The 139,103-nt window shown below is 38.8% G+C and overlaps 3 long non-coding RNA genes across 4 annotated transcripts; 2 read left to right on the top strand and 1 right to left on the bottom strand.

Moving 5' to 3' along the window:
- Window positions 1-20,157: 20,157 nt before the first annotated feature.
- LOC114133831 (uncharacterized) lies at window positions 20,158-73,674 on the bottom strand. 2 transcript variants are annotated; one of them, XR_003593287.1, is made up of 4 exons: window positions 73,331-73,674; window positions 70,519-70,650; window positions 42,418-42,643; window positions 20,158-20,363 (listed from the first exon to the last, which is right to left on the bottom strand). It is a non-coding gene; the product is annotated as an uncharacterized LOC114133831 (long non-coding RNA). The 2 variants fall into 2 exon arrangements; XR_003593286.1 differs by lacking the exon at window positions 20,158-20,363 and adding an exon at window positions 30,666-30,988.
- LOC114133833 (uncharacterized) lies at window positions 58,121-60,031 on the top strand. The gene is made up of 2 exons (XR_003593289.1): window positions 58,121-58,319; window positions 59,058-60,031. It is a non-coding gene; the product is annotated as an uncharacterized LOC114133833 (long non-coding RNA).
- LOC114133832 (uncharacterized) lies at window positions 73,231-101,235 on the top strand. Its single transcript, XR_003593288.1, has 3 exons — window positions 73,231-73,371; window positions 83,144-83,283; window positions 100,361-101,235. It is a non-coding gene; the product is annotated as an uncharacterized LOC114133832 (long non-coding RNA).
- The last annotated feature ends 37,868 nt before the right edge of the window (window positions 101,236-139,103 follow it).

Raw genomic sequence — 139,103 nt, 5'->3', positions numbered from 1 at the left:
CCAGAAGGCTGCTGCTGGAGTTCTGACAAAAACCAGGCAGATAGAGCGTTACCCAGTTCTACATCGCCCAGTTCTACATCGTCCAGTTCTACATCGCCCAGTTCTACATTGTCCAGTTCTACATCACCCAGTTCTACATCACCCAGTTCTACATCACCCAGTTCTACTCTGAGAGAAGAGACTTTAAACTGCTGCTGCTGTTTGATCATAAATCCTCAACATTGATGAAAACAAGTTCTAGTTTCATTTTCAGATTATTTAACTTAAAACTTGACACTTTTCCCATGTTATAAGTTAAATAATCTGCCTGTGAAGCTTGTATGTTTCCATCAATATTAAGGATTTTTTTTTTAACTTAATGCTGAAAAGTTACTTCTAAGTTAGTTTTGTCTTATTTCTCTTGTACTAAGATATTTGCACTAGAAATTAGACCAAAATTACTTCATTCAGTGAGAATCCAGAAATTTTACTCAAGTAAAAATAGCAGTCCTTCATAATAAAACTACTTAAGTGGCGTAGTAAAAATACTCCTAACAGTGCATTTTAAAAAATATTTTACTGAAGTAAAATGTACTAATGATGACCAAACTCTGCCTGATGCTGATAAAAGCAGCGTTTTAGCGCTTAGCACAGAGCCAGGTGATGATGTGTCTGGCTGGAGGGGGAGCAGTTATCCATCTGAGGCGGCGCTGCCAGCTGTCGGAGCGCCGCTGCAGCTCGCCGCTGGTGGCGGCTGTAATCAATATGGAGTTCACAGAGAGCTGCACTACCAGAGACCAGCCTCCGCTCTCCAGCCCGTCTCCGTCTCTCCAGGGGGAAACAGTAGGCAGGCGGGCGCGGAGAGCACGTCTGATGTCTCCTCCGGGTCCAGATGGAGCGGCTCACTGCAGATCCAACATGGAGATGATTAATCCTGCTGACTGGAAGCAAGTTAGGAACTGGTTTATCTGGGAAGAGCTGGGTAGTAACTAGTAGTGTGGTGCGTCTGTAGTAACACACCAAAACCAACATGGCTGCCCATTAACAAGGAGGGAGGCGGATTGTGTGAACTTTAACCTGAGGAAGGAAACGAGTTAAACCTCCTGGAGGGCGCAGAAATAAGCCCCGCCTATTTTTAAATCAGCACTCCCACACCTGCAGCTGATTGGTAGAGAGAAAACAGGAAGGAATATTTTAAATCAATATTAAGGAAATATTTACTTAGAACAAGAGTTTATATGCTGCTGAAGAGTTACTTGTATCAGATAAATGTCCCAATACATAGAGGAATTTGTATTTGGAGATAGGCACCAGCAACCCTCCCGACCCCATTAGGGACAAAGGGGGAACAGAAAATGGATGGATGGATAAAGAGTTGAACATTTTTCTCTTCAGCAGGAAGTTTGAGTGTTTTTGTTTAGATTTCCCTGAGCTGAATACATCTGGTGTCATCCTAGAAGCAACAGTCGGATCCTCTTTAAACACTTTGGGTTGAGAATTTCACGTATTTGTTGAAAAACGTGTCAGATTCAGACTCTGCGTCTCCATCACTTTTACTCCTGTCAATCGTCTCTCTCTCTCCCTGACCTCAATTTTCTGCCCCCTTCTAAGCGCCTGATCTTCTCTTTCCTCCGACCTCAAGCGCGTCAGGCTGCTCTCAGAGTGATGGATCGGTGAAACACGATGGCCCATTTAAAGTTAACTCCTCCACTTTACGCCGCGCCTGATGCAATGAAATGCTACGCCTTGATGTTAGCAGCCACAGGGTGCAGAGAGGAGTCGGTTTATTCAGAGCAACGTGTTGCTGCAGCCTGTAGCTGAATTTTAAGCTTATTGTCTGTTTTGTTGTTGAAACGCAGAATGGCAGTGGTCGCACCTGTTGTCACGGTAACTGGAGGGTTTGTTCTGGTTCCAGTGTTTATACCAGTCCACCTTTAAAGCCAGACCATAAAGGTGATGTTTCACAGGGCTGTACAGAGGTGGCAGGCTACAGTTTCACTGCCACTTTACGGTTTAAAGCTGTCAAAGTTTTTTTACATCTGAAAAAATCCAGAAAATGCGAGAGGATGGCTCCTAATCTTACAGAAAGCTGTGGTTTTCTGTTACAAACCGACAGAAAGTTATGGTTTCTAATGTTTTCAGGAGGAAAATGTGAAAAGTTTTACTATTATCCTCTGAATAAATCAGAATCCAACTAGTAATAGTCCCATTATTAGTATTCAGACTCCACCGGGAAAACTTCAGAGGTTTCTTTGAGAACATTAGAAAATATCTAGAATCAAGAAAATAAAGGAACGCTGCAATGTTGGGCACCGCTAACTAAAACGTTAGCTACACCAACATGATATTTAGCCTAAGCTAATGCTAAAGCATTACGCCAACATGATAGTTAGTCAAAGCTAATGCTAAAGCGCTACACCAACATGATATTTAGCCAAAGCTAATGCTAAAGCGCTACACCAACATGATATTTAGTGGACACTGATGCTAAAGTGCTATACAAACATTGTATTTAGCACAAGTTAAAAGCTAAACCGCTAAAGTCACCCACATTTGATTAGCCTCATAATTTGTTTCTTTTATACTTTATTTTGTACCATTTATTACATAAATAAAGAGCAAATGAAACCCAGCTGCTGCATAAACAGTCTTGACCCAAAGTCAAACTCTTAAAAATGATAAACCTTTTCCAAATCAGTCATGAGACAATTTATGTTGGTTTATCCATTAAAACCTTTATAGAATATATTTGAAGAATATAGTTTTAATGTGACACAATGCGAAGATTTTCAATGCGAGACTTTGTGTACAAAGATCTACTAAATATTTCAGGTTAAGCAGCAAGACAACCTTTGGTTTGCACACAGATTATCTGGAAATTGCTTTGGTTCTTGGTGTAATTGCAGAGATTTGCTGCAGCATTGATATGCTGCTCTTCTGCTTTGGTTCGTAACGATGAGAGCCAGGCAGACAGCTCTGACGCTTCGGGCGCTGCCAGATCTCATGTAGCAACCACAAGTCATACACAGGCATGTTATATTACACTGCAGTCTCCAGCATGTCTGTGCATCTGGGCCGAGAGAGTAATCAGATAAGATAATGTAGTCAGCAGAGAAAGAGGCAGTGAGACAGAAAGAAGGAGCAATAACTACAACGCCGAGCCTTCCAGGGAGGATCCATCACTCCGAGCCTCGCCTCATCACACGCTCACTCCCACACGCTGAAAACACAAAGCCGTCGCAGGCAGGGAGGATGTTCACCGAGCGTTCAGGTCGCATCACGGCTGCTCCTAACTGGGGGAGGAGGATGAGGAGGCGGGACTTGGTGGAGGTTCAACCTGAGGATGGGAGTCTCTCTGCGTCCCAGCTGCTCGTGTTTCACTGCATTCAGCATGATGAACAGGCCACACACACACAAGACACACAAATACATTCATAATCAATCATTCATTTATAACACCTACCCCGAAAACTAGGATGAGACATCAGGGTTATTGCAGAAAAGAAGGAGTAAATTTCCACCAAAAATTCTGAGATTAAATTCAAGAAAACAAGGAAATTCTGTGAGTTGCTTAAGTTGTAAATTTGCATTAAAAAACTGCAAAATTGTTTGGATCTACTGATCCTGATGAGGCTCAGATCAGCAGAGCTGTTTAAAGTGTTACAGCCATTGTAGATAGACAAAAATAGACCATTTGAGAGAAAAAATGAACATTTTCTGAGCTCGGAAAGTCGACAAAATGTAGAAAAAAATAACATTTTGAGATTAACTTCACATGTTTTAAAGAAAAAAGGTGGAAATCTTTTGAGCTTGAAAGGATGGAAATTTTTGACTTTCAGAAATTTTCTGAAAAATTTCAACTCAGAAAATTTTCAAGTTCTTTCTGGAAAATAATGAGTGAAATTAGTCTCAAATTAATCAAAACATTTATTTTTCACAAATTCACAACTTTTCAAGCTCAGAAAATTTCCAAATATTTGAAACTTATTTTGGGGCAATTTCACGACTTTGTGCTCAGAGAATTACTTTATTTTTTCTTGAAAATGTTTAAAATGAACCCTCCAATTTTTCAGATTTTTTTCTTCCTTGCAATTTCCCAACTTTCTGAGCTCAGAAATCTCAAGATTTCTGAATTTTCTTCTCGCAGATGGACTCCTTTTTCGCTACATACAATGGCCCTAATGCGCCACTTCTTCTATTTGGGTCCCATACGGAGCAGTCGGTCCTCACAATGTAATATTTGTTGGAAAAATATATGTGGCTGGAGTTGGTAGGTAACGGCACTGTGCCCATGGAATGTGACTCAACACTCTGGAGGTTTTTCTAGCGACTCGTTTTCCAGACACCAAAAAACATGAACTGATTGGGCTAGGTTTTTTTAAGAGCTTGGGCTTCTTCTAGAAGCAGCAGAGACCCAAATGGAAGTATAAAAACGTCCAGAAAGTCACATTTGTGTAATATCTGCCATTAAATGTCCAGTTATAGATTTTATTTTTATGTGATTTTATGGAAAAAACTAAGGTGCCATATTTGTTTACAGTCCAAAGCAACATTTTGAGGTTTTCAAATAATCAAACTCTTCAAACATGCATTTTAGGAACTATTTTCAAAGCCAGATAAAAAGTAAAAAGCATTATAAAGAGACAAATGAGATAAAATGTGTTTGAAAGTGAAGCCTGGCAGCAACATTAACTGGGATCCTGAATTTTGAACCTCATTTACAGTAAGTTCTCCTCGATACGGGAAAGTTTCCATCTCCTCTGAGCTCTTTCTAGCAGCTAGTACTTTGGTTCAGTGCAAAGTGGCGAGCCCTGTCTGATCATTGGACTGAGCAGATCCCACTGTGAGGGAGATGGGGGCTCGACTGTGTGATTAAGCAAGCCTGGGTTCCACCAGAGGGCCACCGGAGCAGATGTTCTCATTAAAAATGCAGGCTCTGTGAGCGAAGGAGATTGCCTTGTTCCAAGAAAAACCTGGCCGGAGGTTTAAAGCTCTCATTCCTCTCACTTGTTAGGCCAGCCAAGTTTTCAGTGCCTGTACACCCTTTAAGCAATGTGGCAAACACAAAAAGATGAATTATTCCAACATCATCCTGCAATGCCCTTAATTCACAGCTAAAAGGAAAACGGATCGGCTCAGTTCTGCACTAAAAAAATAATTTGAACTGTGAGCTTGTGGTTTTACAGAATCTCTGGTTTCCTCAGTGGCTGCTGAACATTTCAGCTGCAACGATTAATCAAAAAAATTATGATTAATCAAATTAATCGTGATAAATCGATTATTAAGGTAATAGTCAACCAATTTGGTAAATGATTAATCCTTAACTGGAGTACACAAACTCTATCAACAGATTAATAGGTATTAGGTATTTGTTTAGCTGCAGATGCAACCTTTGCTCCAAATGATCCAAGGTTCATTAAAGGAAGGCCATGACGACTTATTGGGGCCAGAAAAGAAAAAAAAGGAGTACATTTCTGAAATTTTAGGATTAATCTAAAAAAATGTAGTAGAAAGAAACAAGGAAATTATTTGAGCTTAAAACATTGAAAATTTGCAAGAAAAAAATCTCTGAAATTTTGACATTAATTTCAGAAATTTTAAAGAAAATCAAGGAAATTTCCTCAGCACAAAAAAGTCAAATTTACTAAAAAAAAAACCTCATAAATGTTGAGATTCATCTCAGAATGTTTTAGTCAATCTTCAATATTTTTGAGCTTGAAAAGTTTAAACTTTGTGAGAAAAAATTCAGAATTTGTAAAATTAATCTCAGAAATCTTTTAGAAAAAAATGTGAAATTTTGTGAGATTAAGAAATTTTAAATTTGTGAGAAAGGTAATCTGTAATTTTTGGGGTTAATGTCAGAAATGTTCAAGAAAAAAAACATTGAAATTTCAGAGTTTCAAAAGTTGAATGTTCTTGCATTGCATTGAATTGTTTTCTAGAAAATATGTGACATTAATCTGGAAATGTTTTGGCTGACATTAACTTTTTTTCTGTCTACAATGTCACTAATACGCCGCTTGAGAATGATATTACTGCATTTTAGGGAATATTTTTTGTTTTCTTATTAAAAAAAGTTAATTATTTGCTTATTTCTACATGCATTAATGCATTTCAGATGTTATGTAAAAAAAGCTCAAGTGGTTAAATAAAAAATCTGTCACAGTGATGGCTCATCAAATAATCGATATAATAATGGATTACTGAAATACTTGTTAGATGCAGCCCTAATTTAAAGAGCAGCAAACAGTTGATCATGTTCAGCTTTGCAGGAAAAGGCCAGATGACTGAGAAAACTCTGGGTTTTTGTGGCTTGGGCACAAGCTGCTGATGACAGCTTGGGATCTTCCTCTGTGTTCCAGCTGGCACCGAGTCGGAGCCTACAATTAACATGAAACTGCGGCGCAATAAAAGGCGACTCAGCGCCGCAAAGGGTCGAGCTGCACCTACAGCACACAGCTGCTTCACAGAATCAGGGATATCCATCAAAAGCTTGTGCAAACCCGCAGCGAGACAGCGGCCGTCTGAAATCTTTGTTGGATAATCCCGAAGCATTAAATATTGTCAACACAGACACAGATCGGCCTGTAATGCTAAAGTTGTTGGAAAGTTAAAGGGGGATTTGTGCGATCTGGTGGGGCGCTCTGGCTTTCATCAGACAGCAGACGTTTGGCTGGATGGGGCGAGGCGAGCCCCTCGGTGCGGCGGTGGACCCCCCCACGGCGGCAGGCTGGGAGGAAAGGTTGCTGATGGATTATAGTCCTCGCCTTTGAGGCTGACCCCATTACCGGCCGCCACCTCTCCCTCCTTCCTCTGTCCTTAAAGCCCCTCATCCCCCTGTTCTGCTGCTTTACAACCCAAACACACACACACACCCAAGCATCCAGAGGTTCACTTCAACACATGTGAACAAACTGTACCTTTGAGATGAACCAAACTGACCAAAAACACAATTTACACTGAATGTTTGGCTAAGTTGCTTTAACAAAACATCTGCCTTCTTCAGGATTTCTTCTCTTATTCACTTTTTTGTCTTGAATCATACACCAAAATCTTACAGAGGAAATAAACCCCTAATCAACTTTTATTTTTGCAGACAAGCTGCATAAATTAGTCCTTAAGCATCCCAAAGTATATTTTACAGTGTAATTATATTTATATATATATATATATATTTTTGCCCCTCTAGGGGTCTTCTGTGGGCTCTACTGTCCCTTATATGAAAGTAGGCTGACAGGAAAGGGGGAAGGTGAGAGGTCAAGACATGTGGCAAATATCGCCGGGTCCGGGAGTCGAACCCGTGACGGCTGCGTCGAGGACTCAAGGCCTCCAAACGTGGGTTGCGCTAACCCCCACGCCACCACGGCACGCCCTGATTACTATATATTTAGTATATAATACAGACTTGAATGATTTGGATGACAAAAATATTTGGAAAAATACTCAAAATGTTTGTTTTTAAATAATCTTTGTGAATGTATTAGATATACTGTATGCTGTAGAAATACAGGAAATTTCAGCTTCTGATTAACAGAAATGCGAGTAAATTTAACATAAAAAACTGCTGAATTACAGCAAAGATCCAGTAATTTGATGGAAATATTCATGAAATTAACCAAAAAACAAACAAACAAAAAAACCCCAGAAAATATCCTGGCAGAAAAAATGTATGTTTTATGCAAATTGTGACATTTTCATGTAAATTTGTTTAATTCTGTAATATTTGGCCTAAATCCATCTCATTGCTGCCCTCTTTTGGTTGAATACAGGAATAGCTTCAGACTGAGACAAAATGTCAAATCTGCTGCAGTTTCATAGAGTATCAACTCAGGTGTGCTAAATATGTTGTACGCCACACTTTTCAGATTTCTATTCACCAGACAACGAAAACAAATGTGCCATTTTGCTTCCACTGGGTTTTATTTTTGAACTTTATGGTAATAAAATGCAAATGCAAGCCACACTTTTCAGATTTTACTTTTGCTAAGTCTTTTAAACCTTGGAAACTTTACGATTCTTCACCACTTCTGCAAGGCTCTGCGGGAACACAGATGTTGAAATGACGACATGTTGAAGAAAGCGTAACGATTCTTTCCTGTGATTTACCAGCAGGACGCGAAACACCGCCTCACATTGTTCATAATTCACATTTCTCCTCTTTAATATGATGTTTTTAGATGATTGCAGAGGGGAAATCGCTCATTACGCCCGGCTCTCTCTGTGTTTGTCACTGTTGAGTGTAGCCCTGCAATGCATATAGTCCATAAAACAAGCAGCAGTTGTGTACAACAGCTTGTGCTGTTAAAGGAAACATTGTTTGTAACATTGAAAGGCAAGCAGAATTTCAGCATAAAAACAGCAATAACCTGTATGCTGCAGAGATTTATGCATCCCTGGATGGAGCGCTTCTTCTGTGGAGGGGACTGCCAGGCAGTAAATTAGGAAATGCCTGTTGGCAACGGCACACTTGCACACACACACACACACACACACACACACACACACACACACACACCCACACACACACACACACACCCACACACACACACACACACACACACGTTCCTTATTACTATTTCAGCAATAGCCCTGAGTTGCAGCATCACCAATATTTGCTGCAATATATGCATGATACCTGCACCAACTCAATAAAATAATCCCATAAAGTCAATTTTTCTTCTAAAATCTTCTTTTAGAAGAATTTTTCACTAACAGGAGGATCAGACTGAATATGACAGAAAAACTCTGGTTCCTCACTGATCCTCTGCAGACATGCGTCCACAGAGACACTGGAGTGAAACCATTTTGACACCTGATACGGCGACTCCTGGCCCAGTCTGAAGAGTTAATGGGCTCTGAGAGCGACATGCATGTTGGCCGCATTCCATTTATGTTTACAGGGGTGTTAACAGGTGTGTTGCAATAAGCAATAAATCAATTAATTGCTTGTTAAATTAAAACAAACTCAATAATTTCCATTTGAATGTTTTATCGTTTTTTTCTTTCTACCAAAAACTGGATGATAATTAAATTTACAAAGACTTCATAATTAATTGTATTTTTTGTTTTATTTATTTTTGAGTTCCAGTGTTAAATGTTGATTAGAATTTAAAGTTTAATCATCTCTGACATTATTTTGTTTACTATTATCATTATATTACTTGAAAATGGCCACAAAACAACAACAGTATCGTTTATCGCAATAAATTCTGGGACAATTGAAGTTTGTTTTGGTGGCAGGCCGATGTGTCAGGAAGTCTAAATTCCCGAGACGCCTTTTATAAAACTCTTATTTTAAAAGTTCAAACACCAAATACAATTAATTGATGAGTCGCCATTTTGACTTGTACCAAAATGGCTGACTCGTTCCATGACATGAAGGGCTAAATTTTTCAAATGCTGAATTAAAAAATAAAGCAAACATAAAATTTTAACATTGTGTGTAAAATACTGACAGAATAAGCAAGAAATTGTGTTTTTCTCACATTATTAAACACAGCCAGTCCTCAAAAATCAACCTTCCTTCTTGGCTTCATGTTTTTCTCCCATCATGCTGCAGTTTTTCTGAGTTACCCCATCTGCCTCTCGGTCATCATCACATCTTCACTTTCATAGCAATTTGGTAATTTTTGAATGAGAATTTGACGCCGCTTTTAAGGTGAAACTGTTTATATTTCTAAACAGTAAAGTTCATTTTGCATCCCAAACCAGACTCTGTTTGGACCATTTCTTTTTCCTGTTCTGATATATGACAGCCATCTTTGTTTCTGTATCAACTGGCTCAGTTTAAGGATGACCAGCGGCACCCTCTGCTGGATGGAGGCCAAACTACAACAGAAAAGAAGGGCTAAGCCTATTGGAACTAATTTCTTACCTAATAAACCATTAATTAACGGTTAATTATTTGTATCCGTACTTTGACTTTCCAAGGCCAGTTTGGTTTGGTTTAAAACTTGCAAAAGACAGTGAGCTGAGACTCTCACACTCGTCTGCACACATTTAGAGTTTACGAGAGCGCGGACGGAGCCGTGAGCTCCTGTGCTCAGTAAATGTGGTCCAGTTGTTCTGGCTGATCTCAGGAGGCCTGCGGCGGTTTGGGGGTCACTGCTGAGGTTAGGGTGGCGGCTCTCCAGGGGCCCCGTATCAAACCCCAGCCTGCTGGAGAGGAAGTTTGGCTTCCCAGAGAGGTGAGAGGACTGTGGAGGCTGTTCCGCTTTTAATGCCACGTTTTTAACCCACCACAGCAAAAAATCAGTCCAAGTTTGGGCAAAGTGTCTTCTTCTCAGTGTTTATATCTTTCTAAATGTTCCTCCTGCAGCCTAACGTGCCTTCAGTGGACAGTAGGAGTAGAAAACTACGATAAAGATTAATTCAGTTATCAACATTTTGAATAGTAGTGTATGGAAATAAAAATAAAAGCAAAGGTTTAATGAAAAATACTGACTAACCAAACTACTTCTAACTGCTAACTCAGAATAAAATTGAAGGGAGAAAGTGATACACGATGAGAAGCCATTTACGCTGCAAAAACACCAAATCTTACCAAGTAGTTTTGGTCTCGTTCTACTGCTAATATCTGAAAGCAGTTGAAATAAGACAAGCTAAATTACAAATAACTTTTCAGCAAGAAAATAAAAAACTAACTAATTCTCTAATATTAATTTAAAAGTTAAACTGATTTCACTTATAGCAAGACATTTTTCTAATAAGTAAATTCATCAATATTTAGGAATTATTTAAACTTATACAGTCCTTGTTTTCACCAGCGTTACACTGAAAAGTATCTTATATAATGTGCAGTTCCACCAGGTTTTTGCTAATTTCTGCTGGCTAGTCTGAAGGAGCTGAGTGGGGAAGGAGCTATGTCTAGAAGGCGGAGCTGGGTCCAACCAGGCATTTTGAGGCCGGATGGTTTCCATGGAGACTAAAGAATTTCTCAAACATGCATGAAAGAATCAAGGCAACACTCCATGTTGTTTTTGATGACATGAAAAGTTGATTTTACACGACACTGGCCCTTTAAGAAGCTGTCATCCTGAAGAAACCAATTTTAAGAGCAATATTTGTGTTTGTTAACTAATTTATCACCATTTTTATCACAATAGTAAGATAAATTATTGTGATAAAGTTCCACACCGCTTCGTTTTGAGCTTCACTTTTAGAGAGCCAGCTAACAGAAAAGACACTCTGTGCTCTTTGCTCATGCAAGCATCATTAATACATGGAAACTCACCGCCACGCCACTCGCTCGCTCACAGTAAGAACTACATATGGCAGACTGCAAGCAGGCGAGTTGGGCAGCTGGCTGAAATTAAATTGGATCCCTGGGTTCCCTGCTGTTCGCTGGGACTTAAAGCCATATTAAAGGCATCTCCTATAGTCCTGCCATAGTTGGAGAACATGGACAGGGGCCAAGGAAAGCAGCCTGGTGCCAGCTACTCCCCTGGAGGACTGCATCTGCTCCGGCTCCATAACCTGGCCCCTTTATGTTCGCAGTGACACGTCGTCTCATGCGCCCATATGCCAGTCGGACCGGCCGCCGTGCTCTTTAGAGAAGAACTGAACTCTTCCACAGGGGAGGTGAACTTCACCGAGTCTACGGCTGAATCTGTGCAGCAAAGTTTTGTTTGACTTCGATAAAACGGGTAAAGCGCAGATATGACATGCACTGTGCACAAACTTCAGTGGATTTAAAGAGGTGTTGTAGAATAGAATAAAAGAATAAACAGTTTTTTTAAATGATGGAAAATATACTGAAAAATCTCTCAATCACTGCAAAAACACAAAATCTTATTATATTAGATAAAAATTAGATCAAACTAACTCATGAGTAACTTTTCAGCACAATAAGAGTTTGTTTTAAGTAATTAATTTCTTATTATTTATAAAAAAGTATTTGTAACAAGATACTTTCCTATGTTTTAAGTTAAATTCTCTGTTTTTTAAAATTAAATATTAAGGAATTATTGACTTTAAACAAGCTCCTATATCTTACTGAAAAGTTACTTGTGAGAAAATTTTGTCATATTTCAAATGTATTCAAATATTTGCACGTGAAACTAGACAAAAATACTTGGTAAGATTTTTTCTGATACTCTGATATACCGAAATAAAATCCTTCCATCTTTTAAGATTCCAAATCTAATCTGTTTTTAAAAATTATTATAAAAAATGTAACCTATAAAATAACTTATTGAAATGTTTTTTGCTACTTTGCAGAAAAATTTCTGACAAGAAAAAGGCAGAAGCAACAATTCAGGAGCTGTGGCTGGAAAAGCTGGCCAACTAATTAAGAGGGAATGAGGCAGAAAGTATGCTGAATAAATGTAATAAATTTATGCTGAATAAATGTAATAAATTTATGCTGAATAAATGTAATAATTACTAAGTGGTGAATAAAAGTGATAAAAAGCTTTTCTCTCATAGACTCGGTTAGATTAGCACTAAAGTTACAACATTTGTTATATTTCCAGCTGCTGCAGTTCTCTTTCACAACCAAACTCTTTGAGCAACCTGTTCCCCTCCTGGCCTGGAGGGGGCGCTGCACCGAGAACCACTGAAAGAAACACAAAAACCTATGAAGACACTGAGAGCAACTTCCTTCTTTACCAAATGGAAACAGAAATGGAGTGGCGTCAGATTTTAGCAGTTCTGTCTTTTGCTAAAAAGTACGAGCCATTTCTCCTGATAGCGCTAGGCTAACGTGTTTGTTTGAGTCTTATTTACCCAGAATTCCCCGTGCTGTAGTCCACTTCCTGTTTTTGGAGCGGTTTCCGGTCTGCATCGCTCGCACATGCAGTCAAACCAAACCAGAGTTCACTTCAATTGAACCAAACTAGAAGTTTGTAGGTGGACCAGAGTTCAGTTAGCGGTCTCACCTCCCCAGCCAAACCGGACTTTTTGGGAAAACGGACTGGAGTTGGATTACAGTGGACCAGACAAATATAAATAAGAAGTATTGATAAAACAGAGATTTTTTTCTTCTGCTTGCAAAACACTTTCCTTTCACCTCACAATCAGGCAACACTTTGTGTTGTCAGACAAAACCCAAAGTTCAAAGTTCAATCTGTTTTAATTCAGGACAATCAGTGGAGCATCAAACTAATCCGTGTGAAGGTTTGAGTCGACCATTTAGTGTTTCTGTAAGTTACTGGTGAAGCTGGCGGGGCGTTTCGGTGGAGGGAGTGTGTTTTCTTCCTGCAGGCCGTCACACACCGGCCACTCGGTGTGTAGGCAGATGCAGCTTTATGAGCTCAGCTCCTTTTTATCACCACCTCACCCCACGCACCCTGACACAGAGCTAGCAGTGCGGTCATGCCTGGAGAACGTGAGAAGCTGGGAGAAAGTGGAGGGTTTTTTCAGATGAGGTTTCACAAAAGGTTTCTCTAATAAAACACAAAATAATCCGAGGTTTTCCAAGCTACTCGTTCTGCAGACGTTTAGAAACAGGAAGTGTTTCTAAAGTTTGTTTGTGCAGATTGTTTTCTCATAAAGCTAATAAGAGACCTAGCATAGCGACTCGCTCTACCTGTCTATTAAACTTTCCTTGCTTTCGATTTGTACTTCTTAATATTAAATATTTAACGTCTTTTCAGATTAATACACAAAAACCTGATTTAATCTGACCGATAATATTTATTTACCTTTCATAAAAGAAATATGCTTTTGACATAAAACATTCTGAAGAAATGCGATGCTCCCGATCAAAATCAACCACTCAGAGCCAAGAGGCGGATTTTAGTGCTGTCAATCAAACTTGTGAATGCGCTGCTACATGTGCTAATGGTGGAGAAACAACTTACTGTTACAGAAAAACTGCTTGTCCACAGTTATCGTTGGCTAGGCTAACTAGCCTTAGCATTCACAACACCTCACAGAGGGTGATTGACAGCGTCAAGACCCGCCTCCTGGCTCTGTTTGGTTGTTTCCAGCCAGCACTGGGAGCACTGGGAGAAGGCAGAGGAGCTTGATTTTTTTCTCATAGCAAAGAGTCAACATGGTGGCAGTTTCAACAATTTTGCATATATATGTATATACATATATATATGTATATGGAAGAGCTAGAAGAAGTGGCCGGGGAGAGGGAAGTCTGGGCCTCCCTTCTGAAGCTGCTACCCCCGCGACCCGACCTCAGATAAGCGGAAGAAGATGGACATATATATATATGTGTATATATATATATATATATACATATATATATATATATATAAAAGTTCAGCTCGGGGTCAAACTCGGGGTCTGTGGGCCAAACCTGAAATGTGATTGTTTTTAAACGTGTACTATAAATGATTAGAAAATTTATATATCAGATTTTCCCACCATAATTTGCTTCAGGTACGTTTATGTACTTCATATTTATCTTGGTTCAAGCTTCAGTTTTAGAGAATAACCTAGCAGAAAAGATTTTAGGCGTATTTAAATACAGAAATGTTTTCTTGAAGATTTATTTCTGTGGTCAGCTGAGGTCTAGAGGGCGGGCCAGATTTGGCCCACAGACCCCGAGTTTGACACATTTCCTTTAGATTGACTGAGTCTCCTGATTATCTGCACCGTCCCAAGGTGCCTTTCCCCACAACACAGACCTCCTCTGGAGTAAATCAATCTGAGGGGTCAAATACTTTGATTAGGACACTGTAATCTAGTGACTTTGAACCCCGTGACCGCTCTCTTTACATCAGTGAGACTTTCATTAAGGAACAAATCTCTTCCTGAAGCTGAAAACAGGGGTAAGGGGGACGAAGTGAGAGGGTTCTCCATGTTTGTTTCCTCGTTTCAGAGGCTGATTTCTCCTCACGCCTGAAAACTGACAGGTAGCGTCGGTTTCTCTCGCCCTCCTGGCCCGCATTGCAAACGGAGATTTAATCAATGGAGGAGAGGAAAAGCAGGAGCGGATCAATGCTTGCTCGGCTGCGCTGAAGGTGCAGCCAGGCCTCGCTACATAAATTGGACTAATTGAAGAGCAGGCTAGAAAATAAGCACGTCTGAGTCAGCGCGCTGCTCAAATGCTAAATTCATCGCCTCAGAAACACGCGGACATTAAATCAGGCAACAGGAGATCAGAAACATGTTAGATCATTTAATATGAGATCATATTTTATTTTCAAGGTGTGAAAAAATCCCTGACAGCTGAAATTTACTGACAGTGATTCAAACCTCAATAAAATTTAATGCATTTTATTGAGGTTTTATGTGAAAGAGTGTTTTCTGCTCATCTAAAGACGGAAATTCAAGTTTAATTTTTTTTACAAAAAAACTCAAGCTCAGTCAGATTGAATGGATAGCGTCTGTGACTTTAACTAGGCCATTCTAACACATAAATTTGGCCGTATCTCTCTTGAAGGCTTAAATTGTCTCACTGACAATTTTGTTTTTGTGAACCAGAGAATCAGATTAAAAAAATGTAAATTTAAATAATTATATCCTGTAAATGTTTTTTTTTAAATTATAAACTACACTTTAAAACGTTTAAAGATGTTTTAACATGAAAATAAAGTTTCACCTGCCAACTTGAAAATACAAGTAAAGTCAAATAGAAAATTGTTTTGGTTTTAGTTGAGAAATTAAAGTTCCTCAAGTTGATTTAACAACAGGAGACAAGTTATTATTTTTAAAGTTTTGACAGCTCATTAAAGTGTGAGTTGATTTAACTTAATCCTGTAATTATTTCACATTAAGCTAAACAAAAACATCATCATCTAGTTGAACAAGCTCACATTTCTATATTATTCCACCCATAATTTGGTTAAAATAATTTAAAGTTAGAAGAATTTATAGTCTTGATATGGCTTGAAAGAACAAACTATGACGAAACATGTTATTAAAATCACACTGAATTCTGCACAGAAATATTTACTTTGATTAGCTCAACCATTGTGAGTAGACATTGTCCTCAACTATTACAAACTAACATTAATATTTGCCTTAAAAACACACAAGATACAGTTCACTTCATTTTACTCACACTGCAAGACAAGGTGCAAAAATCTGCCACAAGGCATTCTGGGAAACAATCCCAACGCTGGCCTTTTTCTTCTTTTAGTTTTTTTAAGCGCTAACTTAAATATCCTGTTTATTCAACCCTTGAAGATGTGATAAAACTTACAAAAAGTTAACACAAAGTCATAGTTAAGTTCAAAATCTAAAACTTGCAACAAAGTTAGTAGATGCAACTCAATGTGACTCAAAGGTTTTACAGTGTAAAATACACTATATTATTGAAACAAATTAAAGGGTAAATCCAAATAAAAACCTAACTGTCATGTTTTACTCTGATTAGAATAATGTTTTCTGTTATCTGTGTCTAGAAAGATGTTTTCGTTCATTCAGGAATTGGATTTGAGCAGCTAAAGAGTTAGCATCGCTAACCCTAACGCATTAATCTGAACTGAAATTAGCACTTTGGATTTTATCCAGAAAAACTAATTTAGGGGAAGCTAAGTGTGCTAAACAATTCTAAAGTTAGCAAACACTCGTGATAAATTAGCTATTAGCAAAAATGTGCTAATCTGGATGTGAGTAACGTTTACAAATGCTTAGTCAAATTCTATGAATGGTTGTTCCAAAGTCCGCTTGAAGTAAAAGTCAGTAGATTCAGGTTAAAGGCAGAAATGGAGCTTATTAATAAATGTATCAAAATAAACGGCTAATTGCTACATTATCTGTCAGACCTCTCTGCTGGTCAGGATGCGATCCTCGCTGAAACCTCAATCTATTTCTGATCGCTCGGGTCCTCAGTCGTTGGTTTGGCCTCAATTAAAAAGTTTTGTAGGAATTTCAAGAACAACAGGAGGTGTTAACCCTGTTAGCGCAGCGGCGTGCTGTAGCATTAAGTCTTAAAGATCGCAGAGCCCAAATGAAATGATTGTATCAGATAGAAATCGATGAGAATCCATGGCTTCCTTAATCCTGCTCCAGCTCCCAGATCACTCCCGGTGCAGGCAATCTCTCAAGCGTCATTACGACACCCAGATCGATAGCGGGCAGCTAAGGCCTCCGGTTCAGTTTCTGGTTACTCTGCAGAAGTGAGGAGGAGGCGTTTAAAGGAGAAGAAAGATGAGAGCGACCGGGACAGCTTCATGTGCTGCTGGTGAATGTAATTAACAAGAGACGATGGAGGAAACAGACCTGCATCGTGACACTGCTGCAAAATCTTTTGTGGCGTTATTATCTCACAGTTTGGACTTCAGGATTTCCTGCCTCAAGAGACAAACGAAGAAGCAGGATGTCTGATTTACGATCAGATCCAGAACAGGTGCACGTCTTTTACTGAGGAGCAATAACTTTTTATTAAGCACTTTCTTATCTTCGGTTTTGACGTTTTGATTCAGTTCAAGACCAATAAAACAATAATAAAAAACAAAAAACCCCGAAAAGCTCCGGTAGACTTGGTTCAGTTGGGGATCAATGTTGCAACATTTCCAGCTGCTGGGCTTCTTTCTCTGCTCTGAGTCAAACCAACCAAACCCTTTACAAAACCTGTTCGCCTCCTCGCCTGCGGGGGCGCTGCAGCAAGAACCGCTAAAGAAAACAACACGAGAACCTGCTAAAAAAGAGGTTTTTGTGTTTTTTCTAGAAATTTTCTGAGATTAATCTCTAAATTTCAGATTTTTTTCCAGCAAATTTTCAATTTATCTTGAAACAAGTTTTTTCTAAAAGATTTCAGTCTAATCTAAAAATTTCACTTTTTTGTTTTCAAAATTTCCAGTTTTTAAAAAAAATGTTGGATTGTTCTTTCTTGCAATTTTTCAACCTTTCAAACTAAGAAAATTCTAGAAAATTTCTGAGGATATTTGGAATTTTTCTGAGGTATCTCTAGCAAATTCCTAACTTTTAAAATTTTCCTCTTTTTTTTCAAAGAAAATTTCTGAGATTAATCTAAAAAGTTCAAAACATTTTCTAGCAAATTTTCAACTTTTCAAACTCAGAAATTTCCAGGTTTTTTTTCTAGAAATTAATCTAAAAATGTCTGAGTTTCTTGGCAGAAATTCCCTCGTCCTTTTGTCTTGTTTTGCCTCTAATACATGGTCTAATTGTGATGCATTTCCTTGTGAATAAAGGAATTGGGTTATCTGTAGCAGCAGGACGGCCCATCATTAGCAGCAGTGGCCTGTGCTGGAAAAGGCTCAGATTAAGAGCCTTCAGCTCAATTCTTTGCTCTGTTTTGCAGTTGAGTCACAGCGTCTGTTTAAAACCCCTCAATTAAAAGCAGCAAGTCGGGCGCTGCTTTAATGATAGCTGTGATTTTAATCAGGAGCGCCGTTTTCCTCGCAGGTCCTGGAGGTCTGGAGGCCTCGCTGCACACATCAACTTATCGCTCCCTTTTTTAATTTCCCACCTCAGTCAAAGTCTGCTCGGTTTGCCCTCTTCCCTCTGCAGACCGCGTCGTTAGGAGGCACACAGTAAAAGAAAATGAAAACAGTATAAGTAATTAATACCATTAGCATCAATATTCTAGTCGTGAGTGGCGAACACGGGGAGAAGCGGTACAGGAAGTGTCAGTGATGGGAATATGAGTGGGAAGAGTGAGAGGAGCATTGTTTACTCTCCGTCTCCATCTTATCGTGTTTTTGAAGAAGACCGCTGACACAAAGGAACTTTTTTTTTTACGCAATTAAGAAGGGCTGGTGTAATTACTGCCGCCGCCGCGCGTTGCTGCTGTCACAAAACTCCGTTTGCCCCGCGGTCATAAAAAACACACTGACGAATATTTAGGGATGAATAATTCAAAATGATTGTTCGCACTCAATTATTCATGGAGCCTCAGCGAAGGCAGATTTGCATCTCGCCGCTGTAAATATTATTAATCTTGCCAATTACTAAATTCTCTGCTGCTCCAAATTCTTCAATTGATGCTCCAAATGTGTGCGGCATTTTACAGCCTTTAATGTTTAAGTGGCCTGAAATGAATGTGGCGCAGCTATTACAAGTCATCTGGAAAAATAATCAAGAGATTTTTCACAGCAACCACACCAAACTGCCAAGTGCAACTCAGCCGCACATCAAAATGCAGAAATGCTGCAAAACCTATTAGTTTCACAATGAAACACTGAAACCTTGTAAAATTGATACGTTCGTTTCGCCTATAAATTATGTTGGGTATTTTTAGTGCTTTGTTTGCAGTCAGTTCTTTGTTCTGTGTAGTTTAAAACACCCAATCAGAACCAAACAGTGACAAATATTACTAAAAGAAAGACAAGTTTTCATTGGTGAAACATGCAAAAATTAAAACACAAACTCAAAATGTTGTTAATTTTAAAGCAATCATGACTGAGAAAACAGATTGGTCTACAAACTGGAAAGAAATGCCTAAGAGTGTCTTGTGGATAGAATCATTGCTGCCATCAGCTCCCTGTGTGTATTTCTATAGAAAGTTCTGCTGACCCAGTGACTGAGTGAAGCTGTGATTGGTTCATTCAGTCTATTACTGGAAAACAAAGTGTGTGATATCACGTTTAGACATTTATTTTCTTGAATACATATTTGGAAATTTCTCACCAGAATAAGATTTTCATTTTATAGAAAAGGTATAGTACCCTCATAAAATAAGATGCATCACCAGGTGACTGATTGCCATGACAACGCTGTGTCACATTTCTCTCTCCTTCTTCACTCTGCAGTTTTCAGCCTATAGGTCCGCTTGGGGTTATTGTCTTGCTGCATGACACGGTTGGAAAATATCAAACAGCTTCCTGGAGGAACAGCATCAAACAAGACAGAGTGACATCCATGGTGTCTTAGCACGGCTAGCACAACTAGCACGGCTTTTTAAAGGTCACTGACTTCGCCTGCAGCAAAGCACACTGAGCCATCACTGATGGTCACTCACTGGTCACAGCTGTTGCTGCACAAACCAGAAACTTTGTCCTGCTGATGCATAGAACTCTGACCAGCATTGACATCCTTTAGCATAAATGCTACGACTTTTAAAACCAAAGTTAACACAAAAATTCTCCCTTTTTTCCTCCTATTGCAGAACAGAAAATACAATCAACCAGCTGGACATAAAGATCTTCAGCTCCTATCAGGAGGATTTTGCAGATTGTCGTTTCTCTGCAGCATTTTGAGCAGATAATTGTTTCACACCTTCCTGCCTGTTGCTGCTTGGTCTCCGGTGAACATCAGAAGGGACACTTTGTAAATCATTTAGATGATTAGCTTTTGTAATTGGTTTGTGTTTAATTAGCATGGGGAGCCCCTGTGTACATAAACCCCCTGAAAGTAAAGTAGCTGACTAACAAAAACATAAAATTAAACCAGTTATGCTAATATACATAACTGAAACTGAGGTGATATTCTCATTTCCTGGCCCAGGTTGGGCCTGTCCTCTGCAGAGCCATGCGTCACTCCATAATCGTCTCATTAGTTAGAGCTGCTATTGACAGAACCTGCAATAAAACAGATTAGAAATGCTGTGAGTGAAACCAGAACGTCAGCAGTTTGCATGTCTGAGTCAGTTTTTATCTATAGGTGGCGCTGCAGGAATGGAAGTTAAGCTAAACGTTAACATCTCTTCTTTCAGAGTTTATTCACATTAAAGTCATTCCTTGTTTTTCTGTAACCTTCAGTGAGTCCAAAGCAAAAAGATTTGTCTCTTTCCTCCCAGAAAACAGAGACGACCTGAAGCAGTTCAGACTTTTCTCCTCTCAGCTGATGACATCATTACAAATCACATCTGCATAATGGCTGATCTGGGTCAAGAAGTCGACCAATCAGAGCAGAGCGGACAGAAAAATTACAGACAGAAGGTTAGAAACGTATGAACAGAACCGCCAAAAAAATCAGATTTGACAAAAAGTCAGAATTGGGTCACTTCAGGATGCAGAGTGAACGCAGCCTGAATGTTGTTGTAACTCATATTAACTCACATTCTTCAAAGAATTATTGTAGATAGTGATGGCAATGTGACTGAATTTAAGAGCTTTGGTTGTTTTTAGATGCAGCTGAGACTCAAATGGAATTTTAAAAAATGTTCAAAAAGTGAATTTTTCATAACTACTACAGAAAACTATATTTAAAACATTAAACCTTGAGGAATATCCAGTAAATCCCAGTGGAAAAGCATGTTGCCTTATACTTCATATCAGGTAGATCCTTCATAGCTCAATAAATCTTTGTCTCTGGACAAATGGATCCTAATATCCAGCTGTTTCTATGCATGGCTAACATGAAGAGGCTGAAACTCTCCCTCTGGGTTTACTGCAGCCGTTCTCTCACAAAGCGCCTGATCTAAAGTGGCAGATGAAGTTTGCCTCCCTCTGAGTGATGAAGTGCCATTTCCCACCTGATTCTTTATCACCGTGTCGGATGTTTGATTCTCAGATAGAGTCTTCTCCTGCCTCCCAAGAACAATCCAGAGGACAGGATTTTACCTCTGGGAACATTTCTCTGAGAGTTTAACAGATTACAGATGGACAGAAGTAACACCGCTTGGCCTCTTCTGTCACTTCCCTTACATCAGTTCAGACCAAACCAATCGAGACACGACAGGTAAATAAACTCTCAAAACATAAAAACTACCACTCTATAAATACTATATAGAGAGGTAACATTAAAGAAAATGTGTGTTATCAATGTAATGAATTATTCTGTGGATTTTAACTCCCAAGACCAGAATAAGCGATCACAGATCACTGGATCAGCACAGCACAGCACATCTGCTTCCCATTAATTTACTCCAACAGAGAAATTAATTATGGTGTTTTTTGCATTTACATTTGTCACATATTAAAAAGTATCAAAGAAAATAAGTATAAGCCAAAAATAATACTAAGAAATAAAATTTTTCTTTTTAAAAAAATGAACTACTACTACTGAGACAGAAAATAAGACAACAGTATTAAGGACATTAGCTGTATTTCCACTGACATATAACGGCACAATTTGATATTTTGAAAATAAATTAGCTTAATGTAAAAATGCCAATGTTGAAAAATGACTCCTTTTTTGATAAAAAAGTTTTGCCTCTAGGATAAAGTTGTTCTTTTGGCTGCATCAAAATTGGTTTATTTCACAAATAAACAGAAACACATTTTTTGTGACAAAGATTTGAAAACCATGAAGAAGAAGATGACAGGAAGTAGTTGGAGGATCATGGCACTGCATGTTTTTTTTCATGTGTTTTGAGTGAACAATCTTATTCACATGTGATTTTAATTGCATTTCTTATTGAATGGAAACAGCAAATGCAAAATTGTGTTTTTTGACATGAGCAGAATATCAACAAGGTTTTGTGTAACAGAAACGCAGCTACTGGCTGATCAGGAGCTCAGTGCCTTTAGCTTTGTTTCACTTCTACCCTTGAAAGACCATGACCTTACGCTTGTACCATAAAGTAAATTATCAAGCAGCAGCGTCATGCGTGGAGTCATACATGTGACATGGATGTCAGACGCTCGGCCTCCAGAGTCGCTCTGCACTTAAGATAATGGAGACATGAGACTTTCTGTCCCTCTCTCGCTCCTGCTCCTCATTTTTCCTAAAACCACTTAATACATCCTGCTTGGATTACTTGACAGCATTTTTCTATCAGATCCCTGAGCTGATTGTGAAGCCAACGCCCCGCCCTGTTTCTCCCATTGTCTGCGTCTTGCTGACGGGTGAGGTCCTCTGTAGGGGCGGCCATTTAAACCACAAGTTTACTTTGTATTAATCTCATAAATGCCCTCTGTCTCCTCTCCTTTGTCCCTCACCCCTCCCACCCCAAAGAAGCAGGAACCCAATAAACCACTTAAATAAACCTTTCCACCGAGGACAAAAAAATAAAACAGCTGACATATTCATAGTTTTACTCTGGCATTCTACATCGCGGCCGCCCTCCTCCGTACGCTTGTGATTTCCACCAGGAATGCTTTATTCGAATCCTTTATTACAAGAGCTGTCCCAAAGTCTTGAAGGGCGGTTTTAATATGTGAATCCTCTGCTCTGCAGAGTGTGAAACAAGTATCAGGCACAGTGAAATATGTTGACATTAATGAGCACAAATGCATTTCACTGGGCCACTTGTTGTGGAGTCGTCAATACAGGTTGGCGTTACTGTGGGGTAAGTAACTGCTGCTGAGACGAGGAAAGCTTATTTTACAGTTTTAGCTCCACAGTTATGGAGGAGAACAGAGTGTCAATAAAACAATGATTCTCTTGCTCTTGTTTATTGGTTAAAGTCAGCTTCTCACCATATATACCCAACCTAATATACATACATACTTATGATCTTTACTTTATTTTCACTTTTTTTGGGTTCAGTTTGAAAATGGTTTGTTTCTTAAAGTGTAATTTAGATTGGTTTAGTTTTATTGTTTTGACCAGTGGTTCTCATTTGTTGTTGCTTAATGCTGAGATGGGTTTTATTGTCTATTAATGCATATTAAGATCTATTAATATGAGAACAAATGCTTCTCATTTGTTTTTGCTTAATGCTAAGATGGCTTTCACTGTGAGTGAGTTAATGCATATTGAGATTTATTTCGTGGCTTTTAGCAAATTGTGGCCAGCTGTAGCCGAATACTGGAGGTCTAGGGCGAGGAGGGGAACAGGTTGCTCAAAGGGTTTGGTTGGTTTGACCGCAGCAGCTGAAAATGGAAGAAATGTCACAACTTTAGTCACCAATCGAACCGAGTCTACCGACAGGAAAACATTCTTCCTGTTCAGTTGCCTTTTCAGAGATAATTGAGTAGAAGCTTATTGAGACATGATTATGACTTGCTGAAGTTTAAAATGGCCGTCAGACTGAGGAAGAACAGACACAGACGACAACACCAGGTTCCTCTTCTGTCGGCTGAGAGAACGACTCAGGATTGTCTCCTCAGAGATTGTGCTCCCTTATCATCCACTCTTTAATCTCCCATAGATAAACCCTGGAGCTAAGCCCCGTTCTTTTATCCGTTATGTACTTCTGTTTGTTCCTGGATGGGATCCAACGACTCGTCCCTCCAGACAACCAAGTTTGTTGAGCAAGCACCTGTTGCCTCGTCCCTCTCCCTATTTAAAGCAGGAAGATAAGGAGCTGGACATTTATCTGGCCTGCTGGCAGAGAAACCAAGGTCCAGAAAGCAAGAGACAGATGTTTCCAACCAGACGTGAGGGGCAAATATTCTGTTAGTCTACTAAACTGGATGAAATCCGATAGGAAATCAAAATTACTGGACATCCTTTCACACAAGGTTTTTTCTATAGTTTGAGTTTAATCTGTTGAATAATAAGGTCACAAAATGTTCATTTTATCATTTATTAATGTTTGTTAAGCTAAACTTAAAGATTAGTGTAAGATGAAAATAACTCAGGCTGTGAATACCAAAAAGCAGCTGTGAGCACCGCTAGCTAAAGAGTTAGATGCTTTAGTCCTAAAACATTCAATATAACCATTAGTTCTGCTAACGCTAAAGCGCTATGCTAATATGGTATTTAGCTAAATGCTAAAGTCAACAGACTCAAATTTGTTATTCAACACCTTCCTACCTAGAGCTAGAGCAATGCATTCTGGGTACGGAATTAAAGTGAGGAGAGGAAATAGAACTGATGCGTAAACAGACTTCAAAATAAGAGCATCAATACAAACGACTGACTGACAAATTATAATCAAAACTTCAACACAGATGTCGAACTTTAATCAACTGGAAAAAAGCAAAGTAAATTAGCGTTTTAGAATTTATCCAGAAAATTTAACTTTAACGGTTTAAAGTTAGCAAAAATGCTAAACGCTAAATACAAAATTTACCCAGCAGAAACGTGCAAATGTCTTCAGTTTTAACAAATACAAATTCCAGGCACTTTGGACAAACTTACACTGGAGACGAGGAACAGAGAAAACTAAAGAGAAAGTCCATTTCCAATAAAACCACATGAAAGATGGCGCCTAAATCATTCACTTTACTTCTATAATGATCATTTTAATAGTGATTCTGTGCATGCATTCATTGCCTTTCAAGCATTTTTTCCTAATTTCCAGGTGCATGATTAGAGTGTCCAGCCATATAGGAGCCATCATCATTCATTGCCCGCTCTTTTCAGTTTTTCTATTCACGACTTTCTGTACCTGCACATCTCCCTCCATCTTCTCTTGTCATTTCTCTTTCCCCTCCATCACCAGTGAAACTCCCTCTCCACCCGGCGCCATATGATGTGCCATCATTCACGTCAGGAGAGCTATTCTCTCTCTGAATGGGATCATAATCGGTCCAGCTTTACTTTTAATAGCCCAAGTGACAATACCTAGCTGGTGCATATGGGCAAATGCGTGTGGCTCTTTCTGCGTCTGACACCTCTGCGGCTGCTTGGATGAGCCTGGGCAGATGTGCCCACTGGAGCAGAACTGCCGGAGCGTGCAGAGACTTAGACATTAATGAGATGGTGACAAACTTCACACTCTCCAATTAAACTGAGTGGAGAAAGGCCATTTAAAACAGGGGGAGTGGGAAGGATGAGAAACGAAAAGGAAATCCTGAAGAGACGGTGATGCTGGGTAATAATGTAAAAAGGAGGGAGCAGCAGAGTTTGTAACAAATTACTGAACACCAGAAATTCAAAAGCTACAGAGCCAGTAATACAGAAATAGTTTTACTAGATATAATAGAGATATTTAAAGGGTTAATTTTGATTAACTCTCTAAAGATTTTAGCACAATTACTTGTTTTTTTCTCATTTTAAATAAACGAAAGTCCCAAACTGGAACCGTTGTTTTTGAACGTCATCCGCTAGTCGCTTGGACGACAAAGTTGATTCTCTTGACCCACTTTGGTTCATTTATGCTTCAAAAACCCGCCTGACTGCAACCCTGGGAAAGACTATTGTTGTGTTCAAGTTGTGCTAAAAGGAATTAGCCTAGTAGCAAAACTATTCAAAGCTAAAATAGCAACTCAATGCTAAACACGTAGCAGCTAACGCTAATGTCCAGATTTCTAGCAACTTTTCTAATAATTTACACGAATCCCTGAAACACTTGAAAGCAAAACTTTATAAAAAACATTTTACAATCAGCATCTTTGATGCTGAGCTCATATGTCTATTTATTCAATAATTTAGCAGCAAAAAAGGTTTTTTGTCCATTAACAATTGATTAACCGTGATTAATTATTGATTTTTAATTGAGTCCCACCACTATTTATTGAAGATCATTTATAGTTACAACACTGTTATTAAAGCTTATTGATTGCATTGCATTGTTCTCCAGACTGTGTTGCTTTTTATTCAAATGTTACATTTTAAACTAACATTTGAAAAACTGAAATCTGATGTTTGAGTTTAAAAGCAGACAGTTTGGTAACCAATCTGAAGCAAAAACAAAACACAATGAACAATTATAAAACAAATAAACATATTTTGTAAAATTGCCAGAAAATATACATCAAATATATTGATCAATATTCCAGTTATTATGAATCAAAAGCAGCTCTTAGCAGGTGAATTTTAAGCCTTGATTTAAAGAAACTCAGTTTTCTTTGTAAAGTTTAGCTTCTTCACTTTTCTTTTAAACTTAATCCACTTTAATTACTGCAGCTTGAGTGTTATTTTAATGATTTATTAGCTTTGCGTTGATAAATAGTCTGAACCTTATTTATATTCTGTTTCTCTTATCATAGCTAATCAATGGGGAGAAGATGTCAGCTGATTCATAGCAGATTTGATTTTGATCATTGATTCATAGTAACTGTTTTTTCCCTAATAACCTTTAGATGATGTGTTAGTTTCATCTGATTTGTTTCTCTTCTAATTCTCTTTAATAATCCTGAGAAAATATTGACATTTTCTAGCATTTTGGTTAATTAATGGTGATTGTTACCTTAATAGAGAAGCAGAAGCTTTCAGATGAACTTTAGATAAATGCACAGACTGATGCATTATAGTAATTAAAGTCATTTAAAGAAGCAGATTGTTTTGCACAGATGTTCTGCAAATAAAACATTGTGTATGCCTCAATAAAATGTAGTTTCTGTTGTTTTTAATGGGGAAACAGCAATATTTTCAAACTTAGCCCATAAAAATATATTAACATAAAGTTTATTGCCATTTTTGAGTCTTTGTTGAGAGTAAAATAAGTTTTAAATGAAGAATTACAAAGATGTGTGTTTTATTTTCTATGAATGTTGAGAACAGGTGGCAAAGACACCCAGCAACATTTACCTGTAGTAAGTCAGTCATAATGGCTGCAACAAAACTATTTATTTTGAAGAATTATAGCACAAATAATAACATTTAGCATAATAGTTCAATTAATCTTGTGATAGAGTTGCAGTAAAAATAATTTAATGGAGAATTTATGTTTGTGAGTGTTTTAGAAAATATTTTTTCCATGTTTTTACTTCCAGATGATTCTTCATTGAAAGGAAGAATAAACTGGTAAAGCATATTTATGCTATCAGTGTCAGAAGAGACAAAAAACATCATACAGATAAATAAAAGTAATAAACCGGCTGAGATGTCACCATACCTGTTTAACTGACTCAGTACAAATACACTGCAAAAACACAAAATCCTACCAAGCATTTTTTATCTAGTTTGTAATGCAAATATCTTATTACACTTGAAATAAGACAAAACTAACTAACAGGGAACTTTTCAGCATAATTTAGGTCAATAATTCCTTAATATTGATGAAAAAGGTAAAGCTGGTTTTTAAGTAAAATAAGTTTAATTTATAATATGGGACAAATCTCTTGTTAGATCATTGACTTAATTAAGCTCCTATTGAGATAAAAAGGTACTTTCAAGTTAGTATTGTCTTATTTCAGGTGGACGAAGATATTTCAATAAGAAAGTAGACCAAATCTTTGGTAAGTTTTTGCAGTGTATTTGAGGACAACAAATACACTGCAAAAACACTTTAATTCAGTGAAACAACTTCAGCTTGTTTCACTGAAGCTGAACGGTTTGGGAATCAACCCTCCAGCGAATATGAAGAATATTCCTGATTTTTACCTTCAAATATTAGATTTCAGAAACTTTAATCTGCTGGAGGCCGTGAGTGAAATCTTCTGGCCACTTTCACTCTGGATTCAGCTCGATGTTGTTTTACGCAATAAAGTTAAGAAGAAGTTGTGATAAATAACATACTAATAATATATAGATTAATTCAGTTTGGGTTTGTAAAGTTCTGGCTTATGGAGGCTTTCTTTGCCCTGTGATGTGAAGACACAGCAGGGAGGAGCGCCGCCGCCGCCGCCGCCGCCGCTTCTTGATGTTCGTTTAATGTAAAGAACATCATTAGTGCTTCTGAAACAACAGAGTCTGAACTGTCAAAAAGAGCCTCAAAGTGTTTTCGCTTGAACTGCAGGGGTTGTTGATTGGGAAAAGATTAAGGTTGGGGTTTGGCTTCATGTTTAAAATATTTACAAGTTTGACAGATTAACTTGTTGGGTTGCTGTTGTAACGACTCCATCTCAGGACGTCACACACAGTTTTGTACAGAATAAATTGATCTTACATGGTGTTCTTCCTGTTATTCTTCACAAATGCCATTTTGTTTTGTGCCCAAATGTGAGGAATTAAAAAAATTACCTGAACATGTTGACTGAAGTAATTTAAAATTGTTGTGACCTGGTTTTCTTTTTCAGTGTGTGAGCCAAATAAATGAGAAATTCAGCAATAAATAAGTTGGAGGTTCCTCCTTGTAATTAGTGAGCAGCTTTTTGTTCCTTTTTGTCTTAATGATTCATGTTTGGTGATGAGCTGAACCTCTTTACCATCACCCTAATCTTTAGCTCTGGCTGGATGCTAATTCTGCCTCCAGGTGAAACATGTTGCTCAAAAAGATTAAAATTAAATAAAAAAGATTAGTTTAATCGAAATCTCCAAGGGGTGTAAACAAGTGTGGGATTAAATGTATATTTTAATAGAATATTACGTACAAAGAATGTTAAATATTAAGCTTGATGTGAATTCTTTATGGACCACAAACCCAAACAACCAACTAGCCAGCTAACCAAATCCCCTTCAGTTGCTGCTTACAGCATCCACTGCAAATCACATCTGTGCAAAAACTGTTTGCAAGTGAAAAGTAGGAGCTTAAGGAATTTTAAAGGAAAAAAAAAATTGTAGTTCTTCTGTTTCTCAATATTAGTTTCATTTCACAATTGTCACTGTTGTCATTTTAAAACATTAATGATCTGAAACATCAATACATTTTATTTGCGCCTCAGATTTGAACCAAAACATTTTGATAGTAGCTTCAAAGATGGCGGATTTGGACCAACGTTTTCTGAACTGGTGGTTGAGGTTTGCTGCCTGGTTCTGTTCAGAACGGTCCGACTGAAGCAGCATCCCACTGTGATGATCTGCAGAAACCCTGGGTGCTGGAGTTCACTCCCACCCAGTCCAGCCTCAGCGTGGTTCTCTGCACCCCCTGCATTGATCTGCCTCCCTCCCCTGACACCTGATGCAGGTTGACCCCTGCAGCAACCAAAGCAGTAATTGATCCTGCAGTACTGCTGTGGATTCCCAGGGCACAGAGTCTCTGCATGTGTCTGGTTTCTATATGTTTTACCTGGAATCCAGCCAGCAGGACCTCATTTTACTGACCTTTCTATAGCAGTCTGAACACGCATTACACTCAGGGAAGAAGATTACAAACCAGGTGCATCTCAATAAATGGGAAATTTGTTAAAAAGTTGATTTATCTCAGTAATTCAGCAAAAAAAAGAGAGAAATATTTCAAGACTTTTGATTTATTTAGTTAATGAAAAGTCTAAAATTCAGTTTCTTTGAACATTTGTATGTTAAATCAGACCAATTAAAATATTTTTTAACACAAAAATGGACAAACACCCACAAAACTCAAAATTTGAGATTAATCTAATAAATTTCTATGATTTTCTGTTAAGTTTCTGGGACTAATCTAGTATTTTTTTGTTTTCTTTTTTTTACGGAAATTTACTCATATTTTATTTTAAACTTTTGAAAATTTTCAGAATATCAAATAGAAAATTTTTAAGTTTTGAAATTCAGAAATTTTCATGTTTCTAATATTAATCTCAAAATATCAGCAATTTTTCCTAAAAAATTTCTTGTCTTTTGCAGCTCAGAAATGTCCGGTTTTGTTTTTGGCAAAAATCTAGTCGTTTTTCCTTTTAAGATTTCTTTTTTAATTTTCTGAATTTCAAGTTGAAGATTTTCAACTTTTGATGTAATATTCTAAACTTAAAGGCAGAAAACCACCATAATTAAGAGAAATAAGTGCATTAAAACATCAGTCTATATAATGTGATTAACTTGGTGATGGAGTTACTGAAATGAGTTGACGTGCCAATAATATTCTAATTTATTAAACTCTTACATGTATTGATTTTATTCTTTACAAAGAGTATTTAATATCCCAATAAATCCTGTCTTGTTGTATCAGCCTCCTGCTGATCACAAAGCTCCTGAGTTTTTGGAAATGAATGCCCAGCCAGCTCTTCTTTGCTGATTCACTGCTTTGGCTCGATTCATTTTGTTACCATTTGAGCGATTGGAAAGAGTTTCATCCAGTCTGAGACAAAAACCCAAAAGAAACAACTGCCAAGAGAAACCGGCAAAAAGAAACAGCTGCCTGAACGTCGCCTCCATGCCAGACATTTGGTATTTCTACAGAGAAACGCACAAACTCCAACAAATTCTGGACTTCACAAAACAGTTGCAGAGTTTCTCAGCGCCTCTATCTGCAATTCAAAGTGTTGCGGCTTTCGCTTCTGCCAAATTACAAGCTCCATTTGCCAGCCTAATTAACGGTTCATTGCATTCAGTGAAATTTATTGCAGCAGCGCGGCCGCTCGCCAAAGCACACAGGATAGACCTCACAGATAAGTGTAAACTTGGCCGTGGAAGCTGACACCTTGAAAAAACAAACTTGTTACAGGGAGTCTGTTTATATCTCTGCTTTCTCCTCCTGCTGCCTCTCTTCTCGCTCCGCTGTCTCGCCTGACAGTCGCTTCGCTGTTTCACTTCATGCTCACCGTGGCCATGTTTGGTTAGGGAGGAAATCCAACTGCAAGCTCTTCCCTTCTGACCGCTGCTGGTTGTAAATGCTTGTCAGCGGGGGATTCTCCTATGAAATGTGAATCCAGAGGAGAGAAATTCAGCTAAACTCCCACCAAACAAACCCAAACAAAGAAAGAGTCGACAGCTCAAACTTACAGACTGCACTGAGATTTCAAATCAAACTCATGTAACATCAAACTTGAGGCCCAGGGGCCAAATCCGGCCGCCGCTGCTTGTATTGTGGCCCTCCACACACATAAATTAAATCTTCAAGATAACAAGTGTGAGCTTAAATAATATTGTATAAATCAAATGAATGACGTGAGTTTATTGCAAGTTTTCAACAAAAAATGTCAAAAGCATCAGGTTTAAGTTATGCTAACTCCCACCTGTAGGTGGCAGTATAATGCACTTCTGCCTCAGCCTTTCTTGGGGTTAATAAGAGCACAATAACCAGAATTCAGGTTATTGTCCATGATTGATGAGGCGAGTAACAAAAAGTCACATTTACCATCATCCATTAATGGAAATATTAATGTTTTCAATAAATGGATTAAATTAACACCTCAAAATCTGTGATTTTGATTCCAAAAAATTAGAGCTAAAGGCTGATTTCACTTTGCATGAGTCATAAATCCAGTTTCAGAGTTATCAGACTGAAATAAACCTTTATTATCCAGGTCAGGTGAGATCTTAAAACTTTAATCTGGTTTAAACTGCTTCTAATGTCAGGAAACTAAACGTTTCCAATCAAATCCTTTCTCTGTCTAATCTAGTAATTTCTTTTCTAGTTGAGAAATAAATCAGGACTTGGTTTTCAAGACAACTTTATGTTATCACGTTGCTTGTCAAAGCTCCATTTATGGGCACTGACTGAGTCAGAACTGCATACAGTAAATCTGCTTTATGCACCTGAAGTAGCCTGAAAATGTTTTGTGTCTGGATAACAGGATGGATTATTTACAGTTTAAGTACATAAACAGCCATAAACGAGGGATTAGTTTGTTTCCAAACAACGTTTATGAATGAAAGTCGAGAAATTATAGTGGTGCCAAATATTTGGAAGCAAGATCAAAAATTTAACAAACTGGATAATTATGACTTTAAACAAGATAAACATAAATAGTTTAAATTGACATTTATCAAAAATAGTTTTTAGACTTTTCTTTCTTTGAATTTCTGCAAAAACTGATTTTTTTTTTTTACATTTGCATGAAAGTTGTGACTTTAATCTTATCAGTCCTAAAACTTTTAACATTAACTTTTCACCAGTATATATGAGTTTGTTTTCAGTAAATTCCTTAATACTGAAGTTCTAGTTCCACCTTCAAGTTATTTATATATATATATATAAAGTTATATATAACTTAATATTTAGAAATGAAATAATCTGCCATCAGAACTAGAACTTTTTCATCAATTTTAACAAATTATTGATTTATTGACTTACAACAAGCTCCTATTTCCTGGTGAAAAGTTACTTTTGTCTTATTTTCAGTGCACTGAGATCTTTGCATTAAAACCAGACAGAAATTACTTGGTAAAATGTTTTGTTTTTGCAGTGCAGTAGATTTCCTCCAAGTTGCAGCATGTAAGCAACCCTCTGCAGACGTGACGGCGACTTTACATCTGAAAATCAGACAAACACAGACAGCCTGACACAGAAAGGCTGTAAAAAGTGAAGCAAAGTTCTTTTCATGCGAGTGTTGGAGCGTCTTCTCGTGGGAAGAGCCTTTTGTTGGAGGTAGAATCAGTGTTTCCATCAAAGCGGGGCCTAAATGAGACACAAAGGGATGCAAACACAGCCGTGTTGCAGGATGATCAATGGCTTGTTGTAGGAATTAAAAACAGAAGTCCTGCCTCATTAGCACGTTGTCTAAATCTCCCAACTTTGGCTGTGTTGTGAGAACATCACTGAAGGGCACAGCTCCAACTGAGAAACAGCGAAAAGCAGCAAAGAAGAAGAAATGATTGAAACATTAAAGGATTTAAAGTGAATTTTACCTACGCTTTCAGCAATCAGTTTAAAGCCCAGAACCGAAATGGATTTCACGTCCTCGCTTCGGCTGCCGCTGCTTTCCGAGGACTCTTACTCACCGGCCGTTACTTTCTGCCACTAAAACGAAGTTTAAAACTGATCCTTTAAAATCCCTTAAATAATACAGGAATATCCGCCATATTGTCCTATGAGGCCGGCCATTAGCAGAGGAGAAACTATGCCGGCTTTAGCTTGTCAGGCAGCTTCAAAGACGGCTGTGTGGGCCTCTTGGAAACCTGATGGAGAATTATCGATTGTGTGTTCAGATATCTGGAGGCGCTGGCGTGCAACACTGGGGTTTAAATTCAGCCCTAATGCTCAGCCCATGCATAATTTATATAGTTCCCATCAAAGGTAGATGCGATGCAAACTAAAGAGGTCTCATGAAGCTTTTTGTTGAAAGTTTTCACACATCAACAAGCTTAAAGCACAGTATGGTTTTATTGCTAAAGGTCAGGGAAAGTAAACACGTTTTCCACCAGCTGTGCAGGGGAGCGCTAACGCTTTCTGATGTAGCTGGAAAAACATACAGCAGGATTTAAATCATTATAGGATCTACATTGGGGAACAGCACCACATGCAGGTTCTTCTTATTGGATGTCTGGAGTTTGTGGTTAATGTTTAACACATGCATAATGAGAGCCGCGCTAATAAATAAGCAAACATACGCAGCTAATGAAATGGACATGGTTTTCCTGCTTTGCTTTGAGGCAGGCGCGTTAAACAAACATGCATTACTTGAATAATAACAGGAACATTCACATATTGATCCGTCTGTCCGTATTGACCAGCGCTGCCCCGGCTCTGCTCCTCTCCATACTGGGGACATTCATTTAAACACAACGGCTCTTACTGGTAATTATGGGACTATATGGAAAAGAAAGCTTTTATTAAAGGAGTAAAATAAAAAAGAGCTGTCAGCTGCACTACAGTAAACATCTGGGAGGTTATGCAGTTTTAGAGACATTTGATTTTAAATCCCTTTGATTCAATTCAGTTTATTTAAATATCGCCAATTTACAACATATTTTGTCTCAAGGCACTTAAAATAAAAAAGAAAATTCAATCCAATCATATCATGTAAACTGGTTTAAAAGTTTTCTGTCTGAGGCTGTTTTCCTGAAATTCCGGTAGACTCGATTTGATTTGGGACCAAACCTGCAAAATTTGTTACATCTTTCACAAACCTTTGAGCAACCTGTTCCCCTCCTCGCCTGTGGGGGCGCTGCACAGAGAACCACTGACGTAAACAACTCAAAAACCTCTGAAGACACTGAGCGCAACTTTCTTCTTCATAAAATGTAAACAAAAATGGAGTGACGCTAGATTTCTCTTTTGTCTTTGCCTAATGATCACAAGTCATTTCTCCTGCTAGCGCTAGGCTAACAGGTTTGTTTTGGTTGTATTTACCCAGAATGCCCTGTTCTGTAGTCCACTTCCTGCTTTCAGAGTAGACTGGCTAGTGTTCACATGTACATTCGCACCACATCACTGAACCCAGATGTTTGTGGGTGTCTGGAAGCAAATTATTGTTTCACCCAAATTATACAAGAAATAATATATTTTTATTCTGGCGTTTAACAAATAATGCAAGTTTATTGCTGAACAACACAAAAATGGAAAGGTTTAGACAGCAGCTGCGTTTCCATTTCAAATATGTTCAAAACTTTCCAACTAAAAAGAAACAAAATGTTGCAATTGCTGCGTTTCTATTAAGTAAGAAATGTAATTAAAATCACTCATGAATGAGTTTGTTAACGTGATAAGTGATTAAAAAAAACACGCTGAGGTATCAGCCTCCAACTACTTCCTGTCTTCTTCTTCTTCTTGGTTTATGCCAGTGGAAACTTCCGGTTGACTTGTGTGATGCGTAAAAAAATTATTTACATTACAGTTTTGCAAAAATAAACCAGTTTTGATACAGCCAAAAAAAAGAAAAAAACTCATCCTGGAGGACAAAACGATTCCAAGTTGCCTTGTTTCCTTTAAGCAAATTTATTTTCAAAATGTCAAATTCTGCAATTTCATGGTCAATGGAGACACAGAAACAAAAGTTATGTATCCAGAGAATGTAAATATCTGGTGTCATCCAGTCTGAATGACCTTTGACCTGCAGCTGTAATCACCTAATGCCAACCTTAACGGCTGCTGGAACAAGCCCAGAGTTTAACCGTTCTTCTGTTTTTCGGTTTTCTTTCATTTACACACGCTCCTCATTATGCCCTGTTCTGTGTCTGTCACAGCGGGAGGCCGGGCTTTGACTGTGCCGTCCTCATTACTGGCAGGCGAGCACCTGAGAGGTAAGATTCTTCCTGACACCCTGGGCCGACTCTCACCTCCATTAACACCAGCGGGGGGCGCCATGATCTGATTACAGCACAAAACGAGTGAGGAGACAAACAAGAGAGGAGGAGGCATCAGATGATGGGGCGGCGACCAGCGTTGCCAGATTGGGCGGGTTTCTTCCATCCTGGCCTGCTTTTCGTTTTTAGAAAGAGTTCAGAGGAAAATTCTCTATAAAAATCACACAACTTTTAATAGAATGCCATTTTGTTGCACTTAATAGTTATTTTATTTTGAAATCTCCCTGTCGATGTGGCATCATCAATGATTAGTGATTGGTTAATCAAGCATTAAAAAGTTTGTAATATTGTAAAACCAGAGTTAAATAGTTACTAGTTACATTTACTTGAGTAACTTTCTGGGGAAACACACCTTAAGGAGTATTTTTGCTTCAGTGTATTTTTTACTTTTACTTGAGTAATTTTATTATAAAGTATCTTTACTCGTACTTAAGCAAAATTTTAATAAAAATAAAAATGTCAATAACAATAAGAAAACAATTGAACATTGTATTTTGTCAAGTGTCTGTCATGAGTCGCGGTGGTGGAGGCAGACGCTGAGACCCAGGTAGGAGTGAGATGATGTTTCAATAAAGAAGGATAATCCAGAAATAAAAACACAAAGTCCAGGCAGCACAGAGGAGTGGGGGCAAAAGCTCTCAACAAGTGGCAACAGGAAACTGGACAGACACGACGAGGACCCGACAAAGACACAGAGACACAGGTGACGCTAAATACACAGGAGGTAATCAGGGAACGAGACACACCTGGGAACTAGTCAAGGGGAGAACAGGACAACACGGAGGCTCAGGGACAAAGAAACTCAAAAATAAACACACTGAAGACTCACACCATGACAGTGTCGTCGTTACGCATCAAAATGTTGAGTAATGTTTCACTGATTATGATTACGTTTTTGGAAGTTTGTTCCAGATTTGTGGAGCATAGAAGCTGAACTCGGCTTCTCCATGTTTGGTTCTGTTTCTGACTGTAGAGCAGAACCAGAAAACCTGAGCGCTCAGCAGCAGATTGTAAATGTTTTTGTGGTGCTGAGGTGATAATTTCTGTGCACAACCACGGACCAGCGTGTGCCCAGAAAGATGTTGCAGAAACCTTCGCTCTGCTGCGAACGAGTCAGGAGAAAAGCTGTTTGATTAATCTGCGTTACGTAATATTAACGCGTTAAAATCTTCAGATTAATCACATCTGGAGCTATCAACATGACTTTCATTAGAGGCTTAGCGTTGCTTTTGGGCTGGAAACAGTCAGATCTGGCAACCCTGATTCTGTCTGCAGTGCGTGCGCCGGCAGCTGTGCGGCCTAATGATGGAGGTCATCGGCGCTCGGTTCAGTGAGGGCGGCTGGCTGTGATCAATACCACCTGATGAGGTGTCTGACTTCCCTCTGATGTGCATCAAAATGGAATATGTTTTCCCTCCCTGCTTAATCGATGGGAAGAGTGTGAAACTAATTGGGCAAAATTGTAGGGGCATTTATCGATTAATCAGGCAGAAAAATGAGGGGAGAATGCCGGGCGTCTACACGAGAGGGCAACGGCACCGACCTCTGATTGGTGAGCCGAATCGATATCTTGAAATCATTCTCCGGCACATAAAAGTCATGGGGGGCATGAAATATTTAAAGGCTCCGTGGCAACAGCACCTGCAGATCTGCAGAAAAGCTGAATAAAAACAGACTGGCATCAATTTTGAATGCTAGGCTGCTCGGAGGTGGAAATCAGTCCTGTGGATGACAGGATCTCCTTTCCCATTCCTCTCATGCTCACATCCTTCCCACTGTAATCTCAGGGCAGCATGCTTTTTACCTTGCTGGATGTTTTCCCCACCATGGAGGGAAAACTGTCATGGTGCTGGTTCTGTTTTACATGGAGGGAATGTGTTTGTGATCACACTGGAGGCCTGTGAAGGACAGGGATTGTGTGCCTATAATCTCTGGTCTCAGTACTGCCGGACCCCTGTGGAGACTTGGATTGGGCCGCTTGATTCAGTCCTTTAGTTCCACTGCAGTGCATGGTTCCAATAAGCAGAGCAAAAAAAAAGTCTCTCTTGTTGGAGAAGGTGGAAATAACTTAGGTGGTGCGGAGGGAGCAGATGCAGCAGTGAGGAAACGCAGAAATGTTTATTCTCATTTATATTTTGCAGATATTGTTGCATGATAACTAGAAACCTCGGTGTATTTCTGTTTTCACACCTTATTGTCTGTTTGGCAATCAAAATATCTACATTTGTTACATTTTCTTTTTTTTTTCTCCGAAGAGTTTTTGCGGCGCTAGTGGCTCGTATTTTTTTTGTACAATAGGCAGACAGGAAGGAGGGTGAGGAGAGGGGGGAAGACATGCGGCAAAGGTCGTCGGGACCGGGAGTCGAACCCGCGACGTCTGCGTCGAGGACTAAGGCCTCCAAACGTGGGGCGTGCTAACCCCCTGCGCCACCGCAGCACGCCCCATTTGTTACATTTTCAGCTGCTGCAGTTCACTTTCACACGGCACTGAGTCACACAAAAGAAACTAATCAAAAACCCTGTTCCTCTCCTCGCCTGTGGGGGCGCTGCACCAAGAACCTCTGAAGGAAACGACACAAAAACCTCTGAAGACACTGAGCGCAACTTTCTTCTTCATAAAATGTAAACAAAGTAGCGTCAGATTTTAGCGGTTGGAGGATTTTCTCCATTGATATACAATACTGGTTTGGACATCACCTATTAGCCGCTAACATTAGCGGCTAATAGGTGATGAAATCAGTTTTGAGTGTGTTTACTAGTTTTTAATTGTTAAGCATTGCTTAGTTTTAGCCTAGGTTTATTAGTTATTGTAATAGTTAATACTTTGGTTATTTTTTAGGTCACAGTGTTGTGAATATTTATACATTGATTGGGTAATAAACAGGAGATCATTTATATTCTGCATCTCTTTATGCAAGATTTGTAAATCTGAGTAAAAACAAAACAGCAAAAGTCTCTTTTGTTATATTATTCATGACAGCTTTTTTTATAAATTCTTGAAAAGTGATGATGAAGAAGTGATGATGATGAAACCAGTAGCAACATGTGATGAAGGACAGAGCGAAAGAGAAGGAGGAGAAAACACACGCCTTCTCAGGTCACTGAAGTGTCATGGTGGAAGAACACTTTGTGACTTCCACTCACAATTTATTTTAAGGAGATGCTAAGAGCCGAGAGGCGGCTGATAACTGTTGGTTGACCTCTCGGTGACCTCTCAGCGCCGCTGACTGGAGGACATGTCGGTCCCAGCGGAAAACCGTCGGGTCTCTGACCCAAACCGGTTCTGATTACTAATGAGAGACTTCACCGCCGGAGAACTAGAAAGCTTCTGCTGACCGGGAGCTGGTCTGAACGTCCAGTTATTGGTCAATAGCTGCGTCTCCATTGACCTTACAAAGGTGAAAACTGAAATTATGAAAATAAATTTGCTGAATGAAAACATGGCACTTTTGAAAAAGTTTTGGCGCTGGGAGCAGGTTGCATCAAAGTACATGTAATCTGCAAAACAGCAATAGAAATATCGCATCACGAGTCACAAGATCAACAAACTGACGTTACTACTGGCAGAAACGCTGCAGAAGACAAACAAGAAGTAGTTGGAGGATGATGGTGCGTCATGTTTTTTAATGACTTATCGCACGTGAACAAACATATTCACGTGTGATTTCAATTGCGTTTCTTATTTATTGAAAATACTACAATTGTGTTTTTTTTGACAGAGGAATATCAACATTTATAATAAAACGCAGCAACAGCTGGAACTTATTTCTGGAGTTACAACAAATCAACAGATTAATTTTTCAGTCAGGAAAGATTTTTACTTTAATAATGTAAATAACCGTTCCTACTCACTGCAATATCTTAATACACATGAAATAAGACAAAACGAACACAAAAGTACCTTTTCAGGAGCCTATTTTAAGTCAGCAATTCCTTAATATTGATTAAAAAAAGTACTAGTTGCACTGACAGATTATTTCCCTTATGGGAAAAGTATCTTGTTATAAGTGAAAACCGGTGGAACTAGTACATTTTAATAAATATTACGAAATTATCAACTAAAAAAGCTTCTTTATCTTGCCAAAAAGTTACTTTCAAGTTAGTTTTGTCTTATTTCAAGAATACTATAAGCTAGACAAGGAGTACTTGGTAAGATTGTGTGTTTACAGTGTTTTATGATCTAAAGTGTAGGAAAAAAGGAGAAACAGAAGAAATCTGATTCTTTTTCACAGACGCTTAACCCAACTGGAGTTTAATAAACTTTATGTGAACATTCCTCCGTCACAGTGAGTAACTCCAACTCCCGTTGCCGTGTGGATCTCCCTCGGCAACGCGGACCCCGGCTTCGGCGGAGCAACAGGGATGTAGAAAAAGAGTCCACAGCAGCAGACCTGCATCTACAACCTGTTTGGGATTTGGCTATTGCAGCGTGACTAACACCCCTGCTGCACCACATATGCTCCTGAATTTTAAGTCTGGCATGCTGCAGGAGGCGCGGGGTTAATAAGAGCACAGAACAAATGCCATCTGTTAAATAAACAAACGCCAAACATTCCACTCCGTCATTTTCCATGCAGAAGAAAAACTTTTCAAACCCGAAAATGAATGTGCGCCATTACGCCCCAGCTCCAGACTGCCTATTATGTTTTATTCCAGCACTTAAAGTTTGTGAAGGAGTGCTCGATATTGCCTATAATATATACACAAGCGGGCTGTCGCCCAAAGGATCGGCGCTTAAATGGGCCCCTTGGGGGTCCTGAGGTGGGAAGGAAAGGTACCACAACGATCCGCCTGGATGTGTCTGCCCGTTCCGTCTGTGTGCCAATTACTCACCGACAGACAGGGAGAGGAGCCTGACAGACCATAACTGTTTGGCAGATGCCATACACAAATGCTTCACGCCAGCTTGACGTCAATGGACGGAGCCGGATGGGCCCTCGGTCTGACAGCTCGGCTGGAGCGGAGCCAGGCAGGGATATATAGGAGCAGCGGCGGCGAGAGGATTAATATTACATTCATCTGCCTAACGAGGCCGACAACAGCCTGACAGCGAAATGGGAAGAGAGTTTGTAAGCTTGTCTCCGTGTTTTCACTGCTAACTATTTATGGATTTGAAGCATGAGAAAGAGATTCCATCGCGTTTGGCCCGAGGCTGCGTAATCGGCATTGTGGATAAAGAGGAACTATTATCCAAAACTAACATTTTGCTTATTGTTGTCCTTCCGTTTGGGTTTCTACTGCTTATCAAAACAACTTAAGCGATTAAACAAACAGTTTTTTGTCAACGAGTTAATTTTTTTTGGTGTCTGGAAAATGAGCTGCTTCAAAAATTTACCAAATCAGCCCAGCCCAGCCCCGTTGCCTAGCAACCCCAGGGAAGCACAGTCCGTTACCTAGCAACCCAAGCAGATCTGCAGCAGTTTGGTCAGCTGGTTTTACCTCCGTATGCACTGGAAAACGACAGCTGAACACAAAAAGTGTTTTGTGGTTAACGTTTACACTCATACGCAAAAATGGATGCAAACAGATACGCAATTATAACACCGTACATCTTTGAAAAGCAGAAGTAGAGCCTCCTGCACAACTATAAAGAATGTAACAAATGGTTTCTGAATGGTAAGTCGAGTTTGGGGGCGTGGCCAGCAGCAGATTATTTGGATTTAAAGTGACAAAAAGCTCTAAAACAGCTAAAAATAAACAGAACTGAGCAGAATAAAATCTCTCTGCGACTAATGGGGTTCCACTGTACCAAACTTTTTCCTTCCATCTAATTTTAACATATTTGGATATAGAGCCCTCTGAACAGCCAGTTGCAATAGCAATGACTGCTTGTGGAGGTGTCAGTAGCTATTTTTTGAACAAATGTCAAGTTAGCAGTCTTTCCAACCATTTTCTGGACTTTTTTTGTATTAAAAATAATTTTTCATATTGAATTTTATGTAATATTGTATCATCTTATATTATAATTTAAGTTTAGTCTATAAGCCAGGTTGATCAAATTTGAAAAAAAAAGTAGAAATATATTAAATGAATCAAGTTTTACTTTTCAAATTAAGTCACTATGATAAACTAACCTTTAGATAACATTTTAGGTTTTTGAGAGCATAAAATGACGCAAACACAAACCACTGTGTCGTTCTCTCCCTTGTTGTTGATATGGTTATAAATATGCTCTTTATATCATCTGATGTTTTTAGTAGCAGTATTGCCTTCATTACCAAGAATGTCCCGGATAGTTTCAGAGATGAAAGCATAGAAATAAACTGACTCCAGCACCACTTCACTGTCAACAGCGACAACGACTAAATATACATGTTTTCCCTGAAACATCTTTTTTCCCCTTTTTTGATTTCCTCAAAAGCAACTTGATAAAACAGCCCCACATCTGTTGTTTTTCATATTCCCATTCACCATTCATGTTGTGTGATATGGAGAGTAAAAAAAGCCTTCAAAAGCCAGAAAGAGTCTTTGTTCAGGGTTCATTTATGCCACTGTCAGATCCAAAAAAGAGATTTGACAGAGTGACACAGACAGATTTTGTCCCAAATAAAAGCGAATCCTGAGGAGCATGTGCAGCGGGAAGATTGGATGCAGCGGAGTAGAGGGGGTCGGATAAGAGCTCTTATCTGCAGCGCGCTTACAAATGTCAGGACGTTGGAGTGTGAAGCTGCGCTTCTGGGCCGATTCAAAGCCAGAAGAATGAGCGGCCTCCCCGGTGACACCAGCCACATCCGTCACGCTTCAATCATATTTCACATGATTGCTAACACACACACACACTTCTATATTTAGTTATTTAGTTTATTGATTAAATATTTAGCTTAAACTAAGTATTTAGTCTGCGACAGACTGACGACCTGTCCAGGTGACCCCGCCTCTCGCCCAGAACGTTACCTGGAGAGGCACCAGCAGCTCCCGACCCAAGTAGGGACAGTTAGAAAATGGATGGATGGATAAGTATTTAGTTTAAGCTAAATATTTAACTTGCTAATTTCATATTTAGTGTGGAAGATATTGTGAAAATATGACACATTTTGTGGCAGGCTAAATAACCTAAATTATTGTGTTTATTTTTGACTGTGTAGCTTTACACACCTTATAGCCCAGCGTCCAGCTCTGACCTCATCTCAGTGGCCTGTTTCTCAGGTGGGTTGGTGTGACATCATCACATCTGAAGGATCCCTGAGGGACAAGAAGCTCAGAGTGAGTCCTCCCAGTCCCAGGAGGTCAGAGGTCACCCAGTGATGAGGAGGAAGGGTCAGGCACGAGACGATGCGAGGCTCAATGTGAACATGAAACATTTCCAGATCTGCCGCAGCGGCTGGTGGGACGAAAAGAGAAGGAAAGCCACTCAGACAGACAGTTCTGCCACCTCTGATTATCCTCCTGCCACTCTGACATGGAGAGATTGAGGCCATATGAAGGCCTTTGTAGCCGTAAGCGATGTTTAGGGGCAGCAGCAGCAGAGACGCATCAGTTGCTGCTTATATGGGGGTCATAATGAGATGTGAAAGCTGTCTCGTACGCTCACAGGCAGGATTGTGGTGAAAAGCGTTGCCCGCTGTAATATTGATGCCCCTTTTTCAGCAGGTTACACTTGGAGGATTCCAGGAAGAAATTGGAAACACATTAGCAACACCTGACGGCTTTGAATTTCAGGTTCAAGGATTCTGAACTTGTTCCATTCGTTTGGAGGAGCTCAGAATGTTAATCATCCAGCGGGATTATCTTCCTGCTGGCTGACAGAAAAGGAAACATCACAACAGCTGTTTCTGCAGAAATGATTTAGAAAAACATCCTGCACTGCTGAACTTAATGTTGGACTTACCTCACAAACACAAAAACAACATTTCTCCAAACATGCACAATAAACTGAGTGGTGGGCACCAAAAACTGCTAATTAAAACATGAGGGCAGAAGCTAATGCTAAAGCAGAAGCTAATGCTAAAAAAGCTAAAGTATATCAAGAGAACATGGGGAAGCTTTCAAAATAATTCATATGTTAATTTTGTATAATGTATTTGCATAATAAACATGTAAGTGTTATGTTCTCTGTAAACCTCATTTGTTGTGTTTTTGCTGTTTTCTCAATGAGGTTTATTGAAAAAAATAAAGAAAACGTGAGGAAAGGAAATGAATCTGCTGCGTAAAATCCCACTTCAAAATAAGAGCATGAATGTATAATTAGTCGAAAAGTTTTAATAGTTGTTTACCAAAACTTAAACACAGATGTCGAAATTTCTTCAATTTAAACTTACAAAATGCTAAGTAAGTAAATATTTACTTGGGGGAAGCAAAAGCTAAGTGCGCTAAACATTTTCAAATTTAACAAAAATGCAAAATGGAAAATGAGCTATTAGCAGATTAGCAGATGTGTGCTCACCTCTGTTATGTTCCTGTTTGGGATAAGTACACCCTGCATCAAATTTTAATCGATACAGAAGTATTTGCACCCTTATGTTTTTACTTTATTCATCTAAATTCTTGCACTGCATGAAACAAACAAGAAAGTGTAATTCTCTATTAAACTACCAAAATTATGGCGTCACATTCCTGCCAAAAACCCTTCCTTTTCTTCTATGTCATGCCTCCCTCTCTTCTTCTTCTTCTTGTGATATTAGGCTAAGTCTCTTGCTGGTTGTTGTAATTACTGAATACGCCTCAGGATTTTTGGCAGGAATGTGGCGCCATATAAATTACTAGTTGTTACACTGTTGACTGATTTCAAGTGTTTGTAATAATCAGCCTTTAATAGCTGGTTTTTCAAGCATTAAAAGGCTTGTGTCATATATCAGCTGAACTTTGACTAGACCACTCAAATAGACTGGAGATTATATGACGCTAACAAAGTTAAAAAACTTCGCCCACAACACTGGAAAAACACAATCTTACCAAGTATTTCTGTCTAGTTTCTAGTGCAAATATCTTAGTATACTTGAAATAGGACACAATTAACTTACAATCAACTCTTCAGAAAGAAGTAGGAGCTTGTTTTGATTTTGAAAAAGTAGCAGTTCCACTGACAGATTATTTCATTTTTAACAAAACATTTTTCCATGCTTGTAGATGAAATAATGGACCAGTAGACCAAGTACATTTTCGTCAATATTCAAGAATTATGGATTCTTTAAAATGTTTGTAAACTGAAATATTTATCAGAAGTTGAGTTTAAACATCAGAAAGTTTGCTGCAGTGGAAAGTGTCACCATGACTCTTCAGATCTCATTAAGGCACCAATGAATCTGTGATTTATTCCGTAATGACTCTGGAAATCATATCAATTAATGACACATCACTGTCGTTAATTCATATATGCAAATGCCGCACACAAAACGCATTATTTCAAATGGCTTGAAATGATAAATTTGTCCTTATAATTATGGTGATGATTCAAGTCAATGAGCAAACAAATTTCATTAATGGATTAAAAGCTAAAAATGGTCTGTTATCCAGTATTTAGAGGGAGGGGATTAGCCAGCAAGCATATTAGACTTATCTTCATATGCAAATGCGAATGATTAGCAATCACTGGCTCCCCTGAAAGCAACGGCAGAAAAACTTGGTGAGGTTGAAATAATACGGTAAACTGGAGAGAAATGTTTGAGGTAAAGTCAATCAAAAGTAAATGTTTGTGGCGGTGCCTCGGCTATAAAGGGAATAAGAACAAAACAAAGCAGAGCTTGGTAATTCTGAGCACATTTCACTTCCTGTGAATCCAGCACAAATAGCTACACAGTAATAAATTATCTTTACCACAGGCGTTGAGACAATGGGGATTTTTTTTTGGCATGGACGGCTGCATCAGTGCCATGCGTCTTTGGGCCGTTTCTCCATTGGCATTCTACTTATGTTGGCTCCAGAACAGCTGCTGATCCTCTCCTAAGCTTAAATTTAGGTTTGGTTGCCGCTGCAGAAGCTCCTCTCAGCGGAGCCAAGCGGCTGATAGCCCTTATCTCATCTCCAGCAGCATGACTGGTTAGACTGGGAGCACACTGGAGCTTCCTGCTCTCTGCAGCTCACTAACAACACTTCCTCTCTGGGTGAACGGTCTCTTTGGGCTCAATTTAGACCGCGCATGGTCACCTCGGCCCCAGATTAATCTTGGCACGCCGCGACGAGTCGCAGGGATTTGCTCAGCCGGCTGTGGTAAAGATCTTCGGGAAACAAACTCCGACGTGCAAATAATGGTTACACAACTGGATTCACCCACATGAGCAGCAGAGTGGCCACTTGCTTCAACGGTTTCTCTAAAACTCACTGTCCTCATTTGCTTAAATTCCTTCAAACTGGACATGAAGGCATAGGATGTTGTTCGTGTTGAATTCAGAAAGGTTAGCCCTAATCCCTCACCTCGTTAGAAAAACATCAGAGCACAAATTATCTCGATTGTTGGGGCATGGAGGAATTTTTTTTTAATCTCTCAGGGTACGAAGAGGGCTGTGAATCATTGAGCCACAGTGACAAAACACTCACACTCTGGGAGAACTCACAACTGGTCAAAGTTTCTAAGGGTGATGCGAGCTGGGGAGGCTAACTCTATTTTATTATAATTCAGAGGAGTAATAAAGAAACAGCAGATTACAGGGACATTCATTCCTTTCTTAACAGGAACCTAGCTAAGTTTGATCAGCAATGGAGGAAAACAGAAATGAAGCATTAAAATACCCCCACACTTTCATTGGAGTAGTTACAGCACAGGAAGTGATGATTATTCAAACAGGAAATGTTGGTTGGAGGCAGTGCGCCACTGATAACCTTCCTGAATGAACCAATAATACATGTAAATACTTTCCCCAGTATGAATTAATTTATAGCTTTATCTGACGTAAGTAATGTTTTACTTTATATTAAGAAAGTTTTCTCTTTGGGGTGAGATTTCCTAATTAGAGAATGTCTGCTCAATTGGTTTTGCATGACCCGTATAATCTAAATCAGTAAAGAGACTCGTCTTTTCAAGTAAAAATGGTGGAAAAACTTGTTCATTGCACCCAGTGCAGCCATGTGGCATAAATGTGCCAAACAGCAGCTTTAACACATGAGGAAAAGTGGCGCCTCTTTGCTAAAAAGCAGGTGTGAGTTTAAACTTTGGAGCAGAAACGACGACTGTAGGAGCAACATGCTCTAAATCTGTTCGACAGATGAAACCGAAATTACAGCTGCTCTCACATTCTGAAATCCTATTACTATGAAAGACTTTTATAATTGAGTTAGAAATTTCACAGCCCATTACTAATCATGCACTGCGAATATGTTCAAAGCCGGTTTCCATGTCAGACAGCGTCTAATCCTTCTTTTAACGCGCCCAGTCATTAGGCCGGCTATAGGTTCCTCTTCCTCTGTTCGATGGATGAAAAGCCAGAGCATGAAACGGGGTGGAAGAGTTTGCTCTGGAGAGAAACAGCAACACTTTAGCTTTCGGTGTCCTTATTAGGGTTTTGCTTTCCAAAGCAAGGTCAGAGCATCCACCAACTTTCAGCTTTATTAGCCTTGGGCGAGTCCTCCGGCTCTAAGTGGCTCTCACACAACACCACAGAAAGCAACTTCTGATTGTGCCGTATGCCTCCATTCCTCTTTATGCTCTCCCTCCTCTCTGCTGCTTTCTGCAGAGAAGTTTTCGGCCTCTTCCAATCCTCCTCATTAGATTCTGCCTGGGTAACCTGAGAAAAAGAGCGCCTCTGTCTTCTGCACCTCTCAATCATAGCCTCTGCCACCCCAACCACAGGATTCATCTGCCGGCAATGAGCGACCTTTGACACCTGCGCCTCGCAGGCAGGATTACTACTGAGTCCTGCTCGCGCTTTATTCCCCGCAGCCGAGAAAGCAGAGATGGTCTTTCATGAAATTCAAACTTTAGGTATGAGCAGCCGTAGACATCTGAGGACTTGATTTCCCCTTACCTCCGTCTCCATGTGTGAAGATCAAAAAAAAAGCTTGAGCCAAGCAGCACAGAGGACTGCTGTGCAGCCTGTGAATTCACAATGATGATAAGAAAGAATAAGGAGCTTAGATGGAAACCAAGGAGTTTAGAAGGACTCACATTTTCTGTCAATTATTTTTCTCTCTCTTTTGTATGTGGCAGCTAAAAAGCCATAAAGTTACTCTAAAATGTTTCAGCAAAGTAACATCCAAAGGGATAGAGCGTGTCATGCCCATCGATATGACTGGATATCTGTCGCTTTTTTCTGTTCTTTGGGAAAAGATCCAAACTGGCTAAAGTTATCAGCCTTTATACGGAGCATTACAAAGGCTTTTACTCTCCAGCTTCTCCACGTTTGGTCACATTACAGCCAAAAACTACAAAAATCACTTTGAGATTTTATGTGAAACACTTTTGTAAAGTAGTGCAACATTCTGAAGAGTAAGAAAAGGAGACACATAAAAAATCTGAAAAGTGCGGTGTGGATTTATAATCTGGTCCACTGAGTTTTGCTTTGTAGAATCAAGTTTCTTTGTGGCTACAGGTCTGAGAGTTTCTCTGCAACTTTTACCCAATTTTCTCTGCAAAACAGTTCAATGCAAAGCATCAACTAACACCATCTTCAATTTTTGCCACTAATTCTGAATTTAGGTCTGAACTTTGACTGGGCCATAATAACACATGAATATGCTTTGACCTAAATAATTTTCTTGTGGTCTTCTGCAGGCTCTAACAAGTTTTCTTCCAGGATTTTTGTGAATTTCGCTCCGACCAGTTTCCCCATCAACTCTGACCAGTTTCCCATCAACTCATTTTTCTTTGTTTACGTGGAAAAGTCCTGATCCAGAACCCATGTGTTGTGTTTTTGGTACCATAAATCCATAATCTGACGCACAACAACAAAACTGCTTCTCCGGTAAACCGGGAGTTAATTTCTAAAAACGATCTGATTGGACGCTGGAGAGGATTATTGTTGTGTTCAAGTTGTGCTAAAAGGAGTTAGCCTGTCAGAGCAGCTATTCAAGCCTAAAGTAGCATCTCAATGCTAAATATGTTGCTAATGCTAATGTCAGCATTTGCAGCCCACATTTCTAAAGGCAAAAACTGAACTTTGCATCAATCCGATGGCTGAAAAACCCAAATAACAGATTAAAAATATTAAATGTTTCTTGTTGCGTTTATGTCTATTTATTCAATAATTTAGCAGCAAAAACGGTTTTAGAATTGAAAATTTAGTTGATTTTGTGATTAATTTCAGAACCTGCAATTAGCTTGAATAAACATTTTAATTAAGTCCCGCCACGACTTATCACATGATAAAATGTGCAAACATTGCATGTAAATGCAAAGTTTGTAAGGCACTGTGACTGTAAAGATCTCCTCACGTTTCCAGAGTTTCAATGTTTCCATTTGCACACAGTGGCGCCTCTGTGCTGAACTGCAGGCCCACATTCATCTGAACCTGAGTGGAAAGCAGCAGAGCAGCTTCATCATTAGAAAACCATAATCCAAACAAGCTGGAGTGACACTGTAAACCTGTATGTGCCACTGGTCTCATTACACTAACTGATTATCGCCGCATAAAACGCTACCTGCCTGAGGAAAGCTGTTCATCCTGAATGGAGGAAATTATGTACAGTTATTTTTAAGCACGGCAAGTTTATTTGCGAAAGAGTCGGCTGCTGTTAATCACTGATAGACTTCCCCCCCCCAAAAAAAGTAGGTGTTTGCAGAAAATCAAGCTAAATTAATATTTCATCGCTTTCAGCATCAACAAATGGAGCAACCCGATTCCGACAGCTGGCTGCAGAGAAACCCCTACAGAAAGTTTGGTGATATTTTTCTGCAAACATTTAGGTTGGAGCGGGCACAAATACAAAAATCACAACTTGACAACAGACGTTAAATTCTGGTTTCTGTAGCTCTGGAGGCAGCATTATGTGTTTTAGAGCCTCTTACTGTCATTTCACCGCTCAATAAAGTAACTATGCTAACTTAAGTTATTTAAAAAATGGTATACATAACAAAAATTACTTGAAATAAATTTTACATAGTAACTTAACTCTTTAAAAACTCGGCTTCCGGAGGAGGCTACAACAGGCTCCTGTGTTAACTTTTTAACAACATTTTTACCAGTGTTTCACTGAGAAGTAGATCATATAATGAGTTCAGCAGTTCCACCAGGTGTTTGCTAATTGCTGCTGGCTAGTCTGAAGGAGCTGCTATGCGAGGTGGAAGCGTAGAAACTGCAGCTCTGAGGTGGAGCTGCGCCTGGAAGGCGGGGCTACGTCCACCCAGGCGTTTTGCACAGCTGGATGGTTGCCATGGTGATTAAATTATGCATGAAAGAGTCAAGGCAACACTCCAGGTTTGTTTTTGATAACATTATGACAAGATGTAAAGCTCAAAAAATGGGATTTTACACAATACTGCTCATTTAAGAGAGGCGTCACATGAGATACAAAACTCAGTCAAAATGCGCATTAATGAGGGCTTGGTGGGAGGAAACAGCACAGTTATAAGGGAGAAAGCAAAATATTGAGATAGAACTTAAAAAGATAAAGCAGAGACAAAAAAGATGAGGCGACACATAATCCTGGAGGCTTCATCAATCACTGGGAGGGGAACTCCGCGGCTTAAAGTCCCGCTCCGCTTTTGTCATTGACGAAAAATGGCTTTCCGCGTAAAAAACGAGCACAATCACGCGCACACGCCGCAACCCTGTATTGATTTTTACGGCGGCTGGTGGGTAGCGAAGGCAACGCTCTCAGAGCAGATGTCTAATGGTGTTTAGAGACTCTCCACTTTATCAAGCCAGGCCAGCACTGACAGTTAGATGCTGGAGGGCAATTAAAATTAAAGCCTGCCTGATTAGAATATCATATTCATCTGGATGGTAATTACTATGTCTGGCTCCGTATAAATAATTAATTATGCAAAACCCATGCAGCTGCCACTGGCTAGAGTTAACTGACTTTCTGTCAACGTCTCACAGTTCTAGAAAGGATAAAGAGATTTGGGAAATAAGCTCTTTAGCTGCTATCTGGAAGCCCGCTGGGTGAGCGTGCAGCGCCCATTGAAACAGTGGCAGTCTGCCCTCTGTGTGCAGGTGGCTTCAGCAAGACTTTCAGCCTTTTCTTCTTCATTTCTAAAGAAAAATAAACATTAAAAAAAGAAAGATGGCTGCCTTTCTGCTTTCTGTTTGTAGTCTTTTACTCCTTGGTTTCATTTCAACTTGTTACAAAGAAAAGGAAAGGATATTTTTAGTGAAATAATCTAAAAGAAAAAATCCAAAGTATTTTTCTTTTTACAAAACTACAAACTTTAACTTACTTTTTGTGACAAAGTAGTCCATATCTGAAGTCAAAGGAAAAATAATTCATGTTTTTCACTTTGTTTTATAAAAATAATATCTAAAAAACTGATGTACATTTGCAGTTACCCCTCTGTACTCTGATGCCCCCAAAACAACTGGAAATCACCCACTAAGCTAACATGGTAAACATGCAGCCAGAGCTACGATGGACTAGTGGTTTCCAAGATGTGGCACGGGGGCCAGTTGAGGCCCTAGGAATAATTTTTTGTCCCAGACTGCAGTTTAAGTGTAACACAGATTTTGACTGGAAGATTTATTTCTTCTTGAATGGAAAATATTGAAAACGAACCAAAGTATTTCATTTTCTGCTTTCCATTTAGTATCGTAGTAATTAGAGCCTCAAAACGTTTTTACTCAATTTGTGCTCTCCCAAACGGTGGTTTTAGAAGAAAGTTCTCATTTTTGCTTCTATTTTAAGACTAAAAAACTTTTTCTAGATCAATAAAATTGAAAACATTCAGCCAAACATTTAGGAAACTGTAAACCATTCTGTCATTAAAGCAAATTTCTGAAACCGTTACCCAGACCTGCAATGATCTTAAAATATAAGATTTTAAGATTTCCTAATATCCAAAAATAGATTTAGCATTTTAAATTGGAAAAATACCCCCCTCTATGCGTTCAACTGTGGGTTAGAATAAATGATATCCATGTTTTTCCAATGGCCCAGTGAAAGTCTAGACCTTAATTCAGTTGGGAATTTGTGACCAGACTTGAAAATACATTTTCCGACATATTAACCTTCAAATCTTGATATATTTTGCAAATAGAAATGGGCGATAAAAAAAAGAAAAAGAGGAACAAAAGTAATCAGGAGCAAAAGTTGGTTTTATGGGGAAAAAAATCCTGACTCAAAGGGGGATAAATACAAATGCACACCACACTTTTCAGATTTTTTGTTTGTAAAAATTAGGAAAACAATGCATAATTTCCCATCTGCCTCTGAATTACAAACAAAGTTGTGCAATACTTTTATGTTAATCAATGTTTCTGGTTTTTTACATGACAACATGTGGAATATTTTTATATGGTTGTTTGAACAAACTAATGTAGAAAAGTAATCATTTTCTGCTCTTCCTAGATTATTTACTGCAGAAATCATAACATTAGGACAAAAACATGCAGGAAAGCAGGATTCTAGAGCCATCAATTTCCTCAAGATTACAAAATATCTTCTAAAATATTTAGATATAACCCAGTAATGATCCAAGTGAATGAGTTTAAGTTTCTAAGCACGCAAAAATAAACAATTAGCAAATGTTTAATAAATGAAGCTGAAATCATGTTCCTGTTGTACACTTCATTACTGTGACCTTCTCCAAAGACATCCATAGCTCTCAAATTAGCCCCATGCTGCTAAGGACGTTAATATGGTAATCAAATGCAGAAGGTTATATAAGCAGTGAAGGTTATTCCATTACATGGGGGACAATGAGGGCAAGAAAATTGAAAACAGAGCAAAAGCCCCCAAGATCACAGAGTATTTATCAACCTGTACATGTCTCCGTGGTTACACGCTCCTATTCACTGCCACTGCAGTTAACCAGAGGTCATTATACAGTAGAAGTATGGAAATATAAACAATGCTGACAGTTTAGAACATTCTGGACCAGAAAGGGCTTCCATCCAACATAAATCACAGATTAGACCCAGTTTTTATGAGTAGCGTAAATTTACGACGGCGAAGTAGGGCAGATTAAGAAAAAAAAAGAAAGTGAATTTCTGCAAAAATACTTAAATTTTGAGATCTCAGAAATTTTCTAGAAAACAAGGAAATTTCTTAGTTTGAAAAGTCAAACATTTTCCAAAATTTTTTTATTGATCTCAGACATTTTTAAACATAACTTAAAAATTTCGGAGTTTGAAAAGTCAAAAATTGGCAAGAAAAACTTGATTGAAAAAAAGAAAAAGATTGTTCTGAGCTCCAAAAGTTGAAACATTTTGAGAAAAAACTAAGAAACATTAAGATTAATGTCAGAAATTTTTCTAAACTTTTGAAACTCTGAAAATTTGCAGAAGATAAAAATTTTTGACATTTGAAACTCAGGAAAAAGGGTTTTCTAGAAAATTTCTGATGTTTATGTAAAAATTTCAAAGATTTCCTTCAAACATATTTTAAACTTGTAAAACTTTTTTTCTAAAAGATTTCTGAGATTAATCTCAACATTTCCGAGTTATTTCTTAAATTTTCTTGCCTATCTACAGCCCCTCATACGCCGTTATATTATCTCCACACTTTAAACACGATAACAATCTGAGTTTGATTGAGCGGACGTTCACTACAACCTGTGACATCACAGTTCCTGCTTTGGGTCTGAGTCTGGATGAAACCTCCTCAGATTCATTTCCCAGCAGCTCAGTGTTGCTTTCTAATTAGAGCAGACAGACGTATGAGATGAAGCGTTTGTAAGCTTTGCATTCAAGGCCAGTTTTTCCATCAGCACTCATTGAGGCCTGGCACTGGTGTTTGTTGTTTCACTAACGTTGCTATTGATTTTAAGGTTCCAGTGACCACTGGGATCAGCGGGATAATTGTTTTCAGCAATGTTTTACTTGATGTATGCGTGTTTTCCTCCGTAGCCTGGAGGACTCTGTGATGAGCGAGGCCTTCTTACATGCATTCTTTGATAATTGTTTCACAGTGGGAGTCTAGGTGATTATGGAGATGTGAATGCACTGTGGGCCATAAGCTCCAATTAAAACAACGCTGTGCATCTCGCTTTGAGAGGACGTCCAAGTGGATTCAGAAAAAGTCAAAATGTAAGACTTTGTTTAGACCGGATGGGTTCAAACGTTTGTCATAAGGGCTAAAATCAAGTCCAATGGAGTTGTGTGCCAAAAACACATGGGGAAAAATAAAAACAAAATACTGATTTTTAAAAAATCTACTCAACAGTAAACTAAGCTGCAATATGTTAAATGAGTAAAGCAGTCCATTTTGTGAATTTTGAAAGATGTTAATGGCAAATAGTAGAATTTTATTTTGTCGATTCTGAGCTATTAGTTAAAGCCAAGTTTAATAAATTTATTAAAAGAACAAGTGTGTTCATCAGAGCCTATAGTAACAAAAGCCTCGCTGTTAAATACTTTGTGAAGCCAACATTTTCTTTCGCCAGATTTTAATTTGTAATAATTCTGCAATTTTTAAAGATAAAATGTCTTCATCTACATGCAACGGGCTAGAAAATTAGTACGTTTCTGCCGTTGTGGTAAAACTACAAATAACCTAAAAGAAAATTGATTTTGCAATTTAACGGCTTGAAATTGGACCTCTGTCTCTTTAAGAAGCTCCTACTCTTTGACACTCCAGCGTTCTGCACGTCATCGCAACAATAATCCTCCCGGATGCCATTTACAATCGTTCTTTTGGTCTGAAAAATAGTTCATATGATGAGTTCAGCGATATCCAGTTCCACCAGATGTTTGATAATTGCTGCTGCCGCTAGTCTGAAGGAGCTGTGTGGGAGAGTCCTGGCATGGTGCTTTGTAGGATTTTTTCTGCCACGGGAGATTCAAGGATTCAAAGCAACACTCCAAAATGGTTTTGATTATAAAATGACATTATAAAATGATATAAAGTTAAAACAAATTTAATTATTTCTCTCCTAATCGTTTATTACATTACTACGTTGTGTTTCTGTCTGAGGAACTGTGACCTGATGCCAGAATAGGTGCGGATTGTTCCCATCTGCTTGAATTGCTGTTTGTGTCTGCATGCATTTACTGAAATTTGCTTTGTAAATCCAGAGCAGAAATAAAGTGAATAATGGTTCAAAAACAGCTGCAAAACTGGAAGAGATTCCCAGTTAAGGTTCAAACACAAACAAGGATTGATAGTTTCCTTTGATTTTATGAATTTTGAAGGAGAGAAAACTGAGCTGCTTTTCCTTTTGTCTGCTGTTGCGTGTAAAAGCAGAGAGGAACGGCAGCCCACGGCTTCATCTGGGCTCCTGGAGAGGCACCTGGTGCTGCTGGCACGCCGGACCTCATCAGGAGGGAAGAGGATGAAGTTTTTGTCTCTGTTTACAAGGTCACAGCTGCCTCTCCGGTGGCCTGCTCCGCCTCGTCTGGCATCGGGGTGTGTGTGTGTGTGTCCTCTGTTGCCACCTTGCATGGTTTAAAGCAATCTCTGATGGCTTTTTTAGGCAACATGTTTGCACATGTCATCACCCCAACACAGACAAGACACTGAGAAGCAGTGGGAATCTGTCCCAGTGGGAGGAAAGGATTACAAGCTAAGGTGAAGAAGTGGACCTGCGACATAAATATGTATCCTACATGAGTGGCAGCGGCAGCTTTAAAGATCAGATCTGTTTATTCAGTGGGTGATTGAAGAGCAGCAGACGCTGGAGCAACAAGGAGTCTTCAGATCTTTTCCGTTGTGTCGGGAACACAAAGACACGGACACAACAAGTGCTGATGGGAAGGTGTGTCACCCGGCTTTGCAACAGTAAGAAGAAAAACAGTTATGTGAGCAGAAAGAAATGTAGATCCTCGCACTTTTTCTTTTTCATGATCACTGTTATATGGGCTTGGTTGAGCACCTGCTGTGGGGAGATATTGACTGCAGGAACAGGAAAAGCGGCTGGGTGTGTGTGTGGGTGTGTGTGTGTGTGTGTGTGTGTGTGTGTGTGTGTTGGACAGAGGGTGCCGTCAAAGCTCTCCTGTATTCCTTAGCATGAATGCTAAAAGACTTGAATCCTCCCTGGCGGGAGACTGAGCAGAATGTTGTTTGAAGACATGGGAAGAAAAGCCAAGAAAGGCCAAAATACATCAAGACTGTTTCATGTAAGATATGAAATTTGCATTGAGCCTTTTCAAATGGGGCCTTTTATGTCTGAGAATGACTGACAGCCATAATAGCCAGTCTACACACAGACAGAGGAGAAGAGGAACGGGCAGAGAGCCAAACCTGAGAATACAGCCAGCAAAATAAAGCAGAGTGTTAGACTGGAACATTTCAGTTCAACACGGCTTAGAGCGCCGACACAACAGAAGCTCCTTCTCTACGTTATGGCAATGGACACAGAGAAGAAAACACAATAAATATGTTTTGGTTCCAAAAGTAAAACTGTTTTCACTGTAACAAACCCATAAACTAAATACAAGAAAAAGGAAATACATCGTTTCTTCCTCTTTTTGTGCAAGAGAATTGAAGAAAAACTTTGCAATGCAACTTAATCAGTAAAATGCTCCTGAACATAAAGCATTTTTCTTTGCTAGGATATAGCTTGAATCGTTATAAACAGGTCTGCAACTAATGATTATTTCAATAATCTGCTTAATGCACCCTTGATCATTTTCTAACATCAACATGTGAAAAGTTCAGGCCTTTTTGGCTGACTTAACATCAATAGGTTTACAGTGTAATCTGTTTATTTTTGTAGACTAATCGATTAATAAATAGATAGCAAAATGTGCTAAAAAGGAGACTTCAGAGAATTTGAATATATTACTATACTACTTGTGGAGTTCTGGGTAAAACATTTTTACAGACCAAGAAGGTGTTTATATTATTGTAAATGAAAAATGTATACATTTTTGTGCAGTTTTGTCTTAACATGTTATTCTTTCAGCAAATGACCTTTTTGTGAGTCTCTAGACTCAAGTTGACAATCGATTATTAAATCAGTTGACGATTATTTCAGTAATCGATTAATCATAATTAATCATTTCAGTTCTTGTAATAAACAGCAACAAGTCTAGTTTTCTCACAGATCCATAAAGTTCTGAGATGATTGTGTGTTCACAATATGCAAACAGACCACTACTATAAATAAGTATAAATTATCAGATGTCTCAAACAGAACTTGTTGTATCCAAGTCATGCAAGATAAATAATTTGCTGATTTTTGCATGATTATGCTCCATTTTGATATGACTTGTTGATAATTCAGATACTTCTGTCATCATTTGGACTTTTATTGTGAAGTTTTGCAGCCCTGGTAGGAGAGAGAGATTTCCTGACAAATATAGAGCAAAGCAGCTTTCAGCTGGCCAGGCGTAGTCAATGATTCTACATCATATAAAAATGCTGAGGGCTCACAATGAAAAAAGATAAACATAATTTTCTAGAGCTACGTCTTGAGATTTTTACTGATAATTATTAACAACATGCATGTTTTCTGGTATGTGTGTGTACTTTGGTCAAAACACACTGCATCTTCCAATCACACAAAGCTGAAACTGGAAGTTGACACCATAGCTGGGGTGGTATGAAGAACCAGCAGACTGTAACCAGCCTCAATAAGGCAGAGCCCGGAGGATTCAGTGTGTCATTTACACATTGTTGATTCCAATCAGACCTGCACCAACATGCTGGGGATACATGGAAAAACCATGCATTTACAATCAGTGTTTAGTCATAATTCAATGCCTCTGGAGCTGGTGTGTTTGTGGTAACGTCCTCCTGCTGTTCTGTCAAATCTGTTTGAGGCAAAAGCAACATTCAATTTCCAACTGCAGAGCAGGCAGCATAATGTGCAGCCACCACAATGCGCCGCGTTTCATCCCTACGTTATGAGGTGTTTCTGAAAAAAAAAATGAAACAGGAACAGGGCCTGCTAATTGGAGCGGTCACGCTTCCTGGTTTCCATTAAAGTAATTGGCATATCAATTTAGCACATACATATTTTGTAGAAACACATGCAACTGAGCTGTAAATGACATATGAAGGCAATAATATGCAGAAGCTAACTGATATAAAACCATCAGCTAAAAAGTAAAAAAGCCTTTTTTATTTCATGTAATTATGCAGACTTTAGCTACTGTTCAGGATTTTTCTATAATTTGTGTGGGTTCTGAAATATTTTTACACTAAACAATATTTTTTACACAATTGTTGGACCACATTCTTATTTTTTTCTTTTTAACACTTTTAAAGATTTTTCGTTCTGGATTCTGTGCAGGAAGGATTTTTTTGCAGATTAACTATAGAAACAGGACAAGTTTGTTTTTTTTAACAGCTGATCAACATCTCAATTAACACCTAAACTTTGACTCCAGATCCCACATGAATTAAAGAGCAGATTGGATGCAGAGCTGCAGCAAAGCAGAGAGAAACAAAAAATTCACTCTCTTCCATTGATCATAATGGGGAATGTAAAATCGTTGGAAAAGAAAATGGATGAACTTCAAGCGCTCACAATGAAGTATTATATGTTTAGAGCTAAAAAAATGGTGTTACTCGCTTCTACCCTTCCCAGGTTCCAACAGTTAGTCTGCTCCTCTCCCAGAGAAAATGTTGGATTTGTTTTATGTCAAACATGCATACACCTCCTTTGCAAAACCTCCACTTGACAAATCATATCAAATTCCTTTTCTCACTTGCTTATTGCATAAACTTCTTGTTCACAGTAAAACTACAACAATAGCAACTGCATGAAAAATCCTCAGAGGGAGCAGAGGAACCTCTTTGGGGTTATTTTGAGGTTGCAGACTGGGATGCAGTCTCCCTGCCAAATGGATATGGCATCAAAGCCATGACTGAGTGTGTGACTGAATGTCTAAAGGACCTTCCCCCCAAAACAGAGACATGCTTCTCCAATAACAAACCCACGATCGCCAGAGACCAGAAGGAAAAAGAGCCTTCAGGGAGTAATTCAGAGCACAAAACAACGCAAGTCAAGAATAAACACGATAAGGAGACGAACAGGAAGAAGGCGGAGAGCTAGCTTCAGAAGAACATAAAAGATGTGTGTTCAGGTAGGTGTGTCACCATAACAAATTCATCCGGATGATAAAGTTATGGGGATAAACTTCAATATTGTAGTTTTGAGACCATTTTCAAGTAATATAATGATAATGGCATAACAATAACGCAAGAACACATTCTCAAATATCAATAAACTTTAAATTCTAATGAACATTTAACTCTGGAACTGGAAGACATTTTAAATATCCAAAATGAATAAACAACCAAAACAGAAACAATAAATAAAATGAAATCTCTGAAGTCTCTGTAAACAAAATGTCCTTCAAAAAGAGAGCAGACTGAAGACTCTCCATCCAGTTTCTGGTAAAAAGAAAAAGCAAAGAAAAAATGGAAATTGTTGAGCTCTTTTTAATTTATCATGTGATTAATCAATTTATTTATTGTGACAGTCGACTTAACATTTAGACAAAGATTAGGCTTCTAAAAATCACCTTTAATTATTCATTGAAGAAACTTGTTTCATTTAATTTCCTTATAGAAATTATATAGAGGTAAACTGGCTTCAAGTGATATGGTAATTTTGAGGAAAAACATTGTATACTCTCATTAGTAATCAGTGTTAATGTAGCAATATTATGCAATTTTGCATTTTAAAACTTCATCCAAGGTTGCACTAAATGTATAAATGCCTTCTGTGAGCAAGGTCTGTAACTCCAAGTGGAGTTTATTATAATTATAATGTAATTTTTTTTTCTCTCTCTCTCCAAGATAGCTGCTTTGCTCTTCAGCCAGTATTCTGGCTCGCTGACGTGTGTCTTGGCTCTTCCCTGCATTCCTTGAATGCTTGTTGGAAACATCCCACCAACAGTCACCTGATGTTGGTGGTCTAATGGTCTGGATGACCCTGCGGAAACGCCGCCACCCTGGATCTTTCCCATCTGCCGCATGCTGGATGCAGAGAATAATCTGCTGATGTCCTTGAACAGAAACGACATCACCATAACCGTGACTGTGGGCAACGATGTGATTAAAATATGTGAGCTCTGGCAGAGATTTATGAGAGAAAGGGCAACGGGGAAAATTCACAAATTTTAAACAAAGAAGCAAAACCACAAGATGGTTTTGACCTGCAGATGCACTTTGTAAATATTTTTACATATGGACTTACACTTCAGGTGCATTTGTGTGCTTTTGATCAGAGATATATGCATAACGTAGTAAATTCTGCTAATAAAACATGTTTTAAGTCATTTAAAGAAGGAAATGTAAAGTTAGTGCCTCAGTGCAATCAGCTCGGTTTGCAGTGCTGCTGCTGGCTGCACTGATGCCCTTCAGCTAGAAGGTCCAGGGTTTGAATCCCAGCTGGGGTTTTTCTGCATGTTCTCCTTGTGCATGTTTGGGTTATACTCCGGCTTCCTCATTAGTCTTCATTGTCCATCATGATTATCCGTCCATCTGTTACATACTGACTGCTCATACCCTCTCAGCAGTACTAAACAAGGCATATCCTTGTTAAAAAATAATTTGCTTAAATTATTTTTAAGCAAATTGTGCTTAAAATAATTTGTTTAAACAATTTTATGATTAATAGCAGCTTATTAGCAAATAGCAGAAGCCGTTTGATTTATGGTATTTCATAGCAGCTTATCTACACAACTATGAACTAGAGGTTTGTTTATCTTTTTGATATTGCAATAATACGTTGCTGTGCTTGACATGAGATAACTAGTGAAATATAACATTACATGCATACAGAAATAAATACTGTCCCTGTGTTTTAATTGTTTCAATATTTTTGGTGAAGTAAAGCTAATTTCCTTTCAGTGTAGCAGCTCTACTGTGATTCCATAAAATTGTAATTGTATTAACTGGGTTGTGCAGGCAGCTATCTGAAGCCTCCATGCTGCTGCATTATCCCATTTACCACCAATCCTTTTGCAGCAGTTGAAAGGATGAGCGTGTTGGTTTGGGTTGGATCACCTCCAACGCCTGCTGGTGTTTCTTCTACTCCACTTCCAGATCAGTTTCAGACCGCGGCCTGAAACCCCGTCTCTTCACCAGGATCTGACTTTTCTCAGTCTGCATGAACCTGGCATAACAGTTTATATAAGCTGAGAGGAAAGAAAATAATGATTTCTATCTTTACTTTCTCATTGTTCTAAATATCATGGTGCGAATCTAGCTCCTCTCCAAATGCAGTTTGCTCTGAATCGTAGCTTGCACCAGTTGGAACAACATATGTAATCGTAAAATTAACCAATGCTAAAACAGAGGTGCATGCATGCCAGAGCAATTTGCACAAACGCACCATGACCGCCGTAATACGCGCCCATATGGAAATTCTAACATGTGCTGGCTAGCCACATAAACACCTGGTGCTGGTGTAAAATGAAAGACTCCCACGCACGTCTTGAACATTCTACACCATAACTGCATCTCAAATTTACAGAGCTAACAAAATAACTGTTTAACTGTCACATTAAGTGGAGCCTGAGATTGTCCCAAACAGATGCTAGCGCCAAAAGAATAAGTGATGAGGAGAACGTGTTAGCTTGGAGTGCGACTGTGCAATCAGTTTTCAGATGGAAGTGTTGAGCAATAGAAATGGATGGACTGGTGGAAGGAGGTGAATTACTGCGGGGAAGTCAAATACATTACACAACATATGGAATAACTGCTGAAGAAAATACCGACGTTCCTGCACATTTTGGACGTCAACATTACAGTGGATGTGAAATTTAATTTTAATTTTCATGAGGGACATTGCACATTAAATTAATATTTCTGTAAATGCACCAGAATTAGCCAAAAAACTATTTTTCAAGCGTTGCTTTCTTAGGGAACAGCTAAACTCTGAAAATACTTTGGACCTCCTCTAAAAATGCTCATAATCACCTATTTTAATACTTTAAACACCAAATATTCCTTAATATGCATTAATGTGGTACTCCACAAAAGCTAACACAGTCTTCCTTTTCTGCAGCCAATCAGCACCAAGGGAAAATTACATTTGTTAAAAGTGGTCTGCAAAGAATATGCAAGTACTGAACCACCAAATAGCACTGTTGCCTTGCAGCAAGAAGGTCCTGGGTTCGATTCCCAGCCCGGGATCTTTCTGCACAGAGTTTGCATGTTCTCCCTGTGCATGCGTGGGTTCTCTCCAGGTACTCTGGCTTCCTCCCACAGTCCAAAAACATGACTGTTAGGTTAATTGGTCTCTCTAAATTCTCCCTAGGTGTGAGTGTGTGTGTGGTTGTGTGTCTTGTCTGTCTCTGTGTTGCCCTGCGACAGGCTGGTGACCTGTCCAGGTGACCCCGCCTCTCGCCTGGAACGTAGCTGGAGAGGCAGCAGCACCTCCCGACCCCACTAGGGACAAGGGTGTTAGAAAATGGATGCATGGATGGATGAACCACCAAATAGACAAAGGACCTCTGTATATAATCTATCACTTACATTTTCAGAGTTAATATCTTTTTTAGCTTATTTTAAATAATAAAAACCTCATTTAATGTGTAAATATTCTTATACTTCAAATTCTTGTTCTTCAAATTATATAATTTTATTTAATCACACAAAATTAAATAAACTCAAACTCAAGGAATTACCAAGAATTTATGGCAACCATTTTACAAAAGTTAAGGTTTAACTATGAAACCTGCAAAAGCGAACGCAGGGCTGTATACAGTATGTATGACAAACACCCAGATGGAAGGAGGACTGAAGGAAGTAAGAAAGGAGGAACTGAATGAAGCGAAGTTTGAAGGAGGAATTGGATGAAGGAACGATAGATGGAGGGAAACATCAATAGATCAAAGAATAGATGGATGGATGCTCCTTTTAAAAATTGAATAGAGAACAAAGGTTAGAAATAGATCAATTTTTCAGCTCTGTTTTTCTTTCATGTCAAAGTTTCTCTGTTCAGTACCACACTCTTTAAAAAGCTCACTGGCAGACGTCTGCTATAACATGCTAGAAATACCTAAACTGCTCATAAACCATCATTTTCAGCCAATATAAAAGAGGATGCTGGTGCATGTTGTTGAAAATCAACTCATTTAAAACTGATTTATATACAATTTTTTCATGTGGAAACCTTAATGCCTCCACCAATCACAGCGGGAAAAGGACAGATTGGCTTCTAATGGCTATCCAATACCTTGCTGCAGTTCACCTATGTGTTGTTTAATAAGGTGAACTGACCTTTCATCATGGTTATAAATCAATGACATTCTCCATGCTGGAGCATTGCATGCAGATGCATAATATTATCTTCCTGTTTGCTCATGAACACACATACGCGCACACGCCCACACACGCGCACACACACACACACACACACACACACACACACACACACACACACAATTCCACATTTCTATCAACATTAGAACTTTGTATTCACTTCCATTCATCTTAGTAAATGCATTTCCAGCATAGTCCTACCCCTAACCTTAATTTAGGTTAGGGTTACGTTAACAATAACGTTATTGTGCCTCTAATCCTAATCCCCAACTCTAAAAAGGGGTTCCACTGCAATGGGACCGGACCAATCAGTCTTCAGAAGGTTGGTAAACATGCTAGAGAAGGTCCTAACTAGAATAGGTAAACGAGCACACACACAAAGTCAAACTTCAAAATAAATGCGTACTTCATTGCCCCGTTCCTTACACATGTGCACTGATTTTCTTTACACCAACAGTCTTGCAAACAAAGTGCTTTCAGCCCCAATGCCAGTGATGAAATAAAGGAAACTAATTTCCTGTAGTGACAGTACAGTTGTGGATGTGTCTGAAATTACCTCAGCCAGTGTGAGGGGCATAACAGAAACAGATGAACAAAGATTGCACTTGATTGCAGGTAAATTGTAGACGTTGGCGTTCGCCACCTTTGATGTTGTTTTTGAAAGAACCTGCTGGCCTTTCAGTCTGTGATTACTGTCCCTTTTGCTGAGGCATAATGGCCGAGGTGCAGCTTCGTAATGAAAGCATTACCAACAGCAGAGCAGAGTAACAACCGCAACGTCCAGATTCCACTCATTTACCTCCCAAATAATCCTTCACCTCACCCCGCAGCAGCGGCAATAACCACAAAATCAAAAGTAATGCTGTCTCATCTGTCAGAGAAAAACAATATAAAAGCAATGTATTTCTTATTATTCTGCCTCGCACGCTGAATCCCTTTCTCTATCTTTGATCACTAAAGTACAGCCCTGAAGCAGAGCACTTTCTCCAAATTGCAATTTATTTTTGCATCATCAACACAAAAGAAGAGGCAATAAACTCTCACAGTGTGCCTAGAAACACTTTCTTCTCCTGGGTTCTGCCACAGGCCCAGATAGAAACATAAGTCCACACATGGCTGTGTTTCTGTGGAGGGGGAGGAGGAGTGGGAGGAAGAGGAGAAGGTGGGGTATTTGGAATACGTTCCCCGCTTCTCTAATAAGCCACCGGCTTGATGCCACGGTTCTCCTGCATGGGAGGAGATAAGAACTGGCAGAGCGGTGGTGTGGGCTCCCATCGAAACCCAGTGTGCCGCTAAGCCCCCTCACCGCCCCGAGCAGAACCTCAAAATGAGCACACACACAGTAGGTGCACCGGCACACAGGATACAATGGCAGCCCACAATGAGGTAACGTTATGATTACAGATGCAAGAGCACAGACGGCGCGCTGGGAATATGAGGTGGAGGCAGAGCGGAGGGAAGCAGGGGGTGGTAGGGAGGAAAAGGGAGAAAATAACAAGTGTTAAGTCCACTGAGACAGCATTAAAAAAGCACAAAGCTCTGGTTGTTGTTCAGAAAGAGTGAGACTACTGAACTGAGGAATCCCCACTTTTTTCCTTATTCTTACTCCAGCAAGGCTCTTCCCACAATCGGTTAATTTCTTTTTTTATAGGAATTTATTTTTATATGCTTCAGCAACTGTAGTAATAACTTCACTGAAGAGGAGAAGCAGTTTGAATTTGTGAGGGCGAATGGGAATCATTTGCATATCAAACCGTGTTATTCGGACCACATGGGAGTTAAACTCTCTTCTTTAACCAGACGAGATTAACCCCCATGCAAATGCAGCAGATGCCAAACTCTAATAAATCAGCACATAACAGAGCCTGCATCTGTGGAAGACATTGTTATGAAGGCCATTCCACACTTCTCCTATCTTGTCCTCAGTAATTGCAACACTGTTGCTTGTCCATCTGTGGAGTGATTTGTGAGGAAAAAAACAGGTATAAACTATTCTATTAGAGCAACAGCAAAGTGTAAAAAAATAATTTCAGCCTCATTTGCATTTTAGTGGTGAGTGACCATTAGCTGCAAGTCCAAAAAATTGCCCAGGGCCATCATTATACATCCTGTCATTCAGTTTTCATATATTTCCAAACACCAAAGTATTAAACTTACAAAGCTTCGTTTTGTAGATAACAGTGTTGTGTGGTGTAAAAAGTCAAAATCTCCTATTTGCAAATGAATTCCACATTTCTAGAATAAAAAGTTTCTCAAATGTTTAGATACAGTTCTGTCTTCAGTTTTTGAAATCATGTAAATTCATTTGTTTTTAATTAGTGGTTTTACAAGCAAATCGGATTTGACTGTTCACTTTCATTTATTGCTTTTACTCAGGTTCCCTGTGAGAATTTAGTTTAGAAAAGGTAACATCTTATTTCATGCAAATATAGCCCCATAATTTCCAAACATATTCATGTTTTTTTAAATATTCTCAGCACTTGTTAGGGTTAAAATGTGTTTTATGTGTTTGTGAAATATATCTCAAAAGTTCCTAATGAGTTATCACTTTTGTTAATGAAGAACGTCAGAAGACTTTGAGATAATCCATAATCACTTGTACCTTTCAACATTGACTCATGTGTTGAATTTTTCATCTGAACCAGTGTTATAAGAAGAGTAATGTTAAAACAATCATTAGATAATATTTTCTCGAGGGTAAAATGACATTGTTATTATGTTTGGTCTTTCTCTAAAGTGAATCAGGTAAAAAAAACTAGAATTTGGTTTACTATTGACCATCTCATGTGACATGTCACTCATTTTACTCCTAGTCTACTTCTGATTGGCTAATCCGTCCCTCTTGACGACTCCTCTCCCAGAACACACTAATAAACATTCATCAAAAACTTCAGGTCTCCTGCAGTTAGAAAAAATATCTGATAGTGAAGGCGGACTAGTTCAAGCAAATTATCAATATTGCTGTCCGAGACCATTACTGCATAAAAATGGCAGCAAATGACCAATCCCACAACATTTTGCACAGAGATCTGTCAAAATAGATAAACCAGGGAATAATGCAGAGTTTGGCAGGTGGATGACTCTCCCAAACAAAATAACGTAATTTTTGTCTATGTCGATGAGAGCTGATGTCACACTTCGGATGATGTATGTGAAAAAAACTGAAGACATTACGGAGTTACATCACTAAATAAGACGCCATAACATGACTTCTCTTTGCTGGGTATGACAGTTGTTGTAATTTGATGTTTCTGTGTTAACTGCTGGAGGACTAAAGACATAAACAGATGCCTCCTGCTCAGAGAGAAAGCCAAAAGACTTATGGTGAAAACCTAATAGTGCAAGCTTCATACCATTCCTAAAGAATGGAGTCAGCTCCAGAGTATCATGGATGACTGAACTGGTGTATTTACAACAAGGTTCTTATTCTGCAGAAGCTGGGTTTGTCTGTTAACCCTCTGCTATCTTCTATGGTAGTAGACAGTTTTAAGGGCCATACTGACAGTCTAAAGCAGGGAAAATCCCCCTTAGGAATTCCCCTTATACCAGAGCCTCAGAGAGGGCTCCAACCAGGGGGGAGAGGAAAACTGAAAGACTGCAGAAAGAGCAGCAGGATTTAGGAAGAAACGAGCTACCCAGAGGAAACTACACAGGAAATGGATAAAGATAGCAAAACATAATATAAAAATTAAAACAGAGAGATTTTAAGCACTTGGCTGTCAGTAAAATCTTGTTTCAAACTCACCCTGAGCATGAGTTCATGGTCAGTTGGAGAATTAAGGGCTGAAGACAACAATAGATTTCATTTACAGAAACAGACTGGCTATGATATTTCTTAGGATATGACGCATTCCAGATCTGTAACATCCAGAGTAACTCTGATGAAGCTGGAATTAAAAAACACATCAGTGAGTAGATGATGTGGAAAAAGAGACTTTAATAATAAGACTTCCAAGATTCATCAATGATAATTTACATAAAAAGCGTAGGCCTAATTTTATGGAACAATCAAGCCCCTTTAAATGTTACTTCCACTCACTGACTGTTTTCAGAGGTACACCTTCCTGGGTTTTGGAGGATGACATTGCCATGTCTGAGCAAGAAGAGGTTGGCTCTATATGAATCTTAAAACGTTGGTAAAACACATTGTTAGGGATATTCTGTGTCAGCAGCATACTGCATATTGCAACCTCAAAAGTAAAAAGTAAAAAATCTGATATAGCAATACCTGGAGCTAACAACATAAACTGCTGTAGAGCCGCAGAAAAGAGCAACAATAAGAGGATTCTGCAATTCCCTTTTGAATCCTGAAATTCTCAAGAGGCAACAAGGAGCAACGCTTAAGGGATTTTCCTCTTTTTTAAGTTATATTTTCATCTTTTTATCAGAGAGCAGGAAAATACACTCTTTTGTTTTGTTGGAATGATATTGTGACATTACAGTCAGAAAGTAGCACGGTTTGTTGTAGTTCATCTCCAGAACATATAGAGTTATCAAGTATCCTGATTGGAACCACAATTCCAGAAATATGAGCTATAAAACTGTGAAAAGTGTTTGAATATGGAGTATTTGTGCAAATGTATCTTTTGGGGAAAACTCCCAGGAAGAAAGTTTGAAAGGCTGAAAGTTGTACCTCTGGTTGAAGCATAGATCCAGTGGTTCATGTTATTGGAGAAATCAGTCATGTTTTAGGAGTGTGAGAGGAAACCAGGGTGCCCAGAGAGAACCCATAGATGCACGAGTTGAACATGCAAACTCCATGCAGACAGACCCCAAGATGAAATTTAAACCCAGGACTTTCTTGCTACAAGGCAACATTCTGCTAAAATTCTGCCAAAGGATGTTTGGTCTGTTTGCACCTCAAAAGTCATTCTATCTCCATACGTCCGTTAGTGGCCTCAGGGCTGCCGTCATCCTACCCACGACTGCTTGTTAACGGTTATGAAGGTCTCTGGGTCTGTTTTCTGAGGTTGCCGACAGCTGCAGAGGGAACTGGCTCTATTCCGCTATTCGCCCTGCCAGCGTCCCGTGCCAGCATCCAGACCAACTTGGCTGAGCTATGCCGCAAACTACAAGGAGGCCATCGACAACGGGAACTCATTCTCTCACCTCGACACAGAAACACAGACCAACAAGGGCACAGGAACAGGATACAAACATTTTACTGCAAACAGACTGGCAAGAACTAAAGAAACCTCTACAGAGTTTGAGGTAGCGGTGACTCAGAGGGGAGACACGGTCCACTTGCAATCAAAAAGTTGCAAGTTTGATTCCAGTGCACACCCAGCCCTCCCAACATATGCTAAGTGTCTTGGGGCAAGACTCTAAATTTAGCATTCTTATCTGGGCATTAGTGTTTCAATGTGTTGCTTAAGAATTTTAAAACCAATGTATAACTTTTTTACACTCATCAGCCATCTTGTTAGGTACCTTTGTTAAACTGTTTAATAGAAAGATGTGGTGAAATGACTTGCTGAACAATCGAGCAAGTCTCAGAAATGGGATTTAAAAGAATTTGAATGGTTGTGTATAGCAGACAAGCTGGTCCAATTACCAGGTACACCTTTGTAGTACTGGGATGGATCCACAAGATTTCAGACATATGTCCCAGAGATCTTCTATATCAAGAAAGCATCACGTTGTTGCTGCAGATTTGTTGGGTGATTCCAATGGTCTACCACAATCTAGAGGTACTTTACTGGACTGAGATCAGGTGACTGTGGAGGCCATTCGGATACAGTTTTTCCCATGTATAGAAGAAGAAGAATTACTTTATTCATCCCAGCAGGGAAATTATTTCGCAGTTACAGCAAGAATTTTTTATACACAGATTAACACACACATGACAGGAGCTGCGTCTGCAGGCAGCCAGCTGAGCCGGCGCTATTTTAAGGTCGTCGGGACCGGAAGTCGAACCCGTGACGTCCGCGTAGAGGACTAAGGCCTCCAAACGTGGGGCGTGCTAACCCCCTGCGCCACACAGCACGTTTAAGAAAGCAGTTTGAGAGGGTTTGAGTTGTGTGACACAATTGTCACACAACAGTTGTTAGAAAACTGTTCACAGGGGTTTGGGATCAGATACGAATCTGGAAGTACTTGTTTTACTAGTTCAAACCCCACATATATTTTAATATCCATTACTATGCACAGTGGAAACTGTCTTAGCACTACAGTAAAAGCTAATATCTACAATCTTCCTTCCTGCTCTTGGGAGTACAGCCAGTAAGTGCCAAGGAAAATGGTTAGCGTTCCTGGATTAACTGCTTTGCAAACGTCAGCCAGTAGAGAGCCAAGTAGCATTGCATCTAGGTATTTCAGCTTCCAACGATGTATTTTCTTTGGAATATTTTAGATATGCTTTACAAAAACATTTGCGAATAGCTGGATTTTCCATGAATAATTTGGAGTTACATTCCACAAAAAAAAGGAGAATCCCTGAATACTGTACCGCAACCAGGCGGAGGTCCACTGTACTGTGGTTATAAAGGAATGGAGATGGTCAGCAACAATCATTGGGTAGGCTGTGGGGTTCGTCAGGTCATCTGGTACTGCGGGACCCAGAGTGTGCCAAATAAAATATCCCCACACCATGACGTCACCACCACTAGGATAAGGCACAAGCTAGAATGGACCCCTGCCATCTGAGTAATGCCCCTCTAAGTCATCTTGTACTCTCTTGAGCAAGGCTTTCTTAACTGTGAGGGTAAGAAGAGTGAAAAGTGTCCACATGAATACAAAAAGTTATATCCCTAAGGTTCCATAAATACGCTGGTAAAGATATTAGATCTATATATATGTCACTTTGTGATTTAGTGGTAAGTTTTAAAATCATCAAGCCATAGTAACAAGCTATTACACGATTCATTTTGTAAACAAGTCTAAAAAAGGGGGAAAACTGCTTCACTCCCGTTATAAAACAACCTTCCATTATCTTCATTTTCAGGGGTAAAACTTTACAAACATTGTTTCAGGTCTGAAGCTTCCAGTCATCATTTTAAGGTGGCAAAATGCAGATCAGCTGCTGCACTGCTCAGAGACACTCAGGGTCTCATTTTGTCCCAAAGGGACTCCTCTCTTTGCCAGCCTTTTCCTGTGGCAGCGTACACGCATTTCCCCTACCCTCGCACCCTCTTTCATGGGGCCCCTTGGCTGTCATGCATATCAATGCTTTATGAGGGATGGAGGGGAGGGAACAGGAGTTTGAGAGGAGAGGTGCTGAGGCAAAGAAAGCATAGAGGGAGGATTGGGCAGTGCAGTGATGCCTGGGCAACAGTAGGAATCAATCAAGTCTTCAGGATTACTGCTCCACTGAGTTGTGATCAATAGATCCTGAACACTATCCCCTGAAAGACCTGACAGGGTAAATGAGGGTCCAAAAACTGTTCTCCACCCACTACCCTCCTCTCATCCCCACTCTCACTCTCTCCCAAATGCTTCCTTTGGTTTTTCCTGAACAGGGAAAAGCAAAGAGGCAAATATGTCAGGTTTGTTGGTAGTGAAGGGGGAAAGACTCTTTCCTGGTCCGGTGATTTTTAACAATGCCTGAGAAGTGTTGCATATTCAGCTGTGGAGAGCATCAATCCTCAGCCTTGGGGCTTTTGTACCTCTGGGTGCTCAGCTTTCTTCTCTTTGAAATAGTGTCAAAACTTTTTCTTTTTTAAGGGGCAGGGGTTGATGTATTTGGTTTTCACCCAAGGCAACTCACAGTCCTCAACACATCAGCATTTGAAGATAGACAAAGTGTAGGAAGAAAGACTCCAGGCAGGAAAGAAAAACATATATAGCTGATTTCTTTGAGTTATTTTTAATTTTCTTACTTAACATTCTGAGTACTTGTGTGTTGCTCTGTGATATTCAAATGATAGTGCCGCCTGATCTAAACAGTCTCTCTCCTGATTGACAGGAAGGTTTCAGACTTTGACACCAATCTCGTCAGATGTCAGCAATGATGACTTTGAATTTTGTCAAGACATATCGCCCTATCTTCAGTACATACAGCATGCTTACCTCTGCATTGCCAGCAGATGGCAGTCCTGTTATCCCGATCCGGGGTTGAGCCCACAAGCCTGCCGGCTGAGTTTTGGACTGTTCAGGATTTAACTATGTGGAAAAGCACCCTGGCACTCAAATGCCTTGTGGCTGTGGGGGAGACAGAAAGATGTGTAGAAAAATAGAGGCAGCCCAAATAACAGGTTCCCTGGCCTAGAGCCAATAAACTAACAAATACTCACACATGCTGCCGCATAATAATAAAGCACGCCATTCCTCTGTTAATAGGCAATCTGTGTTGCCATGAACATTTAGTCTAATAAATGTTACTGCAGTGTAAATGATGTCATAGGCTTGTCATTGTCTGTAAATTACGCTGCTGTCTCAGAATTGAAGTGTTATCAGAGATCTACCTTTTACCATGTTGTAAAGTCTTTCCATCAGAGCTCTAGCACCAGTTTTACATTAAATATACTTGTTGTTTTTATTGTCCTTATTTTTTCCATTGTTGAAACCCTCTGATGCTACAAAGTGCCTCTAATTTTTAACCCTTTGCAGGTAAAGCTTAAACCGTTGAGCTGAAGAAGCAAACAGAAGCGCTCTGCTCTGGCAGACCAGATCAACTTGAGAGGGAAAAAAGAAACTATAATTTTATTACAGCTGCAATGAGTGGAGCGAGGGACTTGTGTGGAGAGCGTGGCCTGACAGCAGAGTTTACCTGCAGACTTGTAGCTGTAATACTTCTGGTTAGGTATTTAGTTAGAGATTAATAAAAGAAATTATCTAATCTTCCTCATTAGACAAAGACAGTAATGTAACTGATTATATACCTCTGACTGACCCAGCTGACTCAGGTGAATCTCTGACTCTCTATACCATTTTGTTTTAAATCTTTTCAATAAACAGAAAAAAATCGGAAAGTTTCAACTGGATTCAGTCATAAAAGGTTCCATGTTTAATATATTTGCAATATGCTTAGAGTTGGCAGCAAAAGTATTCATACCCTCTTCAACTTTTCACGTTTCTTCACAGAAATCTTAAAGGAAACGAGTGCGTGATTCAATAGATCCACTGTCTGTGCTGGAGTCCCCAAAGACACAAGCACAGGGAGAACATTCACCATTTCATTTAATTGTGAAAACTGCCTAACTATTACCTGATTAAGAAAACAGAAGCTGTGTAATTTAGTCATAACACACTGAAGTAAGTGGTTGTAACAAGACAAATGTGAAAAAGTTTTAAGGATGTGAATACTTTTAGTGAAGTGCTATATTTAGTGGTTTATACTGTTTTTAATTGTGTTTCTTTTATTTGCTCCACATGTTAAAATAACACTGCAGTTAAATGCTTGCTGCTCTTTTTGGGCCATTTTGTGTTTTTAAGATCCATTTTAACCCAAACCTACAACTGACCCGGCAGAATAAATAGCTGGCAGAATATACAGTGACAGCTCATCTTTACTAGGGGACGAGAATTACAAAAGTCCAGTAATCAACAGTTTTTTTTAAGTCCATTTTCATACAAAGTAAAGTTTTTTCTCTGCAGGTGCTGTTGACCCCAGTCTCTCCTGCTCGGAACACATTTCATGCTATCAGCAGTTTTCAGCAGTGTAGGTGTTGTGGAGATGATGTATGGAGATTTACTCCTTATGCTGGAGAAGGTTTTCATTAAATGTGCTTCAGGATTGACTTTGCCCAAAGAATGTCAATGAAGTTTAATGGTTCAAAATGATACTGTTTGTATTCAATGCGTTTCATGTATACATATTAATGATGTGGGCTTTTGTTATTGTCTGCAGGACCGAGACTAATACATAATTGCTTATTGGAAGTTAAAAAAAGTACGATTTTCTCCTTTATTGTTCTTGCCTATTTACTGGAGTTAGTACTCAGTATAAACTGCAGGTATGACCTATATGAGTTTGGAAGGAATGTCTAGTGTACCCGAAGGACTCAACGAGAAGCAGCCATAATGGAATCCCTTCACCATACAGTAAGGGAGTGATTACTCCATAGACACCTCTCTTTTCCTTCACCTCATTAAACACTGTGGTAAAAATGACATTCCAACGTAAAGAAACCAAGTGTAGGGTTAAGAATGTCTCTCTTGCACTAATATTCAGAGGTTTACCAGGAAAAAATTTATTAATCTGTAGCTAAGTCATAAAGTGCTGCGGTTTACCTGTTATTTATATATATATTCTTATAGTGAACTGCAAGTGGTATCAAACTCATTTCAAAGGGCTGGTTGTGGCAGAATTTAATAATAAAACTACGTATTGATAAAACTGCTTAAATAACACGGCTCTTACTGAGTACTTCTTAAAATAAACTAATAACTAATCTTTTTAGATTTTTGCAATTTGGCACCATAAAAAAGTTACTTTGATTTGATTGATAAAAAAATATTTAAGCATACAAATGGTATCTTTAAGTTCTGTTTATGTGGCCCTATAAAGTCTGGAGGGCCACATAAGCAGCAAAAAAGACCTTGAGTTTGACACATGGTTAATGAGGAAATACCAAACCCAATATATGTTCAAGAACTTTTTTATTATTTTAAATGATTAAAGGACAAGGTAAAACATAATTCCATTACAAATAAAAGTTATATTTTTGCCCCATTAAATCAAAGTTCAGATTTAGAGTGCACTCCAGTTTTTCGCGCAAGCTTACAGTTAGGATAGTTGGAGCTCAACATTCCCTTTAAACACAATGAAAAGCAGCAACATAGAAAACAGTGGTGGCGCTATTGCACACCCTCACTTTTCTTACTCACCGCCAATAAACACAACAAGAAGAAGAAGAAGAACAACAACAACAACTCTTACCAGACTGAAGCGTATCCTCTTCCTCGCCCTCCTGTACGCAGGTGAGTCCTGATCCACGGTCTCTTCCCTGACCACAGTTGTTAACATAACAGTCAGCTCAGACGTGCTAGCGTTAGCTTCGGCGCTAGCTTAGCTTAGCATATCCAGCTCGCTCCCGAGTCCCTCTGATGCGGTGCGGCTTTAAGTTCCTCCTTCGCTCCCAAAAACAAGGAGCCGCTATCCAACCGTCATGTGAGTAGATTGTAAACACTTTAACTGCTTTCCCAGAAGTATATTTCCTCCATTTAATGGCATAAAATATCCCCTCTGCCTGGCGTTTGCAAAGTCTCTCTTCTTCTACACTAGCGGTTTCCCGGTAGCACATCCGGTAGCAGCAAAACCATGACTATTATAAAAATGAAATAGCGCGGGGGTTTATTTCTTTCTTTTTGTAACATGTAAAACTTATAACATCAACCTACAAAATTGTAAAACAGTTGTTCTTTTTATTACCTCGGTAGGCCTGTTGCAATAAGGAGTAAATCAATTAATCCCATGATGAATTAAAACTAGCTCAATAATTTCCCGTTGCATGATCTATCTTATAACCTGTAAACAAAAAAACACAGATTTTCTAAACAGTCAGGTTACAATAAGAATAGAAATCACATGTTCCTGACTCCACATTTGGAGCCACACCATGAAGATGCAGGAGTTGGTTGGCCTGAATTCATCAGACACCACCAACCACTTATCTATAGATGTTTCCACATGCAGTGTTTCACAAAAACACAGCAGCTCAAACATGCATAAGGTCCTCCACAAGACCACACAGCCTCCATACTGAGATTCCTTTCATCTCTTCCTATTGACTGCTGTTGTATCCCGTGGCTTGATTGGACCACACCAGACAATCATCTCCCATCGGTGGTATTCCTTCCCTCTTCACTGCCCCCACACCAACCCTCCCCCTTTCTCCCGCTGTATCTTCTGCTCTTCCCCACCAACGCCATTCTCATGTTTGCCTTTCATTAGCTTTCATCTCTCCAGCTTACTGAACTCCACCACTGGCATCGGAGTGATCCTTTGATGGTGCCGCTCCTCGACATAAATCCATATTTACCTCTTTTACATATTTCATTGCCAACAAATGATTTGCTATGTCTGCTATTCTTAGGGCATAATAGAGATTACAGACTGAGTATAGCACAGATCCATTCGAGGGACCCTATATGGTCCCCTAGATACCCAGGAGACACCTAGAAGTTTAACTTTCCTTTCTATGTCGAGAAAAAAAATGGCTAAAAGCATTTAGAAAATACAGACAGCCATAAAACCCATTGCTTTCTGTTTGCTATAACATACCATCACTGTATCATCCATCTCATCAGGATACATTACCTCTCCTGCACTCCTGCATTACACACACAAACACAGTCCTTTATGTTTTCTGAGGATTTCACACTGTAATTGTGGGATGCTGTAGGTGTGCTGGATTTATTTTTCCTGTATTAGCAGGTGGTGCTCTGTCCCTTCATAATGGAGGTTAAGGCCCCCTGCAGTGTCTGTCACTACAACACAAAATGTTCAATTCTAACTATTTATACTAGAGTACCACCATTTAAAGAAGGATCTTTTTCTTCTTAAAAATACCTGTTTCCATGGAGATGTTGAGACAGAAAACACTTCACAAAGCCCCTTTTATTCAGTTTAACTACACTTCCAACAAAATGCACTTTGGCCTATTGAGGGCACAGACAAACAACAGGATTTGTTGGTACCTTGGTTTTAGCATTGACCTTCTGGATGCAATCATCTGTAGAGTTATGAAGTGCTCCCTGTTTCTGAGGGAGGTGATGCTGTGTGGTTGGTGTTACGTCCGTAAATGTTCAGGCATGTGTCAAAGTAGTGTTCATGTTATCTCCTGGTTGCAGTAGAACAGTGTATTGCAACAGAATCAGCAGCTATCCATGGTCTTAATATTATTTCTGCTTATTGTGAAGAAAAAAATATTTTTGTCTTGACAGGAATGAAAGTCAAGGCCTTGTACACATGGAGACAAGCATTGAATATTTTTATAAATAATTGAGAAAAAATGTACGGCTACACAGAAATTGATCTACTGGGTATGACGGACGAATTGATGACCCAAAAGACAAGATTCTGGGTCTGTAATTATTGGACAAGTTTATGTTTATCATTTCTCATACTGAGTTCTAACTCAGTCGAAAGAACCAAGTCGGGTAAATTGATGTTACATTCACCTGCATGAGTATTGTTGTAGATGCATCACATTGATAGTAATTAATGGCTGTAGTCTCCTTTAGCAGGATGATTCTGCTTGCCACAAAGTAGAAATGGCTTCCAACACATTTGAAATGTTTTCACACCTGATAGTCCGGTAGACTCCGTTCGATTGATCGAGGACCAAAATGGCTACATTTGTTTCATTTTCAGTTGCTGTGGTTTTCTTCCACACGTCACTGTGTTAAACAAACCAAACCCTTTTGTCTTTTCATCCTCGACTGTGGGGAGAGAACTACTGAAGAAACCTTTGAAGAAAGCATGAGCAGAGCTTCCTTCTTGACAAAACGTAAACAAAAATGGAGTAACGTCAGATTTTAGCAGTTGTCGGATTTCTCTTTTGTCTGTGGCAAAAGACCATAAGCAATTTCTCCTGCTAGTGTTTTGTTATGCTTGTATACCAGTGAACTGTAGCCCTGCATTACAGTTCACTTCCTGCTTTTGGAGAAGTCGCCAGTCCGCTTAGCGTTCACAAATACATTTGAACCACACCAGAGTTCACTTCGACTGAATCAAGACCGAGGTTTGTAGGTGGATCAGAGTTAGCTTTTTTTGGTCTGCATCAGAGTTCAGTTTCTCATTCCCACTTCCCCAAGCAAACCGGACTTTATAGGCAAACAGACTGGAATTGGATTAAAGCGGGACAGGTATGAATCCACCCTAAATTTCCTAGACCTTAGTCAAGTGGGACATGTTGGATAAAGGAGCTCCATCTCAATAAGAGATGGACTTATTCTTGGGTGGCTGGGATCCACTACATCAACAAAAGATCATATGTGATCCCTACAGAAAGAGAAGGGGATACAAATATTAGCTGGGAGTTGCATGATACCATTACACATGACAAGAGTTACATTTGTACTCTTACATGATTGTGTCATCAGCAACTTTGTAAAACAGGGGAAAACATTTAGCAACAGATTTTTCTAACCCCCTGTATGGTGATAATTGTTTTGCTTTTAACATCGTCGTCTTTTAACATCAAACCAATCAACAACAAAGTAGCCTCAGAAAATCACTTCTTTTTATTCTTGATCAAATTTTTTCCACATTCAGGGGAAAAATCTGATGTTTAAATGAATAACTTGCAATGCAAATGAGGTAAAGTGATGGGAGGTTTTTATTTGAAGCTAAAGCTTTTGTTGTCAGCTCCGACTGCACTCTGTTTTTAAACCCAGCGAGGGACCTTTTACACATTTCAATGGGGAATTGGTTCTGAATAATTCAATAGACTAATCCACTGTCACTGGTGCTTTGGTCTGTGTGGGCCTGCTGTTCTGAGCTGCAGCCAGTTCGTAGTCGATAAACAGAGATTGAAAGAGATGGAGAAAGAAAGTCGCAAAGACACAGACGGACTGAGTGAGGTTAGAGTTGAGGAAAAATGGAGAGGACGGAGGAGTTTCTTTAATGGTAATTACAGTGTGCCTAATCCCAAAAACTAACAATGACATCATGAAAAGCTCCACGTGGTTAAATGTATTTCTAAAACCATTTAGCCTCTTGCTTGTGCATTTATAGTAACTAATCAATAAAAATATTAAGTCTCACACTATCAGATATGATTCAAAGCACTGAACACTAGAATAGATTTGCTGTATTAAACTAAGTTATATTATTTTTGCTGTAATGGAAACAAAAAATCTCATTATTGGAGCAGTATGTAATTTTTCCAAGGCAGTATATAAGAAGTCTGAACAAAAAATGTTATTAACCGTGTTCCCACAAATGTTTTTTTATGCGCATTTTGACGTAGAAATGGCAAAATGTGAAATAATTTTTCACTCTGCTTTGCAAAAACGTTTCTATGCTTGAGGTAATTTTTGGCTTTTCTAAAAAAGAGTGAAAGATGTTTAGTCATTGCTAGTTTTAAGCCTTGACTTCATTTTTATTACAGCTATATGTTGCGTTAGCATTGGACAAAATTTTGCTTTGAGGTGCCTGGTTGATTCACTCCACAGCAGCAGATAGAAATGTGCATAATTCGCTTTTTTTCTGTTTTCTGTCATTTGAAAATTTTGCTCAAAATTTGCATCACAATTGGATTGAAACATAGTTAGCATTATGGAATTAGCAAAGTGATTACAGCGGTATGCATCCACTACTTAGTATTACAATAACATACAAATTAAGACCTGAAAGATGATATTGGTTAATATTAAATCACTTTTCTCTTTATTTCACATCAGCTCACTGCTGCGAACTTCAGCATCGCTGTCAGTAAAATCTATATCACAGTTTTTTGGCATTGAGGGCAGTGAAAGTTCATCCAACTGGGATTTGAAACCCAAATCATTTGCATGCAGAGAGGTAACACATGGTTCTTTCAATATAACAGTCTGCTAAATATTTCATCCAAGAAGTCCTCTATGACTGCGGTATTGCTCATACAGACATTGCAGTGACAACTGGGATTTGATATATTGTGCAGAAATATATAAAACTGTCAAAGCTCTACCTTAACACGGGTCACACCTGCAGAGGACCCGGTCAGACGGGGCATCTAAAACCTGCTTAGACACCTGCAGAGTACCTGGTCCTCTGCAGGTGTCTAAGCAGGTTTTAGACGGGGCATCTAGAACCTGCTTTCCTCCGAAACCCTGATGACTTTTTCTGTACGCTGTGATAGTGAAAAGTTAGTGGCAACAAAAAAAATTCAGCTCCAATATGGATGTTTTGCCCGTAAACACAGAAATAACTGGTGTTAAACAAGTACAAGCATCGATTTAGCACTAGAGCTGCTATGGTGAAAAACTAATTACACAAAGCTCTGAATGAAGGGGACCGGTTGAAATGTGTCAGGGAAAGAAAGCAAATAATTTCATTGTGCCAAACACCCATGTGTCACTTTATTAGGTACAACATGCCAGTCCTTGGTTTGCTTTCAGAAGTACCTGAAAACTTTGTGGCATAGACTCCTGATAGGAGTTTACTGTTTTCTGCTGCTTTGATGTTTGTATTAGTAGGTTGTAAATAGAGATGTGAATTTAACAGTGTTTTTCAATTCCAGTTTTTAGTGTCAGGATTCGATTCAGAAACCACTTCTTCTACTCAAATGGTTTAGAGAAAATGTTTAAATTATGTGGCTGACAAGAGGAAAAGACAGTTTAAACTAGAGGTGCACAAATTTATCGGCCAAGGTCTAAAAATCAACCGCTGTCCTCTGCTGCCGTGACAAAGGTTTGACCGATTGACCGGCCCACCAGGTCATGTCTGCACATTTACAGTTAACAATAGTTACACCACCAATACTGATGCCAATCCAGCAACTTTCTGGCTATATTGTGCAACATCTCAGACAAAAAAATGTTATCGGCCAAAATCAGAATTGGCAGGTCAGGTTTTTTAAAGGATCGGTAATTGGCGATCGGCCAGAAAACTGCAATCAGTGCATCCCAAGTTTAAACAAATACAACACTTATTTAAAACATTTCTATAAGGCTCTGTGCTGTATTAAATTCTCTTTGTATAAAATTCTTCTTAATAAAAAAACATCAAAGAATTAGTCAAAACACTAGCGTTAGTCGAGACTGAATGAACTCGTGATGTGATATGTAAATAGGAGCGGCAAAGACATGTAACTTAACCTCATATTGAAATTGTTTTTTAAGCATTTTGAATTGATACAAAATTCCCAGGACCAGGAATTGAATTTTTTATTAAATCTTTTTTCTGCACCTCTATTTCTAAAAATGTGTTATTTCATGTACCATTGCATGCTGGGTATTCTTCTCTGACCATGACACAAAATATGAAGTATTTCACTTTCTTTCTGCGCAGTAAAATGGCTGATTTCAGATGATGTTGAGACATCTTTTAAATTCCTCACCAGACTCATGAGTTGCTCCAATCTTGTTCCTAAAGGTCTCAGGCAGCTCTTTGGATCTCATCATGGTGTTCAATTTCATTTCAGCAGTGAGTAACATACCAAAAAGGCCAAACCTCTTAGAAAATGGTGAGTAACATGTTTCAAACCATGGCCGTCTGATGTGAAACACCGGTGTGTTTTCATCTGTTTTAAGTAAGGATAAATGTGAAGGTATTGAAATTTTTTTCTCTAAAATAGTTAACATATTTTCTCTTACTGTTTATGTCACATCAGTTTTTTACAGATGCGTATTATGATCTAGAAGATCAGCGTAACGTAGCAGTTTTTGCAGTTTTTCTGAAGTTGGCTAAAAGAATGCATTTAAACAATTTATGCAAATATGAACCCCAATGCACATATGTGGAATTCAGTGACGTGCAGTCAGGGGAGGCAGGTGAGGCAGTGCCTCACCAGCCATCATGGAAAGAAAGAAAATATATAATCATAAAGTAATTTAAATTGTTATATTCATCCGGTGGTTTGTACTAAAAAATATTTATTTTTCATGTAGCTTCACCAATTTCGATTTTTATTTGTTCAAAATCGCTGAATTTTCTTATTTTCCCATTCAAATGCTTGGAAGCGATGCCGGTGAGGCAGCAGCGAGCTCTGCCTCACCTTGGATTGCGCAACCCCTGGCTCTGCGCTGGCTGCTAAGCGGAGAGAGCATGTTGCTGTACGGCGTCAATAAAATGGTTTAAACAAATTTAATATGTGAACTTATTTCCAATAATTTAGCTTATGTATATAATGTACAGTGCTTTTTGTCACCAACTGTGTTTGTGTAACGTGTTTCGTGTAATGAGCGATTATAAACGGCAGAGAACAGGTTCGAGGTGAGGCAGGCAGTTCTCTTGCCTCATGGCAGGGGGCGCTCAAGATCCCAGACGTTCGTCTTGTTCACTCCTCAACTGCCGAGTAAGTGATAGCGAGCTAGGCTAAACGATTCGGGAAGCAAGTCAAGTGCAGCGATAGATTATAATAGAGATAGTGATTTTTTTTCCTCTCGCTTATCCCGACTTTCGACATGGATGACTACATTACAACACTAAAAAAGTTTTCTCAAGTGGACTTTCAATCGAAGCAGGAGATAATAACCTTTATAAGTAAAGGTAAGACAGTAATAACATTTATTTTGTTTTGTTTTTTAAGGAAATGTGTGTTTTGTGAGCTACAGTTTGTATGTGTAAGGATGCAGAAGTGAAACATAACCTGTAAACTGCTGTCAATCTATGCATCTATTTGCAAATCTGATTCTGATGACGTCAGTGCCTCACCAGCTATGAACCTCACCGCACGTCACTGGTGGAATTACAGTTTATTCTTGTCTATCACGCATGATGTGACTGAAGTAAGATCTGCAACAACTAAACACTGAAATGTTTGTGTTTGTCTGAAGAAGTGAAAACGGGGAAGAAACGAGAGAGCACGGGAGGAAGGATAAAACACTGCAAGTGTTTCTCGTTACAGCCCCAAATTATGCAAAGGCGCAGTGAGCAGCATCAAAGATCAAAGATAAAGGCCATAGGGCATGCACATTAAGAGTTATAAAGAGAGCCCTTAGCTGTACACTGTTTAATTATTGAAACAAGAAACATCTTAGATATTTTAAAGAGCTTCTGATAATGTAGTTGAAGAAAAAACACCATGTAAAGACAAAAAGAGGAAAAACTGAAAACGAGGACAAGAAAACACCTTTTAATTTGCTGATTAGCCAAATGTAGTTCATTACCAAACATGTGTGAGTTGGTTTTGACTCGTGGGAAGAAAATTGTCTCTAACAAACAAGTCAAAACCAAACTGTTGACACGATTTTCACCCCAGTGTCACCAGGTTCCTGGAATCACTGGGATAAAACCTTATTACCACCAAAAGCATCACCTATGTGGTGTGTTTGCTCGGTGGTTAATTTATCATCACTGCTGCTTTAAGTTTGAATTTGTTGGAATCCGTCTTGGCAGAGTTTACGTTTATTCCTTGAACATTTTCAGAGTTTTTTGGGTTAACAGTTCTTACAGGGGGATGCATTTTGTCCTTCCGATTTGTGTCCATTTTGTTTCTTGATTTGATGGAGAAAACCTGTGAGTCACAATTCAAGTCTTTCAACAGATTCTAAGTTAGATTTAGGACTAGACTTTGACTAGGACAGGGCAACATATGAATCTGCTTTGATCTAAACCAGGTGTCTCAAACTCCAGTCCTCGAGGGCCACTGCCCTGAAACTTTTAGATGAGCCTCTGCTGCACCACCTGGACAGAATAATTAGGTCATTAAGGCTCTGGAGAACTGATCTACTCAGGAGGAGGTCATTAAGCCATTTCATTCCAGTGTTTTGTACCTGTGGCACATCTAAAAACTGTAGGACATTGGCCCTTGAGGACTGGAGTTTGACACCCCTGGATTAGAAGGTTTTAATTTCAAATGCACACCACACTTTTCAGATTTGTTTGTACTCCTTCCACTTCACAACCATCCTGCACTTTATGTTGATCTTTCACATAAAATCCCAATAAAATACATTAAAGTGTTTGATTGTAATATAACAAAACACAGTAAAGTTTAAGTGAGGATTATTCACATTTCTAATTAGCATAAATGAGGAAACTAGTTGCACAAAAATATTTGGATTTTGTCTTAAATGCATCTCGGATAATATAAAAAGCTAAACTAATAAAACTCATTTTAAAATGTAAATGAATATTTTCTCGAACGGTGAACAGCTTCCAGGAACGAAGCATTATAGAGACTGAAGGCAAAGGGAGGAAAATGGGGCTTAAGGGCCCCATTAATCGATATGAGCCCAGAGCAACTTATTCATCATTTTGTGCAAACAAACCGCGTTGTGGACATGGTGTGTGAGGGTGAAGAGGTTGGTGTGTGAGGGCTGCTGCCTGACCCCCATCACTCTTCCTCTTATCTCTCCTCCTCATTACTCCTTACACAAAGGCATCAAGCTCTGGTGACTCTATGTGGAGCCACACTTGAATGTGCAGGGAATGAGAGAGCAGAAGAGGTCCCACATCTTCATTTCAGACTTCTGTGACATTTTCCCTGCTCGTATCTTCTTCTTCTTTCTTTTTTTTGTCAGTTTAAAGCTTCTATCTGCGTTCCACTGATCGAGTATCTCAGTGGAATCTGCAAATATATGTGTGAGTTTGCATCTGTTCTTTTGTGAGTCCGTGCTGCATGTTTGTGTGGACATAGAGGGGGTGAGTGGGTGTATGTATGTGTGTGTGTGCTGTTGTTGCATCTGGACTCTGGGAAGCAGGATGATCAGTCTCTCTCACCCGCAGTCAAGCCCAGCCAGCCTCTGAGTTTCAATCAATAACAGGTCCCTGTGGCTGCTCGGAGCAAGCTGTTTGAAAAGTCAGAGTAGCATGAAATGGCCATTATTAAATTACTGGGACGGACACATTCAGAAGGCCATTGCATTAAGAGAGCAAGCTCCCCCAATTAGTGGATCAGCACATTAATAGCCCTGGATGAGAACACCACCGGATCATGGGCTGGACACACACACACACACACACACACACACACACACACACACACACACTATTGACCTATTTTACTGGTGCACTGATACCCCTATCATTTATAAAGTGCTGTAGTAATTCATTTTCCCTAAGCAGAATAAACGTCTGAAACGTGTTTTCTGGTTTTAGGATACTCCAGTTTCCTCAGCCCACTGGTTCCAGCACCAGTTAACAACCTCGTACAACTAAACTGCAAAGATGTCGAAACACTGAGTTTCTTTCGACCAAGGCTAAGAAAACCACCTGCTTAGAGCTGCCTCTGATCAGAAGTAAGTGCAACTTTGATGTACATTTGCTTACTGATTGTGATGATGGCATTTGACAAAATTGAATGTTTTTAGCTTTTTCATCTGTATTATATTTTTATAATGTGAAGGACTTTGAAATGCACTGTGGCTGAAAAGTAATTTTTAGCCTCATCTGTCTTGTCTAGATGCTAAAAAATGAGTTGTAATGACTTACAACTCGTTTTTCTTCAGCAGTGGAGTATTGTGAAGTGAGCATGAATAGAATCATACTCTAAATTTGGTCCTGTGCATAATGACATCTAAACAAATCATTTTCAGCCTCCACTTGCATGTCCAGATGCTCTGCAGTAAACCTTTAATGAGTTACAATCTGTTTTTCTTCAGCAGTGGAGTATTGTGCATTGAGCATACACAGAATTACACTCATTAGACTTCTTGAAAATGAGATCTAGATCTCAACGGATCTAGATCTCTATTAAATGAAATAAAAAAACTATTAAATGTTTTGTAGCAAATTTTTAGCTCTGACTTGCAGATCTTTCTGAACAGAGCGCCTCTTGGCTCTCAGAAAAATGTTCTGATTCCTTTTTGACTTCATAACATCTGGAACTTTGATTAATTCCAATCTGTATTTTTCATTTTCATTTATTCTCTTTATTTTTCCACTATATTGCCATATTTTTTTGTTTGTTTAATGAGTTATGTGTTTATCCTGTAAGGCACTTTGAACCATCTTCTTGCTGAAATCTGCAATACAAATAAACTTGACTTAAAATTTGACGTGCAGTGAAAGGGAATAATTGTCACAAAGTTCAATATTTTGCAGATTTGGTATTATTTTAGTACTAAGTGTTGCTAACATTCTTCAGACTGGAAGTAAGGCAAGCTCAAACTTTAAATTTAAAGGTCTAAATCATCTATCTATTGTGTTTAATTGATCCAATATTGGATCTCAGGGGCAAAAGGTCCAGGAGGAAACTTCCAACATCAATCTGTTTAAGAAATTTAACTGGAAGTTCCTTTAAAATACATAGATTTTCATTTTTTGTGAATATTGTACCTTTATTTCAAATTTCAGTAGCAGAATAAAGATTTATGTCTTTGATTTTATCGTTATATTTGTAAATAATGCATTTAAAACATGAAGTATTAAGTAGTCATTGTGTCACTCCTCAACAGTCTGGTCCTGGTAGCCAGTATTTTTACTGAAAACCTTTTTTTGAGTGTTTTCAGGCTGGTTTCCTGAACATTTGGGTTTGAATAAAACCATGATGTTTGTTAGAATGAGAGATCCTGCAGCAGATTTCAGTTTTCCAATCGGTACTCTTCCCTCCATGCTCAGTGACCTGCTTCAGTCAGGTGGATTTCACAATTATTTCCCACCTCAAAGCATTAAAAACAGGAACTTAGGAGTTGGATAATTTACTTGCTATTGTGTGCACTTATTCTGCAAAATGGGGCTTGTTTTTTTTTATCCCCTCACTTGCATCTAAGTAAATGTTTCTGTTTCTGCATCTCATTTTTTCCATCCTGGCTTCTGATTGGGTCTTCAGAGCCCTGGGCATATTTTCAGTACTTTTTTTCTCAGTGATGCCTTTAATATGAATTATTCACCCCAGAGAGACACCGCTTTGGATGCTAGCCCTTGTTTTCAAAATGCACCTTGTTTGCTCCTAATTCTTCCAGCCGGTCAGGCAGAAGTACAGCGGCTAACCTGCAGGTCAGGCTGACAGCTGGGAATTGCCGTTTCCCCTGTGCACTCTCAGGGCTGCAGCAGCGCCTGCGAGCTCACAAACACCGGCTGAGTGCATGTAGGCAGAGGTTATGGTGTACCTGATCTGCAGGGATGCCAGAATCATTATTTTACTCTCATTGCAGCATTGAATAAACCTCGGGCCCCTCTCGTTTCAGCTCCTCTGCTATTGCATATCACCACCCAGCACAGAACTGCTTCATACATTTCCACTGTGTAGCTGAGCCTGAGGCAGCTTTGCTTCCAACGGGCCACACTAACTGTCTGTGTCTATTGATTACACTCCTATACTCACCCACACAGACACAGGCTCTGCATCCAGTTTCACTTGTTAACCTCTGACCTCTCGGTTGTTGACTGCTTGTTGTGTCAGTATTGTACTTAAACAGCATTAATGCGCTTTTCTTACTAACTTGAAGCTGAACTTGCTTAATGCATTTACACGACGTTCTGCGTTTAGTGAATGCGCAGCTGAATGTGAACATAATTTGTTTTGACAGCCAACGCGTCCCACAAAGTTTTCATGATGCATTATTTATTTCTTAATGAGGTTTTTTTTTTTACTCCAGACGTATCAACATCCAGGCAGGTTGTGCAACATGAAAACAGGCCCTTAAAGCATGGCGGCTCCCCGGAGGGCCCCGGTGTTTTGACTGAGAGAATCTTGCTTCTGAGTTTTATCCTCGCAGTTTCTAGTCAGCAAACCTGGTCGGGCAGAAACGTATCTGTGAAGTGATGAAATATTGAGTCTGTTTTGATAATGAACTCACCCCAACTTCTCAAGCCTGATATGAATTGGCTGAGATATTGATGAAGTGAGAATCTTACTTGTCTGCTGGGTTTCTGGCAAAGAATTTGGACCTTTCAGGTCTCTTATCAACTTGCTTAACATAACCGTGCAGATTTAACGATCTCGGCCAGTACTGCCAACTTTTTGAGTTGAACCTGGAGTGAGATTTAGCCTTCAGATGCAGTTGGGAGTACTTGAAGACAGTAGTGCAGGTCTAGTTAAATCAAATTCATCCTTGGAAACGGCAGAATAAATTGACAGCAAAGCTGCCATCAGGCCAAAGACCAAACAACTAATAAAAGACAACCCTGTCAACTTGTGTTACCATCCAATATATTATCTGCAATGTTAGAAGTTGGTATACAGATGTTTGAAAACTACACTGCAAAAACTCAAAATCTTTGAATATTTTTGGTCTAGATCAGGTGTAACGTTAAATAAATGGAACCCAGAGCGCTAAAACATAGATACCAGAAAGCACTACATTGATACTAGTGGACACATCTTATTACTCTCAGATAAAACTGACTTACAAGTAACTTTTCTCAAGACATAGGAGCTTGTTAAAGTCAATAATTCCTTAATATTGATGAAAAAGTTCTAGTTTCTTTGAAAGATTATTAAATTTATACTATGTTGTAGTGAAATTGAACTATTACTTTTTCACCAATATTAAGGAATTATTGACTTGATCTCCACTCTCTTGCAGAAAAGTTACTTGTAAGTTAGTCTACTAAGATGTTTGCTGTAGAAACTAGACCAAAAATACTTGGTAAGACTTTCTGTTTTTGTAGTGTACATTTTAAGAACCAGTTTAAGTTTGAACAAAGAAAGTTTAGAAAACATCAAATACAGACTGGAGTGAAGTCGTTTAGACATGAAAAGATGATCATATACGTGGTAAAAAGCAGTGATCTGGACATTGTCCCCTGAGGGACACCCATCTATAGCTGCAGCTTTGTAGAAACACACTGGTTTCTCTCATTTTAACTGCTTAAAAATCACAATATACAGCAAGTACGCTGCTGTTTTTCAGGGAAAGCCATTACATACACAATCATGAGCTATCTTTTATACTAGCTTGTTCCTCCTGTCACATGTTGATGTGCTCCTGGGCAAGGCACTTAACCCCATGTTGCATACTAATCTGCGTATTGTTGTAGTACAAATGGGTGACTGTGGTTTTAGTGTAAAGCACTGACTGGAAAAGCTGTTTATAACTTCAGTCAGTTACTACATAAATCACATTATATACATTAAATACAAATCGACTGATGTTTTGAAGCCTTTATTTCTGTTAAGATGATTTTCTTCTCCATAGCATTTAAAATTAGAATTTGACATCAGACCATTAAAAAACTATTTTAATACAGAAATGTGGGCCTAATAAAAAGCAAGTTTAATATCTGCTTAAAAGTTTTATTTTCAAACATCAGACAAATTAGGTCATTGGAACTAATATCTTAATTTATTCAATATATCTCTGTAACGACTTAAGAGTTTTTTCAATTCTAGCAATTTTTGTTAGTGAAGATACAAATCTGAGGTATTTTTTGTACTAAAATATTATTTATATCAGCTTCCTTATTAAAAAACACCATTTGGAATGAATTATTTGTTGGCTGTTATTTAATGCACTCTTGGATGCTAATAAGATGTTGAACTTGTTGAGTGGACTCTCACTGGAATAGATGCTAACGCCTGATATAAATTATAATGAACAAACTAAATGTCAAAGAAAATGTTGGAAACAATCCAGTTTCCTAACGACTGTCATCATTCTAAAAATAAATCTTAATTTCCTGATTTAACACAGATTTCATGCTTTTGTAAACTATAGACAGTAGGATAATTTCAGCTGTCAGTCTGGCCTGTGATATTTTGTTGTTCAGGATAAAACAAAGTGTTTTAAAATGTCATATCCTGCGACTTCTCCAGAGGATTCGTAGCTGCACTCTGCCTTGCCGCCTCAGTGCCATATTGTATTGATTCGGTTCTGAAATCTGATTGGCAAACTTCACCTCTAGGGCTATCTGTGATACCAGCATGTCTCTAGTCTCTATTTCCTCCCAAACACCCTTCTCTGCTCATCTACAGCACACTCACAAGAACAAACACCAGATTAGATCCCAGTAAAAGAAGAAAGGGAAGAAAAGCGCGCTGCTGCTGCTGCTGCTGCTGCTGATGCTGCTGCTGATGCTGATGCTGCTGCTGATGCTGCTGCTGTTGGCCCACGTGGAAGTGGCCCAGATCGGCAGAAGCTCGCTGCCAGGCCGACGGGCAAGATTTGATCCCCAGTCGACTGGCGTCTTTCCAGCCCAAAGGAACGAGTGCTCTGCTGCAGAGCAAGGCATGGGGCTCACAAACCCCCCACCATTACCACCAACCACTGGAGGATGATAGATGTTCTGCTCGCTCCCTACAGAAGGGAGAAAACATTAGACATCTGTATAATTGACTGAAGAGAGAAACGGAGAAAAATGGAAAATAGCATACAGGAAGACAGATTGCGTGGGTGTGCTTTGCACATAAGTAAGAAAATGGGCAAAAGAGTGTATATTTTTGTTTCTTCTCCTGTGTGTAACTAATGATATTTCAGTGTCAGAGATGGGAAAATAAGACGATGAAATAAAACTGAAGGAGAAAGGAGCAGGAAGGAGTTGGCTCTCACTCAACATGACATCCTTTCACACCTATTACACATGTCCGCTCCCAGAACCATCCGCAGAGCTGTTCCACTGAAACCGGGCCCACTGATGAAACCGCTCCTACTTCATGGCTCTGCTGCTTCCTGCTCCAAATTCTCTGCATTATTCTGACAGTTTACTACCAGGGCTTATCCTCACAATAGGCCGAGGGTTGGCACACGAGCCGAGGGGGTAATCTCATTCGGAAGGAAAAGAGATCAGCATTTCACTGCAAAACATAAAATCTTAACAAGTATTTTTTGTCCCGTTTCTACTGCAAATATCTTAGTACGGTTGGAATAAGACAAAACTAACTCCCATGTAACCTTTCAGAAGGACAAAGGAGCTTGTTTTAAGTAAATAATTCCTTGATAAATATGTACTTGTTCCACCAGCAGATTATTTCACTTATAACAAGCCATTTTCCCATCTTGTTAATGAACCAAGTACGTTTTCATCAACTTTAAGGAATTCTTTACTTAAAAGAAGCTTCTATATGTTGCATTGGGATGCAAACAATTCATTGCCTAAATTAGTTCCAACCTGTTAACCAACAACATTTGCTTAAAACTTCTTTTAGTGTTGTAGTTTGGCCGCCATGCAGCAGAGGGCGCCGCTGGTCATTCTGAAGCAGAGCCAGTAGACACAGAAACAAAGATGGCGGAGCCATATCAGAAACGGGCCAAACTCCTTATAGTGGTGTCAACTTCTAATTCAGAACTTGCGGATGTGCTACGAAGGCCAGGAGATTATGACAGAGAAACTGAGGAGATAAACACAGAAAAATTGTAAAATGATTGAAAAATTATGATGCCAGTAAGAACAGTTTATTTTGAAATGTTTTGTGAGTTAATACACTTTGTGGAGCGAAGTTTTAACTTCCCTTCAATAGCAACCACAGAGAGTCATGCATGAGCATACCTCTGCTCACATCTTTTATTCCTTTCATGTTTTATTTTTCTTTTGTAACTTTCATCCCTAATCTTGTTGAAAAGTTACTTTTAAGTTAGTTTTGTTTAGTTCGTTTTCCAAATCTACTAATTATGGGCACTAGAAACTAGGCCAAACATAATTGATAAGACGCGTTTTCGCAGCGTTCAGAACAGAAATAAATTTCTATCCATTTGTCTGAAATGTTAGCAAATCCACAAATATCAGGACAGCACGGCTGTTTAAATCTCTTAGAGCTGAGTGTGTGTCAGCTTGTTGTGAAGCAACTTGACAAATCCTCGTCATGTTGCAAAGTTTCACCATTTAAAGCACAAGATCCTAAGTGCTGGCCAGCGTCCATAATAAAGCCACCCAACAAAAGGGAGATTGAGCTCTGCTGCACACAACTTTCCAGGGAAAATAACACAATTATAAGAGTACACAGACTGCTTCATTATTAATGAAGCTGCTTTTCAACTGCATCACTGAAAAGACCTCTAAATAATTCATCTCTATGGAGACGCATGTCAAATAAGTGTGCTTGGACACTTCATGAATATCAAATAAATATGCAAAACAAAAGGGGCCATACATCATTAAGCACACTTTTGGATAGCATTGTTAAGGTTTGTTACGATTCAGAGATCCTTGATTGCTCTCTGCCCCATCGTACTGGTGGCTGGTCTCTGATCCGATCTGGCTTCAAGCAACACTTCCTGATAAAACGCTCTGCAAGCCACAGCGACTGAGTCGGTGGATGTCTAATGATCAGTTTGGGGTGGGAAGGGGGGCAATATGGCTGTTAAATTCCCACTTAATGATGATCCTTGATTAGCTGTTAATAAGACATTTTTTTCATTAGTTAATTGAATAACTAAAATGGACCTGCATTGCTGGTGACTTTGGATTAGAGGAAGCATTAGAAGTTGATGAAGTGGAGAATAAAGGGCTGAGTCGTATCCTGATGAGACATTCAGCCATGAATGTGATAATAACTCTGAGGCTTCCAGAGTGAAAACATTCCTAAAAAGACTTTCAGGGTTGATGCACATGTGCAGAATGATTAAACACTGTCTAACTCTGCCAGTACTGCACTGAACCCATAAAGGATTTAATTACTTATTACTGTTTTTAACATTTAAACTGTAATTATGATGACAATCACTTCTACGTTCATTTTGTCTTGACATTTTTTTTGGTTTACAGAAACTTGAAGATGTTTTTGTGAGATCTGCTCTGCAAAAACACAGAATCGTATCAAGTTTAGGCTTTCTTGTAAATTTTCAGCAAAATAAAGCTGATAAAACTTCACTTAAAATTTCAAGTGAACAATTCTTGAATTTTAATAAGTGTTAGTTCTACTGGGAGATTTTTTCACTTATAACATGGGAAAAACGTTTTGTCTCTAAATCATCACTGATTGTTTCTCAAGCAGCTTGGATCCTTTAACCAATATGTGACTTTTCATAATCCTTTGCAAAAATACTACCTAATTTATATTTGTTATAAATTTTTAGTTGTTTATGTTGGATGTATGGACCAGAGCAGATGGAGGGAACTGCAACTAATGAAGATCCAAATAAAAGACAGAAGTAAAAGCAACACATCTAAAGGATTTAAATATTTCCCTCCAGTCAGTGGCGATATTTTATCGACGTTGTGTGTTTCTGTTTGTTCTCTATGGATAATAAAGCGTCCAGTTATGAATGCAGAACACATCCAGGGTCAGGGCTTGCTGTAAGTGTGATTGAGAGCAGATTCTGGTCGGACTGTGTGTGTGTTTATCAGGGAGGTCGGGGCCAGTTGTGGGCTCTCGGAGCAGCCAGGTGTGAGTCATGCTGGGCGTTCTCTCGGTTGACTGGTAATGGAGTTCAATCTGATCTCTCCTCGCCTCAGAGGCTTCGCTTCCTGGTCATTATGGACTTGCTAATTTTCGTTCTGAGCAGAATGTGTCTCTCTGAGCTGTTTTGACAGACAGCCGGGGTTTATGGGTATAAACATGTAGGTATTTATCCTGTAGGGGGCTTTAATTAGCATGCAAGCCAATCAATCAGGTTGGGAAACAGAATACGACATCACTTCCTCCAACTCCAACGCTTTCCACACATTTCTGCCTGTATTTCACTGTTTTCTGTTCTGCTGACAGTCAAAGTAAATAAAAGTCAAAACAAATTCATATCACAGATCTAAGTTTGTTCAAAAGGAAAAACGCTGACATAGAAAAATGCTGCCTTCTTTATGATGAATGAGGAAGTAAAAAAACGGTATGGTCAGGAATCCCAAAGCTGCACTTCTTCCACAGCGACACTCAGTACTGTCCCTGACATTCTGCCGTTGGCTTTCCATAGAAGTCTGCTACAAGTTCACCTCTACAGAAACACCGGATCATTCCTTCACGTGTAGGCTAATGTAACCGCTAGTTCCTGAAACGCTACACCTCATTGGTTTATGCTGGCAACTCTTTCAATTTTTCCCCTGCTTCAATTATTATTTTAATATTTCTACTTCACCTCTTTCTTTGTCTACAGCTACTCATCAACTATCCAACACAGGTTGGATGACAGAACCGTTGTGTGTCATCCAGGGTTGAATGGAAGAGGAGCAGATTTCAGGAGTGATATCCAGTTTCAATTCAATTAAAAATACTTTATTAATACAAGAGGAAAATTAATTGTTATGTTATATACAGTTGTAGATGCTAATTGTTGTGGGAAAGAAAGCTCTTCTGCAACAACGGTTGGCTACATCGTTGTTGTTAGAGATTTTTTGGTATTATCATTTTATTCTTACTCTAGTTCACCTTAAGTCTATAGATCTTAGTGATTTTCTGTTTAAAGTGATTTTCTGTTTAAAGTGATTTTCTGTTTAAAGTGTTCTCTTCTTTAAATGACCTGGAGGTCACTACTGTCTGTTCAACTTTACGAGAAATAGATAACACTGAGTTTCTCAGACTTTAAACCCTTTCGCAAGAACACCTCCTAATTTAATCAGTCGTATATTGTTTTCTTGACAGTATTGACCGAGATTTGAACCGGGCTCAGACCTTTGATCAGATATCACATCTGGACCTGGGTTGTTAGATGTTTGGGTTAGAAGCTTTACGACCTCTGTTGTTTTTCCTGACTGCCCCCTTGCCTGTCCTTCTTTGACAATAAAAACAGGAGTTTTTGTGAGAACAGGTCAGAACGCTCTGTAGAACTGATCGGAGGAGAGGTTTTGATAGAGCGTTCTCCTTTTGCAAAAGCTCTACATAAAATTCATATACGTTGTCTGTGGTTCTTTCTTTTATTTAGGTTCGAAAGGAAAATACCTATCAGTTGTTGCACCTGATGAAAGTTCTACTTTCGCTGGCCGTTTTATTAGGCACACCCCATTATTTGCCTGTTACAATGATATAGAATCTGTGACTCACATGACATTAAAGGCGGGTGGTATTATGCAAAATCAACTTGCTTTTAGCTTTTGATCATGTTATCGTGCCATTTGCTCACAAGAATCCAGAGAGTTGCTTTGGTTCTTTGATGCATGTCTGATCTCAGCTCCTCCAGACTAGCGAGCAGCAATTAGCAAACACCTGAAATTGCATTTTTGGTGTCAGAGGAGAATGACCAGACTGGTTTGAGATGATAGAGGTTCAACAGCAGCTAATAGAAATGGCTAACTGCACTGAGCAGCTGCCATGTGCACTGCAAAAACACACAGTCTTAAGTATTTTATGTCTAGTTTCTAGTAGAAATATCTTACTACACTTGAAGACAAAACTAATCTACAAGTAACTTTTCAGCAAGGTATAGGAACTTGTTTTAAGTCTATAATTCCTTAATATTGATAAGAGTAATAATTCCAGTGACAGATTATTTCACTTGGAAAAAAAAAACATTCCCCCCAAGTGAAACAATGCTTGTTTTGATCAATATTTAAGAATTATTGATTTAAATCAAACTCCTTTATCTTGCTGAAACATTATTTGTAAGGTAATTTTGTCTTACTTTAGATGTACTAAGATATTTGCCCTAGAAACTACACCACAAAACTCGTATAGAAAAATATTGTGTTTTTGCAGTGCAGACTGAGAACTTTGCTTTCAGTCTTGTTCTTAATTGAGACTGAAAACAGAAGGAGGATCAGAGTGGAGTTCATCTCTGCTCCATCATACCTTCACTCATGAACTAGACTCTAAGACAGTTGAACTCCTCCAGTTGAGGAGAGAGCGGTCAACCTTTTCCTCGTTTCTTCTCGCTTCTTGATGTTCACATGTACTTGTCACCAGAAGAGGATTGCTACACAAAAAAACGTTTTCTTTCTCCTCAGCCTACAGAGAAACGCTGTGCAACATCCAGTTGTAAGGAAAATATTTACAGTCCTGTGATTTGATCGTTTTTCACTTTTCCTCTCCCTTACATTTAACAGCTCAGAGTGAGGTGGGACGTATTGATTCATTCACTGTTTACTCCTCTCTTTCTCTTTCTTTTGAAATCCTTCTTCCCCTGCTGTACCCTACACACACACACGCCCACCCCCACACTCAGACCACACATTTCCCATTACATTCGTAGCATTTCATCACATGCAGACCAAGGCCGAGATGTGAGCTTTCAGTGCTGAATGGGATCAATTTAATTTGCAGCAGCACGGAGGAAAAACGAGGCCAGATCTGCACCATCCCCTTCATAATGAGCTGGCGCTAATCAACCTTACACTTTCCTTTAGGATGAGAAAAAACATCATTAATGTACAGTGAAGTACCTCGACGAAGCCATCCACTACATCATCCGCGGCAAATTTCACTTCCTAATGTTACAGATGGAGCCTCAGAGCAGCTACATTCCTGCCAGCTCAGTGTCTGTGTTTGACTAAAGAGTTTATTAAAACATTGTGATAAAACTGACTTAACTTGGATAAATAATACAATACAACCTTACTTGAACACAGAAAACAAGCTGCATCTTCTGTATCCGGGGTGATAATTTATCACCTCGCAATTACTGCATATAAGAACTGGTGTGAGTAATATTTCAGCATGAAAATGCATTTGCAGCAACTGAAGCAGAACAAATGTGTGAATGCAGAAATTGTTTTTCCCTCTTTAATGAGTATATATTTCTTGTTAATGAGTATATATCCTTTATAATGTGCTGAACAGCACCTTCTCTCGGATCTGTCGGCTGCGTTCGTCACCAACATTTTAAAACGCAATGCTCTGCTTCGCTTCAGCTCAGGAAAGATTCACGTCTAACTTTTTTCAGTCTGCACAGCACATTTCCGATTCTTTCCATGGTCTGGGAGAGTGGGGTCTGTTTTTGCTGATTCCTGTCGGGTTGTTCGGGAGGGCGAGGTGGGCCGGCGGCGCCACGGGAGCCAGAGGTCCAACGCACGTCGAGCCGCCACTCAACTTATTCTGTTAACGCACTGCATAACAATGTAAACCAGTCTGTTCTTAACAGCTGCAACTAGCTGAACAGGCCGAACGACAAACAACACGGACACATAAATTACAAAGAATCATGATTATGAACAATAAATGCATATGCTTTGGGAATTCAGATGATATTTTATAGTGTTTGCTTCCTAAACAAAATATGTAGACTTAAAAAAATGTTAAACACCACATGAAAGGCTTAGAAGACAAAAACCTGAAGGATTTTAAAGGGAACCTAGAAAAATAATTCATGACATGCTTAAAAAAATCACCATCACCAAAAATCATCATTTTTGGCAATAAGTTCATATTTATTGGTGTCTGGAAAACGAGCTGTTTCAAAAACCTCTCCAGTGAAGCCCACTCCATTACCTAGCAACTCCTAGCTAATGGAAGTTGCCTAGGCGGTGAGTCCATCCTGTTACCTAGCAGCCTAAGCTGAGCTCCAGCACGTTTGGTCAGCTGGTTTTACTGCTGTACAATGGCTGCTGGAAAAGACAAGTGTTTTGTTGTTGACCTACCATCCAGAAACCACTTGTTGCATTCTTGTTGATTGTGGAGGAGGCTCCTCTTCTGCTTTTCTAAATTTCATGGTTACAATACTGCGCAGACAATCTTACAAAGTATTTTGGGTCTAGTTTCTAGTTTAAATAACATAGTACACTTGAAGTAAGACAAAAGTAAACTGCAAGTAACTTTTCAGCAAGATAAATTAGCTTATTTTAAGCCAATAATTCCACAATATATATAAAAAAGTTTGTTTCACTGGCAGATTATTTCACTTATAACAAAATATTTTTTTACCATGTTATGAGTGAAATAATCTGCCAGTTGAACTTCTATGTTTTCATCAATATTAAGAAATTAACTTGAAACAAGCGCCTATATCTTGCTGAAATGTTTTGTCTTAATTTAACTGTACAAATATATTTTCACTGTATTACTAGGTAAGACTTTGTGTTTCTGCAGTGTAAAGGCCATCAACACAGAGTGGACAGAATAGCAGTGTGTGTGCAGGGGTGTGTGTTCGTGTGTTTGTGTGCTGAACAAGCACAATGACAGCTAAGCTCTCCTTCATTCAGTGTTGCTCTGCAGTTTCATCATCCAGCTCTCAGGTTTGATAGGCAGCTCCTCTTATAGCGAACCTGCAGAGGGGCGAGTCGCTGCTGAAATGAAACCCTCTTTATCAAATCGTGATGAAGTGCCTGAAGTGCACACAAGGCTAACTAAATTGCATATCCCTTCCGCTGAACTCACTACACCCGCTGCCATCTCTGTGCGCTGGTTTTTAAGACACAGGGGCTTTGTAGGTACAAACGAGATGAGAGAGGTGTTTCTCTGCCTTAAATCGCTGTGAAATGTGTCTCACTTGTTAGAAGCGCAGCTCGGTTCTAGCCGGGGGCTGAGCTGAAGCGTCTGAGGTATTCTGGGTCTCGGGTATCACACCAGAGCTGATGTGCACTGTCTCCGCCACACCTTGACAGTGAGTTTGTGTGACAGCTGATATAATGTGATTTCTTCTGTCCCCGGGGTCTGAGCTGATGATGGAAACTTCTGGGGTCTGCTTTGCTCGCTGGCGACAGCCATGACAGAAAGAAAGGGGGAAAAAAACAGCTCAGCGTGATGATCGCTGGCATTTTGGAGATCCCTCTGTCTGTGGCCTGATGCCAGCGCCTCGCACAGAAAAATTAGGCTCCTAAAAGTTGAGTTTGCCTCAGCTTGGGCACATCATCTTGCCGACACTCTGTCAGACGCTCTCAGCGTCTCCTTTTGCTCTATTTGAACCCTAAACAAATATTGCGCTTCATTCAGAACAATAGCATTTGTTGTACAGCTTTGTCATGAGCTGAAAGCAGCAGAGTGATGGCGAGGCGCAGGATGTGGCTTCAGCGGGAAGTGTGTCACATCAGGTGATGCAGCGGCACCTCATACCTGCAGGCAGTACAGGTCTCTGCTGTCTCTGCAGGTTGTGGACAAAAACAAAAGTAACCATTTCTGTCACATCTGGGTGTAAAAACAAAGAGTTTCCTTTTCCTGGTCCAGTGTGCAGCTGAGGATGTGTTGTTGTTCATGAAAGACAGAAACAAAATTAAAATCTGAACTTCTTTCTTTTCCATTAAAGTGGAAGTGACATGAATCAGGGGCGTGGCCACAGAAATCTGGCCACACCCACCAGAGATGTCAGTCACTTTGTTCAAATCGCACCGTACTTAGATTAGCACTTTTTCCACATGGCCTGTTAGTAAATGGCAGAAATACTCTTTTTGTTGTTTTAGAACCACCATTAATAATTTTTTTTTTTTAAATGGGACATTACATATTAATGACTAATTTCCATCTCTAGCTTTGGCAGGTTAATGTATATGATTTTTAATAATAGTAAGAAAAAGTAGCTCGAAACGCATAAAAAAAAACTATCCAGAATAAAGTTTCTTCATAAAGGAGTAAAGAGGATAATGAAACTGTTTGCAATTTGAAGTCTGTAACAGATCAATAATTTAGTTAATTTAGTTCAATAGTACTCATCAATTAGCCAATTAGCTAAACAGGCTAATTGTGTGCTTGTAAAATTAGCCTGTGCCTGAAGCTACAGTAACAAACACAGCTATGCTAAATAGATTAATGTGATTTGTTTGTGTAATTAGATAGTTTTGTTATTCACTGAAAAAAAAACAAAAAAACTACAGTACATTCTGATTAAATTGCAGTTTTAGGGTGCCACCGTTCTGCAGTCTCACCCATAAGAAACCTCTAGACACGGCCCTGTCAGGAACACCACACTTTTCTCTGCCACGACCTCCAAACAGCTTTAGCTTCTGGTTTCTGCCTTTGCATATTTTGCAGCAAAATATGCAAAAAGAACATCAACTGTTTTCTCTTGTTTGTTCACTATTCAATAATTATTACTTTCATTTACAAAAGTGCTGCTTCATGCCTTCTGATTTTAGTCACATCACTACAGTGGTGCAAAACTTTATTATCAGATAATATAGAATGACTTTTTTTGGCCTGATGTTTATGTCATAATATATTATCTGATAATAAAATTTTCCACTACAATCCCTCTTTTTGATTATTAAAAAATTTTATATTAATTCCATCAGATTTTATTTCCCCTCCACAGAGCTTCAGGGTTTTTTTTGGTTGGTTCTTTTGGTCTTTTTCTTATCAGAAACATTTGGTAGAAATTAAAAAGTCAGAAAATTTTACTAAAATGTATTCAGTTTACCATGTTCTGAAAAAAAGTGAAGTTATGGAGAGAAAAGGATTTAATCTTAATAATTAAACATCTTGTTATTCTACAGAAGCAAATAATCTATGAATTTTCAGGGATTAGCATCAACACAAAGAAATGAAGTTCTGTGAAGAACAAACATTGATGATGGAAATCATCAATAAGTAACAATCATTTCTGGAAATATTCTGTAGATTTAAAGTGGGTTTTTTTACACGTCCTGTAAAACTAACACTAACACATTTGAGAAACAGAACATGGTGATTTCTTGTATGGATGCTTCTTTGTTTAACTTGAGTAAAAATATGTTGAAGTAGAACTACTCTTACACAAAATTACACCAAGTATTTTTCATCTAGTTTCTGGTGAAAATTAGTTTTGTCTAATTTAACATGTACTAACTTCTAAGTCAGAAAGCTGTAGGAGCTTGTTTTAAGTCATTAATTTCTTAATATTGATAAAATTATACTTTTTCCACTGTCAGATTTTTAAACTTATAATATGGGAAAAATGTCTTGGTGTGAGTGAAATAATTTGTGCTTTTTAAATGAATATTAAAGAGCTTTTGAGTTAAAATGAGCTAAATCTTGCTCAAAAGTTACTTCTGAGTTAGTTTTATTTTATTTCAAGTAAGATATTTGCACTAGAAAGTATACAAAAATCCAACTTTTTGAGTTTTTGCAGTGTACTTGAGTGCAATTACTGGGTGCTCTGCCCCCCTCTGCTCTTATTTTTAAATTGATTAATCAGAATGACTCTTGAAGAGAAATAAAGGATTTTCATCAGATCTTTGCTTTTTGCTCAGACTCTCACCACTTTCACTGACAGCCTCAAAATAAGCCGAAGCTCGCTCCACCTAATAACTCCCCAGGTAGGGCAAAAATGCTGCTGCTGACATTGTTGCAGGCTTCAGTCAGCATTTAGACAGTCACTGCCTCATTTATGAAACATTGAATCCCAGCTTCCTTCCACACTTCCTTCCGGCGTTTTATTCCATCTAAATAATGCAGCCACAAAGAGTCATCGGGGGATCCATTATAGGGAGACTGATATAAAACGCTGGGATGCATGATCAGACACTCTTATCACTTTCACAGAGCATGTTATAGTGCAGGAGGGAGAACTTTGTATTGTCATGTCTCCTCTAAGTGCTCCAGCCTTTGCTTGATGTGATAACGATACGCAATCTGAGCATTTCAGAAAATATCCCAGAATTCCCTGGCCTACATTAGATCCAGATGATGTATGATGAGGCTGGGGAATGTGCTCATGGAGTGTGGCTAAATGACATTTCAGGGTTTAGGGGAAATGAACTTTATGCTGCAACACTTGAGTGAAGTGTAGGATGCCGTATAAATTCCATTGTAGAAAAATAAAGAGTGAATTTCCACCAAAAGATTTTGAGATTAATCTCAGAAATTTTCTAGAAAAAACAAGAATATTTCTGAGTTTGAAAAATCAAAATGCTAAAAAACAGAAATTTTGAGATTAGTCTCTGAAATTTTCTAGAAAAAGTGTAAAATTTTTAGATTATTTTCAGAAATTTCTAGGAAAAAGATGAAAATTTCTGAGTTTGGAAATTCAAACATTTTTGAAAATTTATGCGAAGAAAATCTTGGATATTTCTGAGTTTTAAATGTTGAAAATGTTGAATTTGTGGAAATTTTCTGAATTTTATGAGTTTTTCTAGAAAATTGAGAAAGAAAAAAAGAGAAATAAATTTCTACCAAAACAATCTTTGAAATTTTCTAGAAAAAAATGACAATTTCTAAGTTTGAAATGTGAAAATTCTGGTAGAAATCATGAAGAAATTTTAAGATTATTCTTAGAAATTTCTAGGAAAAGTAAAAACTCTGCTTAAAAAATTTCTGAAATTCTGAAGTCAATTTCAGTAAAAAAAAAAAAAAAAATCTTGTAAATGTAAAGTTTTTCAAAAGTAAAAAGTTTTTGACTTCTCTGAAATTTCAGGTTTTTTTCATAGTTGTACATAGAAAAAAAGAACAAATTTACACCAAAAAATCTCAGAAATTTTCTAGAAAAAAGTGGAAATTTCTGAGTCAAAATTGAAAAGTTTTCTACTTTTGAATTACAAAAAATTTTTAACTTTTCAAACAGATATTTTAAAAGACTTTCCTAAACATTTCTAATATTACTTTCAAAATGTGATTTTTTTTCCAAGTAAATTTTCAAATTCCCAAACTCAGAAATTTCCAAGATTTTTTTCTAGAAAATATTTTAAATGTCTGAGTGTTTTTCCCGAAAAGTTTCATGATTTTTTGTTCAGGCACTCCTCTTTTTTTCCTTGTACAATGGCCCTAATACGCCGTGGCCGGCTGTGGTCTTCACGGATGGCGAACTGAGAGATGAAATGAAAATCCATCCAGCATCAGCAGAGAAAGGGCACAGGAAGCGAGTATTCAACCAGAGCGGTGACGACACTGCAGAGAAATGTCATATTAAGATGGAAGCAGCAGAGAAAGCAGATGATTTATCTGATGTCTGCTCATTTTGCTCTCAGCAGCCTCTCTGAGAGGATACCTTTAATTACATAGAGGCTGCTGCTTGACAGCGCTCCATCATGTTGTCACAGGAGGCAGAAGAAGAGCGGCGGTGTCGACGTGGGCGCGCGCTCGCAGGTGGAGCCGCCACTAATCTCCACGTCAGTAATGAAGTCTGAGGCTTAAGTGTGGGAAGAGTGCAGGCGTCATCCATTAGTCTCATCCATTTCCATTAATGTTCACGGATTACTTATTATTCCCTGATTAATAAACACTCGGCAGGCTTGTCCTTATAGCAGCCTCAATAAGGACGGCTTCATGAATGATTAGTTTTAAGGCTATTAATATCCCAGACACTGGCATTCATAGCATAGCTCACCCTATGTTTTTGTTTTTTACATTTTTTTAACAGAAGCGTCTTTGAGAGGGAGAGACAAATTCAGGTTCATTAGTTTCTGGCATCAGTTTCCTCTTTCAAGATAACAATTTCATAAACAAGTCTTATTACCTTGGTATTTGGGAATCCTCCAGGAAAAAACAAGTAATCCAATTAGTGAACTGTGAGGCGCTATTGATTTGAGAAAAAAAAACATTAGCCAATCAATTCTGGACGAGTAATGAAATTCCTTTACTTTGTGTTTCAAGCTAGTTGGCGTGTGTGTGTGTGTGTGTGTGTATGTGAGCATAAATAAAAGTGTGTTTGGATTAAAAGCCCAACTTCATGTTTTACCTCCCAGACAACACCAGGAATGCACCATCCACTTTTTTCACTTCAATTTCGATAACTTTAAACGATTATTATCTTAAAGTAGTAAAAACAGTAGAAACCCAAACTATTGGTAAAAAGTATTAGCTTTTGTTTGTTTCTACTTTTTTGTTGCACTTAAAATCAAACAAATATGAATAATTTTATAGTATTTTTATATTGTATATGATGCAAACCTTCCAAAACGATTCCCTTGGTTGACTTTAAGGGTTTTGAAGTGGCAGAGCTGCAGAAATGACTTTGCAATCGTCTCCAGACTGTCAGTGACTTTGTTTATTGTCCATTCCTGATTTTGATCAGTTAATGACCCGATTTGTTGCTTTTTGAGATGTCTGAAGTCTGTTTCATGCTGCCAAACAGGAAAATAACTTTGCGTAGAATAAGGTTGACATGGACAGCGTTGTTGCCTTGATGAATGAAATCATCATTTGAAAACATTTTTGTGATTATCCGTTGTTTACTATTGGAAACATTCGCTTTATCACCGTACTGTAAGCAAACTCATGAATTATTGACAAAATGTTCTTTCAAATATATAGATGGGTATAATTCTTCTTAAATTAGCAGATTAAAACAAAATTTAAATATCAGATTATCTCTAAACATCGTAAAGTAACTTTCCTTGTGCTAAAACCTGCTCAGGCTTTTCCGTTAAAAACAATAATATAAACTTAAAAACGATCTATAAAACGGTTTTGCATTAAAAAACTAACCTCTTTATTAGGAACATTTCATTGCACTTGCAAACCTGTTTAGTAACGAAAAGAAAAGTAATTGCTTAGAAAAAGAAACGTGAACTGGATCAAGGACATTAAAAAAAGAAAACATTCAAACATTAGACATTAGTGCAGTTTCTTGTCAAACCAGGCAAGCCTGAGAGAAAACATATTTGTCATTTTTTATCCTATTTGTGTAAATATCTGGTTTAAACTGTATGTTAAACAACTGAGGTATTATTATTTCTATTAGTTTATTAGCTATAGTTTAACAGTGGATTATATATTGTCCATAATTTGATTGTAGTGGAGTGGTATGAAGAGCCGTGGGATGTTTGCATGAATTACACTACAAAAACGGTTGTAGTACATTGTGTTGCAGTTTTCACGTTGTGCCTGGTAAATCCCTCCGTCTCATGACACTAATCCCCTGCATGGTAAACTCTGTTGTCTCATTTTACACCAGGCCCAAGGTTGTTTTCAGTAATCTCATCGGCTACCAGAACTTGATTGGACTTAAAAAAAATCAAGGGTGGAGCTATTGATTAAATGCAAATGACATTAATCTAAAACACAATTCTGTTAGGCATCTTCCTTCATATTTATTTAACTGTCCTTTAAATCTGCAGCTTTCACACACACACACACACACACACACTTATACGCAAACTCCAATCCAATTATATAGATAAATGGGCTAATCATGCCACAAAATTTTAATACGCAGTCTTCGGGCAGGTCGATAAGCATAATCATTCACTGTGCCAAATTCACAACACAATTTTAGATAAGGAAGATGGGCCAAAAGAGGGAGAGGGGGCAAATTCGGTAATAGACATTACCGTATGGATCATAAGGGAGTCAGATAAGGGCAGAGACATTTCATTAACGGAAAAGAAACATTTGATTAGCAGACTTTTCTATTTACCTCACTTCTCATAATTCACGGGAAGCGATGAGTCCAAACATCCCAGCAGGTCTTTGTGGAAAACAGCGAAGGTGACTTGTGAAACTGAAAAGCAAACAAGAAAGGAAAGTAATTCAAAGATTGTTTGGTATTTCATGTAACACTTCAGCAGCAGGAACCAGATCTTAGTGGAATGTGCAAACCTTTTTAATGGAGTTAAAATAACTGTAAAGAAGCGATAAATCCTTTTTACTAATTTATTTCTTTTTTTTGGCACTAGTGGCTCGTATTTTTGACAGTAGGCAGACAGGAACGAGGAGAGGGGGGAGGACATGTGGCAAAGGTCGCCAGGACCGGGAGTGGAACCCGTGACGTCCGCGTCGAGGACTAAGGCCTCCAAACGTGGGACGTGCTAACCCCCTGCGCCACCACAGCACTCCCCACTAATTTATTTTTAAAAAGAATTCCCGTCGCTCTAAAAATACTTTAATTTGTCATTACTTTGAGACGAACATGACAAATTTATTCATATTTATTCAGTTCATCTCAGTTCATTCCAAAACAGAAAGTCTTAAAGCTTTGAGCTGGCCGTCCATCAAGCGGCTGACTGCAGACTTTGCTGAGCAGATAGCCCAGCTAATTAATCGCTGCTAGCTTAAATCAGTTTGTTTTTTCTGTGGTTTCCTATCAAGAGCAGAACTGGAAAGAGCTGCTATAAACACATAAAACATACTTTAAATTGAGGAGTTTATTCTTTATTTTTGTTTTAGTCATGACAATAAATCCTCTAATCATTGCAGAATGTATATTTTATAAAAATGCCTCCTCAGTATGAGCAGCTATCTGCCTCAACAGACTGGAGAAAGGACAAAAGATGAAGCGCAGAGTCAGGTGTACTTTCTATGAAATGAACCAATGAAGAAGAGTGAGAATAAAGTGATTTGTCTAGCAGCAGTGCCGCTATTGAGTTATCGCCAAATAAAGCAAGCCGAGTGTTGAGAGCAGACACGGTGTTAGCCTCAGGAAGAACAAACTGGATCCAGGGGAGAGGATTCTGATAAATGAACCATCTCCTTCCAAATTTACTGTCAGAAACTCACGGAGCCGACAGAAACCTGCGATCTGAGAGCAAAGTGATCCACGCTAAGTATCTGATTTTTACCAGGGTGATGAATGGATGATTAATTAACTGATTGCATATGATAAATTGGTATTTCTGGGGTTTTTCTTTTGTTTCAACTCTGCTGGTTTCACTGATCAGTCAAGTTTACCTGTAGATCACGTTTGAGGAACCAGGCAGTTCGAAGTGCTTTACAACATTAAAACATCATCCAGTAAACAATAACGAAACAAGCAACAAACGGTACAATTTAGTAAAATACCAACATCAAAATCATCAAGCAAATACACACCAAACATATTGATTAATGTTCCAGTTATTCTGGGTTTTTAGCCTTGATCTTTAAGCTGTTCAGTGATTTATAACAAATAAATGTAAAGTTTTTTTCTCTGCAGTAATCAGTTAAAGATAAACTCATGGATGAGTTACTCCAGATCTTGCTGCTACATTAGGCCTTTATAATGTCCTTCAGGTGATAGAAGGCTGACTTTGTAACTGTCTTTATGTGACTGTGAAGGTTCAGGCCTAATCAGTATATTCTAACCATCTTATGCTCCAACAGGATTATTATAACTCTGACCTGCTGCGTCACAGAAACATCCTGAAAAATAAAGAAAACATGCATGTATAAGGACTTCTGCTTGCTGAATTTGACCAAACCTTTGACACACATGCAATAAACTCACAGCTGCTCGTTTTCGGTTCTCTTGCCTGATTCCCTCTGAATGAATATCTGCAGATTAAACTGTAAATCATGAAAGTTTCCCCACATCTGAGGCGGTGCGAAACAAACGCTTGCTCCATGATGTAAACTACACCGTTTCTGTCTGGATTTGTAATTTAATTACATGGATATCATCCATATAATTATGTGCTTTGGAACAAGCTCATATTATAGCTTTAAAATTAAACCCCTGGGAATTAAACGAGAGGTGTCATTATTAAATATGAACGCGAGATCAGGCTGCCTCCAAACATGCAGGTTTCCTCTGTAGTTCAATCACAGCAGATTATTGCATTATCTTCTCTCAGTGATCATTTTCCTGTCAAAGTCACCTCCACTGATGGAGCTCCCACTTTTCAAACTGACATATGATCAGTTTACAGAACAGGAAGTCACTAAAAAGAAAAAGTCTTTAAATTAAAAGAACACAAAAATTTGTAACAGTTCAGTAAAATATTTCATAAACAGTCAGATTTTAGTTTAATTGATGTGCAGTGACGGTTTAACCGTTTTTATCCCGGCACTCAGATGGGTCATCGGTCCAACAGCAGGTTCAGACACATTAACACCTGCTGCTAATTTACAGTCACTAATTAACCTGACAGGCATGAAGTCCTTGGGAAAAACGGCCACAGGAGACTGGTGGATCTGAACCCGGATGACGAGGTGAGGAATGCCACTAAATACGGATTTATGCTCCTTTTTGTCCAATAAGAGGCGACGATAAAAGACGGCAGAATCAGCGCCTGGAGAAACTGGAAATATAAAGACGTTGTTTGCTCACAGAATAACAAATCTGAGGGAAAAATGTGTTTTTCTTTTCTAGGAAATTTTACCAGGTTTCAAAAAACTTACCATGTTCAAATAATCCCAAGCTGTGTTTCCATTGCAAATGTGGCCAAATCTTTGTCTATATTCAGCTAATGTTGGAAAAAAAAACAGTTTTGACAAAACACAATTGCAAAAAAGCTCATTCACACGATAAGTTATTAAAAAGCAAACAGTTACATGACATACTGTATGTTCATAGCCATCAGAGGAGACGTCAGCGTCTTATTCAGGTGTTTCTAGTGGTTATTAGACAGAATATTATTGTTTTTTGTCACAGCTGATACATGTACACTGGAAATTTAACATGATAACATTAGCTGGCTAATTAGTCGGACTAACTCCTCAGGTAGACAGGCTGTAGTCGGCTAGCTGTGCTAGCTTAAACAATAACTTAAGTGTCAGCATTAACTGAAATTACAACATTTCAATTAATGCCAACAGTCCTGGTCAGAGACTCCAGATGAAAACTAGCTGAAGCTAAATCTGGTGAAAAGCATCGTTTATTAATGTTTTTGCACATTAAATAAACTGATAAACTATGATTTTCTGCTTTGTTAGCAACCAAACAGTGCTCAGCAACAGGTGGGGGAGGGCCCAAAGCTGCTCTCCTCTATTTACCTAGAGAGACAGATGACTGTAATGTTTTTATTTGGTTTATCAGTATAAATACTCTGCCACATAATCTGCAGAATTTTTCATTCATTTATTTTTGGCATGTCAGGCATTCCGTATAGAGAAGCAGGAAGTCTAAATATCACAGTTTGGCTCTTTAGATGGTATCTTGGTTGTGTGATTGACTTTATTTAATCAAAACATCATCCAGTGTTGCAGTAGACCTGTTTGTATGACTTTTAATTATTTGGATTATTTGTGGTCTTTGGATTTTAAAGTATTTGGGTATTTCTAGTCAAGCAGAAGGAAAATGTCCAGATTATCTAAAATTTTAGTAGTCAGAGAAATTTGACTCAGCTAAAAATCAGGCCAGATGTTTCAGACACACTGGAAATTTCCATTAACTACAAACACTAATCATAAAAATTAAAAGAAATAAATCACTCTGTGTTTAATGACTGCATTTAATATACGAGTTTAATTTTTTAAAATTTAATTCCTGAAATAAATCAACCTCTCAATTATATTCCCATTTACTGGGAAGCACCTACAGTTTATTCTACCCACTTTGCATTTGTTTCGTGTTCTGGGATTGTTTGCGTTATGCTTTCTTATTATTGCAGACAACACAGAAATGTTAACAGCTCAAAGCTCTGTGGAGCAGCAGAGCAGAGCAGTGTATCAGATTACCTGGCCGGGCCTTATCGGGCCAAAGCAAGAGGCAATCTGAAACACCGATACGGAGGAAGTCACACAAAGATCCAAAGCTCCAGCTGCTGATTCATAGCTCAGACTTTATTCAGCGTATCCACACTCGGAGTGAGACTCCGAGTAAGTAGCAACATGGGCAAGATACTCTTTCAGAACAGACACTTCCATCAAGATAATGCTGTAGTCTGACATAGTATAAGGCCTGAAATGAAATAAGTTGCTATCTGCACAGTGCTGGTTAAAATGTGTGCCTGCTGGTGTTTGTGACGGGATATGATGCATATTACCCAGCAATGTATCAGCTGAGGGAAGCTGCATACATTTCTTTCACAAGTAATCTAATCTTTTTAATTTGAGAGATAAGGTAGAATTGACTGTAATTACGTGCAGCTGCTTCTGTGAGGATTTCATAAAAAAAAAAAAAAAACACAACCAAAAAAAACGAGCCTAAATCCATCTGCTGAGTGAGGAACCAGGGGAGGCAGCGACACCGCCGAGAGAGGGGGAAAGGGAAAAAACGAGACTAAAATCATTAAATCAGTCACTATCTCCTCTCCTCTGTCACTCAGAGAGAAAAAAGAGGCACTAATGAAATATTAATGCCTTCCTTATTTTGAGATTTACATTAATCTTTCCTCCCTCCTTCTCTCCCTGCATGTAAAATGTGAAAGATGTGCTTAGAATGACTTGAATATATATTTCTAATGAGACGGCCTGGCTGCTGGATGTCTCATTTTTCTACCTGTTTTGCAATCCAAAGTTGCACATATTGCACAGCAAATATGATTGTGTGCTCCGGAACGAGAGGAATGAGACAAGGAGAGGGAGCGGGCGGATGCTTGATCTGACAGCGAAGAGCCAGAAAGGATGAGAAAAAAGTGAGAACAAGAGACGGAGAGAGAGAAGGAGAAACTGGTGCTGTATGAGAGGTAGCAGGCATTCAAGCAAGACTGTGGCAGTTTCCTCTGGCCTCGACCCATTTGGCAGAGCTTCAAATGGGAAAGCAAATAAAAAAAAGCTGATGTGTGGATGCTTCCAGGCAGCAGGACGGGTACGAAGTGTGTCAGGTGAAGCAGGTAGAGTTTCCTCAACGTCCTCCCCCACACAAACCTGAAACCAGTGATGAAACCATGAAACACAGAAGTACTCTTTGTTGTTTCATAACCACCATTAAGATTTTTTTTGTGGATTGCTTCAAGTTTATTTGATCAAATTTGACATTGCATATTATATTATAGCTGTGTGGCTAATTTCCATTGCTAGCATTGGCAGGTTGATGTATATAATGTTTAATAATAATAAGAAAAAAGCAGCATCAGATTACTGGTCACAAAAAACTCTTAATAAAGTAGAAAACTGGATGATTAAACATTTATTTACAATTTGTAGATGATGACTCAATAATTTTGACTTTAAGTTGATAAGTTTAATAGACTGTAACAGCGCTAAGCTAAACAGGCTAATTGTGCCCAAAGCCACAGTAACAAACAAATCTATGCTGAACAGATCTATGTGTTTTAATAGTTCTGGTTCTCCGTTCAGACTGCGGTGCATTTAGGTGAAATTGTGATTTTAGTTTGCCGCCCTCACAGGCGTTTGTAAGTTTGATACTCTGGTTCAGAAATTGGAATGCGGGAATGCGTTCGGCCACTAAGTACCATTCAGTACCCCTCAGTACCCCTCAGTACCGCTCCAAACTATTCCACCTTAAAACAAAATTCATATTTTGTAGTTTTTTTGTTCTCCCATTTGAGTTTCTACTGCTTTAAAAAAACATCCAGATGGTTTTTGGCAATAAGTTGATGTATTTTAGTGAACTGTTTATAAAATGAATGTCAGAAATCATCAGGCGCTGCACCGTTACCTAGCAACCCTGGGAAGCCCAGTCTGTTACCTAGCAACCAAAACAGAGCTCCAGGACTTTTGGTCAGCTGGTTTTTACCACTGTCTGCACTGTATAATGGCTGCTGGAAAAGATAAGTGTTTTGTTGCTGACTTACCATCCAGAAACCACTGGCTTGTTGTGTTCTTGCTGGTTGTGCAGGAGGCTCTACTAATGCTTTTCAAAGATACACAGTTGTATAGCTGTGTCTTTTTCATGTGAGTGTACATTTTGAGTTGGAGGGCGTGGCCAGCAGCAGCTTATTTGGATTTAAAGTGACAGGACGCCCTAAAACTGCTGAAAATATGTAAAACTGAGCAGATTAAATTCTCATAATCTAAGAATGATTTTGGGTAAAAATGTAATTAACGTGTTGTGAAGGGAATAGATGTATCCGAATCTGTTCAATAAGTCACCTTTATCGACTTGCCACAAACCCTCCACTTACCCGCCCATGAGGAAAAGCAAAAGCACTGACCAAGCTGCAGTTTTATGAAACGGCCCGAGTGCAAATAAGCGTGGATGATATGGACCATTGATTCTGGAAGTGAGCTTTTCTCTGCAGCTAGCTGCCTTCTGCCATCCCATCAGCGCTTCATCATCCTCAGAGTGAGCCTCTCCTGATGCGGCCGCACAGCGCTCTGATTTCCCTGCAGTGTGTCCGTACGGGTTCATGACGTGTGAGTCTTCCCTCCAGCGTTCATGGTGACAAACTCAATGTGCTGCTGTGGTAGTCATACACGAAGCACGCCACAGCAAACTGCTGATGCTGGTTCTGCTCTGCTGTCTGAAGCTGTCTGTGCCTGCAGGGTGGAAGGAGGTGTGTGTGTGTGTGTGTGTGTGTGTGTGTGTGTGTGTGTGTGTGTGTGTGTGTGTGTGTGTGTGTGTGTGTGCTGCAGTAGAATAGGTGGTTGGAGGGGAAGGAGATGTGGAAAAGGTATCATGTAAAGTGAATCAGTGTGATGGACCAGAGATCCTGCAGAGTCCTAAACACATTTACATTTAATAATCTCTATTCAAGGTCTTAGTTAAGTGCAAAATTTCCAGATTAGATGCTAAATTAACTTTTAGCAGAGTTGGGTAGTCACTAGTTACATTTACTAGAGTAACTTTTTTGAAAGAATTCACTTTTTAAAGTATTCTTACTACGCTGTACTTTTTACTTTTACTTGGGTAACTTTATTATGAAGCATCTCTACTCTTAGTTGAGTAAAATTCTCTACCAAATGAAAAACAAACATGTTTTAACCGAAGATTCACCAGACACAGACACACACCTGCAGTTTTTGATAAAGTTTCATAAGTTTTATATTAAAAGAGACTGATTTAGAAAAATGTTCTTTTGCCTGATGTTATTTTTTGGTTGTTAATTATTTGGTTGTCATTTTTGTCCTTAAAATACAAAAACCTCCAGTTAACTTTATATTTTGGTCTCTGATGATGTAAGATTTAAATATTAAATGATTGATCATTTGATCAGTTACTCAGTACTTGAGTAGACTTTTTATCAAACACAATTTTACTCAAGTAATTTCTTGGACGAGTACTTTTTAGTTCTACTTCAGTAAAAATATGTTGAAGTATTTCTACTCTTACTAAAAGTATAAGTTTTATTCTGCCCTCTGCCTTTTAGTTTATTACAGCTGATTATTTTCCCAATTTGTTTTTTTTTTGTATTTTTGTTGCATGTATTGTAGATTTTGCTACAGAATTTGGCCTTTGTTACACCAAAGTAAAATGGAAATATGTTTTCCAGGACATTTAAATTTAAAGTTGGATATTCTGCTTTGCCACAAACATCTGAATTTAGTGCATTTATTTTTAAGACATACCTAACTACTGTTCAGTATTCGCAGATTTTTCTGTGGAACGTAACTCCAAATTATTTGCGGAACATTAAGACTGACCTTATTGCTGAATATTAAAAATTATTATACCTTGTTTCAGTGTTAATTTATCATTTATCTTTCAAATGGCCACATAATCTGTTCCAAACCTAAAATCTATTCAAATTTAGGGAATTTTAGATTCTTTCATACATTAAATATGACTCATGCATAATGTAAACAGTCTAGAACCTGGCACAGAACTCTGAGGAATCCCAACGGTAATCTTCAGTAGAGCAAACTCAACATCAATTATAATAACATGTTTCATTAAAATAACTTTTTATCTGTTTTGACCCATTTTCAAAAGTAAAAAGATTTTGTTTTCCAACAAAAAATCAGTCAAAAAGAAAAACGTGTTTCTGGATCAATCAGGCGAACCAGAACCGTCTCAGATAAAAATGTGCATTAATGACCTGTAGGACGGATCACATTGCAGCATTTCCTGAGCCTAAAAAAAGAGCAAAGCGAAGCCGGAGCGAAAGCTCGGTTTGATGGCAGCCAGTGAGTGAAATGTGCAGGAATCGGGGCGCGCAGCAGACCTGCTGCTCCGCCATGTCATGAATTTTCAGTAAATGTGGCTTACATAACCGGAGCTCCCTGGGCGCCTCACCTTTATCGGTTTGAAAACATGTTTGAGTGTGCAGACACCCTGGACTCCCTGCTGGGACGGTTTCTCCCAGCTGACTGCAGAGCGACTCGGGATGCAGGAGGAAGAGGAGCAGGATGAAGAGGAGGAGGTCACTTTACACCGGGCCACCTGGGAGGCTCTGCTCCCGGCCGAACCATGACCCAAAAGAAAATGAAGCCGTTAGTGTGAGGAATGAAAACTATCTGACCTCCAAAGTTACTGAGATATTTCATCATGTTGCTACCACAAACTGTAGTTTATTTTTTAGGATTTCATATGATAAGTCCACAAAAAGTAGAGCAGAAGTGTAAAATTATTGTAAAATAATATATGGATGTTAAGAATGACAAAATCTGCAAAGTGTGGAGTGCTTTTCATTTAGCCTCTCTGCTCTGATAAATTCCAGTTACTACTAACTTTGTCACTGCTGTTGTAGATTAGTCAAACGGTGATCTTTGGTATGAATACGAGGCACTGCATGCACAAAATATTTAATATTCTCACTGTAGAATTTGGTCAAACATAATAGAAGTTTGGATATTGATCACAAAAACAGAAAAATATTTACTAAAAGTACAAATCTTTTGAAAAATAACTAAAAAACTAATAAAATTGAACAAAATGTAAAAGCCGTTTTCTTCACAATCCTCTTAAATTTTGACCTTAAATTATTTTTCACTCAGAATAGCAAACTAAACTAAAAATGCACATAATATTAACTCAGATAATTAGATTTTTGTGGACGTAATCAAATTATCTGACCTGCTTTTGTTTCCTACTTATTTCCTTTTCAGGGCATAAAAATGAAACATCCCAAACTTTGCCTCCATGCAAGACTTTGGATGCTTCCTGCTCCGGTTTGACAGAACGGCTCGGAAAACCCATGAAGTTAAGATGGAAGCAGCTTAAGATTTGTTAATCCTCCCGATTAAGATAAAGTAACCAGAGTTTTATGAGCCGGTAAGGAAAATAAAGGAAATTGTAACAAAACATTCAGATTACTCATCTGACCTCATGAGGCTCACTGTCTTTATAGAAACTCCCTCGCTAGCAGACCGACGGATGACCTCTGTTAGCTACCTGGTGATGATGCAGCTCATATAAAATCACTTTTAGATCCGTTTTCAATGAGTCAGAATGATAAAACAGGTTCATTTTATTTTTTTATTTCAGTGAATCAATAATAACTATGACTAGTTCATGTAACAACTAAAAGAAATCCTGAATGAAAAGAAGCAGGAAGAAGCATAAATTTATAAAATCTGCCTGTTATTCACACAAGTTTCATATTGACAAAAACTAATTTGAAAATATTTTCTTTTGCCTGATTTTGTTGTTAGTTATATGAATTATTGTAATTTAGTCCTTAAAATACAAACGTTTCCACTTAACTTTATATTTTGTCCGTCTGATGATGTAATTTTCAATAGTAAATGATTCATGTTTTGAATTATTTACTACTCAGTACCTGAGTAGATTTTTACCAAATACTTTTTACTCTGACTCGAGTCATTTCTTTGACGGATGCTTTTTGCTTTTACTTTAGTAAAAATATGTTGAAGTAGTGATACTCTAACTAGAGTATAACTTGTATCCACTTCCATTTATGACTCTAACATCTCTCCTGTAAAATAAAAATCTAATTTATGTATGTTTTGCAAATATTGCCCCACACTTCCACACAAACAGTGAATTATATCAAATATAAAAGATGTTTTTGTTCCTTAATTCCTTTCCTGGGTTTAAAACATCGATAGTTTTGGATCGGGTTCAGGCTGCAGAAGGTCCATGTTTACCTTTGCAGCTAAAGACAGCTTTAGTGAAGTAAAAGCTTCTCTGTGACTGTGGTGAACATAAGTACATCTAAACTGGAAGTTTTTTTGCAGCAGCTTCCTGTCAGAGCCAGATATTTCAGGTTTTTTCCCCTCCAACCTGAATGTCCTCTCTCTGCAGCCCAGCAGGCTAAATAACAACATTTCTGCGCTTCCCCTGACTGATAAGAAGCATCTTTGCTGAAGCAGCTCCGGGGCTTTGAAGCTTTCAGATGAAAATATAATGTTGTGGGGAATTTGCTGAAGTGACTCATGCTGCCTCTCCTGACTTTAACCTTTGAAATCGAGACAGGTACATAAAAATAACTCTGGAATGGTGTTCAAGTGCACCTTGACTCAACTTTTTGAGACAAAGTGCTGAAAACGGGAAACATTTCTTCCGGTTTTTATTTTGCAAATGTTTCAAATCATCAAACATATTTTAATTTAATACAATCTAACCTTGTTTTAGGTGAAAAATAAAAGCTTCCCTTCTTAAATTGTAAATTAATTGTTATTGTAAAGGTTTTGGCGTGGTCTAGTCCAAGTCTGGAATTAAATCTCACAGCATTCATGCTTGAAAACCTTCCCATCTGTCCAAATGAAAACAATTCATCAAACCAAAAATCCTCCACTGTGATGTAGAGCTGTTGTATCCACTGGGTATTCAGGGCAATTTATTTTTATTGCATGTTTTTATTTGCTCAGATTATCTTTGTCATAATAGGAAGCAACCTTTGACACAAGAAACAGATTAAATCTGTTAGTAAATGCTGGATTAAAATGTTCAATCCTGTTAATGGATTGAAGAGTCTGTGATTCATTAGTTAATTGCATTTTCAATTCATAAAACCTTTTTGCTACTAAGCTATAAAACAGATAAACATGTGAGTTCAACAATAAATATATTTATTGTTTTTAATCTGTTAATCATATTATTCAACCATCAGATTGGAGCAAAGTTTCCAGGAAGTCCTGATCATTACTGGAGCTTCTTTAGGAATGTGAACTGTGGACGCTAACATTAGCATTACCTGCTACATAGTTAGCATTAGCTTGAATAGCTTGGCTGATAGGCTAACTCCTTTTAGCACAACTTGAACACAACAATAGTCTTTCCAGATTAATTTAGAAGCAAAATTTAGAGAAGCAGCTTCGTCGTCCATCGCTGTTAGCGGATGTAGCTTGTGCGTCAGATTTACTGGTGTACCAGAAACGTGTCTACACAAAGATTCCAGCTTGGAAATTCTGTGTGTAAAAAGTAAATCTATGTAATTAATTATCATAGTTGATGTTGGTCCTAAATTTTAATGTTTAGCTTTTTTTTATTTTTTTTACAAAAACTTGTTTTTATAGTGTTGGTCTGTCCTGTTACTTCTGTGTTTGAGGGATAAACAGCCACAGTGGAAAAATTGATCCTGGGTTTATTTGTGAAAATATTTTAAATTGGTGCTTGTAGTGTCCCTGCCTCCTTCTCTCTGCCTCTCATTACCCAGTCTGAGCTACTAACTTCCATAATCCTGGAAGCTTTAACGCCGCAGCGCTGTGATTGGTTAGACATTACATCAGGGTGATGTAATACTCCCAGGACTGGCTAGTGTGTCTGACAAGGGGAGGGCGGTTTGGAGGAGGCGGAGGGAAGGGGACGGTTAGGGGGGTTTATTGAGCAGAAGTCTCTTTCTCTCTTTCGCCTGCAGCCAGTCAGTGTGCAAGTGTAGTGGCCACAGAAAGCCTCTAATCCCAAAGCACACAGCAGCGCTTTGGAGAAGGAGGGAAATAATCAAGACTGTTTCCATAGGCCCCCCAATCTAAAAGCTGGAGATAAGCTTTGCTGTACATGCTGCCGTGTGTATTGGGGATACGCTCACAAAGCATAAATGGGATTTTTTTTTTTTGTGTGGTTGAAATTCAATCATTAATTGCAAATAGACAGAGAAGAAGAAGAAGAAGAAGAAGATTGTTTGGCACTGTCAGGAAATGCCAAGGCGTTAGGTGTTTGTGCATAATCACTCATAGCCAATTTCTCAGTGCGGCGCGAGGAGCTTGTCCATGAATCCGGAGGTGTAATGGCGTATCTGTGTGTGGAGATGAGGTCTGTGCACAGCAATGCCCCGGGCTCAAGCACTGTTTCCTCCTGATTGCTTTCAAACCGTGGAGCTTTGAAATAATGGACAAAGTGATGTTAGCAAAATGAATTCCAGCCCAAACATTAGGGAATGAAACTAAACTAAAAACTATGAATGGAACACCAACAGTTATGAATGTAGAGAAATAAAATGAATCAATCTCAGGATCTATGAATAATCTGTAGGAAAATGTTTATTTTTGACTTCTTATTGAATTATTTTTAGGAAGCATTCCAACCAGTCCTGTTTAATCTGTTTCAATCCAACTCTAGTCCTGTTCGGTTGGGGAGGTGTGAATACATAATCTACCAAAAAACCAAACTCTGGTCTGCCTGCAGACCTCTGTTCAATTGAAGTGAACTCTGGTGCGGTTTGAATATATATGTGAATACCAAATGAACCAGAGACCGCTCCAAAAGCAGGAAATGGACTACAGCGCAGGTCATTTTGGGTAAATACAACAAAACAAGCACGTTACCACTGGGATCTCAAAATAATTCAGACATTTTTAATACCCAGATCTGACATGTTGGAGCGGTTATTGTATCTAATTCTTAAAGTCCACCATTTGAAAGGACCTTTGAGAAAAGCAGTTCTTCCAGATGAAAAGCGAAGCCTGGTGGATTTGGTTTCACTAAACAAGCCAAAAATATTCAAAGACAAAATATTTGAACTGCAAGAATAAAATATGTATGATCTCAGTTGATATAAAGGCCCTAAACAGTAAAATTTGAAAGGTTCAAATGTATCCAAAATGTAAGTTAAACTAATAAACAAAAAAATAAAACATTTAGCTGTGGACCTCTGATTTGGCCCGAGGCTTGGCGTTCGTCCTCCATCAGCCCTGATCTGTGAATTTGTTGTGGAAAACAGTATCTTTGCCCAAATTTACAGCTAATTAATGCAGGTTGCTACGGCAACCGAAGGTAAATATATCAAAATGAATTATTCAGGTTGAATATTGTAAACAAACTGAGGACTTTTATGAGCCAAATGATGCAGTTTCTTTATTTATGATCTCTCTATGAAAATAGGATGAGTAGAAAACAAGCCAAACGACGCGGTGCTGAAATCTGTGTTTCATTTTGAATGAAATGAGATGTTGAATTCAGAATTAGAATAGCATCACTAAAGGTTATACGATAAAATCCTGACAGAAAATGTTTGCTTGTAAGGTCAAACATTGCTTTAAGTTAAAGAAAAAATGACTGCATTGTTTAAAATTTAAGGCACCAGAATAATAACCATAATTCTTTCATTTTGATATTCCTCTGCATGCACTGCAAAACACAAAATCTTTTCAGTGGAAATATCTCAGTACACCAAAGATGAGAAAGTCTTACTTACAAGTAACTTTTCAGGAAGATAAGTAAATAATTCCTTAATATTGATGAAGAAAATGCCAGTTCCACTGGCAGATTATTTTACACATTTTTCTCTTGCTATAAGTGAAGGAATCTGTCAGTGGAAGTAATATTTTTCACCAATATTAAGGAATTATTTACTTAAAACGAACTCCTATATTTCTCTGAAAAGATATTTGCCCTGGAAACTTGACAAACATACTTGGGAATATTTTGTGTCTTTTCAATGCTTTTCTTATGAGGTAGCTTGTAATGAACACAGATCCTGCTTTCAAATTTCTCTGTAACCTGGAAACAGCTGAGCTATTATTATAGCAAAATATAGAAAACTAATAAAGCTCAAAAAGGTTAAAACAAACAAAAAGCAGAGTTATCTGGATAAAAAAGTGTCAGAACAAATGATTGTCATTTCTCACTTTGCTCAAAGCTTGGAATGGAAAGAAAAACAAGGTGATGATTACACACAGGCTCACACACAAGCAGGAATATATACACTCACTGATACAGTTAAACTAACTTTGTTCAAAGGAAATAGCCAGAGGTAAGTTTCCTTTTCAACAACTGCACTGTTGTAATGGAAACAAAGCAGAAAAAAGTGATGACTTGTGAGGACCGACACTAGATGAAAAGAGTGACAGTAAACATGCAGGATTCAAACAAAGATTTGAGTCTCAGGGTGATTTGTTGGCTTTAGTAAATATGCTGGGGACAGATCAGACGGGGAATTTCCGGCTGTAAGCGGCTGAGCCTATATGTTTGAGTCTGACAATTCATAAGCCTTGACGGGTGCTAACATGGATGCTAAAGCAGATGCAAACAGTGATGAGGATGATTTGTCTTCACAATCTAAACTTGTCCAAATCTGTATTCCTGTTTGAGGTTTTACATTAGGCACGTTTCCCTCTCACAGGCGCTCACTTCTGCTGCAGCTAAACCAGCTATGTGACAATCCAGCATAGCCATCTTACATCCATCCATCCATCCATCCATCCATTTTCTATCATTCTTGTCCCTAATGGGGTCAGGAGGAGCTGCTGCCTCTCCAGCTACATTCTGGGCGAGAGGCGGGGTCACCTGGACAGGTCGCCAGTCTGTCACAGAGGCAACACAGAGACAGACAGGACAAACACCCATGCACCCCCCCCCCCCCACACACACACACACACTCACACCTAGGGATAATTTGGAGAGAGCAATTTACTTGACAGTCATGTTTTTGGATGGTGGGAGGAAGCTGGAGAACCCGGAGAGAACTCACCATGCACAGGGAGAACATGCAAACCCAGGACCTTCTTGCTGCAAGGCAACAGCTCTACCAACTGCACCACTGCGCAGCTCCACCATCTCACACATTAGATACACATCTATTGTGATGTACATTAAGCAGTATACAGACCTAAATTAGTGACATGCATAAGTGAATTTGTTGCTGCTTTCTAAATGTCCACTTGCTAGAATTTACTTCACTTTTATATATTGTTCTTTTATTTTTATTTTATCTTAGGTGTACACTGCAAAAAAACCACTACATTTTACCAAATTGTTTTGGTCTAGTTTGTCTTATTTCAAGTGTAATATGATATTTGCAGTAGAAACTAGACCAAAAATACTTGGTAAGATTTTTGTTTTTGCAGTGCTACAACACGCCAGTCACATAAAATCCAAAGAAAAACATTTGAAAATCTGGTTTGCATACATTTTCCAGGCTCTAATGTGTGTTGGCCTTTGTTTCAGTCCATGCTGAATGAACCTTTATGACATGAATTTTCATCCTTTTGACTGTTAATGTGAACATGCAGCGTTTTCCTCGGTTTCCTCTGATCATCAACGGTTGCAGGTTTGGTGTCGTAGCGTGACGGACGCCTTCAGAGCTCGCTGTTTAAACATCTCCCCACGTGTTTCCCTTTTGATCAGAGTCTGCCATTCTTACTGATTTTCCGAACCACTGATGCTTGTCAAAGAATTAATTACCTGGATGGTTGCTCTGCTGACTCCGGCAGCAGCTGTGGGGGTTCACCGCCGAGACCCCGGTACTCTCCCAGCATTCCCGGCTAATCACCTACGATCCATTTCAAAGTCAACCTGACTGGCCAGCTACCCGGAGAATAGCAGGATCTGTCCTGACATTCATATTTACATGCAGCATCCTGCGGCTTAGAGTCGGGATCAGCCACGGCGCTAATGGTGGCGGCTGCCTCTGAGGGTTCATTAGATACAAAAAGATGCAGCACATTACTGCGTCCTCACTGGGTTCTTTTCAGGATGCGTGTAAATCATCCTCACTGTGGGAACATTATTTATCTAAACAGAGGAATCTGAGACACTTGTTCATGTGTTAGGCAGACTTGTGGATGCCACACGTTTTCAGGTTGGCTTTGCCTTCTGGGAGAATCTCGCCATGTGGCTAGCTGTGAGGCTAGCATATGTGAAGGGGCTATAAATACATCCCATTCCTGCCTGGTAGTTTGTCTGTGGAGCCGCCCGTCTCCCAGCATGCCGCTGTGTTTGTGGGGCTGCGGCGGGCTGCATGACGTCAGTCAGGCTCAGAGCTCTGCCTGACCTCTGTCACAAGGAGAGGAGGAGAACCAGAACAGAGGCCTGGATGCAGAACCGGGCTCTTCACAGGAAACGCTGCACAGGCAGAGGAGGACGGCCTTAAATACAGCAGAGAGACTGACTCAGAAAACTACAACACGTACAAAATGAAGAAATACAGCGTTAAGACAAAATATGCCCACACTGCAGCCCTTAAATATTCACTATTTATGGATTTTACATAAACAATGGATCCTCTGTGTTTAGTTTTCAAGTACTCACAGATTACAACATGAATTATAAACTACAGTATATACACTGAAAAAACAGAGTTGTATTGTATGTTAGGTCTAGTTTCTAGAGCAAATATCTTAGTTCACTTAAAATAAGACAATACAAACTTACAAGTAACTTTTCAGTAGGAAATATGAGCTTCTTTAGAGTCAGTAATTCCTTAGTAATGATATAAAAGACCTAGTTTCACTGGCAGATTATTTCACTTATAGGAAAAATGTCTTTTTGCGAATGAAGCACGTACTTTTGGTCAGTGTTACGACTGGCTCAAACTCATAACAAAATGGGAGTTAAAGTGCATAAAAAGGAATATTTATTAACAAAAGCAACAATGGATTGTGGATGTCAGTATCAGTGGTGTAATGCAATGTTTGGATGTGTTGTATGAGTGCATATGGAAGTGTTGAGGTGCAAAAACAAAGACAAACTCAAATGTGCAAAAGGAGGGGAGCTGAGGCCTGGCAGCAGAGCACCACATGCGCCAGCAGGCCAAAGGCGACCCGGAAGACGGAGACAGTCGGGTTCAAATACTCTGCGCTCCAAATCAACGGATCAGCAACACCTGCAAAGGGGAGGAGCACAAAGGCACCCGCAACTCAGCTCACAAGGCCCAGGGCCGTAACAATCAGTATTCAGGAATTATTGATTTTAACCAAGCTCATACTTTACTGAAGTTGTTTTTTTATTTCAAGTGTACTGATATACTGTATTTGCACTAGAAAACAGATACAAATACTTGTTAAGATTTTGTGTTTTTGCAGTGATGAGTCTGAATTCTGACTTGTTTCAACATTGGGTTTGCTTGTTCTCCCTGTGGATTCATGCGTTCTCTCTGGGTACTCTGCTTTCCTCTCACGGTTTAAAAACCTGCATGTAAAGTCAAATCCTTCCTCTGAATCGAACAACATTGCATGCTGTCTCTCCAGGAAACTTGTGCAGAGTTTTCTCTGCTTCTGGCCCAACATTGCTGGTGGCCATCTTGCGTGTTTTCTTTGCTCCCTTGGTTCAACACAGCATATATAAGTATCAAATCCCCCAAAGTCAATATTTTGCAGAACCAACTTTCACTGCAATTACAGCTGCAACTTTTTTTGGGATCTGTTTCTACCAGCTTTGAACATCTGGAGAGAAAAGTTTTGCTCATTCCTCTTTTCAGAACAGCTCCAGCTCAGTCAGGTCTCAGGAATACACTTTGATCCAAACCATTCCTTTCAGCTCCGGCTCCATGTTTAGGGTCATTTTCCTACAAGGTGAACCTCCACCACCATCTGAAGACTTTAGCTGCCACATTTTTCCTGCAGTTTTCTTTCAACATCACAGTTTGTCTTCTTCTGTAAACTTATCTTGGGTCAACACTTCCCAGTTATCAGCTGTTTTAGGGAGAAAAGTAAAACCACATCATCCAGAAAAGTAACACTTTCTCCACCTAAGGCAACCTTCAAATATCAAATAGTGTCAAAAAACTTTGGAGAAAATTATGAACATTTGCCAAACTTAATAGCATTATCGGCAATAAACTGACAACCAGTCATTGTATTTTGATTTTTCTGATGCAGTGCTGAAGCATTTCATCAATACTAAGAGTTAGAAAAATATTCTTGTTCCACTGGAAGTTTATTTTACTTACAGCAAAATATTTTTCCCATGTTTTAAGTGAAATAATCTATTAGTGGAACTACAACTATTTACCAATATTAAGAAATTGACAAAAAATATATTTTCTTGTTAAAAAGTTACTTGTAAGTTAGTTTTGTCTTATTTCAAGAGTACTAATATATTTGCACTAGAAACTAGACAAAAATATTTTTCGAGGTGCAAGATTTAAAAAATGTAGAGTTTGCACACTGTGGCATCTTCCAGTCCTGCATGATTTTTAAAATCCCAGGTGTAATATTTGTCTTGTCCCACCAGAGATTGAACTCTGCAGCTCCTCCAGAGTCACCACTCATTAAATTCTCTTTCTGCATGTTAGTGTTTTGTGATGAGTTGATGAACACAGACAGAGCAGCTGCATTTATACTGAGATTTAATTCAACCCAGATGTGACTTCTGAAGGAAGTTGGTTGCATGAGATTTTATAATTGGGAATCGGAATAAATGGGGTTGAATTGTTAGGATTTATATTTGTAAAAAAATTGTACTCTCTTTGCCCTTCACAAAAACTAAGTTAAATACATTAACGTTTGTTATTGTAATGTGACAAATTGTAAAAAAAGGAAAAAAGTTGCAAATACTTGTGCGTTTCTCTGTATATGCTGGCATGCTTGTAGCTGCGCAGTATAAACATGCTGATGTTCTGCACTCAACATCCACAGTAAACAAATCATGAGCACCGAGTGCACAGAAATACAGATTACACACACATGGACATTCCCATCACAAATCCACGCACGCTGTGTAAACATCAGGACTTCTGACTGCAAAATGAAACTCAATATCCAGAGACAGACATGTGGGAAAGATCAATTCAGTTTTGGTATTTATTATATGTACGTATTACACTAAAAGTCTCTGAATGAATTGAAAAGAATGACGTTATATTCATGGGCATGAGATCACATAGCAGCACTCTTCATAAATACCTGAGAGGCAGGGTTTGCTGTTACTGCCATATTCCTGATTAAATCATAACCATATTCTCTTCTTGATTGTATGAACAGAGAGAAAACACACACACACACACAGGCGGAAAAGCCGTAATGAAACATCATAGGCATGACTATTACACACACTCTCATCTAGAATACAAATTCCCCGTGCAGTTATTTGTTTTTATCCATCAGTATTCATTATTCCAGTGAATATATCATTGAAGTGCTCCTATTGATCCTGTATTAAATCCCATTGTTGTATTCCTATTCAGCTGTGAGGCAGGTGAGGCGAAAAGGAAGGGTGACCAAATGTCATGGTGACAACATGGAGCATTGTCAAAGGTAGCTTTATCGATCAAGATAGACAGAGAGAGAGAGCAGCCAGATATTTCTGCAGGACCCCAACCGGCTGACATTTTACAAAAGTTGTCCTTTCTATTTTCTCACCATCTATTGTTGCACACAAAGACCACAGCAGCCTTTGCGCAGCTCTGTGAGCTGTGGCCTTCACACCCAGCAGAGACAGTGAGCGGCTTCTGGTGCAGCTCTGTTTAAAAAGAGACAGTGTTGTTCATTAAATTTATCTGTGGTAATTTTTACAGTGCGCACGCTGGGCCTCTCAGAAGGTGGCCCGAGCATTGTGTGGGTTTTCTGCTTTGACATTTTAAAGGCCCTGCTGTCTCACGGTGTCAGCGGTTAATCTGAAACACAACGTGGACGGTGGCTCCACGCTCTGCTAAGGGTCCAATTAGGTTGCCAGCCATGTTCTGCCATTTCTTACACAACTCCAAGACTCCGAAACTCTCCCAGTGGGATCTCTCCTCTTTTCCTTTCAGGCTCAGATCCAAATAAAGGCAAATAGCTGAAGAGCTTTAGCTGCACACAGAAAGCCAAACTGGCACCGAATGTGTCAGACTGGAAGAACAACACAATCCGGACAGAACCGTGCTGGAGTTTTACACGCAAACTCACCAGATTTGACCTTTGACCTACTTTATCTCTTTTTCTACAGTTAACTAAAGCATCTGTTTAACAAACTTTTAGATTGAGCCAAAGTAAGTACTTAATCCACACATAATTTTCAAAATGTTGTTTTCATGACCCAGACCACTGAATCTTTTTTATCTGACAGATTTTACTTTGCTCATTTAGAAACGCAGGACGTTTAGCGTTTTCTATCATTCATTATAATCGTAAATGTTGAATAATGTGTGAAACTTTAAGTTTGAGCCTCTTAATTTCTTTTTAAAGAAAAAAAAATCAAAAATGTATTTTTTTATTGGCTGTCAGATGTGATGTAATCACCCCAAGGTCACCTCTGATTGGTTAAAGAGCTCCCCCTGATGACTCCTCCCACCGATGTTCAAACTGCTAGGATGTGAAAGGTTTGCCACTTTTCAGGAAATTAAAAAATACATATTATGAAGTTTTGCTTTGCTGGATCAGAGCCAGGACTGATTAATTCAGTTAAATTCAACACAAAACACTTTATTGATCCCAAAGGGAAATAATTAGAACGGAAGGGAAATTAAATCAGATTTAGTAGGAAATTGTGTTTGTGTTTGCAATGTAACTTGTACGTTGGAGAATTTTGCCTAAGGTTTCTGCAACATTTTTGTTTGTTTTTCTTCCAAGCTCTGGACGTGTTATCCAATCCCAGCTGCTCTCTAAACTTATAATGCTGCTCTCACAACAGCAGCAGAAGACTGAAATCCACACCCCTGATCCCCAAACAGATGCCCTATTCAGAACAGAAGCACTTTAAAAGCAACACGGCTCTTTTAAAGACATGACGGAACATGACGTTCTACAAAATCACTTCCTTTTCCTCACATTCATACGTATGAAACACATTTTTTTAAATATTTACATTTGTGACAAAAAAGGAAACAGTGTGACAACAATTTCTGTAAATAGATCCAAACATGTTTAACATCAAATTTGGTGCTTGATTATATCAATTGTTAGTTTCCCACAGATTTTTAAACCATTAACCAAAGTGTTCAATTAAGTGTTTATACAAAATAAATGTATGTATGTAAGTATGTTCTACTCTCGAAATACAAAAATGTCCACATTCTTCTTTAAATGCATGATAGATGTCGCTTGATGCGAGGATCAAGAATTCATCCTTCAGATTACTTTGACAGATTCTGAAGCTGATTTTTATTTATTTCAGACATTTTTAACTTTTTCATATGCAAGTAAAAAAATATTCCAACTTGTTGTAGGTGTCTGTTTGTTTTTCTTTCTAAAATTAAAGTAATAAAGAAATGAATAAACAATGTTAAAATTCCTGCCAATGGCAAAAAACCAAAATGTAGATCAGTAAAAATAAACTTTAATGTGACTTAATCTAGGGTCGCAGTTAGGTTGCCAAACATGTTCAGCTATCCTTCATAAGGTTCGCAGTGGGATTTCCCTTCTTTCTTTACCTGCTCAGGTGCAAATGAAGGCAAATGGTCAAAATGTGACCCTGCAGCTCCATGAAGCCCAGAATGTGATGACGCAGCATGAAGCCTACAGACTGCAGAGATGCAGGGAGAAAACTCCTACAGGTAATTATCCCAGACACGGATTCCGTTTGTTCGGCAAAAAGCATCTTGTGTTAAAGCAGTCCAGATCAAAATGTCGTGTCATACAATATTACCGTCAGCAGTCGCGCTATTAAATTAGCCTTGCTGCTCCTCTGCTTCACAGGATGTTTATCTGTTGCCAGGGCTGGAAAACCTCCACACTCATTGCTTTGCACCAAGTCGACACAGAAAGCAGATTAGCTAGATTTCATGATCTGTGAAATGATCTTAGAGAAGGAGGAAAACATGCAGCATTCCTGAGTGGTGTGTGTGTGTGGGTGTGGGTAGGGGTGTGTGTGTCTTCATGCTAGCTGTTAGCCTCAGCTAACAGGATAACAGAGGAGGTCCAACCTGAAGCTCCACACTCAGACCTCAACCATCCAAGCAGAATACTCTCAGGTTCTGACCATAAACAGATTAATAGAAATGTAATCAAATTAGCAGCATTATTATTTGGCCCAAATAATAACCTCAGCGCTCAAGCAGCAAAGGCTGCAGTTCCTGGAGTCGCCATTTGAGGCTCACTCCAAAACGCAGCTCAGTCAGCCATGAACCCTCATGCTAAATGCCTCTGCAGCCAATAAAAACACTTTTAGGACCTGTTGTCATTTAAATCCTCGATTGTCTTACATTTAATGATCTAAAAAATAAAGTCAACAGGATAAATAATTTCTATTTGGAGCTAAAATACAATACAGAATCTGTAACTTTGAATGGATCTGATTTCACTAAAATATGAAAAAGTATGCACAACACTAAAACATTTTTACTTGAAACATTTGCTTCCAGTGCAGTCATTTTAAAACCTATTATTTTCTGCTGGTAGTTTCTCATCTTGTTACATTCAGTGGCTTCATACCCCTTTGAACATTTTTCACAATTTATGCTACAACCACAAATGTTGCTGTCTTTTATTTGCATTTTATGTGAGTGCAATACAGCATAGTGCATTAAAAAATGCAATTCAATTTGATTCAAAAGTAATTTATTTATCCAAAAGGGAAATTAAATCTTGTTGTAACTCAGATCATCCAAATATCTTTAAAGATTCGTGGACTGTGTTTGTTTGTTCAATATTTTATCTGCTTAGTTTCTTATGGTATCATAAATTGGCTTTTGAGAGAAGTGTTAGGCTAACTAAGATTTTATATTCAAAACCTTTGTTTATGTCGAACTGTAAATGAATTAAATAAAAATAATAATAAATTTAGGAGTATCTGAGTAAAAATGGGTTGAATGAAAATACTCAACCCGTTTGAGTTTTTTTATTATTATTATTTTCTTTAGTAAAGCCATATAAAAACATGCTATTCTGTCTCATTAAACCCTAATAAAATACATTGAAGTCTTTGTTTTTAACATGCTAAAAAGTTCCAGGTTTATACTTGTATTATTTACATTCTAGACAAAGAGTAATAAGAGAAATAAATATAAGCTTATCATCCAGATTCATGTAAAAGCCAGTTTGTATGTTTTATTATTCATATATTCTTCATGTAATTAGCATATTATGCATAGATGCCAACTTTTGATATGTAACTTAGCAACTGAGACATAAAGTGCCCTTTATATGTGAGAGTGAAGCCTTTGGGAACCTGTTATTCAGAGAACTGTACTCTGCCACCAGTGGTAGAAACGGAGAGAAAAGCAGTGTGGAGAAGATTTGCCAGTTAACATCTACAGGGCAGCTACAGTAAATGGTGCGGCAGAAACTTTGAGTGAAAACCTTGCACAGCAATAAAGTGATATAGACATGAATAATGCAGGAGCATTTAGTTCAGTGCTTAGGAATCAGATGTCCCTGGTGCCCTAAAGGATTCCAGTCTACTGAGCCAGCGTCTCTGGGTTGGAATAAACCCGCGCAGACCCAAATGAGAAATTCAGCACTCAACTCTGTCCTGCCAAGTCACATAAAACAGCCTGCATGGTCATCAGTGTGCAAGGAAATGAATTAATACGTATGAACGAGAAAATTACCTAAATAAGCTCCACTATGTGCACACATAACACCTGCAGTCTGAATGTCTGTGTGACAGTGAAGAAAAATATTCACAAATTAATGTTTTTCTACCTTACATTGAATATAGTTATTGATAATTAGAGAAAATATGGAACAACAGAGATTTTATTTTTTTTAAAAACTAGAAGTTTTTTTAAATGACTGAGATGACAGGACAGAAAGTTTTCAGGTGGCTGCAGGACGACCTGCATGTGGTTCTAAATGTGACAGCAGAGTCCAGAGATCTCCATATGTTTGAACTGGACGTTATAACTGCAAAACAGAAACATTTCTTTCAAATAAGACACTCTGGTCCGACTAAAATCTCCTGCAGCCCAGAGGCCAGATGAGTTCTGGTCCGATGGAAGCAAAATGGAGTTTGACTTCAACTCCAAAAGATTTGCTTGTCTCATAAATAAATGAACATTTCCTGCAGTGGAACATGGTGATGGCAGCATCCGGATCTGGGATTACCTTTCTTCTGATAGATCAGGAGTTTTTATTGAAGAAGAAGATTTCCAGTGGTGGGGACATTTCTGCTAAAATGCTAACACTGACAATTTTTGTTGTTTAGCAATTTTGCTAACTTTAAAAATGTTTAGTGCACTTAGCTTCCCCTAGCTTAAATTCTAGAGCTCTAATTTACTGTTTTGAACTCTGAACTTTGAAGGTTTGTTTATTGACTACACATTCATATTCATGCTCTTATTTTGAAGTGGAGACTCTACGCAGCAATTCCATTTCCTCTCCTCATATTCTCTCTCGTTCCACCAACAGTTTTATGTCAAACAAGAAACATACAGGAACAAATAAAACATAAAAACTATAATGTTAAAATCAAACTGGTGCTCGAGGGCCGTAGCTAGTCTTTAAAGAGCAGATATCAATCAAATTGAAGTTAGCATTTTAGCATTAGCTTGTGCTAAATACCATGCTGGTGTAGGATATTAGCGTCAGCAGAGCTAATGTTTATGATTAGCGCTTTAGGGTTAGCACAACTAACTTTCCAAGATTTCCAAAAACTACTCAATTTACTATGATACATAAAATTTCATTTAAAATAATCAGAATATTTGATCATTTGCTCTTAAGTTTTGTATTAATTGGTATTTTTCTAAGTTCTTGAGCTTGATTATGCTATATTTCTGTTTCCAGTAATCACTCTGTACAGTATTTATATCCTGTATTTGTTGGTAGACTCTCTTGTTTCCATCATTATGGCTACATTTACTAAAAATCTACTATTGCCGTGATCTTCCTGTTTCCTGCCTGCGTTTGGTACCTCACAAAATGGCTTTCAGTAAAAAGAGCTTAAATTAAGCTTTCAAATGATATAAGCATGACATAATTAGGTTAAAAAATTAGTTACAATGTGCTTTATGTAACTAGCAACCTGGTGGACTAAATCGAATGTCTGCATGTGTCAAATCAGTTGAGTTTAGGTACAGATTTACTTAAAGACGTGACCTTTTTAAAAAAGCCTCAGAAAACTTCTGAATTAATCTTTGAGTTCCATCTGGTCACCTGTAGAAAACCTTGTAAAGGTTTCCCTGAAGTCTCCAATGTATTCCTTTAAAAATGTTTACGAGTATCGACGTCTTACATAAACGCCTCAGTATGTGTGAGAAAAGCTCCCAGAAACATAAGCTCAGTAACGACTTTACTTTTCGGGATTCTTGTGGGATTCGGGTTTATAAATAAAACTGAGGGAGTTGCTGAACGAGAGTTTGAGTGCTAATTTTGCTGAACTGCTGGGAAGCTTTCATTTTGTTGTCTCAGCTGCTCAAAGCATCAACTAATGAGTAATTAATTACCACACATATCCAAATCAAATGATCTCCGTTTCCCTCCCCTCGCATGTTTGTTCTTGTTTTCATTTAGTTCTTCTGCTTGTTAACTTGAAAGAAGAATTCATTCTGAAATAAAATCAGAATTTCTGACTTTCTTTTGGCACATTCATGTTTTTCCACATGCTGAGGTATTTTCACATGAATATGTTGATGTTATTTGCTTTATTTGACATTAAAATGATCTGATTTCCATTCATTAATGCAAATGAAGCAGCCAGAAGCCCCGCCCCTCTGCAGCAGCTTTGGGTCCTCTCTGAACCGGCGATGTGGCGTTCAGGGCGGTCCGCTCCCCTCACAGGTAGGGGCGGCATGGTGCCTAGCAGAAGGAGGGAGCGCGCACGGTGGTGACAGGAGCATCAGTTTCACAAACGGTCTACTCCTTCGCCCCTGAAAGTGTGGCGTAATCACGTGCGGGGGTGATGCACCATGAAATGGAATGGCTGCCCAATCCGGGGGAGCGGGCTCAGCGGCGTGTCTGCAGAAATGAAGGTCATTCTTTACCCAGAGAGGCTGGTGTCAGAGGAAAAGGCCTCACAGGTGCTGGTCAAACATGGCCACAGGCAGACGGGAGGCAGCGCTGAGGCAGACTTCAGGTTTGGATCTGAAAGAGGCGAGAAGTAAATTTTAAATGCCAAATATCCTTAAAGTATGAATATATGGAGCTTAATTGTTTAAAGTAAGCCTATGTTGCTAAATATGGGTAATGAGGGCTGTGAACAGAAAGCGGATTGTTTTCTTGACCAAAAAGAAATTTCTAACAATAAGACGTTGACTGTATCTCTGGTTGCTTATCGGCCAAACAGAAACATGACATGTGAGCTTCAAATGTCATGTTTCTATAAAAGATTTGAAAATTTAAAATGTATTTATATTTTTAGATGTTAGAACAAAATGAATCATCTCACTTTTAAAAGGAAAAAAAGCTATTTTATATCATAAAGCCAGCTAAGTGAGCACTTTTTATAAATTTTAAAATTACAAAAGGTAAGAGTCCACCTAAAAATTAAAACACAGCCAAGACACTTTAAATCACTTCCAAAAGCCTTGTACAATCGATAGTCTTCTGTTTAAATAACATAACTGCAAAAACAGCCTATTCTTGTTTCCTTTATGATGAAAAATATATTTTTGGTTTCATAAACACCACAGTGGACTTGGCGTTTAGTCTCTGACCTGTAGGACCTTCTGTATTCAGGCATGTCTTTCCTGATCAAGTCCAGTCCACTGGATCCGTCCCAGCTGGACTCCATTTGAGGTGCAGAAACGTCTAACAAAATAGAAACGAAATAACACAAAATTAACTTACAGGTAACTTCAAAGAGATATAGGATTAGTAAACAATTCCTTTTGTTGATAAAAAAGTACTAGTTTCACTAGAAGATTATTTCATTTCTAGGTTATAAGTGTAATGATACTTTTCCATCAGTAAGAAATTCTTGACTTAAAAGAAGCTTCTTGAGCTAAAAACCAGACAAAAATACTTGGTGTTTTTTCCGTGTCCTAGTTTTAATAAATTTGCATTAAAAAGTTTTTTCCACATTGCCATAATGTGTGTAGATTTCTGAGGATTTATTACAGTGGAAAAAGGCTGGAACATATCAAAACATGGAAAAAGTGAAGAGCTGTGAATACGTTCCGGATGCATTCTATAACAATTATGTTGAATTGATTAGTCCAATCTTGCTAAATTACTCCGTCTCAATAAACATGAGCGTGTTTTTATTGGCATGTGTGTTGCATGACAAATTTGAGCTTTCACAGGGACAGATAAGGCCGAGCTGCCGCTAACAGACTTTATTCCTGGAGAAGGTTCAGCCCAGCCAAAAAATAAATTCAAAACATGATCTGAATCCTCCAACTGGTGACATTTTCTATCTCCCAGATGTATCAGTGTTCCTCCAAGCAATCAAGAAGTAATTCCCTTTATCGGCCAGCATGAATATTAAAGTTTTGTGCTGGAGGGATCCGGGGAATAAACACAACAGCTCCGGCACCTGGCCCGGACTTTGGTGGATAGCTGATGAAGCAGATGAGTGGCTCACTGTGTAATAGCCTGGCTGTAAAGATTCTGGCAGTAACCACAGCAAAACCCAAGGAAAACAAGGAATCAGCATCTTCTTCTCTTTCTCTTCTTGACATATGTAAATGAAAACCTGCTCAACAGCAGCAGACCGTCCCAACACACACATAGAAATCCAGACGTAATTTTAAAACAGTGTGAAAAAATGCAGATGTGAAGATATTTTTAAGGAAGTATTATTACTAGAAAATGTTTTTGATCAAAAGGAAACACACGGAGACGGTTCTGACTGATCGTCTTAACATTTCCAACCACATCTAAGGCGGCGAGACGATCAATCTTCAGACATGACAGAGAACATTAAATAAGCAGAGCTGGAATAAACGGCAGCTTTAAACGCGTCTGGTGATGCACTTAGAGACAAAATGACCTGCGCAGGACAAATAAAACACCTGCATGCGTAAAACATTTATCATCACCGAAATGATTCACATTTAGTCTGTCCTTCATTCTGCAGAGATCTAAAATGAAAACCAATACAGCCTGAACATGTCTGCATTTCTAACATTCAACACTACATTTATTTTATTAGAATTTGATTTGATAGACCAACTTAAAGTTATACATAAATGCCTTTCAAAACCGTTTGAAAACAAAACTCAGCAGTTAGGATTTTGTCATTATTATCTTTGGAAATAGCTGTTAAAATAAAAAAACTTCTTAATTTAAGAAGGAAGATGAAAGCTAGCTGATTTGTTCTAGTTTATTGAAACATTAAGGACTCATCAAACATGGACACAACAGTTTATCTGAGCAGAGAAAAGGCTTTCACAATTAGTGTTAAACAATGTTATGTCAATAAAATCACAACGATTTGGTCCATCACTCCAGAAACCCAAAATCTTACCAAGTATTAATTAGTTTCTACTGCAAATCCATTAGTACACGTAGAATAAGACAAACCTAACTTAGAATGAACTTTTCTACAAGATAAAGGAGTTTATTTTATGTCAATAATCCCTTAATATCAATGAAAAAGACAAAGTTCAACAGGCAGGTGATGTCAATATCAAATTATTTAAATATTGAAGAATTATTGACTTCAAACAAGATCCTTTATCTTGCTGAAAAGTTGCTTTTGAGTTAGTTTTGTTTTTCTTTGGATGCATTAACATATTTGTCCCAGAAACATAGAAAAATACAAGATTTTGGTTCCGGAAAGCTTAGATTGAGATATGAACTATATGTTTCAGATCTTTATTTGTAGCAATATCTTCCTTCCAATTCACAGTTGTGCATCACTTTGTGTTATTTTATCACATAAAGTCCTAATAGTTAAAGTGTGGTAGCAGTGTGAGTTCAAGGGGCTTTGAATACTTTTTCAAGGTGCAGTAGGTGTTGAATTTGGTGAAACAAAATATCAGCAGCAGCAGAAGAGCAGGAAGCAGGTTCTGTTTCCTCTAAATCGGATCTTTGCAGTCTCAGACCGTCATGGCTGTCGGGGTTTTATGTGATCACCCAAAGCCAACGAGCAGAAAGAAGGAGAGGAACGATGGCGCCGTCGTCCTTGTGAGGAGAAAAGTGCTGTACAGTGTTGACTTTGTCATGCTGCCATGTTGGACAACATCCACTCCATCACATCAGTGCCCAGACGCTACTAGCAAGATAACTGGAATGCATTGAATCAGGGTTAGCCAATCAGAGACAGGCTTTTCTGATTGGCTGCCTAATTTTGAAGGCATGTTTTGTGGTGCAACTGGAAAACATGATATATTAATATTACATATTAATATATGTAATATTTAAATACATATAATATACATTATATGTACTGTATATTAAACACATATAATTATACACATAAATTATATGTGTTTAATATTTAATAATATTAAAACACATACAGTTTTGTTTCTCTGGAGTCTAGATGGCCACATAAAAAGCTGAGGCGGGCCAAATTTGGCCCCTGGACCTTCAGTTTGACACACGTGGTCTAGAACTTAAGCCTAGCAGGTAGCTTTCTGCACCCGCAGACTCTTCTGTTAAAACCCAGATCCGTCCGTCTGCCTGCCTGCCTGCCTGTCTTGCCCTCCAGCTCTGGCTGGTGCTGCTCCAGCTGCACGGCGGGGACAGAGTGGGTAGTGTGCTGGGCCTGCTGATTAACCCCGGGGCCGGGGCCGGTCCCCCCAGCCAGACGGATCGGCTTTCGTCAGCCCCGGCCCCTGTAATGGGAGCCCGCCGCAACAAGCCACATCAAAGAGCGAGGGCCAGCAGGAATGTCAGGTTCAGAGCCGGCAGGAGGACGAAAGGTGAGCAAAGCTGGAGAGCTGAGAGGTTTATCTCGGTTTAAGAGAGTGGAGTTCCAACATAAAGGCTGATCTGGATCTCAATTCTGGTCAGCAGCAGGATTTAAACCCAGCTGGGATGAACTGAAAACAGACAAATCCACTCTTCTTTCATTTACAGCAGAGCTCTTTAAGTTTAATATGGCTGCCAAACAACAACGCCTTCAGTTTTTTTTTGTTTTGGTTCACATCTGGATCAGCTGTGCTTCCATGAAGGCGACAGAACCAGAAATATGCTTGTTCTGTCCTTTGTTTAGGACACTTTACAAAGTCCTTACTCATTAAACCAAAGATCAACTGCATATTCATACAAATATTTTGTTGCTTGATCAGTAAAAGAAAGTAAAGTCAGTTACATCTTTGCAGACTCCGCACATCCTGGACACAGACTGTTTGTCCCAGATTGATAACATGCATACTTTTGCTAATTTTAGAATGACTTTCTTTTTTGTAAAACCACTTTTTACATACATGTACATGTACATATTTACATATTTATCTTTTTAAAACATTAATTTCTATTTTCCATATATTTCATACATTTATGCTTGAAATATTTTCCATTGAGACTAAAGTGGAACTGAAGTTAATTTCCTTATTTTTGTGGACAAACTGGACCAATAAATCTGATTCTCCTCCTAAATGAAAAAAAACTACAGGACTGGTTCACATGTGCTGCATGTAGTTTCTAAGTGGTGATGCTCATGCCACTGATTTTTTAAAACTTTTTTAGCAGTTTGGTTTAGTTTGGCTGCAGATTAAACTGTTTTTGCTGCTGTGGCTGTGTGGCGTATTTAAAGCAGCGTGTCTCTGTAAACCTTTGAAACAAGGCAGATACTCAGTAGACAAACTGCTATTCATACATGAAATTTGAAGAAAATTAATTTGAAGAAAATTTGTTGCCAGAGTTTATTAAGAACCTTTGTTGGTATTTTTGAGATTACAAATTTGTATCAGAACTTAAAATGTTTATTTAATATTTTGTCATTGTTTGTGGATTTGTTTTGATTTCTAACAACCATATTAACCAAAGTTCAGGTTTCCTGAAAGGTTAAAAATATCCACAGAGCTTTAAACACGAGCCTGAAAGCCTTATGTCTCTGTGTGAAAACAGTTATTCCCCAAAGCGCCTGGTTTCCTCGAACAGTTTGGTTTGTGGGAGAATCCCTGGGTTTCTGCCGCTCGGTTGTTGGACTGAGCCGAACACCGTTCAGCCTTTTGTGGCTCGGAGACAATGGGCCGCTGCCGGGGAGCGAGACGGGCAACCTGAACCTGACACAGGAAGCTCTTAAAGCTACACAAAACAAACTGCTGAGCTCTGGCATTTCCCCCCACTGAAAGACTATCTCCACCGCCATTAAAGGTGAACTCAATCGTCTAATCTCCTCCAAAGTCACAGAGCGACCCTCTCCTCCGCCCCTCCTTTGTTTCTCCTTGCTCCCTCCTTCCCGCTCACCATCTCTCTCCTCTCTTCGCTCATGAGGTTCAGCTCATCAATGAAATGCCATCAGATCTCCGGAGGGTTAGAGGTCACAGGACTAAAATGTTGTGTTGACTGTGCACTGTGGCAGAGTGAGCGGAAAAGCTGAAGGTTATGATCAATGGAGGGTCGTTCAACACTTTACATTCAAACAAATCACTTTGCTTTAATGTGTGTGGATAAAGGGGACATATTATGCAAAATGTTCCATGTTTCTGTACTTTACTTTGGGTTTCTACTTAAACACACCCACCCAGACGTTTTTGGTAATTAGTTGATGTTTTTGGTGTCTGGAAAACGAGCCGTTTCAAAAACCATCTGAATGTAACGTCACAAATCAGCAGGCACTGACCCTCACCTAGCAACCATTGCGAAGGTTAGCCCGTTACCTAGCAACCCAGGCTGAGCTCCAGCATATTTGGTCAGTTGGTTTTACCTCTGTGCAATGACTGTTGGAAAAGACAAGTGTTTTGTTGTTTATTTACCATCCAGAAACCACTTGCTGCGTTCTTGTTGGTAATACAGGAGGCTCCACTTCTGCTTTTCAGAGATGTACAGTTGTATAATCTGTTTGCATCCATTTTCTGTGTGACTGTCAACATTGAGTTGGGGGGCGTGGCCAGCAGCAGCTTATTTGGTTTTAAAGTAACAAGATGTCCTAAAACAGCAGAAAATAGACATTCATTATCTAAGAATGATTTTGTGCAAAAACTGTCCTGAACATGTTTTGTATAGGCCATATTCCTATCCTGACTTGATAAAGAAGAGACTTTCAACGTTTGTATTCAGACTTCCTGGAATTGCACCGTTTTAACCTGGCAGACAATCAGCAGCACAGTCAACATCTCAAAAGTAACATCTAGAGAATGTCTAGTGTCTTCTTTGAAATCCTCAGTAAGTAATCAATACCCTCCCAACAAGCAGAGGCGAGTAAATCGTTTGCCTCATAATGCTGAAAAGCGAAGCAGAAGAGCAGAGGAAAACAAACGCGGAGCCATCCGAGCGTCGCCGCGGAGAAGCTAATGAAAACACTTCGAACGGACATGCACATTTGCACAGACAAACACATTGCATTGCTGTACAGCTCTTCCATTGTACACATCATTTTGATGTCAGCGAAGGCCATTTGCACCTCACATGCAATATGCTTCCAGCTATACAAATAGCACTGTTTGGAATTCAATTATGTGTCTCCTTTCTAGTTGTTCTTTTTTGTCCCATTTTTATTCAGGCGTTCTGAAAAGGCCCATCTCTTCCGTCAGCCAGCCATCATTGAGCAGAGATGGAAAAATTGCATTCTCCTCTCCTATTATAGCATCAGAATCTGCTGTGTCTCATTACCTGGGTGAAAAAACTCCTTCACCTCCATTACGTGCCGGCCCTGTAATTAATGCCTTTTTTAAGCTATTGAACCAAAAGCAAAAAGGTTATAAGCTTAGGCTTGTTCACGTTCCATGATGAGACATCCTGGAAGATGGGATGCTAACCAAATTGTCAATCATCACTTCATCATCTGAACAAAAAGAGTTTTTAAATGTAACTCTACATTTGTCGCTCTGGTTCTTGCACAGATTTCTCATTTCATTTATCTGCTTTACTGTGTGCATGCAGTGTTGGGAAAGGAGTGCCAGATTTCTTCTTTTGGGTCAAAAGGCTAACCAACCTGAAAAAGACCTGATTTCAATAAACTACATTTATTGTTATGCAGAGTTCAATTTCTCACCCTATACCAAGACTCTGTTCCTGAATAAGAAGTTTTGAAGATCTCAAAAACAAACAAACATTTTAAATCTATCAGCCTGGAAAGAGTTGGAGAGCTTTTTGTAAGGACTGGATGCTCCGCTTATCTACGGAGAAATCATGAAACTTTGTGGTGATCGATTATTTCTCCTCATATTTGTAGTTGTGCTGAACTAACAGAATAAATATGATGCCTTTTGTGAATGTTTTTTCTGTATTTTGTATTTATGAACCGAATTGAGCTAAAAAGATTTTCATCTGACTTTTGAAACAAAAATAGAGCTTTATATTGGATGTAATCCGATGGTTTCTATAGGAACCAGGATGATCGATTCCAGTTTCTATCTAAAAACTCCTGTAGGAGAATATCCAGCTATCAGTTTCTGGGTAGCTGAGCTTAACCCAAGTGTCCTGACTTTGAGCACAATAATCATTCAAAAAGATCATCTCTGATTGTCTCAACAAACAAAATGAAGGCCTAGTCAAAGTCTGGATGCAGTGTCAGAACCTTAAGCAGAACATTTCACCAGAAAACCCTCCATTTTAAAACATGATGTAGCTAAAATTCTTCCACAGGAGTCATTAAGTTTTAGGGAAAATCACTTTTTCAAATAGGTTCAGGTTGGTTTGGATTCCTTTCCCCCTAATAAATAGAATTGTCATTTGAAAACTGATTTATTTACTCATGCTAACCATATCTGACAACATTTAGGTCTGACCAACGAGCAAAATGAGCAAATACTCGTCAGGCAGCAAACTATTTTTCATCCCATACTATACGTGTGTGTGTGTGTGTGTGTGTGTGTGTGTGTGTGTGTGTGTGTGGGTGTGTGTGTGTGTGTGTGTGTGTGTGTGTGTGTGTGTGGGCGTGTGTGTGTGTGTGTGTTTGTAGCTGCAGGTTGAGCAAAGGGGAACAAACCAAACGAACTACATGCAGAGTGCAGATAAGGCTTCATAGGATGCATTTCCTCTGTATTTGTTGTCGACTTTATCACATGTTCCAGAAGAGGTACACAAAGTGCAAACATGTGGTCTACATTCTAATGCCTGGAGGGTCAGCGCAGCGGTCAACCTGCACATTACTCTACGTCCCAGCCGGACAGGTTAGAACGCACAAGACTAATGCTGCAGCTCATCCAAAAGGTCATCTGTGGATATTAATGCGTAACTTTAACTGAAGCTGCACCAGGAGCCACACGTTTCCTGCAGAAAGGGATAAATGTTCCTTATGGCTGAAGTATGTGGGGCACTTTGTGCTAACTACAACTTCATGGGGCAGAATAAGAGCGAAGCGATTCATTGATATTTCTGTTGTAGTTTTGTAGACTCCAGACGGTAATCGAAAAGTCTGAGCATAATTAGCCAGGCTTTTGAGGAGAAAAAAAAATCTGTTTTGGCTGATTGATTCAGCCAAATGTTTCTCTGTTGCTCATTATTCACCAACATGCAGCCTGCAAACCACTGCCTGACGATAACTGGCGCTAAAGCTCTCTGAATTGATTAAAACCTGTTGAAAACAGAGGAACTAAGATGTCAAGAATATAATTGCTGGAGGTAGATGGAAAAAAAAATCTGCAGCTGACATTCTTGTTGTGGTCAATTCCTGAAGATTTACTGGCATGCTGGACTCCCTGATGGGATACGGAAGTAGGAGTTGATATTTAATCAACAAGTCACAGCTCTCTTCATTAGGATCACATGTTCAATTGAAAGAGTGAACCAGCTTGTTGCAACAACCCACTGCTGATATGGGTCGTTCACACAACCGCGTTCAGTCCGCTTTAATCCGACTCCGGTCCGTTTGTCTGGAAAGTCCGGTTCGTTTTGGGAGTTTCTCATTTTGCAGTAGAAACTGACCAACATGCTAATTAGACGTTTGCTTCTGTATTTGTTTTGAGTTTGAACCTTGAAGTTTGCAAACCTGGTATTTAAGTATCTGAGATTTTCAGCGCCCAAGCAAAATGTGTTCATTAGGTATTTGCTTCTCGTTGATTTGAATAGTTTGGTATAATTTTAGCACATCCAAGTTTGCAGTCTTGACAGTAAAAATCCTCTGAAATAGCAGCAGAAATGACAATCGCTCGCCTTAAACCTGGCAGGTTTGTGTTTAAAATGCATTCCATGACTCTTTCGAAGCTCATTCCCTTTTCACCGCAATATTTTTTTGTATTTGGAATTCATTATTTGCCATGAAATGTGAAAAGTCTTCTTCATTAGATGGTGTGAAATCCGCCTCTCTCCCTGCCTCTGCTCCTCTGAAGTCCAGCTAACCATGTTAATCCCTCAAATGGCGCCTCTATGGGATCCCCTCCCTCCCCGGCACACTCACAGCCCTGCTGTCTAAATAATTGCCTCATTAGTTTGTGGTGCACAGGTATGGCATAAATGCAAACTTTAGACAAGTGTGTATGCAAATCAAATTGCTTGTTCAACACTCTTTATTCATGTGATCAAAACTCAGCTGAATTATAGCGGAGACCTGAGCCCTGAAATGGAAATTTAGGGATAACTAATGCATTTTCAACGAGGTGAGGCAGTGTGCAGGTTGTGGCTCCGTACACCTGATGTGCAAATAGCTGACAGCTTTCAGCTTTGGTGTCATTATATTTTATGTTTTATTTCTTTTCCATTAAAAAAAAATGACGTGATTTATATTATATATAAACGAATTGCAAAACATGCCTAAGGCGAAAACAGTATTTTGTTGGATTGAGCCTTCAAGATGGAGGCTGGGTGGGTGGGTGCGTGCGTTCCTGGAGAGGAAAGGCAGGAAGAATTATTCACCATAAACTGAACAGAATCAGAGTCCTGAGATAAACAGCCGTTTACTCTCACCAATGGCCCTTCCTAGATTCCACCCTGGATCCATCTTCTGCTGCGGTTTTTCTACTTGCAGCAAGTACAAAGTTGAATAGGAACAAACATTTTCCTCCTGACATAATTCAGCTTATTTGCTTTACTTATTGACTATTAAAATGTTAGGTTATGTTAACTTACAACAGCTTGTCTTAC

The sequence above is a fragment of the Xiphophorus couchianus genome, chromosome 19, assembly GCF_001444195.1.
Source record: "Xiphophorus couchianus chromosome 19, X_couchianus-1.0, whole genome shotgun sequence".
Taxonomy (NCBI): Eukaryota; Metazoa; Chordata; class Actinopteri; order Cyprinodontiformes; family Poeciliidae; genus Xiphophorus; species Xiphophorus couchianus.
The sequence above is the reverse complement of the archived record's forward strand: the minus strand, read 5'-3'. Positions and strand labels throughout refer to the sequence as shown.